The 144,179-nt window shown below is 42.4% G+C and overlaps 1 protein-coding gene across 2 annotated transcripts; it reads left to right on the top strand.

Moving 5' to 3' along the window:
- The first annotated feature begins 81,702 nt into the window (after positions 1–81,702).
- On the top strand, positions 81,703–143,948 carry MAP3K1 (mitogen-activated protein kinase kinase kinase 1). Of its 2 annotated transcripts, none has more exons than XM_079995292.1 (20): positions 81,703–82,352; positions 114,100–114,250; positions 115,300–115,506; positions 116,654–116,848; positions 117,280–117,396; positions 118,282–118,430; positions 123,544–123,665; positions 125,111–125,192; positions 125,306–125,483; positions 125,978–126,262; positions 127,668–127,789; positions 130,138–130,229; positions 131,847–132,036; positions 132,195–133,470; positions 135,096–135,248; positions 135,838–136,000; positions 136,329–136,460; positions 138,415–138,557; positions 140,007–140,138; positions 141,288–143,948. In XM_079995292.1, exons 1-20 carry the CDS (start codon positions 81,760–81,762, stop codon positions 141,435–141,437), a joined length of 4,632 nt encoding a protein of 1,543 aa, XP_079851418.1. In that variant the 5' UTR covers positions 81,703–81,759; the 3' UTR covers positions 141,438–143,948. The 2 variants fall into 2 exon arrangements, with proteins under 2 accessions (XP_079851418.1, XP_079851417.1); XM_079995291.1 differs by having other exon boundaries at positions 81,704–82,352; positions 116,648–116,848.
- The last annotated feature ends 231 nt before the right edge of the window (positions 143,949–144,179 follow it).

The following is a 144,179-nucleotide window of genomic DNA, read 5'->3' as shown; positions in this document are numbered from 1 at the left end:
CCCTGTTGTGTGTGATCCTTTAACTTTGCATTGTTCCAGGATGTGTGGAGCATGAGTTCGAGCCCAGCTCAGTTGGTAGAGCACAAGGACTCTTAATCTCAGGGATGTGTGTTCGAGCCCCGTGTTGGTCAAAAGATTTCTGCATTGCAGGGGGTTGGACTAGATGGCCTTTGTGGTCCCTTCCAACTTTACAGCTCTATTATTCTTATGCTCCTTTTGTGTTGTATCTTTTATATGATAAACCAGAGGGCCTCTCGGCCTACTCTGGCAAAAGCCTGAGACTTTTGCCTCTTCCTCTTCTTGAAATCTTTCAGTTCCTGCTGACCGTTTAAAGAATTCTGCCACTGAGAACCTAAATGCTTCAGTTCTTCCCCCCCCCCTCCACCCTCACAATCCCTTTTCCTTTTGTGTTGTGTCTTTTAGATGGTAAGCCGAAGGTTGGGACATTACTGACATTTGTAAGCTGCTTTGGGAGCCATTCCCTGCCCCCCCCCGAAGTGTGGGATGAGAATGCTTTACACAAATAGATAAATAACTATCACCAGAGCATAACGGGGTAGACCTTGGGTTTAGAACTGCTAGCCTATTACATACAGGAATGCAGGAAAAGGTATTCTCTTGTTTCAGGGAGGGTCACTATGGCAAGCAAAGCTGAAATGGGGGGGTGTTATTTCACTATCAGCAAAAAGCATCTTGATTTCTTTCATCCTTCCCCCCCCAGCAGTGATTATCCATTCCCCTCTTGTGAAAAACACTTAAGAAAGCAGTTAAGGATGAAGAGCTCTGAGGAACATATTTCATTAAGATAAACATAAGCAAGATCACAGGAGGCTTAATGTAAAATGAAATAGGAAAAAAAGCATTTGCTGTAAACGCTGGCTTTTTCCAAGTGCATGGGTGGTCCACACTCATTAAGTTGTTTAAAACAAGCTCTTCAAATTAATAGGGAGTTTTGTTCCTTGTGCGATAAATCAGTCTCCACATTCTATATTTTAATGGGACTCTAGAAAAGTTGTGCTATTATCTCCCACAAAAGGCTGCAGGTTTTATGCTAAGCCCTGGAGTGTTTAGTTTTTTTTTTAATCACTTATAAGATTCCAAAACATCATATTATTTTCAGGCAAAAGAAGAACTGAAGTGAAATCTTGCGTTCACTACTGTACTCTCTAGTCTTGGCATTCTGTTGCATGCTTTGTACATGAAGAATCAAAGCGGTGTTTTGTGTGAAGTTTGCTATTAAGAAACACACTGTTTGGGAAAGCTGGAACACTGGAAGATAGGAATTCTGAATGGCAGAAAATGGAGCAGTCCCAGCAATACTGACCTACGCCAGTGAAATATTTTTATTTACTTATTCATCACATACCTATTCCTTATATCTCAGCTTTCCTCCAAGGAGCTCAGAGTAGTGAACATGGTTCTCCTTCTTGTCATTTCATCCCCCCCACCACCTTTTGTGATAGATTTGCCTGAGAGACTACCACGTAGATGAGCAACCAGTGCAATTGCTTTAAAGGATGGTGTCTCTAATCAACCCCTTTGTTTGTTAGGTCTTCATTGCAATGTTGGTCTGACAAAGGGATCAGGAACAGGAGATTTCTTCACGGCAGTCATCTCTCAACCTGTATCACTCTTTAGCATCAGTCAGGAAATCCAGCTTAATTAGATTGTTATTATTGGATGGTTCAAACACAGTTGCTTCCTGAACCACTCCTGTGTGCTGCATAAGAACTAAAAATAATTTACTCTATTGATTTCATCCTCCCTCCACTCCACTATTGCCTCTTTGCTGTGCTGATCATTCACATCATTCTGAAATGCTTTTTTAAAAAATTATTTTTTTGCCACGGGTTCCATGTAGACCCCCCTAGTTCTCAAATTGCTCTTGGTTTTCAAAGAATGGCTTCCCAGCAAAGAGATTTAAAGCTTATGCTCCCATTGTGGATGTACTCATAACACCCATGGGGCCTCAAGCAGAACATTTCAAATCCCTACTTGAGCTCTCAAGCCTCAAACCAGGAATCCATGGATTTGGAGACTGTTAGAGGAATAACTGGGGATCACAGGTAGGGAGAATGCTCTATTGCAGATATCAGTATGATGTAGCATGAAGCAATTGGATGCATAAAAACTGACTCCTTTTGGAATAAAAAATGTCCAGACCCATAAATATGATTTAATGGTTTACTAACCAGAACCTCTTCAAAACAGGTACAAAAACAATACATCCAAATAATTTCACAAAGAAAATCCTTATCCAAGCATAGGTTCCTCTTAAATATATAACATAATTATGATCAGAGCAAAAATCAAAGCTCTGTCTCTCTCCATAGTCTGCATCCAGCCTAAGACTATTAAGCTCCTGGAGAGGCTTCATTATCACACCCTTCTCTCACTGTGCCTGGGAACAAAAGGCCAAGAGGCAACTCCTTTTCAAAATGGAGATTTGCCATTGAAATACCTTAATCACATGATCTAAGGTTAAACACTTGTGTGAAAGGTAACAGAGAACATCAGCCGTTGATTCAACCCAGCTAGAAGCTCAGAGAACTCTCTTCTAGTTTAGTATACTCCAATGGAATTTTCCAATGTTAAGCCCTTCAGAAATATACATCCAAGCATTCTCCATTTCTGTGTACAATTAAACAATTATACTAAACATGCTCTCACAATCAGTTGTTGCTTGGGGCAACTGGTTGGCCACTGTGAGACTAGGATGCTGGATTTGATGAGCCCTTTAGCCTAATTCAGCAGGCTCATCTTATGTTCTTATGTAACAGCTATCCCATGCATGAAAGCCAACACTGGATCTCCTTTTTGGAGAAAGAAAAACTGTCAACTCATTGGGTTTTATGTGCATAAGCACATAAACGTATGTCATAGTCATGCCAGGGTACCCACTGTGTTCCGGGAATATGCATTCACATTCCATGTCTGTGCCACTATGGTTTTTTCTCATACCCAACATTTTTGGATGTGGCCTCTGTAAGTAACAAGCTGTGAATGCTATTGCAAAGGTTTCTGATAGAGTTCTCAGTATTTTGCCACTGCAGCCTATCTGAATTTTGCGAAACCTACTGGAAATCCCCTTTGTTTTTTAACAGTACTGGGTGCAGTAATGGAAAAACCTTTTCTTCTTCCAGAAACCAATTATCCTGTTTAATATTTAGCTAGAGTCCCGTGGTAGACCAGCCATTCCTGAACTGTCATTTCAGTGCAAGTTACTAAAACTACCGTTAATGTTACACTCGCAAGGCATTCCAAAGTTGCTATAATTTTTCTGGCAGCCAGTGCACAGTCCCTGTGCCACCCTTTATAAAAACTAAAATCACAAAAGCCATTCAGCCAGGTGACCTTCAGCTAGTCACCCTCTCTTAGCTAAACCTACCACACAGGGTTGCTGTGAGAATAAAAAGGGCTCGCCACCTTTCCTAGAGGGGAAGGAGAGGGTGTAAATATAAGAAAAAGTGCCAGTTACAATGGAGGGGTGGATGTGGCAGGCGAAGGATCAACTGGAAAAGCAATGAGCTTGCTGCAGTCTATAGGCTCCCTACTGAGAATCAGGTCCACACCAGGGCCTCGCCTTCATTTCCTTGCCTGGCAAGTTCTGTGGCCGCTATTGTTTCCATAAAAGTCATGGGATAAAACAGATAATTGAAGGCTGAAAAAAAAGCACCCGTGCTTTGCATCCCATTCACCTGCTCTTCCTGCTTCAGGAAGGATGTGGGACCATCCTGAACGGAAGAACATCAGTTCTGTTTCTTCCCTATTCCGAAAGGGAAAATCAGCTGCTACATGAAACGCCAAAGTATGCCGGGGAATACTAATGGAGCTCTGTTTTGCTTTCCTCCTTAAAAGTCAGCAGCAGCTGCTTCATGTCCCAGGGCACAAGATAAGCAATGTGACATTTGTGGCTGTTCACATGCATTGATTTGTTTTAGCTTATTGTGTTCTCGGTGGGATTTCTTAGTGCTCAGTGACTGGAATGAAGCCCAAGGAATATTAGAATGATGAAATTGCTAGAAGGGGGATTGGGTGGAGGGTGGTGGAGGAGGAGGAGAGTGGACATCAAGTAAACAGATCGCGAGCTCATACTTCTCCTCTAAAGTGGCTTTTGCTGACAAGAGAATTAGAGCAAGATGACTTTGGCAGGCTGCATGTTGTGTTAGCTGCACAAACTTTTGCTTTCCTCTGATATAGCCTCTTCATAGTTGGGTGGGATACTCTTTCCACATTTCATGGACAGATTGATTCATACTTTGGTGAGCAGATGGCTTCTTTTTTGCCGTTACGCACCAGTATTCCCCCCCCTCTTTTTCTTTTTGGTAGTCATAGTATACACATTAATGATTTATTTTCTGTTTTTGCCAGGTGTTCGTAATTGTTTGCGTTTTCTCTTCAGTTGGACTTTTCCCCTTGGCTCAGCTCTCGTATTCAGTATTTGGAATGGGAACTTTCCCTGCTCTCTTTTTTTTATTACAAACAAAACATACAGCTATTTACATAAGTTCACTTCAGTGAGTGTGCCCACTTTAGTTAAATAAGTGTGGAGCAACCCTCTGTAAGGTGTAGCACACCTTGAAAGGCAATCCAAAGAGATGACAGTGTCAGAATTGGAGATAAGGTAAAGGTAAAGGGCTCCCTGACCATTAGGTCCAGTCGTGGCCGACTCTGGGGTTGCAGCGCTCATCTCGCTTTATTGGTCAAGGGAGCCAGTGTACAGCTTCTGGGTTATGTGGCCAGCATGACTAAGCCGCTTCTGACAAACCAGAGCAGTTCACGGAAATGTTGTTTACCTCCCCGCCGCAGCGGTACCTATTTGTCTACTTGCACTCTTGAGTAGTTGACTGGGCCTGTTTGGAGGTTTTGCCTCCCTCGTGGCAAAAAGCCACAACTTTTGGTGGATAAGGTATTGGGTGCAATCCTTTAGTCTTAATAACGGGTTGGGGTGAAGTGGTGCATCATCCCTACCACAGGCAAGTGTGACCTTAGGGTGCCCAGTTAAAGGTAAACATAAAGGGACCCCTGACCATTAGGTCCAGTCGTGACCGACTCTGGGGTTGTGGCGTTCATCTTGCTTTATTGGCCGAGGGAGCCAGCATACAGCTTCCGGGTCATGTGGCCAGCATGACTAAGCCGCTTCTGGCAAACCAGAGCAGCGCATGGAAACGCCGTTTACCTTCCCGCCGGAGCGGTACCTATTTATCTACTTGCACTTTGACGTGCTTTCGAACTGCTAGGTTGGCAGAAGCAGGGACCGAGCAACGGGAGCTCACCCCATCACAGGGATTCGAACTGCTGACCTTCTTATCGGCAAGCCCTAGGCTCTGTGGTTTAACCCACAGCGGAGTCTAAATGGAGGTCTCTGTCTAGAAGTCAAGCTTGGGGTAGGTGGGCCGTAGAGCTTCCAGCGGTCGCCTGGGGGGCGGGGAAACCTCAGTAGACTTGTGTCTTGAGGAGTCCCCAGATCTCAGGCATGCCCCTGCTTAAGCTTCAGCCATCCATTCGGAGGCTGAAAATAGATATACACCCAATGCCTGAGTCAAAGCACACCTACATATGTAATCAATGAAAGTGTTAGCCAATTTAAAATCCTAGAATGTTGTCTTGTCCAGTATGTTTACATCTCCTATTGCCTTTGGCCTTCACCCACTGGGATGGGGTGGTGTTGGTGCTGTGAGTTGGTCCACAATGCAGCCTTCCATGCAGATTGAGATGGGAAGCTGCTGTGGCAGAAGTCTGTTTCGGTAGTCGGCAAGTGGTGGGTCATATATTTGAATGCGTCCTTAAAAATTACCCGCAGACAGGAAATCAGCACAATGGGCTGAACTAGGATCTTTTATCCCTGGCAATGAGCTATATATGTGATCCAGCACCTGCAGTGGTACAATTCCTCCTACCACCTCAGAAGCGCACACCCTTATTCCGCTGCGTGTTATAGACCAGGCCTGAATTGGAGACTTCTATGTATTTCCAGTGGCTTTTGCTGCTAATTCCGCTCAGCGCTGCTGAAAAGCCCAGACAAAAATTGCTTGGCAGCAGGGCGCAAGGCCATCCGTGCACTCAAAGGAACAGACTCAGCAGATATCACTCATAAAACCGCCCCCATAACAGTTGGGAACCAGTTGGAGAGGTTTCAGCGTGAATATCAATGAGCAGGGAGGGCTCCACCAGGATGGGATCGTCTGGCATATTTTGTTTTGCTTTGAGTTCTTTCCAGACATATTTCAGTTTACATAAATATTTGAAGGTCGGATCAGACAGGATTTGCAGCACAATAGTATTTGGAATGCCTTAGCAAAAACTTTGATAAGGTCTCTTTTAGGTTCCAGGAAAGGGGCGGCAGAGAGAAGGGAGAGTCTTTTCAACAGTCAGGTTTTATACACAAAGCCTACAGCTTTCTGGACTGACTTGCTTGCAGATTATTATTGTTTTTACTCCAAATAAATATGTTTAAAGTCTCCCCTCTCTCTTTTTGCATGTTGGTTAGAAAGTGAGCTGTATTTTTCAAGACAACTTCCAAGCTTCTTTACATACAGGCAGATATTTACAGAGTTAAACAACCTACATGCAGCGTCACTTTAATAAGCTGCCTTGTCATGACTCCCTTCCTGGAATCTAAATTAGATCAGGATTTAGGGTGTGAAGTTGCCTTTTGGCTCCTGTGAACTTTTTTTTTTTTTTTGTCACCGTCCCCGCAACATGTTTAGAGAAATGAAAGGAGGACTTCACCCTTTTGAGTTAAGCAATCTGCTTCTCACAAAAGGAAAATACTGCAACTCTCCCCAATTAGTGCCTCATGAAAAGCTGTGTGGCAGGAGTCACACACACACTTCTTTAAACACTATTTCAGTGGGAAAAGTTTGTTTTTGAGGTTGCAGTCAATATACAGGACTCCCCTGAGTGAGTGCCTGAGGGCCCTGCTCTTGCCACTTACCATCTGGCCTGGGGCGGGGCCTGAAGCCTCATAAGGACTGCGTGGTGCTTGCTGCCTGCTGCCCAGGAGGACTCCCCTGAGTGAGTGCTTGAGGGCCCTGCTCTTGCCACTTACCATCTGGCCTGGGGCGGGGCCTGAAGCCTCATAAGGACTGCTTGCTGCTTGCTGCCTGCTGCCCAGGAGGACTCCCCTGAGTGAGTGCTTGAGGGCCCTGCTCTTGCCACTTACCATCTGGCCTGGGGCGGGGCCTGAAGCCTCACAAGGACTGCTTGCTGCTTGCTGCCTGCTGCCCAGGAGGACTCCCCTGAGTGCCTGAGGGTCCTGCTCCTTCCTGCCACTTACCACCTGGCCCAGGGCGGGGCCTGACAGGCCTCACTAGGACAGTTGTTGTTACTGCCGGAGGCGCAAAGTGTTTTTAAAATGTTTTTAAAAAAATTTTTACATGTGGGGGGTGGGGGTGGGATGGATGTTTGGTTGGGTTTGGGGATTATTATTTTTTAATTATTTTTTGATGTTTTGTAATTTTTACATTTTTTGTTTGTATTGTTTTATTGGTTTTGTTTGTTTAAGGTGTTATTTTGTTCTTAGGGGGAGGGTTCAGGGCTGCCGGGGAGTGGGCCCCAGCCCACAAAATGGCTGGGGCATGTTCCACAGGGGGGGATGCACTGGGACAACCGATCTCAGTGATCACGGGTAGGAGGAGGAGTTACGCTAAGACCAGACCATGTCATTACAGAGGAGGCAGGTTTAGTCGTTGTCTGAGGACTATCCCTGCCTCCGGGTCTGGTCCTGACCGGATGGATACTAGAATCAGCAAGGGATACCCACATGACCTGAAGGTGCTGCTGTGCAATGCCAGGTCAATGATTCATAAGACCACTGCCATCCATGACTTGATCATGGATGGAGGACTTGACCTGGCATGTGTAACAGAAACTTGGTTGGATGAAGCAGATGGGCCTGTCCTTGCCGCTGCTTGTCCACCAGGTTTCTCTTACGCACAGCAACCCAGGTCATGTGGGCGGGGAGGGGGGGTTGCAGTGATTTTTAGGAAGTCATTAGTTTGCACCAGGCGTCCTATTGGGAAGACCCAGTTTTCCGAGTGCATGTTCTGGAAGTTGGGCAATAGGGGCAGTACAGGATTCCTTTTGGTGTACCGACCTCCCCGCTGCACCAAGGATTCCCTGCCCGAGCTGCTTCAGGTCGTGGCGGATGTTCTCCTGGAGACACCTAGCTTGGTCGTCCTAGGGGATTTTAACATCCATGCCGACACGACCTTACAAGGGGCTGCTCGGGACTTCGTGGAAAGCATGGCCTCCATGGGGCTGTCCCTGAATAAGTCTGGCCCAACCCATAGTCGCGGACATGCCTTGGACCTGGTGTTTACCTCTATGGATGTTGGTGATCTGACACTAAGTAAAAGCGAAACGAAAGAAGTGCCATGGTCAGATCACTTCCTGGTGCAACTGGACTTCTCTGCGACCCATCCCCTCTGCAGGGAGGTGGGATCAATTCGGATGGTCCGCCCCCGCCACTTAATGGATCCAAATGGTTTCCAGAGAGTGGTAGGGGATGCTTTATCCCATGTTGCTGGCCTTTCAGCCGATTCCCTGGTGGCCCGCTGGAATGTGGAGTTAACCAGGGCTATTGACTGTTTGGCTCCGAAGCGCCCTCTCCGATTGCATGGAGCCCGGACAGCCCCGTGGTTTTCCACGGATCTGAGGGCAATGAAACAATCGTTGAGACGGCTAGAGCGCCGGTGGCGGATAACTCATTCCGAATCTGACCGGACACAGGTTAGAGTTCAACGTCGAGCCTACCAAGTGGCGATAGCGACGGCGAAGAAGAATTTCTTCACCGCCTCTATTGCATCTGCAGAAAACAGCAGCAGGAGACTTTTTCAGGTGGTTCACAATTTAGTGGAACCACCTGCAACATCGGGGCCCAGTACGGGCCACATGTTCTCCTGCAATGATTTTGCAAAGTTTTTTGCAGATAAAATCGCTCAGATTCGGGAAGAAGTAGACTCCACCGTGGGAGCAGGGCCGGGGCGGGAGAGTGCTAGAGTTCTGTCTAGTCAAGTTGAGTGGGATCAATTCCAATCTGTTACCTCCGAGGATGTGGACAGGCTGCTTGGACGAGTGAAGCCAACCACCTGTCTCCTGGATCCTTGCCCATCCTGGCTTATAAAAGCTAGCCGGGAAGGACTGGGCGATGGGCTTCATGGGGTGGTGAATGCTTCCCTCCGTGAGGGAGCCTTCCCAGACCCGCTGAAAGAGGCGGTTATTAAACCGCTTCTTAAAAAACCATCTTTAGATGCGGCCACGATGGCCAACTATCGCCCAGTTTCAAATCTTCCATTCTTGGGCAAGGTGATTGAGCGAGCGGTGGCCGAACAACTCCAGGCACGCCTGGAAGAAGCGGACCATTTGGATCCCTTCCAGTCGGGATTCAGGCCTCATCATGGGACTGAAACTGCCTTGGTCGCACTGGTTGATGATCTTCGGCGGGCTAGGGACAAAGGTGAGAGCTGTTTCCTAGTTCTGCTGGATCTCTCAGCGGCGTTTGATACCATCGACCATAACATCCTTCTGGACCGTCTTGAGGGGCTGGGAGCTAGGGGCACTGTCATACAGTGGTTCCGCTCCTTCCTCCTGGGCCGTGTTCAGAAAGTGGTGGTGGGGGATGAGTGTTCAGACCCCTGGGCTCTCACTTGTGGGGTGCCTCAGGGTTCTGTCCTCTCCCCCATGCTTTTCAACATTTACATGCAGCCGCTGGGAGAGATCATCAGGAGGTTTGGGCTGGGTGTTCATCAATATGCGGATGATACCCAGCTCTACCTCTCCTTTAAATCAGAACCAGTGAAGGCGGTGGAGGTCCTGTGTGAGTGTCTGGAGGCGGTTGGAGGATGGATGGCGGCTAACAGATTGAGGTTGAATCCTGACAAGACAGAAGTGCTGTTTTTGGGGGACAGGGGGCGGGCAGGTGTGGAGAATTCCCTGGTCCTGAATGGGGTAACTGTGCCCCTGAAGGACCAGGTGCGCAGCCTGGGAGTCATTTTGGACTCACAGCTGTCCATGGAGGCACAGATCAAATCTGTGTCCAGGGCAGCTGTTTACCAGCTCCATCTGGTACGTAGGCTGAGACCCTATCTGCCTGTGGACTGTCTTGCCAGAGTGGTGCATGCTCTGGTTATCTCCCGCTTGGACTACTGCAATGCACTCTACGTGGGGCTACCTTTGAAGGTGACTCGGAAACTACAACTAATCCAGAATGCGGCAGCTAGACTGGTGACTGGGAGCGGCCGCCGAGACCATATAACACCGGTCTTGAAAGACCTACATTGGCTCCCAGTACGTTTCCGAGCACAATTCAAAGTGTTGGTGCTGACCTTTAAAGCCCTAAACGGCCTCGGTCCAGTATACCTGAAGGAGCGTCTCCACCCCCATCATTCTGCCCGGACGCTGAGGTCTAGCGCCGAGGGCCTTCTGGCGGTTCCCTCACTGCGAGAAGTAAAGCTACAGGGAACCAGGCAGAGGGCCTTCTCGGTAGTGGCGCCCGCCCTGTGGAACGCCCTTCCAGCAGATGTCAAAGCGATTAACAACTACCTGACATTCAGAAGACATCTTAAGGCAGCCCTGTTCAGGGAAGTTTTTAACGTGTGATATTTTATTGTATTTTTGCTTTTTATGGAAGCCGCCCAGAGTGGCTGGGGAGGCCCAGCCAGATGGGCGGGGTATAAATAATAAATTATTATTATTATTATTATTATTATTATTATACAGAAAGCACAAAAACACACAACATTTGAGAGATGAGGAGTACAAAGGGTCATACTCTTTGACTGTGCAGCAGCAATGAATTCTCAATAAAGGAGTAGCATTCTTTCCCATTTCCTCTGTCTGCCACGCCGTTTTTCTGTATGGAAGGAGGGGTTTGGGGGAAAGCATTCAACAATGGGCTCATCCATACTTACCTTTCTCCCACCATTCCCCCCTGAGGAAATCCGATCTTTACTGCTGAATCAGAGCAAACATCCATTGGGTTTTCCATGGATTGACGTTTGCTCCAATTTATCGCTAAAGAGCAGCTTTCCCCAGATAAAGCCATGTGGGCTTGTGCCAATAAACTGCAGGACAAGTAGAAAACAGCTTTCTAGGCATGAGACAAGCACAAGTCTAGTCTTGATGAGCAACAAACTCATTGTGGTATATTTCCACTGATTAAGCTTTTGTGGAAGAACTATACTAGGTATTCCGTTTATGGTGGCATTTTCTTATATCTTACATTCTGCATTCCATTCAAATAGGTGGAACTGTGATCAAGGTTAACAGAGTTTTGAAAAATTGAGCAAGAGGCTACAAGTGGATCTACAGCCACCATCTTTGAGAAATTCATTTTTGTGCTGACGAAATATGAAATGGGATGCAATCTAGGAGACTTGAGGTGGCTGGAGAAATTATTATAATTCCACCTGCTTCTTATATAAGGTGGTCTGTAACAATGAGATACCTGATTTATAATCACCTTTGATTCAAATTTTAAGAAAACAAACAACGCCCACCTTGGTATGTTCAGAGTTCCATGTATGTGTGTTAACAGGAAAAATTCAACCCTCCCAAATATTTCTCCTGGAAGGGACAGCTATCCTTTCACACTGATGCACTGTTGTTCTTTGGTGGATTTGTCACAAAGCCTCCTGTTATCACCTTTTAACTTTATAGTCTATGAAATTTCAATTTTCCTCTCTTCCAGTTTGCAGAATTGTTTTCATAATGAAGTTTTAATGAAGGTAAGGGAGCAAAATTGCCAGTGTTTTGTGTGTCTGTGTGTGTGGGGGGGGGGGTTGTTCCTTTTGGCTAGGGTACTTTTTCTTTTAAATTAAGTATATCTCTTGATTAGGGTGTGTGCCTTGCAGCAAACTGGGGTAAGTGAAATGTTAACGTTGGCTGCTAAGTGAAGCAGGAAAGGGCTTTCCAGGGAGATTTATTGTTTACATTCAATGAAAGGAAAAGTCTAACTTGAAATGCTCAGATTTAATCTCGGTGCTGATTAAAATGGGGCTATTGTATTGTGCCAGGGTTGTTTGGAAAGGTGAACTGAGGCTTTCATGTAGCTGCAGTAAATTGACATGTCCCTGAGGTTTGCATGCGATCAGACCAGACAGACATGCTTAGCAGTTTGCAGTGAGGGTTCTGCCCCGCTGATAGCACAATAAGCACTTCTTATTCTTCTGTTTGATCTTTACCTGCTTGTATAAACATCTCTGGAACCTGCTTTTGTATGCCAGCTATTTCCTTTCTTCTTCTTCTTTGGCGCTCACTCGCCGCCGAGTAAGACTGTCTTCCTTGAACATGGTCTTAACAGTGAGTCCGTATGGGCTGTTTGCAAAAGACACTCACTCCTGCATTATGGCTTCATTCATTGCATTTCCACACTGCCCAGTAACTAAAGTTCTCTGGGTGGGTTACAATAACAAATATTTAAACTGTAATAATAATAATAATAATAATAATAATAATAATAATAATAATACATGCATATGAATTTGAAAACAGTAAATGCACAGTATAAAACCAGGATAAAGCCTTCAATAGGGGAAATAGCAATGCAAAATACTTTTCTAAAAGTCCCGGGAGAATCAAAGGGTCATCAGATGGCACTGAAAAGACAATTTGGGTATCAGGTGAGCACAGAGGAAGAGAAAGCTGATATTAATATCCAACAAAGTATCCTGGGCCTGGGCCACACCTCCTCCCTTACATGGACCCCCAGGTCATATTCTCAAGCCTCCCTCTGGAATATTATTCCCCCTGGAATAATATGATTGCAGTTAGAAATCTTTTGGCCAATTAGCAATCTTTTAGACATGTTTTGGGACTAATGGTCCTGGCTCGTTCTCAAAGTCAGCCTAAGCTGACAAGATGCTGCATTTACCTACCTATCTATCTATGACCATTTTTGCGCCACCCTTCCACCAAGGAGTTTAAGGTGGTTTAGACAGAATTGTAGAGTTGGTACCCCAAGAGTCATCTAGTCTCACCCCTGCAATGCAGGAATCTCAACTAAGGCATCCATGACAGGAGGCCATCCAACTTCTGCTTAAAACCTCCAGCGAAGGAGAGTCCACAACCTCCCATTCCACAGTGAAACTGCTCTTACTGCCAGAAAGTTCTCCCTGATGTTTATTCGGAATCTCCTCTCTCTCTCTTCCCCTCCCCACAACAACCCTGTGAGATGAGTTAGGCTGTGTCCTCTCCTGGCAAGGCAGGCTGGTGGTTGCAGTACCATGGATAGCTCCAACTTGCTGAGTCCATTTGAGCCTCTCCCATCTACCTCTTCTAGGCTCCACCCAGCTATGGAGAGCTGAAGACAGGTGCTTCTCCTATATTCCCTGGTCTTCCACCTAGCAGACTCTCTGCATTGCTGCACTATTGGAGGCTCTAAGTTCCCCAGGTCCAATAGAAGGCACCTATGTAAGTCCTGGTTCTGGCTCTGCAGGGTTTTAGTGTTATGGATGGTAGACCAGTGGTTGCCTGTCTTCCAGCCTCAGCTTCAGTGGTCTGGAACTGGGTCTGGCTATTCAGCCAGTAGCACTGCAGCCTTCATTATGGTGTCATGGTCCCTGCTGGAATCCAGGGTCATGGCAGGCTAAGAGATGCTTACAAGCACTAGGTCATCCAACAAGCTTCATGGGGGATTAGAACCATGGTCTCCCCTGTGCTGCTCCAACACTCTGATCACTTCAACGCAGAGGTGGTGCCAGCCTGCATGCTATTATGTTATGTTAATGACAGTGGCCCTACCCCAAAGTATGCACACCACTGTCTTTCAGAGGCGGGTTTAGGGCAGCGCAACTGGTTCCACCGCATTGGACACCAAGCCTAGGGGATGCCACAGGGAGTCACAACGTAGTGAATTGAGCAGAACGGAAGATGAGAGGCAAGTGGCAGTACCAGGGTGGTGTCACACTGCAGTGGCACTGGGTCTCACACTGCAGGGGGCACCACAACAATGCTGTAGAACAGAGCACGAGGTGGGGGCACCAAACTTTAGCATCGCACAGGGTTCCACTGAAAATTGAAACAGTTTGCCACTGTTGGCAAATTTTGGCCTTGCACAGGCATTGCCGAAATTTAACATAGAGGCCCATGCTGTCATTAACATAGAGGCACTGGCCAGTGCACATAGGCTGATCAGGATGGTGATGGGAGGTAGATTGTGCAGAGCCAGAATGTTGTCCAATTTGCCCACCCATCCCTAAACCTGGAGCAGGGTCTATTTTCTTCCCTGTTCTGAGATCAAATGTAGGCACCGCTTTTAATGCCACCTGTGTATCAGACAGCAGAAAGTTGACCCTCCCCACTGTGGTTGTTTCCTCCAATCAGTGCATTAGACCTGGCTGCTGTAGAACAAGAAGTTGTGAAATCCTAATGGTTTACCTTGGCAAGTGCATCTAAATTTGATTCCTGCTTCTTAGGGGAAATGACAATAGTTGCTTCTACTTGGTAGATGAGCTTGCCACACCTGCTTACCTGGAGGTTTCCCAGATTGCAAGCTTGTGTGTCTTTGGCAAGCATTCTGAGAGCTATCTGTTTGCTAGTTAGGGCTAAGTGGTTTTAATGGGACGTTCCCTATTTTAAAATCGCTAACTGCTTCAATATGGTTGCAAGGTGTTCAGAAAAAAAAAGTCTCAAAGTGATTTGCAAAAACCATTCCAAACACTTTTGGAAGTGTTCTGATAATTATCTGTTTGGGCATGAACTATAAATCCAAGTCAATGAATGAAGAAATTGATAAATAAAATGTTGTTATTACTTATTAACTACTGCTGTGGTATTCAATTAGCATTTCTATAAACAGTCCAAAATGATTGTGTGTCCCTCAGAAGTATGGTCATACATTTTACCAGATTCATGAAATCATCTGAACTTTAATTGTATATAGAGTTGTTCCAATCCCCTACTGGCATTAACTTCTGTAACTTCAGAACAGTTGTTGGCATCTATGGAAGTAGAAAACAAAACCCTAATCTATGAGTGCAACCATGTCTTCCTTTTCCCTTGATGGTATCTGGTCAACGTACATGAGCAATTTATTACCCTAACCAATTAGGGGGGGAAATGCCATCAATGATATTGCTTTTCCCATGGTTCTTTAATTGTGTCTGTGGGCATTTAGAATGAAAAAGAACTGAAATCTTCTTAGTCACCTAGCAACGTCACTTCATAACTTTCATATAATTAGGCAGCTGGGTTGACCTTTACCAAGAAAAATTCTTACTAGAACATTAACTGGCAAACTCCAAGGTTTTAAACAAGCAGATGCTGGAGGGTTTATTATAAGGCACTTAAAGAAAAAAAATATTTTTTTGCAGATAAAACAAAAAATCAAAAACAAAAGAGGGTAACATCCCCTCTACAACAGCAGCATTAAACCATACAGGAATCATTTTACAATGTTCCTGGTGTGTGCTGTTTCAGTGACAATGAGAATTCTACAAAAGCACACTTTAGAAAAAAGGGCCAAAAGGTAAACCTTTCAACCTTTACCTGGGAGAAGGAAATGTATGACATTGTTTGGCAGAACAATTTGCAGTTTTCCTGCAGGCCTGTAGCTAAGGGGATGCTCACCCCCCCCCCATACACACTTCAACACCTGTTCCTTATATAAAATAAAATGTAGTTCGATTTTTCTGCTTTAGTTTTGCTTTGGTTTTTAATTTTTTCCCCTCAAATGAGTGGGACATTTTTGCATCTGAGTTGTTAGCCCTACTCAAATCTCCATATTGTTGGGTATGAACATGCAGAGAGCAGACAGCAATTACACCTGATTGGAAGGTCAGAATATAGTGGACATGCATTTTCCCAGTCAGTTCCTGATTCTGGTGTCAGAATATGTAACCAGTTCTGTTTCAGTTACATTGACTCCCTGCTTGTTTCCGGGCCCAATTTAAAATGCTGGTGTTTTGTTTTGTGTTAACCTTAAAGCCCAAACCAAGCTTTGTGAAGGACTGCCTGCCCAAGTATTAACATCATAATTCAAACAGATGATCTGTGTGCTTGCTCATTCAGCTTCATTAATGACAAACCCCAAATTCCAGGATTCATAGTTAATGAAGCTCGTTCATTCTGCTATCCTGGCCTCCCTTCTTACAGGTATTCATCTAGGCCACTGTAACATATGTGTATCCTTGAATCCAGTGTTTTTTTCTGGGGTGTACGCAGGGGTACACATACGTTTTGTGAATCTTTGTACTTGTAAACGTTTTGTGAATCTTTGTACTTGTCCATTTACTGTATTTATTTTTCCCATTTTGAACTATAAAATGGTTATTTTCTTGAGTCAAAATGAGAGTACCCCTAAACATTTTCTTTTAGAAAAAAACACTGCTTGAATCTATTTCATCCCCAGTTCCCCACTTGCAAATTTCACTCTATTGATCATGGCTGCAATGTTTTAATCTTCTGAGAGTTGTTTTATTTGCTGCTTTGTAATTTACCTTATTATAATACTGTTTTGTATTCCCCCCCTTTTTTTACTTTGTACATTGCCCAGAGAACTCTAGTTATCAGTGGAGGTTGTGAACGATGAGTGAATACATAGGGGCCCACCTTTATTTTATCCAATGTGAGTTCATTCCTACGGATAAATTCCTATGGGTAAACAGAACAGGACCTCTGCTTATCATACAGAACCTGGGTAAGTTTTCCCTCTGCCCATGTGAGGGACAGAGCAGGCAGAAAAGGCCCCTTAAGGTCACTGGGGAGGGCAGAGCAATACCAGGCACTCTGCAAAACTTCACTGAAGCACAACACTTTTGAAGTGCAGGGGCAAAGATGAGAGTGAAGACTACACAAAACTGAGCTCATGGGACTTTAATTAAAGACTTGTTGACCTCCCCAGGTGGAAAGTGCAATAAATCTGCAGACTGAGGGATATTATAATAACTAGGTGTGAAGCATGAGGAAGCCAGTGGAATTTGGGAGGGCTTTGCTCCTTGCTGAAAACCATATGTTTATGCATGAAACAGATTAATATATAATTGGTGAGATTAATTATTGCATTATAACTGGCTTTTACTGCGGGAACCTTGCCATGTACTGAACAATGGCACACGAGAGAGGCTTTTTGGAGAGTTGTTTTTAAAACATAAAGGCTCTCATCATGCCTTGCACAAAGCACCTCCTAACCTCCTAGGTATAACCTTGATGAAAGAATGAAAAGATCCAATTATGGTTATACAATGAGACTCGTCTGCATTTATTATACGTGAAGTTTCATACCATTTTCTGGCAGCCCAATACAAAGTAAACAGGCTCCCTCCCTAGCTAGGGATTCAGCTGTCGCAATCTGTATTGAAAGATGGCTTAAAAACAGAGTCACCGATGAGGAGGAGGGGATGATATCAACAGCAGCGTCTGCTCAGCATAGGCTCTGCTGTGAACTATCTGAAATCCTGCAAGAGTATTGTCACACAACAATATAAGAAGGGTCTGCAACCTCAGGCCAATGGCCCATCTATTCTAGCATCTAGCTTTTCATGTTGGTGACACACTTTTTAGACATGCATCATTTTGCAACACAGGAATTCAGTTTTAGTAGCAAACCGGCAGGCTGCCCGCTCCCTTTCCAGACCCGGGAGGAGCATGGGGAGCTTTTGTGCAACACACCTACACACTGCAGCTGACACACTAACGGATCATGGCACACAGTTTGGAAAGCTCTGGTCTAGAGGCTCCTTGGAGTGGCAGAACTACCACTGCATTCACATCCTGGCCACTCACAGTGGTCGTGGCAGAAGGTGGGGGCAGGAAGATCAGGCCTAATCCCTGTGTTAGATTCAGCCAGTGCTTTTTGTGGGAGGATACTTAAGGCTAGGTGCTGTGGGTTAAACCACGGAGCCTAGGACTTGCCGATCAGAAGGTTGGCGGTTCAAATCCCAGCAACGGGCTGAGCTCCCATTGCTCGGTCCCTGCTTCTGCCAACCTAGCAGTTCGAAAGCACATCAAAGTGCAAGTAGATAAATAGGTACTGCTCCAGCGGGAAGGTAAACAGCATTTCCGCGCACTGCTCTGGTTCGCCAGAAGCGGCTTAGTCATGCTGGCCACATGACCCGGAAGCTGTACACCAGCTCCCTCGGCCAATAAAGTGAGATGAGCGCCGCAACCCCAGAGTCGGCCACGACTGGACCTAATGGTCAGGGGTCCCTTTACCTTTACTTAAGGCTACACAGTACCAGCACACACACACACAATGTTAAAAGTGTGGCACTTACTGTAACAACTTCATGGTGAGTAAATGGATTCAGCAATACAGTGGTACCTCGGGTTACATACGCTTCAGGTTACATACGCTTCAGTTTACAGACTCCGCTAACCCAGAAATAGTACCTCGGGTTAAGCACTTTGCTTCAGGATGAGAACAGAAATTGCTTGGCAGCGGCACGGCGGCAGCAGGAGGCCCCATTAGCTAAAGTGGTGCTTCAGGTTAAGAACAGTTTCAGGTTAAGAACAGACCTTCAGAACGAATTAAGTTCTTAACCCGAGGTACCACTGTAGACCTGTCCCCTTCCCATCTAGTAGCTAGGAAAGCAAGAACAAAGCAACACAGAAACAGCAACCTAGAAAAGGAGAAAGCTTGCTTTACGAAGTGTTTGCTTTTTACCTCAAGCAATCTCTCTGCATTGAGTCACCTACATTGAATCTGAATGCAAAGTTTAATTCTGAGTAATTACTTGTTGGGACTAGTAGGTGGGGGAATGCAACCCTCTTTTCTTTTACCAACGAGGCCTCTCCCACTGTCAAATGAATACATAGATTATTGTGTTTTGCAGGATCCACCACAAAAGCTGTTGATTTTAACAACTTTCCCTCCTTCTCATGTCTCATCATGTCCTTCCAATGGGAATGCAGCAATTTCGTATTTCAAACACTCAACAACTCCATATATAGTTATAGATATTAGATACGTGTAGAGGTAAGGGCCACCCACCCTACCCTAAACTTCACCCTTACATATGGAGATGAGGAAATTAATATTTACTCTCATTTCAGTTTTACCACTACTATCTGTTATTACATAGTCACATTTGCCTCCCAGACTGTCAGTGTGTCCTAAATAAATAAATAAATAAATAACTTAAGAACAAGATATTCCAAAGATCTCAGGACAGTTCACAGCATAAAAATACAGAATAAAAACCTGATTTCCCACAAGCATCTGGTTGGCCACTGTGAGAACAGGATGCTGGACTAAGATGGGCCATTGGTCTGATCCAGCAGGCTCTTACACTACCTGTTGTACTACAACACCCATAATCCCTGACCATTGACTGAGGCTGATGGGAATTGGAGTACAGCAACAGCTGGAGCGCCACACATTCTCCATCCCTGTGACATGCATTCAAAAACCAGCTGATCTGATATCCTATATGGGAGCCAGGTGGCTTTAAATCAGTTTATCTGAGGGATGCCAGTTTTGTTTATGCCAAGTTCAATCTAGCATTACGCATGTAATTCCTTCGTTCATATGCCGAATATAGAAGCCCTATGTAATTTAACATGATGACTCACTGCAGAGTAATGAGTTCCCTTGGTGAATGAATATGCCTCCCAATAATGCTAATAATCTGCAAAGTCCCAACAGGCTAGCTAAAAGTTTATGTTGCCTTTGGAGCTTTGTAGAAGTGTAGAAGTGCTGGGTCTACAGGAGGTCATCTTCTGATAGCAGAATCAAGTGGGGAAGGTGTTTCTTGGACTGGGATGCTAATGGTTCCCTCTTTGGTGGAGGCTGCATGTTTGAATGTTCCCCCATAGCAGGAGGGAAAACAAAAATGAAAACAAACCAATAACCTCCCATCTCACAGAGATATTTTAAAAACCATAGAATGTTAAGCTGCTGAATGTCTGGTTGAAGAGGAACATTTTCACCAGGCACCTAAAGATATGCAATGAAGCTGCCAGGTGATCCTTCTTGGGGAGAGCGCATTCCACAAATGAGGAGCCACTGCAGAAAAGGCCCACTCCTGTGTTGTCATCCTCTGGACCTCTTGTGGAGGAGGCACGTGAAGAAGGGCCTCACCTGATGATCCCAGGGTCCACGTAGGTTCATATGGTGCTGTACTGCAGCTCCTATCATCCCTGATCATTGGCCATACTGGCTGGGACTGGTGGGAGCTGCTGTCCACCATATGACAAACTCCTGCTTCAGAAGGTGTCTCTCCATACAATATTCAGATAAGCAGGCTACAGTCCATAACTTCTGGCATTCATGATCTCTTGGCTACATATCTTCTTATTCTTTCTACCTATAATTTGAGCATAAAAATAATACGTTCTTGTTTAGCTGATAAAATACCAAAGTCTTTGCTGATGCTATTTAACAACCTTTATTAGCATTTACAGAGATTGCGAAATCTATACATTATCATATTCGGAAGGCCTGTGAAACACATAAAATATGCTTTATGTGGTCGCTGCAGTGCATAGCAACATTAGAAAGGAAATGCAAATTTAGAAGGGAAGCTTGAAAGGTGTGTCAGCTTTTGGGCCTGCCAGGAATAGTTTGTTCACACCAGTCCTTCTCAGTTGTACTATGAGAGTTTCATACCACATGAAAAAAGTATACTTGCTACAATCTGATAAATGATGATAGCATTATATTGTGGCAAATCTTAGCAGTTGCACAAGTTTCATGCACTAGCACACATCTGAATCACTCTACAAGACGTTGGTTTTCTGTTCTGCAATTGAACTTCTTAAAAGCTGTGCCAGTTCTCAAGTCTGTCTTGAAGCCATACCCGCCCTTCATTTTTACCCCATTGCACAAAGCTGCAATATAATGATTCAGAATATTGGATGGGCTAGCCCAGCAGGTTTACTCTGACTGGGAGCAGCTCCTCAACCTTGCTTACTCACATCTATCTGAAGATGCCTGGATAGTGAACCACACAAAGCATGGCCTTGTTATTAAAAAATATGCCCCCCCACTGCCTCAGCCCCACTGCCAGTGGTGTGCCTGAATCAGTGGTTCTTGTCTTCTTGGGACACTGTTGCTTTTTGTGTGTGATACTGTGGTTAATGTACTGTGCAGATGTGTAGATTATGTCCCTTATTTATAGTGTGTTCTGGCTCCTGGTTCATAACATGCCCACCTGCTCAAATGTTTCAGTACCTAAGAGCATAAGAAGAACCCTGCTAGATCAAGCCAAGGGCCCATCTAGTCCAGCATTCTGTTCTCACCAGGAACAACCAGATACTTGTGGGAAACCTACAGAGGCACACAATTAGTTGAAGCAGCCTTACCTCTTAACTAAGCCTTAGAAGCTGCTGTCAGCAAGTCTTTAGAAGCTTTCAAGCACATTAAATACCCTAATCGGTATCCCCTTATGCATAAAATATCCCTTTAACAAGCAAGCTTACTTAATAGTTATTCTGTCTCCAGTGATGGTGTCAATCTCATGCCTAAGCTTATTATAACAGGGGGTGTTGAATTTTTCAACTTTCAAATTCCAAAAAATGAGAGGTGCTAAAAAGTTGCAACATGACTTGGGAATTCAAAAGAGATTTTTGTTTTTTTGTTTCGCTAAATCAATATCATTTAGTTTTGCTTGGCAAGTAAAATGTGTGTAAAATTACGTGCAAATCATTTAAAATTATTGCTAAGTACTCACAGTTGTATATTAACATCGATATTAATATTTAGCATGACCTGACATTTTCAGAAGGCAAAATTAAAATCCTTTGGTTTTCTGAAAACAGTTTATGTGCTTCTTTTTTTTATTACATATTTATTAAAGTTTTTTGAATACAAATGCATAAATAATAAACAACATTACTTATATTATAACATAATTTCGTCACTTCTTTGGACTCCCTCACATCTCCCGCTCCCACTTACATCGTTACAAAAAAAAAAAATTTTTCCAAGCAAATTACCCACTTGTTTACAATCTTATCTCCGCTCATTTAAATAAAATCTAACAATTCTCCAAAAAATTTATATTTTCCTTAATCTCACTTATCGTCAAAATCAGATCTAATTCAGTGGTGGGCAGTTATTTATGATCTAGCATCCTTCTTAACATTCAACCAAATTACAATATTTTTGTAAATAAATCTTGAATTTCCTAAACTGGAGGAAATTCAGTTTATGTGCTTCTTCATCAAACGTGGACTTAGCAAGCTAATTGCTGCCAAATTCCAAAAGGAATAGCAGATTTGAATTCCAGATACCCAAAAACATATTTTTATTACTGCCTCTGGCTGTAGAGCCAGAGCATAACCATTATGGGTAGAAGCCATGGGTAGCTTTTCCCCCCATGAAGCATAGGATATGAAGTAGCACAAGATACTTCTCCCTCTTCTGCAGCCCAAGCTGCTTGATAGGATCATGGTGTTAAACCCCTTAATTGCTTGACAGCCTGAGCTGTCAGCTTGCCAGCATCAAATTTCCCACCACCTTTAATCCAATAAGACCTAAGACAAATGAGCGGAAGCCCCAGAGGGTCTCAACTGTGGCTGGACTGCCCCACTTCAGAGGGCAGGCAAGGGATTGAAGACTTCAGCCTGCCTTTGTATTACGGGCGCCATTGCATCCACAACATTATCATGTCAGTGAAAAGCTAGCCAAGGTTCTCTTCCCTGACATGCTCATTGTCTATGTGTAGAGGGTATTTTCTTCAGGGGAGCATTCAGCACACACATACACACCCTGTGCTCCGGAATGGCACAGCCCAGAAACAGATCCATCACTTGGGGCTTTTGCCCATCTGGTTTTGCACTAATAAACCTGTGATGGACAGGAACACCAGAACATTCCAAAAGTGGCCTGTTAATTCTCTATAGACTCGACGGTTTCCATTTCCATTCCATTTATATAGCTGTTAGCTACAGCTACATAGTGGGATTGGTTAGCCTGGGGCATATATCACATTTTATGTTTTACCTTTTGAACCTGAACAGGCAAAAGATATGGAGACATTATTTACTGACCTTTATTAGCCATCTCTCTGAGCTGGGTAAAGCTCCCCCCCCCCCCAACCCCAGCAAAGCACAATAAATTATACAATTCAGGGTGACGAGGAATTGGGAAATCCAAAACAAAACCCCAGCCAACACTGAATGGCTAAACAAGAGAGTTTCCCAAGCCTCCACTGCCTGTTGTTTTTTGAACCATATTTCCCCCCTTTGACTACAGAGTCTCTTCAATCTGCTTAAGTGGAATTAACTCTGTGGTCTGGAATTCTTACGGAGCTGTGTTGCTCTGATCCCCTTGGCTCGTGTTGTACGTCTCCTAAATTTCGGTGCGCTCAGGAATGTATTAATGAGGCCCAATTACAGAAAAGTGAAGGTTTTTAAATCAACATCTTTACTAAAGCTGCCGTGCTCCTTTTATTCCCCAAAGCAAAAGAAGGCCCCTACAATAATCAAGGTTGAGCCTAATCACGTGAGCATGGTATTCTCCCAGGATCTGCACATTGCAGGCCAACCCTCTGATATGCACAAATGATCAAAATGTTTAACCCAAAAGGTAGGCTTCAGTCATATAGCCAATTAACAGTGTGATCCTGTGTGTTTCCACTTAGAGGTTAAGTCCCCTTAAGTTCAATTAAACTTATACACAACCTCTCAGGGGCCACATGGAGCTGGCGGGCAGGGCCAGAGGAAAGGTTATGTGGAGCAATGCATGCAAATTTTACCTCTGTACTATGGGCAAGTTTCCATACACTTTCATAAGCCTCTCACTGTCCTCCATGTAGGCATTTTCAGAGTTCAAGGACTTAGGCTGTGTGCACATCAGTTGCTTAAAATGCAGCTAGTTTCTTCTTTTTCTCAATTTTGGTCAAAGCAGGTTTGGAGGAAAACACACCAGAATACGGTATTTCATAAGAAACAGTAGGATAGATACAGACTAGGTATGGGGATTTTCAGTTTAGAGAAAAGCAACATGATAGAAGTTTATAAAAATATTCCTGGCTTGGAGAAAGTGGACAGAAGCAAGCTTTTCTCCCTCTCTAAAATCTGTGCCCATCCAATGAAACTTAATCTTGGAAGATTCATGACAGATTTTAAAAAGAACTTATTCACTCACCTACAGGTGCTACTTAACACCACAGAAACTGGTGCTGATATGCCCAGGAACCTCACCAAAATGTTGGAGAGACTGCACCTCCACAGGCACATACTTCCACATGTGGTGGGAATGCCCCCAAATCCAACCTATCTGGACAGCAGTCCTACAAGAAATATGCAAAATAACTAAACAGGTATTAGCACTCACCCCAGAACTGGCCCTACTGAACATCTTCCAAGATCATAATGACCACTCACATGATACAGAACTTATAACCCACCTACTCTCATCAGCCAGAAGCGTCATAGCCAGACACTGGAGAGACGTGTCAGGGGTGAACCACTGGTACCGAATCATTTGGGAAACAGCCTTACTAAAAAAGCTAACCAATAATCTGAAACTGACACGGGGACAAATAGAAGAGGATGCCTTTACCCCTTTATACACAGCCCAACAAAACAACAACAAGAACCCACCAACAACATACAAACCAATCTGGCTTACTTGACCCAACAAGCCCTCCCCACAAAGGCAAACAAACCCCACTGTAGCCAACCACAGATAACCAACCACACCCTGGGCCCCCAACCTCTCTCACTACCTAGGACACATAACAAGCAAATAGAAAGAGAATCTATCTAGTTGACGCTGAGACGAAACCCCACATGTACACTGCAAAAGATATAAATTTCACAACCACCCCTCCTCTCCCCTCCCTCTTCTTCCTGACCTTATACTGGTCTCAACACTAATTTCTCATAGCAAATGTAACTGATCTGTCGGAAAGACTATATACAACTTAAAAAAGAGACAAGAAGTGTGTGGTGTAGTGGTTAAGAGCAGTGGACTTGTTGCTATTGGAATGGCAAACAAAGGACGAAGAAGTTAAATCGGTTATGATACATTGGGCCAGGGATTTTGGTTATAATATACAGTTAGCAGATTGGGAGAAGGTATGGAAGGAAAATATGAAATTCACTACATGCATGACGATAAAGGAAAATATTATGAAAATGGTATACAGATGGTATATCACTCCCGTTAAATTAGCAAAAATGTATAAGACATGTAATAAATGTTGGAAATGCAAGGAAAGGGAAGGGACATTTTATCATATGTGGTGGGAGTGTAAGAAAGTAAAAGGCTTCTGGGAAATGATATATAATGAGTTGAAAAAGATGTTTAAATATACGTTTGTGAAGAAACCAGAAGCCTTTCTGTTAGGAATTACAGGAAGAGAAATTAATAGAAGTGATTATAAACTTTTTCAATATGCAGTGACTGCGGCAAGAATCTTAATGGCTCAAAAATGGAAACAAGAAGAATTACCAACATTGGAAGAATGGAGACGGAAACTGATGGATTTTGCTGAATTAGATAAACTGACAGGAAAAATTAGATATCAGAAAGATCACAAGTTCACACAGGACTGGAGAAAGTTTACGATTTATCTGGAAAATATTTGTGATGAACAGACAACGCTAGTTGGATTTAAAGAGGCTTTGTGACGAGAAAGGGTATTGTAAGAGGGATAAGAGCTGTAAAGATTAATTAACTGGCAATACAATCATAAAGGAAATGTGAAATAAATTTAAAATTATGAGGATTGTGGAGGGAGCGGGGGGAAGTCCAAAAGAATTTTGTATTATAGTGGATATGAAATGTGTTATTTAAATTTGTAAAAGAAAATTTTTCTAAAAAATTAATAAAAAAAAAAAGAGCAGTGGACTTGTAATCTGGTGAACCGGGTTTGATTCCCTGCTCCTCCACATGCAGCTGCTGGGTGACCTTGGGCTACTCACACTTCTCTGAAGTCTCTCAGCCCCACTCACCGCACAGAGTGTTTGTTGTGGGGGAGGAAGGGAAAGGAGAATGTTAGCCGGTTGTGAGACTCCTTCGGGTAGTGATAAAGCGGGATATCAAATCCAAACTACTACTACTCTTCTTCTTCTTCTTCTTCTTCTTCTTCTTCTTCTTCTTCTTCTTCTTTAGCGTGTGAAATAGCCTAACCTGATTCAAGGGTTCTTGGAAAGAATGAGAAAATACAACGGGAGGAGGCTTTGTACTGAACCTTTGCTGTGGAGGTTCATTCAATTGCCAAGCGACTGAAGGTGTTTTGCCACAATAACCCAAACAGTGCACGGTGACTGAGCAGAGAAAGGTCCAAATTGCTCTGAAGCAACTTAATTCACATTGGGAAAGAAGTGGCAAGAATGTGTGCCAATGCTTGCAACAGTGATGACAGATTTGCGGGATATCAAATCCAGATTTGCGGGATATCAAAGCTTTGAGACTCCTTAGGGTAGTGATAAAGTGGGATATCAAATCCAAACTCCTCCTCCTCCTCCTCCTCCTCCTCCTTTTGTAAACCAAAAACATATTTAATAAAAAGAACTACTTCACATAGTTAGACTGTGGAACTCACTCCTATAGGAGCTATGATGGCTACCAATCTCAGTAGCTTTAAAAGAGGATTAGGCAGATTCATGGAGGAGAGAGCTATAGAGGGCTAGTAGCCATGTTGGCTTTGCTCTGCCTCCACAGTTGGAGGTGGCCATGCTTCTGAATACCAGTTGCTGGAAACCAGAGAAGGGGGGAGTGCTCTTGTGTTCAAATCCTCCTTGCAGGTTTCCCACAGGGATCTGGTTGAGAACTGGATGCTGGACCTTATAGGCCCATTGGCCTGATCCAGCAGGCTCTTCTCATGCCATTATGTTCTTTTGCTCCTCCACTCTCATAGCACTAAAGAACAAAACATTTTCAGACTGATTTTGCATTATGGTGTGAACTATGAGGCTAGCACTGTGGATGCAGTTGTTGATGATTCATAAGACCAATGATAAAGAATCAAAACCCTTCAAAGGTAGGGACTGTAGAACCAGCAAATGACTCTGATAGATTTCTGTCTCATTTTGATTTCTGCAGGCCTCGGGACTCCCTGGATTATTAACTGGCTAAATAAAGCCTCTTTTAAGAAACCCGGTGCTAAGACTGGCCACTAACCAAGGAAAAAACAGTCATGCTATTCAACGGCCACATTTGGTGGTGTTAAGATGGAAGGCTCTTCCTTCCTCTCTTAAGAATGGATGATTTATAAAATGAATAAGAACTAAGGAACTTGCAGCATGGCTCATATATGGAGGCAACAGCTGCAAGATTCCCTTGCCTTTTGCAGCATCTCTCACAGTGAATTCTCTGTTCTGGCAGGTGATGTTGCTGATTTGGAAAACACGTACTAATCCAGCCAAAGAGATCAACAATAGGCAAATGCCACAACACCAAATGGAGCATAAAACAGACAACATGTTGGTGGTGCATGACCATCAACAACGTTATACCTGACGGGATCTTTCCCACCCAAAACAAACTTGTGATTAGGGATGGAAGAGTCTTCTCTACTTTGGTTTTGCACCCGTGCATATAAATTAGCTAACACAAATTTTATGAACATCTGTTTTGTCCTCTCATTTTGGGTGATGCGTAAGCAGACACCCTACTTGACCCTTAGCAACATCCTGATGGGACTACCACAGAGGCGGGTCCTGTTTGTGCTGCCGTTCCAGTATACACAACTGCAGAGGTGTTGGGGCTGTTGCATGTGACCCAGCTGCTATCTGCCCAGCTGTCCAAGTCAGTCTCTTGCTCTCCTTTCATCTGTGCAAAAGGTCACATAACTGCACTGCTGTTGGGAGGGCATCCTTAAGCCCCCCCCCTCCACCCCACTCTCCTCAAAGGAAAGAAAATGCATAATGCACAATATGGGCATGGGGAAAGATCGTGCAAACCCCTTCTGCTGTACAAGCAAGCACCGAGTATAGACACTCAGATGGAAATGGAGAGTGGGCTTTCCTTGGCATTAGCTACAATGCAAGTGTTTGTCCAAGGAAAGTGTGCGGGGGAAGCGAAGGGATAGGAGTGGATGGGTACATTAAATGTAAGTGTGTTTCTACACAATACGACATTGTGGGCTGTATTTTTAAAGAGAGGGAGAGGGAGAACAGACCTATGAAAGGACTTCCATAGTGAAGCTGCCAAGAAAAAGGGAAATCTGGGGCTACCATCATATCGACTCTAAGATGTGCCAGTTGTCGTGGCTTTGACTCCAACAGTTTGGGTTTGCTCCTTATTTCCCATCAAATGCATCTGCTAGGATTTGGGTCTCACTGGCGCTGTGGGTTAAACCACAGAGCCTAGGACTTGCCAATCAGAAGGTTGGCGGTTTGAATCCCTGCAACGGGGTGAGCTCCCATTGCTCGGTCCCCGCTCCTGCCAACCTAGCAGTTCGAAAGCACATCAAAGTGCAAGTAGATAAATAGGTACCGCTCCGGCAGGAAGGTAAACGGTGTTCCCGTGCGCTGCTCTGGTTCGCCAGAAGTGGCTTAGTCATGCTGGCCACATGACCTGGAAGCTTTACGCTGGCTCCCTCGGCCAAGAAAGCGAGATGAGCGCCGCAACCCCAGAGTCGTTCACGACTGGACCTAATGGTCAGGGGTCCCTTTACTTTCACCTTTTTTACCAGTTGTTTAATTTAGGTACTGTATATATATAAATAGGTGCCTGGTTGTCATGTTATTTGATGTAGAAAATCCAAGTGTTTCTGGGCTTATTGTGGTTATTCAGGAGTAAAGGAAAGCCGCTCTTTTCCTGTAATCTGACCCTGGGTCTCTAGTTCTTCAGTTGATGTTCTCCAGCCCAAGGTTCCACAAGACAGTTGGAGCCAACAGTGCAACCCAATCCCAAGATCCACCAAGATGAGAAAGTTTGGATTCAGCTGATATTGGACTTTCCTAGAGCTCCTTACTCTAGCTCAGCTGGCCAAACTTCTGCCGGTGTAACTTGCAGCAATGTAACCTCCCTGCAAACAAATCATAAAAATCCTTCAGCTAGAATAAGTCATGCAAATGTTGGGTGACAAGAGTAGCTCTAGTCACAGTAAGATTGTAAGCTCTAGTCCCAAAAGACCTGGAGACCCAAGTTTGGGAAACTCTGGCTTAGAGGTTCCAGCTGATGGAGAAGTAAACAAATAATGCCCCTTAGAAAATTAAAAGTGCTCCTTCATAAAAACACACACACATAAGCCTATTAATTTCTGAGACCAGAGATACTGTTCAGGGCAGAGATCTGGCGCCATATTCAGTGAGCGTTTTCTTTTTATGGAGATTAATCTAATATTCATGATGCTGCTAAAGGAGCATTTGTTGGGCAAAGCAGTTTTGCCTCTGGCATTTGTTGCCCATAGAAAAGTTGCTCTGTTCCATATCAACATTTTAGCATATCATTAGCTTAACAGAGAGTAGCTAGTACCTTGGCGTGGCTGCTGCCAGCATTATGAAATCATGGCAGCGGCTGTAAAAATAAAAGGAGGCCGTGACCCTTGCACACACACACACACACACCCACTCCAGGGCCGATTGCAAATAACTTTGGTGGGAAAACGCAGACCTTTCAACTTCTCCTACCAAACTCAAGTGTATTCTGTATTTGACTTGTTCTCTAAAACAGTTTGCTTTAGAGGAATTCAGAAACTGCCTAGGACTGTGGAAAAACAACAGCAATCCTGGACTTAATTAGCCTCCCAGCATGGCTCGACTGAAGCAAAAACTGCAGCCCTGGCTAGGGGCTATTTTTCATGATGACCATTACACAGATTAGCTTGCCTTAAAGCCCCTCTTTATCATCCACACGCTTAACATTATGTGGAAGAGGAAGTGGAGATGAGCGTGCTTCCTTCATTGCTGTCCTCATTGCCCATCAACCTCCATGAACTGGAGGGCAGCCATTTGCAGCAAAAACCCCACCCCAGGCTTCTCGCTACAGTTGTCCTTCAGCTCATGAATAGTGACAGAGGGTGGGGTGAGCAGGGTTAATTAGATGGAGAAAGGAACACCCGAAAAGGACAGGTTGCAAGGCTGAATCAAGCACTGAGACGCTCTCCTTTATTTCACATCCAGTCAAGAGGTGTTGGGTGAGTGGCTACATCAGCGATGGGGAACCTCTGTTGGGTCTGATTAAAGACAAATCTGATCTGGCATCCTGTTTTCACAGTGGCCAAACAGATGCCCATGGGAAGCCTTCAAGCAGGCCCAAGGAGCAGCAGCCCTCTCCCAGCAACTGGTATTCAGAGGTATACCAGTTCCAACAGTGGAGGTATGGTGATCCTGGCTGGTAGCCATTGATAGCCTTATCCTTCGTGAATTTGTCTAATTCTCTTCTATGGCTATCCATCTGATGGCCATCACTAACTCTTGTGGAAGTGATTTTCACAGTTTAACTGTTTTTGTGTGAAGAAATCTGCCCTGAATCTGGGGAACTGGTGGATCTCTGGATGTTGCTCCCATTAGTCCCAGCCACCATGACCAATGGCTAGGAATGATGGGAGTCATAGTTCAACAACATCTAGAAGACCACAGAAGTTTCTCTATCCCAGCCCTAAAGTTAGGTTGCTCTAACAAAGGGAGCTTGGGGGCAGTGGAGGCTGGTCCATTAGGACCACCAATCACAGTCTGCCCCCATCTGTCTGTCTTCTTACTTACTACCAGTCCAGGGGGCTGCCCTGCCTGTCACCTTGCTCCTCCTTAGTCTCAGTGTTGCCCTTGTATAACTCAGTAGGGAGAAGGATGGAGGCAAAACTAGAATTAGTTGCCTCTGCCTGTCATTTTGGACTCACAGCTGTCCATGGAGGCACAGGTCATTTCCGTGTCCAGGGTAGCTGTCTACCAGCTCAATCTGGTACTCAGGCTGAGACCCTACTTGCCTGCAGGGTGTCTCACCAGAGTGGTGCATGCTCTAGTTATCTCCTGCTTGAACTACTGCAATGTGCTCTATGCAAGGCTACCTTTGAAGGCGACCCAGAAATTACAACTAATCCACAATGTGACAGCTAGACCAGTGAATGGGAATAGCCACCAAGAATATATAACACTGGTCCTACGTTGGCTCCCAGTACGTTTCCGAGCACAATTCAAAGTGTTGGTGCTAACATTTAAAGCCCCAAATGGCCTCAGCCCAGTATACCTGAAGGAGCGTCTCCATCCCCATCATTCTGCCCAGACATTGAGATCCAGCTCCGAGGGCCTTCTGGCGGTTCCTTCCCTGCAAGAAGTGAGGTTACAGGGAACCAGGCAGAGGGCTTTCTCAGTTGTGGCGCCCACCCGTGGAACACCCTCCCATCAGATGTCAAGGAAATAAACAACTATCTGACTTTGAGAAGACATCTGAAGGCAGCCCTGTTTAGGGAAGTTTTTAATGTTTGATGTTTTATCGTGTTTTTAATATTCTGTTGGGAGCCACCCAGAGTGGCTGGGGAAACCTAGCCAGATGGGCAGGGTATAAATAATATATTATTATTATTATTATTATTATTATTATTATTATTATTATTACCACCATCATCATTTTCATCATTGGCTGTGGGTCCACCTTCTGCTGGTCTTACTGTCTTCCACCCCACTAATTTTAATGTGCAACTACTGTCTGGGGAGGGCAGGAAAGTGTGTGAAAGTATTGTGAGCTTCATTCAGTACATGAAAGAAAATCCTGATCTGAAAACATGTGTCCCCCCCCCCACACTCTCTCAAGATTTTCTCCTCAAATATGCTTGAAAAGTCTCAAGATGCCACACGATATCAGATCCTTGTGCAGAAAATATATGGGTGGCCACCATTTACAGTACCCCAGTGTTAGGTTACCTAAGAAATGAGATTTAGAGACTCCCTGGTCCTTCGTTCTAAGTGTCTCTCTGCTCCTAGCATTGCCCCACTATTTTGCACCTGCCTCTGGTTGGTGGACCTCAAGGTTCTAGTAGAAAGCAAAGTAGATCTGCCCCTCTTCCTGCAAACAGTACTCTGCAAATTTCCTCTCACCAACCCATCGCAGTGGTAGAGCTCTTGAAACCCTTTCCAACTTCTGAAACTCTTCTTTGTCGGTATCTTCGAGACAGGAGTTGAAAAGGCTTTGTAGATTCAGCCAGGGAGCAAACAAAGGGCATTAGGATAAATCCACTAAGGCTGAGCATATTGTGTCTGATGGCCTCTTCCTGTTCTTATGTTCTAAAAATGCAGAGACAATTAAAGGCGTACAGTGAAGACAGTTGAAAAGTACAACTCCCAGCGGGAACTTCAATGAGCTGCATTGTAATGTATTGTTTTCCTTCGCTTAGGGACCTGCGGGGCTAAGCAGAATATAGTCCACTTGTCTGCCTTCTTCACTGTACTGGAAAACAACAAATAAAAAGCAGCCAAACAGAGAGAGACGCAAATAACAATGTGAAACGCACAGGAGATGGTCGGGCAGGGTGGGAGTGCAGCACTGAGGGGATGGGGAGGAATTGTTGGAGATACTGAAGGGCCTAGAAAAACAAGGCAGGTTGGAATGCAGATGGGAAGGGAGAAAGAGAGCTGGATTTGACTGGGGGATAGCTCAGCAATAGAGAGCTGGATTAGATTGGGGATAGCTCAGCAGTAGAGCAATTGCTTTCCTTGCACAAGGTCCCAGTTTTTATCTCCAGGTAGGGTTGGGACTCTTGGATGAATCCCTGAAGACCTGCAGCTGCTCAGAGTAACAATACTGAGCTAGATGGATAAACGGTCAGATTCTGTATAAGACAGCTTCCTATGCATCCTATGTCATTGGCATTTAGTTTCATTGCCATGTGCAAACCACATCTTCTTGAGATGTTTCTGCAGGCAGGGACATGGTTAGGGGGTGTTTCAGAGGGGCTGAGCCCCAAGTCTTTTGCCCTGTATTCTGGATCCCCTGCCACTTCCCTCCCCCCCAAAAAAACTTTATTTATAGGGCAGCTGGTTGCCCCACAAAGGTCTGCAGAGGTGAGACTCCAGCCGCTACTTTAATTTGCCCAGAGGCATCTACACATATTTGATCAACACATGTAAAGTTCAGATGGCTTGAATTGGGTCACCCTGGCCAATGATTTGAACAAACATAAGAATATAAAAAGAGCCTGCAGGATGAGGCCACTGTGCAAGAGTATTGCTCATTTATGAAGCACCTTTTCTGCGTGACAGCATTTCACATGTGTAAGCTCTGACCACAGGAAGGAACTGCAGGGAAATCGACCACACTAACTCAGGAGGCCTCCTTGCAGATTTTTGTGAAGAAAAAAGGAACTGAAACTGCAGGATTTGTACAACATCAAAGCTCTTTGGCCTCTCAGCTGCTTCCTGCTGAAAAGTTCGTGGGTTGGAGGGGGCCCAGAGAGCCTGTGTGTCCCCTGCTTTACAGAGAACAGTCCTCTGTTTCTGAGGACAGCTCTCAGTTTCAGTGGTGGAGAACCTCTGGCCCATGGGCCTAATAATGCCCAGCTGAGGTCCCCACTTGGCCTGAAGGCTTTCCCCCACAAGTTACACCAACCCACACCTGGTGTCATATATGATGGGAGATAAGGGGCAGGAAGAACCCCCAGAACAACATGCAGGGGAAGGGGGTGGCATCATTCCATCTGGCAAGCTGATGGAATATTCAATATGATGTGATGTATGTGTAAATAAGCATATGCAAATTGTATGCAAATATGTGCCCTATAACCTGCATCTTTAGTTTGACAGGAGCGAGCTCTGACAATTGCTAGCTGCATCCTCCATCACTAAATGGCACCTAAAGTGAGGCTGTTGTGCCTACTGTCCACCGTTGTTGTGTGGAGTGGATGGAAAGAAAACAGGCTTGGTCCATGGGGTCAGAAGCCACCAACCCATCTGTATGTCCCCCACCCATTATTTTGGGCACCCATCTGCTGCAAATAATCTATTTCCCTGTATGGCAGATTTCATGTTGTTGTTTTTAATGGAGACTTGCAGTAGGAAACACTGTTGACACCAGAGATTGACAAGAGCATGAGATTAAAAGTGGGGTGGGGTCAGGGAAAATCACATACACACCCACTCACCTACTGCTGGAGAAATGCTTGAGGATGTAGGAGGGCAATCATTTTTCAACCCGTCTCCCCTTATCTGGAGTCTGCAGATGCAACCGAAAAAGAAGTCTGAAGCAGCAAATCTCCTCTCTGTGCCTCCCAGGCTTTGTGCCAGTAATAGATAAGGGAAAACAGAGAGGTGATTATTCATTATTCTCCCTTTGACTGTCTGGTACAGGTGGATGAGATTTGCTCCGTCTGTCTGCTGCTCCAGCAAAAGTATCCATATGGCCCTGCATGATCTCATTTTCAGTAAATTCCATCCAGTTTCAGAAGAAACCAAAAGATACCGACAGGCACCAGAACATTACCCTCCCCAAGCCATTTGCAGGCAGGTGCCTAGATACTGTAGCAAGAGAGATCACAAGTTTTTCATATCATCCTTCTGTCCTGTTTCACAAGTCCGCAATCACACCATACTATTACCTGCAAAAAAAGTGGGACAAAATTTAGAATGATGTCGAAGAGCCCAGCTTTTATTTTAGTTTATTTACTATTTTGCTTTTATTCTTACAAGCTGCACCTTTCTGATGAGATTGCTGAAATCTAATATCAATACATTTTCCTTTTAACAAGTGAAAATGTCAAGGGATGTCCAACTGCTAAGGGAGTTCTCAGCACCCCAAATTGGAGAATAATCCTGGAACCCATGTCTTCCAGAAGGGTGCTAAGTCAGTGGGCATTTCCAGACTGTTGCCATTTTCTAGTGCAATTCAATCACATACTGGTAGATTTAATTCTACATACTGGTAGAATTAAAACCGATCTGGAGCTCTTGCATGACAGTATTATTTTTCTAGAAAAAGAGGTGCCTGAATTCACCATGAAGACCTCCCTCATTCTCTTAGAATGGCAATGGCACCCACCTGAGAGGTGTTGGAACTGAGTTTCCCCAAATTCCTGCTGAAAAAAGTCCTGCCCACCAGCATCAGACTATTTGAGACAAGGAAAGTGACAGGGAAGGTGTTGGATGACAGCTATTTTGATGCAACATTGTTGAATGCCTCCCCAACAAATCAAAATGAATATTCATTAAATAGCCAACACTGTATAACCTCCCCACAAGCTTTGTGCAAACAAGTCTGTATGAATGCTCAATATACAGTTTGTCTGGTAGTGACTATTGTCACCATATACAATTTACATTCTATACAATCTGCACTATATACAATCTATAAAAATCACGGCCGTTGTATAGCAAGTAGTGAACAAGCAAGTGTCTGGTTTAAATCTCACAAACTCCTGGGTGGCCAAAGGCAACCTCAGCCTCGGTTAGGGCTGGCCCAAGGCACTGTGCTGCCTGAGGCAGAGCAGCAAATTCCCCAGTCAATGTGCATAGTACCCAAGGCCTATCAAGTTATATTGGCACGTGAGGCCAAAATATTTTAGAACCATAACTATGTGCTGCCATTTTCTGACATGGCAAATCAGCTTCCTGGAGTGGCTGCCTCTCTCTGCCTAATGGTAGGGCTGGCATTGACTCTGCCCTCCTTCTGCAATACAAGGATCATGGCAGCTCAGTCAGTAGAGCATGAGACTCTCAGTTTCACGGTCATGGGTTCGAGCCCCACATTAGGCAAAATATTCCTGGGTATAGTGAGAGGAACTGCAGGTGCTTCTATGTCATAGAAGGTCCTTAAATTTATATATTGCCCTGCCTACTTCTGTATCTGGCTCCACCCACCCTTTGCATGTGGCCCCCAGAAAATTTCCTGTGAGGGAATGTGGCCCTCAGGATGAAAATGTTCCCCACCCCTGCTATTTGAACTCAGTGGATCACAAGCAGGAACATTTGCTGGCACCACTCACAGAAGTGGGTTGTGTTCAGAAAAGGATGAAGTAAATGGCAAGGGAGGGACCTGGCGGAAGCAGGGAGGAAGAGAAGTAGGTGGGACAACACTAGATTATGCCCAGAGAGAAGAGTGGACAGGGGACAGAGAAAGACTGGAGTGGATGAATAAGCTGTCACTCAGTGCTGATGGCAAGAAGGAGGAGAAACCGTCATCCAGTGGCAATTTAAGTGTAACTCAATGTGCCATTTGCTGGAGCATGGTGTGTGGTAGATGGTACCTCTGGTGGGGGACACATTGTGTTCTTTCTGGGGTAGTTTGTCCACCTTTGGTCCCCCCACCTTGCACTCAGCTCTCACCTGTGGCTCCTAGAAGCTGTCAGCCTCAGCATGTGACAGCAGCCATACCCTAGGAAACGGCGTTGACTGGCCAGGTGAGCCAAACCTCTGCTGCCTTGTGGCTATACTCATTCATGAGACAGGATTTGGGAGTTAACCCCAAAGAAAAATCCATGCCTGCTGCATTTTGGGATGTCTTTGGGAGAAGAAAAGTCTAAGGAGAAAACCCTACACAAATCCAAAATGGCGTCCCTAAGAAGGTTGGATGGCGTCTTGTTTACATCCTTCTGGCAACTCCCGCAGCCAAGCTGGTGTCAAATGCATTGCTCTACTTTTCTTTGGACCACATCACTGAGGCTGAGAAGAAGGGTTTGGATTTGATATCCCACTTTATCACTACCCGAAGGAGTCCCAAAGTGGCTAACATTCTCCTTTCCCTTCCTCCCCCACAACAAACACACTGTGAGGTAAGTGGGGCTGCGAGACTTCAAAGAAGTGTGACTAGCCCAAGGTCACCTAGCAGCTGCATGTGGAGGAGCAGAGACGCGAACCCAGTTCACCAGATTACGAGTCTACTGCTCTTAACCACACGGGCTCTCAGAGGAGGGTCTTGTCGTGTGGGCAGCCCAGGACCTCCATACACACTGCCCAAGCTTATGCTCTGGGGAGGTCACTAATGGAGCAGTTTGACTTCACCCCCAGAGGCGCACTCTATTGTCTCTCAAGACAGATGGATGGATGCCAACAACAGCTGCTTGTCACCGACACTGGATCTTACATGAAATCACTTGATCAGGACATACGAGATAGTGCTACACAAGTCAACAGAGGTCCTTTCAGATAAATAGTGATCAGATGGCTCTGTCGCTCTGTCGCAGCCTGCGACAGTCCCCATTTCCAATGAGAGCAGCCCCTCCAAGGTCAGGAATCCTGAGCACTCTTGCCAGATGTCAAACGGATTGATTGCCTGCATAACAGTGGGGGGTGGGAGGGAGAATCTCCCTTGGGCGCAGACATGAAACACACATCAGCAGAGTTGAAAGGTTACAGTGCCTTTGCCTGTGGCCACATTCTGCTCCCAGAGAAGCAGCAGCAGAGATCGCCATGGCTTTCAGAGTTCTAATATTCGTCAATGGAAATGACCAAAACTGAGTGATTCAGTTGTTGCAGTTGTAAAAGTCGTGATGGATTCTTGCTAAGTATTGGGGGAAAGACTGTCCTAAGTGATGAGAATGTAATTTTCAAATTGGCACTGTCCTCTAACCAGCTGCAAACTAACTGTCATTTGCAAGCCTCTCCCATCCCAGATATTGGTGACAATCTTGCCAAAGAACATTTAAAATAATAAGCAGGAGAATCATTAATAGAACATTCAGTACAGCATTAATTATTTTAATTATTTTCCTGAGGCAAAGAAAGGGGTGCACTTCATGAACCCCCCCCAAAAAACCCCTCAACCTCTTAATTTCAGCTATTTTGGGGTGAAGCGCTGTACAACCAAATACAAACATTCACCCATACCCTGAGAGTAAAATAGTCAGAGAAGTTATGAGCAGAGTATGAATGTGTAAGCTATGTAGCCAAATCACACTTAGAAAAAAGAAAAAGATGAATAATGGTCAGTGTTAGACATACTCACAGTAGATATCCACTTTAAGTGTGACTTGACATTGAAATCACTGCATGCATCAGTATTCGGACTGCGATCAGAATTTTGAAGTACTTTCATACAGGAGGTATATGAAAACCATAGTTCCATACTATCATTTTTTAAATGAAAGCCACCTGGCACACCTGAAGGTATGAAACATTTAAGCTAAGACCTTTAGTTTAAGTCCTCTAGGCTGAAAGCAATGACTGCTTTGGCTGCCGTTAGTCAATTGCATATCAACTCTTTGTTGCTTAAGCCTTTGTCTGGCAACATATCTACAATGCGGAGTGCCCATTGTGGGTCCATAAAGCCTTTCCTCCTCCCAGTTGGGGAGGGGTTGTGATCGGGAGATGATTCCCGCGTCATGCAGGGGGCACTCCGCCCCCTGCTTCAACTCCAGGGCTGGCACCACGCCCCTCCCCAGTTGGGCACCCAATAGGGAAGCTCGACGGGGGCGTGGCTTGCTGCTCAAACGCAGCCGCACCAGCGATCCCCACCATTGCGGACACATTTTCTTCGAGCCAGTACCTTCTCACATGCTGTAATCAATAAAGTTGTGGCCTTTACCTTACCCATTAACCTTACATTCTGTGTCCATGTGTCTTTATTCCCCAAGCGGGGATCGGGTCCTCGAATCACAACTACCACTGTATCTTTTCAAAAATTGGAATCCCTTGCTTATTGCACTTGCTGAGTAAGTTTGTAAATAACCAAGGTCTCCCAAAATGTATCAATCCACTACTGCTTGATTTTGTCCTCTAAAGTCAATTGGCTAACTTTTATCAATTCATAGCAGCAATACATTCTCTTAAACCCATTCTGTACTCAGCAGTCTGAATGCCCCACAGTGAACTGTGCTTTTCCAGGTGTGCTAGCTACACATTTGGACATTGATTACTCCTGTATAAGAACAAAACCTAAAGCAAAGGTCAGAATATTTATTCCTAGTACATTTCACGTTTTCTGTTGCCAAATGCCTTGTGATGTATCCTGCAAAGGGCAGGATAAGACATGTCTACATAGCAGAGAGTCACAAAGATGCCAGTGTGACCTGAAAGTGACCTTCTATGCATACAAGCTTTGCACAGTCGTTCTTCCACAGGAACTGAAACAGCAAAGCTTAGCAAAACAAAACAATGCAGACAAGGAGAGATTGGTATGGGGAGCAAACAAGTCATTCAGTGTAGCAACAGGCCTCAGACAAAAAAACAAGGATCTATCTTCCAGCAGCCAGGAGGGGAAAAAGATTCGGATATTGATGCAAGCATCTAAAGGTCCTAATTATGAATTCCAGTGAGGCTGTCAACCAGTTAAATAATTTTTAACTGATTCACAAGCATGTGTTTTAACAATTAAATTTGAATATATTTGCATATTACAAAACCTCAATGTCTTGCTGAAATGTTGGAGGAAGTGTAAGAAAAGTTAACAAAAGTTACCTTAGGAAGAAAGACTATTTTGATTACATTGGCTACAGTTATACATGCTTTTAGTAACCTAAACCACAGAGCCTAGGACTTGCCGATCAGAAAGTCGGCGGTTCGAATCCCCACAATGGGGTGAGCTCCCGTTGCTCGGTCCCTGCTCCTACCAACCTAGCAGTTCAAAAGCACATCAAAGTGCAAGCAGATAAATAGGTACCACTCCAGTGGGAAGGTAAACGGCGTTTCCGTGCGCTGCTCTGGTTCGCCAGAAGCGGCTTAGTCATGCTGGCCACCTGACCCAGAAGCTGTACGCTGGCTCCCTCGGCCAATAAAGCGAGATGAGCGCCGCAACCCCAGAGTCGGCCACAACTGGACCTAATGGTCAGGGGTCCCTTTACCTTTACCTTTAGACTAGACTACTGAAGTGCTGCCTTTAAAAACAGCTCAGAAAGTGCCATTGGTCCAAAACATCAGCTGCCAATCCAAGTAAAGTAAAGGTAAAGGTACCCCTGCCCGTACGGGCCAGTCTTGACAGACTCTAGGGTTGTGCGCCCATCTCACTTAAGAGGCCAGGGGCCAGCGCTGTCCGGAGACACTTCCGGGTCACGTGCCAATCCAAGTACATCACTCCAATTCTGCCAATTTTGCATTGGTTGCCAACCTATTTTTAGACTAAAGTTAAAGTATTTGTTTTGGGCTTTACAAGCCCTAAGTGGTGTAGTACATCAGTGAGGATCTGTGGCCTGCCAGATGTTGAGCCAACCTCAACCTGGTGCCCTCCAGACATTTCAGACTATCATTTCCTTCAGCTCCATCTAGCTGGTTTAAACGATGCAGGGATTTCATACAGTTACGAAATATCTAAAGTTATAAGCACTGTGCATTTGCAATTATAGAGTGGCATTCAATTATTATTCAGAGTAGATTCACTGAAATTAATGGACCTAACTTAGTCATGTTCATTAATTTCAATGGGCCTCCTCTGAATAAATTTATATGCCATTAATTGTGTGTGTGTGAGAGAGGGGGGGGGATAGCAAAGAAAGCCTGGAGGATGTAGCACTGTAGTTCCACTGTACTTTAGCCTCTGGGAAGCTAACAAAAAGCCTTTATGGGAGGTTCAGAAAAGAGCACCCAAGTGAAAGATAGACCTGTATGCTCTTTGTGTATCCAAGCAATTTCCCAGAATGTTTTCAAGTTTTACGGCTCGCTTTTGTTGCGCAAAGAAAAGGGCATAAGAGTAACCTTTACAGTAAGCAGCAGGCACACATAAGCAGAGGACTATGAAGAATCTTATTGTATTACATATTTACTGTGTTGTCCCATGGGGCGATTTATTGTAAAAGATGAGCATCTGTTGACATAAAATACTTTTTTGCTTTTCCAAATAAAACCGCGAACCATTTCGCAATCAGAAAATTCACTTCCCCGTCTCTTGCTACAGGCAGAGAAAAAAAAATGGAAGCAAATTTTGTAGGAGAGGAGAGGATAGCCAGCAATGGTGATTTGCACCCGTTTTTCATTCCCTGGTAACTCTTGCGTCGTACGCCCACAGGAACAATTAATTTTTTCCCATGTGTAAATGACCCTTCAAAGAAAAGCTTTATCCTTCCTATGTTCAAAAGTGTGTTTGCGTCCATGTACATGTGTGAAATGGAGTCAGATATAACATCCATGCTCTTGGCCATGCGTAAAGCAGCCATTTGTTCCTGGGGAAACACCATCCCTGCAGCAGCTACTAGGGCCACTGAGATTTTGAAAGCAGCCTTGAATTTGGCTGCAGTCAGTGATGCTGAGCGGTGCAACTCTTCCACAAGTGTCAATGCCATGTTGTTGTTGTTGTTGTTGTGACCCAGTGCTGGAAGTGCAAAGGGGGGACCATTTGAGTGACTCGTCTCCAAGGAAAGTAGGGCAAGCTCTTGTCAGTTACACTCACACACTGTCAGAGCTGCCCCTAGGTCCCAGCTCACAGAGGACCAACGCTAGGCTGTCGTTATGTACAAAAGTCTTTATTGAGGTTCAGTTTCCATTTCAAAGCCGCAGCGCGCAGCTCTACGTCTTAACCCTAGACCGGCGAAGTACCGTCTGAGTCTCCTCCCCTATGACACCAGTTTAAGATCCTAGCCCTGCTCCACCTTTTACGCTGCTCTCTCCTCCTCTGGGTCCTCCTGCCCGCTGGGGCATTGCCCTTTCTGGACTCCTCCGACGCTGAGTCGCTTAGCTCCTCCCCCTCCCTCCGGCGGGCTTTAGGACCCGGTTCCCAATCCTCATTCTCTGCTGTCCCACGCTCCTGTACATTTGAACTTGCCTCTCGCGCCAACCCAGTGACCTTCCTCCTGACCATTACACTACTTCTGTCACTGCTTCCCTCTTCCGGGATACTGGCCGGATCTGACCTCCCCTCCGTTGTCTGACTCTCCGATGGAGGTGTGGTCAGCCCTGCCTTATCTTCTCTCCCTGGTGGGGAATGCACTGGCCCCGATCCTTGGGACTCTTCCCCCCCACTCTGCTCTGGTGGGGAAGCTGGTCCTGATTTCCAACTACTGCTCTGGGAATCCCTGCTGCCCCCTTGCTCCTGGGGCGTTCCCCTTGGGAACCCCCTACCCCTGGCCACTGGAGCCCCCTTCTGTGAATCTTCCAATTCGCTGGAGAGGCTCATGGAATCCCTCGGTCCACTGTCCTCTTCTCCTACGCTCCCCTCGGATTCCTCCCCTTTGCTCTCCATCTCCTCACCTCCCTGTGCCTCTGCTCCTGAACCCCTGACACACACACTGGGGTGGGGGGTGGGGAAAGGCTTCTGGCTGCTTAGAAGCTTCAGGCAGAACACCACTCACTTCTCCACTCTAAATTGCCTCCTCTGCTCAATGGTGGCTTTTCCGGGGGGTGGGGGTGAGGGTGGAGCAGGGGAGCTCTCTAGGCTCATTTGCAAGGTAGTACTGAAAAGGTGGAACTCACCCTGGGCTTCTCTGCTGGAACACACATGCTTCACCCCTTTAAAAGAGAAGAGTGGTGTTTGGCAACTTAAACTGATGGAATATGCGCAGCTTGCGGACCTAACATATAGAATAAGAGAACAAGTAGAACATCAGTTTAAAGAAGATTGGAAAATGTTTATTGAATATATGAAGGAAAATTGTGTTTACAGTGGTACCTTGGGTTACAGACACTTCAGGTTACAGACGCTTCAGGTTACAGACTCCGCTAACCCAGAAATAGTACCTCAGGTTAAGAACCTTGCTTCAGGATGAGAACAGAAATCGTGTGGCAGTGGTGCGGCGGCAGCAGGAGGCCCCATTAGCTAAAGTGGTACCTCAGGTTAAGAACAGTTTGAGGTTCAGAACAGACCTCCAGAATGAATTAAGTTCTTAATCCGAGGTACCACTGTATTTGAAAATGTGGGCAGTATTGATATAAATTCAACAGTGTAAATGATGGAATAATGAATGATTTAGTTTATATAAAATATGCAGGGATTTATGTTGTGCAAAACGAACCATGGAAAGAGAGGAAGGGGTCATTGATATTTTAAGGTTGTTTAAGTGAATACCGGTATTCTAAAATGTAAAACAGAAATTTTATAAAAATAATTTTAAAAAAGAGCAGAGTGGTGCAGATGCTTCTGTAGCACTACAACATGACGATATTATAGTGAAACCTTTGCAAGCTGCCCTGTGTAGCTTGGTAAGAAGAAGAAGAAGAAGAAGAAGAAGAAGAAGAAGAAGAAGAAGAAGAATAGTAGTAGTAGTAGTAGTTTGGAGTGTAAATCATCATCAACAAAAAATAATCACTCCAAAAATAAAATAAAATAAAAGGCAATTCTTCCTCTTCTTCATTCTCTCGTGAATATAAGATGCCATAGAATTTTTATTTTTAAATGTGAGTTGCAAATAGCAGCATAAGAAACTGTCTTATATCAGTTCATGCTGTTTGTCTTTCTATCCCCATTTTGTCTACTCTGACAGGGTAATTTTGTCTACTCTGCAGCATCTCAGGCAAAGGCTTTTTTCATCGCCTGCTAACTGCCCTTTTTACTGAGGTTGCCAGAGACTGAGCCTGGTACCTTCTGCATGCCAAGCAACAATACTAGCCTTAAGCAGTGGTCTCTCCCCACAACAGTATTCTCCTTGCAGCAAGGCTACCACATTATCACACATATAATAGTTATTGCACTGTTCCTATAGAGGGGGGCATCGTTTCCTGTTAAATACAAAAATATCAATAACCACTTCTCGTTTCTCACTTGCTGCATGCCAGCTGCATTTTGTTTCTTCATTTGCCTCATCTGTGAAACAAGAAACCCTTGAGGATTGCATCGGTCCTTTCACACCCCTCAAAAGTGACAAAATTTATATTACACAATATCCAAGTTAAAGGATAAGCTTGGTCAAGATGCCCTTGCAAATCTGTCATCGCTGTTGCAAGCATTGGCACACATTCTTGCCACTTCTTTCCCAATGTGAATTAAGTTGCTTCAGAGCAAATTGGACCTTTCTCTGCTCAGTCACCATGCACTGTTTGGGTTATTGTGGCAAAACACCTTCAGTCGCTTGGCAATTGAATGAACCTCCACAGCAAAGGTTCAGTGCAAAGCCTCCTCCCGTTGTATTTTCTCATTCTTTCCAAGAACCCTTGAATCAGGTTAGGCTATTTCACACACTAAAGAAGAAGAAGAAGAAGAAGAAGAAGAAGAAGAAGAAGAAGAAGAAGAAGAAGAAGAGGAGGAGGAGGAGGAGTTTGGATTTGATATCCCGCTTTATCACTACCCGAAGGAGTCTCACAACCGGCTAACATTCTCCTTGCCCTTCCTCCCCCACAACAAACACTCTGTGAGGTGAGTGGGGCTGAGAGACTTCAGAGAAGTGTGACTGGCCCAAGGTCACCCAGCAGCTGCATGTGGGGGAGCGGAGACGAGAACCCGGTTCACCAGATTACGAGGCTACCGCTCTTAACCACTACACCACACTGGTTCTCAGCTAAACACAAATAAAGCCGGGTTTCCCAATCCGTGAGTTCCACCCAATTCTGGAACTCTGTTGGCTGTACCTGAATAATGGCACATGTTAGCACCTGTTTGCCACATTCACACTTTACATTGCAGGTGGATACTTAAATCCTGAGTGTACACTCCCAAATAAAATGTAATTGCTAAGAGGCCAACGCCGTTGATTCCAATGATTGCATGAGTTATACGCCAATGAATAATTTTTCATTTGATAACACAGGCTGAGAATCTTAGCTATCCAGATACCCAGTGCTTCATTTGGTACCAAACACCAACTATTTGCACGTTTTGCTTCCTGACTGTTATCTGACATGACGAGGATAGAAAGATGTCAGCAGCAAAAAACCAAGACCTCGCTTCCTTAAAAAAATGCACCCCTTTAAACTGCTGATGCGTTGTGACGTTGTGTCACCCTGCATCAGAGCAATCTCCTAAAGCAAGCTCTCCATGCCTTTTAGGCCTTGTTCACAATCAGATTGGAATTAAAACTATTCAAATATTTTACAGATCATTTCCACCAGCATTCATTTCAGTCCTTAATAATGAGCTGTTCTTTAAAACAAGATGGCATACCTGATGCTCCTAACCAACAGTGTTTAAATATATTTTGAACTACATGTTGGTGCAATGACTGTTTACACAAATTTTGACGGCCCCAGAAAGCTGGTACTAGAAGAATGCACCTGAAGCTAGATTCTGTGTTATGGCGGACCTCCCACACTTATTTACCTTTTTCTGCAAGTGCTTGATTCTTTACTACATAATGTTTCCACCAATCAGAGAATTCAATTCATTTTAAATGAGGAACGCAAGTTAGTAACCTATAAAATAGCAATAAAAACCAGTGTTAGTTTTGTTCAATCAAATCCCATGTGTCACGAGGGTCATTTACAGATTTAGGTCATTGACAGTATTTCATTCCTGAATTACATTTTTTTGCTGCGTTATGTTTTAGGTCCCTACCCCAAACCTCCAAAAAATTGAATTGCATGGCCCTCTAGCTAAGCAGTCAACTGAATTCACAAATTTATCCTTGAGGAATATATGACATAGGAAAGATATTTGAAGACTCGCAATACTGATGGGCTGAAGGATTGTCATAGGAAGTTACCTAGCCCATGTATGTGCCTAATGAGAGTTTGTTTGTGTGTGTGCATTTGACAGTATTGAAAATACATGGATATGAGCTTGGAGAAATTAAAGAATAAGGTGCAAGATTGGTTACATTACGCCCAAATCCAAGATTTTTAAATTGGACAAAAAGATAGGATTCCAGGTGGAGAAGTCGAAATTAGAGATAGAACTGTTAGAACCAAAGACTAAGGTACTTTCGAGAATGTATAACTTGCTGCTTAAATGGAACACACAGGATGAGACTGTTAAATCAGCCATGATAAAATGGGCTCAGGATATAGGGTATAACATTATGTTTGAGGACTGGGAAAGGTTATGGACCACCGGAATAAAATTCACGGCATGTAATGCCTTGAAGGAGAATATTATGAAAATGATATATAGGTGGTACATGACCCCAGTCAAGCTTGCAAAAATATACCACCTGTCTGATAATAAATGTTGGAAATGTAGAGAGGCTGAGGGGACATTCTTTCACCTCTGGTGGACATGCCCTAAAGTGAAAGCCTTCTGGGAAATGATCTATAATGAACTAAAAAAGGTATTTAAATATACCTTTGTTAAGAAACCGGAGGCCTTCCTCTTGGGCATTGTCGGCCAGAAAGTGTTAAAGAAGGACAGAAGCTTTTTTATGTATGCAACAACAGCAGCAAGAATACTCATTGCAAAGTACTGGAAGACACAAGACTTGCCCACACTGGAAGAGTGGCAGACGCAATTGATAGACTATATGGAACTGGCTGAAATGACTGGCAGAATCCGAGACTTGGGAGAAGAAGCAATGGAAGAGGACTGGAAGAAGTTTAAGGATTATCTACAAAAATATTATAAGTTGTATGAATGTTAAGTATTTGCACGATTTAGAAAATACCAGCTCCAGCAAATAGGCTTTGTAAAATAGAAAATTAAGTTATAAGTAAGAAAAGGTCAAAATTTAAGGCAATATTTTGTTTAATTTTAAGGTATGAGCAATTGATAAAAATTAGTTTAAATTTAGAAGTATAATATTTGGAAAGTACAAAATAAGGTATGAAATAAGGTAATAATTTGCTGACATTCTGATTGTAAATAATGCAGGGTAGGGAGATGCGAGGAAGTCCAGTTAGTTATATAAGAAAAGCTATATTGAATGGTTGGTTATATTTTTCTCTTTTTATTATGTATTTTGAAAATTTAATAAAATATTTATAAAAAAAAGAAAAAGAAAATACATGGATATGAAATCTGTACTTCAAATAAATTTAAGAAATATAAGAACTAAAGAAGATACCAGCTGGATCATACTATCTTGTCCAATATTCTGTTCCCTTATTGGCCAACCAGGTACCTATGGGAAGCCCAGAAGCACAATAGGAACACAATCCTCCTTTCCTGCTTGTGTTCTCCTGCATCTTATAGTCAGAAACATGCATTCCTTCCTCAGGAGATGGCATTAGGTCCAATCCGGACACAAGTGCTGCATCAGCCTGGAGCTGGCACAGGTATCGGGCCCAATCATCCTGTTCCCCCTTCTATTATGACCATCATGATTAGCTGAGCTGTGGGTGTTGTGGTGGCTCCACAAAGCCCCAAAGCAGCCTTAGTTAAGGACCATCTCTCCTCTAGTCAGCTCTGTGAATAACATTTCTCATGAATAGTCATTTATTATATCTAGAAATTCAGTCTCTTTTCTACAGAAATTATCTTGCCAAGAAAGAAAGAAAGGGAGAGGGGGATTGTTTGCGAGGTTTAATTCAAATCCTCTTTGCTCACAGAAGAGCTGGGGGAGAGGTCAGGGAATTGCAAAACTCTGTGGTTATCTCCGGAGAAGGATGGCCAAATTGTGGCGATTTCTTGCCAAAGAAAATATGCTTGGCCGTGGTACTATCAATTGCATTTTTCCCACTTTCAGGTATTGATAAGAGTGATGAGAATGAAGAAGGAGGGAGAAATGTCATCTTCACCCCTCTCTGAAAAGAATGTTTGCTGCTCTTTCCAAAAAAGTGTAATTATCACAAATTGTAGACTTTCAGGGCAGATTCACATGACCCTTTGGCACTTGACTGGCTGTTTCTTTTCTATCTGGCCTGCCATTTTTATCTTTTTATTTTTGCTAATTCAGATTTTGATGTGACTATAGCCCTGTTCAACTGTTCCTCAGCACACATGGAGAGGAAATGTGTGCGGTCAACACCCCAGTCAGGTTCCACCACTAACCCATGTGTGTTGTGGAGGAAGGTCTGAAGGGTGAATTCTTTGTGTGTTGAACTGAACAAGTGAAGATTGATTCCCTGCTATCAGGACTCCCAAAGGAAGGGATGGTTCTGGACAGAGTCAGCCAAACATGTGAAGAATACCCCTACAGCTCAATGGTTGAGGGCATTATATGTGGGGCTCTTCCCACACTAATCCAAAGAATGTCTGAGCAAGGCTTGTGGTGGAACGGTGCATGGAGCACAGAGTGCACCAAACTAAATGGAAGTCTTGCTTCCCTTGTGGCTGCAACTGTAGGGTGCTTCCAGACTGTTGCTATTTTGAGATGTTATTCAACCACATACTGGCAAATTCAGATTACGCAATTATTGTTGACTGACTGGAAGGGCTTGCACAACTAACCCACTTCCACAACAGATTAGACTTTCTGCAATAAGGAAAGTTACAGGAGAATGCACTGGGAAGTGAGGAATAAATAATACTTGTTTTGATGCAACGTCATCTAACTTCCCTGCAAACAAAGCAGAACAAATGCTCATTAAACAGCCAACATAATCTAATCTCTCTGCAACAAATCAACACAAATCTTCTTTTTTTGTAATAATTTTTATTAATTTCCTAATTTACGTTTTAAAGTAGTCATTTAAATAATCTTAAATCAATGACTTCTCTTCTTCTCCTTCCGTGGTTGAGTTTGTGTACCATACATCCCTGCATATTTTACATAATCCAACCATTCAGTATTCCAATATTGCATCCCTCAAACTTATTTACACTGTTGAATTTATCTTAATGCTACCAGCGTTTTCAAATGTACAGTTTTCACCCATATATTCAATAAACATTATCCAATCTTCTTGAATCTTCAATAAACTGATCATCTGGAAGCACCTGTAGTTTCTATTTGGGCACAAGGACTGGAGACCACACCCAATAACTCTTCCCCAACATTGCACCTTCCTCTCTTGACATCCACACATACAGTGCAATCCTCTGTCAGGTAGGGAAGGGTCTTCATGTCTACACTGCATGCACAAAGGTTTATCTGGCATCTGGAATCCTGATCCTTCAAGCTACTGCAGGATCACAGCTGGGGCTGGGGGGAGAAATTTGTTTCAGTTCATATTCAAAGGCAGATGTGGGTAACTGCATCATATAGCTACACTGGTGACTGGGAGTGGTCGCCGAGACAACACTGGTCTTGAAAGACCTACATTGGCTCCCAGTACATTTCCAAGCACAATTCAAAGTCTTGGTGCTGACCTTTAAAGCCCTAAACGGCCTCAGCCCAGTATACCTGAAGGAGCGTCTCCACCCCCATCGTTCTGCCCAGACACTGAGGTCCAGTGCCGAGGGTCTTCTGGCGGTTCCCTCGCTGCGAGAAGCCAAGTTACAGGGAACCAGGCAGAGGGCCTTCTTGGTAGTGGCACCCGCCCTGTGGAACACCCTCCTACCAGATGTCAAAGAGAAAAACAACTACCAGACTTTTAGAAGACATCTGAAGGCAGCCCTGTTTAGGGAAGCTTTTAATGTTTAATAGACTATTGTATTTTAATATTTTGTTGGAAGCCACTCAGAGTGGCTGAGGAAACCCAGCCAGATGGGCAGGGCATAAATAATAAGTTATTATTATTATTATGTTTTCCAAAGCGATCTGTGAATCAAAACATAGCCATTGTCATGGACTGGCTGGATGCAGAGGAGTAGTGGGAGGGGGCACCAGTTGGGGAAACCCCAAGGGACACCCCAATTGAAGCCAGGGGATTGGTGGTGGGATGACAATGTGTGGTCAGAGTGATGAGAGGGAAGAGACTGGGAGGAGGAGTCAGAGGCTGAAGAGGTAGCAGGGCTTAGTGAGCAGGAAGGAAGAGGTAACAGGGCTTAGTGATCAGGAAGAAGCTGTGGCAGAGAGCAGTCCAGACTGGAGGGGGCTGGAGATGAATGGGAGCCAAGAGGAAGAGATGAATCAGGCTGCTTAAGAAGCCAAATGCTCTCCCCCTCCTGCTGGGACCGGCTCTCCTCCCCTTGGTCTCCCAGAAGCAGAAGAGGTTTGAAGAGGGCAAAGCAAAGACAGACAAGGTGTTAGAGTCTCAGATTGCTTGGGAAGGACCCAGGGGAGGAGGAGACATAGGGAGCAGTTGAAAGGCAGGGACCTTCAGTCCTCACAGCTGCCTCAATGGGGCAAGATCTGCTGGGAAGAGTTGCTGTAGGCCTGGCCTCCTGGGCTGTTTCGTTCCTTTGAATAAAGAGAGTTATCTTCACCAACACCATGTGAGTTATTGTTGACCTGCTCCTGACACCTGCCCTGACAGCCATCTTTTGCAAATTCACAATTCTCTGAATTTTGCAGCGCAGTTCTCCAGCCAAGCAATGTGTACAAAAATGCATATACTGAGTTAAAGTGTGGGGAAATGGGTTGTATTAGGAAACAGAGCTCTGCAAAAAAAATGTGCAAAATTGCATACAAACCTATTATGAGAAATTAACACAAAATGTTGGTGAATTTGCACAAGGACCTTTTAAAAAATAATAATAAACAAATCGCAAACTGATGTGGAAATGCAGAGAAATGAACATAAGACTGGACAAACCAGAAACTGAAATTGACAGATCCACCCATCCTTAATCACAGCAATTCATCCTGTGACTAAGAAGATCTATGCCTTGCATTTCTCTCCAGGTCTTATCTTTGTGGCATTTGAGGGCAAATCTGCATGCTCTGTGCTTTATTCTGACCTCTCGTACATCTCTTTCTACATTACAGGCACAATAAGTGCCCTAAAATGGCATCCCAGCTGAGCGTAGGAGGCGGGGAGTGAGGGGAAGAAAAGAGAGAGAGTGAGTGGGAGGAAATAGTAAGTAAATCATCATTTACGTACTACTTCTTTGAGCTTTAATCAGCACTGCCTGTACTTTTATACTGTACTTTCGTTTCCTTCTGACCTGACTATGGCCCTGTCTCCACAACCATGTATTATACAGTGGTACCTCAGGTTAAGTACTTAATTCGTTCCGGAGGTCCATACTTAACCTGAAACTGTTCTTAACCTGAAGCACCACTTTAGGTAATGGGGCCTCCTGCTACAGCCACGCCACCGGAGCATGATTTCTGTCTCATCCTGAAGCAAAGTTCTTAACCTGAAGCACTATTTCTGGGTTAGTGGAGTCTGTAACCTGAAGCGTATGTAACCTGAAGCGTATGTAACCCGAGGTACCACTGCAACTCAGGACTGTTTGCATCTATTGAAGTGGCCAGGAGCCTTTGAAAGCTTATGGCAGCATGGATTTGTTAGTCTTTAAAGTGCCACAAGACACTCTGTCACTTTTGCTGAGGGACTCACACACAGCTAGCCCTCTGAAAATAGGCACTGTGTATCCTTTTCAGGGAGTCCTGAGTGTGCACGCTGGTTCTTTCCCTCCTAACCTGAAGAATCCCCTGGGCATTATCAGCTCTCTGCTTGTAATGTTTCAGAAACGCATTAGCTGGAAGTGCTAAGGAAAAGGAGGAGCTTTGAGCCATTTCTCCAGATTCCTCATAATGGACACCATTGTGCAAGTCGCCTGGCCAGAGTTAAACGGGTTTTAATAGCATCCCTTGAAGGAAGAGCCGCTCTCCAGCATTCATAGACACTTCCTTGTGAATCCGCACAGAAATATCTCATTCTTTCTTGTGTGAACTGGGGCATTCGTTAAAATCTGTTTCAGCTGTGCAGTTTGAGGCATTAAATATTCAGTTCCAAGTCGGCAATAATGGACAGCTAACATCTATTTCCTGTGTGACAGCCTGAAAATTAATTCCTCTGGGTCAAACTTCATAAGGCCCAAAAAAGGAGGGAAGGGGGGGGGGAATATGATGCCTGTCAACACACACACACAAAAGTCTGAAAAAGCCACAGTGCAGCTTGGTGATTAATGCCTTCTTTATAATGCTAAGTCAGTAAGAATTATTTTGTGACTAGAAGCCTAAGCTTGCTGTATAAGTGACAAACAGGCCATATCATCTCTGGACAATCTACTCAACCTGCTTCACAGTCCTTTGATGGCTCCAGTAGCGGCAGGTGCCAATTGAGACTGATAGGGCAGAAGGCAGGAAGGTCAATAATACGTGGAGCCAGTGAGAGAAAGACCCAAGTACTTGCCTTCATTCTCACCCCTGTGGAGTTCTAAGGGATTGAGGAAGAAGAAGCTGGCAGTCAGTGCCACCCTCGAAGTTGATTGTAAGGTGGAGGCTGGCTGAAGGCAGACTGAGGTTGAGGGGGACGTGTCCCATTCACTCCATTGGATCAGCTTCCACTAGATAGGTCAGTGAAGCAACAAAGCTGTTCTGATCTGCTTCTCTCTGCAACAGTGAGTAAAATGGACAAGCGATGCTCCTTAGTGGGAAGAGACCATTGCTCAAGGTAGCCATCTCACTACATCCCAGGGCCAAGGCCAGCTGGTGTAAACTAAAGGGGGAGACAAAACTACATATGCAGCTCTGAATTCATTGGATTATATTGTTAGTATATCTGAGAAGCGTTGTGTGTGCTGCTGTTATTTTAAGTTCCTCCTTGTTCTGTTTTCAGCTATTTTGGATTTTGGAATGTTAATGTATTGATATGTTGTAATCTGCTACGGGAGGGTGTGCAGCCTAAAAGGTGGTCCACAAATCCATTAATAATAATGACAACAATACATTGTTACTACTATTATCATCATCATCATCATCATCATTCATAATGGTGTGGGTAGCCCATGGGTCTCAAACTCTTGGTGAGCTAGGGACTTCTTCTGCATGCAAAGACAGGCTCTGGAGGAATGAGCAGACGAGATCAATAGTGGGTTCAATGGTCAAGAAGGCAGTTTCTGCACATGTTGTAGATCAGCCTTTCTCAACCTGTGGGTCCCCAGATATTGTTGAACTACAACTCCCATCACCCCTAGCTAGCAAGTCCAAAGCTCAGGGATGATGGGAGTTGTAGTCCAACAACATCTGGGGACCCACAGGTTGAGAACCGCTGTTGTAGAGGGAAGTGAGGGGTGGGGTGGGATCTCATCACTCAGTGAAGGTAGCCCATCTAGGAGAAAGAAAACTCTGGTCTTAAATCTCCACTGCCTTGCAGGATATCTTCAGGAGAAGAAAAGGCTAAGGAGTGAACCCTACACAAATCCAAAGTGGAGTGACTAAGACAGTTGAATGGTGCTTCGTTCACCTCCTTCCAGCATCTCCTGCAGCCGGAATGTATTGCTCTGCTTTCCTTTGGACCACATCAGTGAGACCAAGAGTGAAGTCTTGTCATCTGGGCTGCCAAGGGAGGTCACTTTGGTGCTGCTAACACAGTGGTTTGACTTCCTGAGGCACACTCCATTGTGTCTCAAGACAGATGGAGGCCAACTACAACAAACAACAACCATTATTATTATTATCATTAACAATTGAATTGACACAAAGGGTTTCCTGCTCAGAACTGACCTTCCATGAAACGTGTGAAGGGACCCTTACATTATTAGCTGTTCAGTTCATGATTGATTGGCACCTTTTTACTTGTTTAGAGCTATGCAAATGCAGAAGGCAGAAGTACTTCCACCCAGATAGAAAACAATGCCCTGTTCATAGATGACTCCCAGCTGCAATCAGTCCTGTGTATTAAAATCGGCTCTTGAGTACATGCACTGAGCGCCTGGGCAGGATCTGTGTGCTGCTGTGCCTTCATTTGCCATTCTGCTTTTGACCCACTCCAGTGTGAGGAAGACACACTCCTCCTCCTTTAATTATTTATATTCAGCCACCCTAATTTTGAGCTGCCTATTCATACTCTCAGAAATGTCGGAATCACTTATAATCACTGTCAGACTTAGCCGGTTCTCTCCCAAGTGAGTTCCTGTGCGTGATTTTACGGAAAAAGCCTTTTGCCTTACATAATTTAAGCTTCCAGAAACAAACGAGGATACACAGCAAGCTTGTGCATGTTTACTCAAGAGTAAGCTCCCACTGTTGTTCAACGCAACCAGCAGCTGGAATCCTGTACCCACATACCTGGGAGTAAGCCACGTTGAACTCGAAGGGGGTCTTTGAGTAGATATGCACAGGCTTTAGCAGTTAAAATAGGTTAGGAAGGAGACTATTCTCAGCTCATAAGCAGCATGAGTTTTCTAGGAAAAGATTTTTCAAATATTTGACTATCATAAAATAGTTTTATGCTGTAGTTAGCTGTGCTGGCTTTTAGATTGCATTTTTTTGCGTTTATCAGTTGGTGTTAATGATCTTTTATTTCTGTCAACCGCCCTGTGAGGGCAATGCACCCTGAAAAGCGGATTAGAAATTGATTTAGTTAAACAGATAAATAATATATTGCAGGACTCTGGGAGGAAGAAAATGAAGGATGCAGCAGCTGCAAGAAATACTGAACTATTATTGTATGGAAAGCAGGTTTCCTGAAAGATGGCTACAAAAAAAAAAAAAAAGTGGCACAGGAGATGAAAGGAACAAAGCCTACCCCAAATGTCGCTTCCCTTCGACTCCTGTTCCTTTCGCTTAAAGCTCTTGCAGAAGAATCATCAGTTGGTGGGCTGTGCCTGAAGACAGAAAAATGACACTTCAGAGCAGTGCCCTGAAGGAAATTAAGAGAATGTCACAGTAGGAATGCAGTAGCATCAATAGCCTAGCATTGTTAAGCCTAGAAGAAAAATAATCTCATGAATAAATAGCACAGAAATGGCTCAAAAAAAATCCAAAAACTACAGTAGGCTTCTTTGGCCCACAGTTCCACAGTTTGGAGGAGGGTAGCTATGGGGTGACAACACCACAAGGTTTCCCTGAAGGACCTGCCAGATTGGTCCATGCAGGAGTGGGCCTGCAATCAGGCCAACTACCCACAGGTGGGCTGGGGACATGGGCATTGGACATCAGTTGGACTGTGCAGTGACCAGATCCTTGCCTGGTGCCATGATAAACTATGGCCAAAAAGTTGTGGCCTTGTTAAACCCATGAAAGCCTCTGTATCATTTACTGCTCTTGTGCCTGTGCCCTAATTATGCATGGATACTCAACAGCTATGAGTAGCTGTGTTGGTCCATATGGATGGGGTGTGTGTGTCCAAAATATACAGTAGGTTGAGTAGGACCAGTAGCATCTTCTGAGTTCTCCAAAACGCTTCAACAGGCTAAGATATTAGGCAAAACAAGTGGTTCCAAAAGTATCTACATGGTGCTTAGAGAATAACTTGCACCTAAATATTAGTAAGACAAAGGAGATGGTGTTGGACTTCTGGAGGAAGAGAGGGGAACCTGCCCTGTTGTATATCAGGGGGGCTGTGTGAAAAGAGTCTCCTCCTTTAAATTCTTGGGCTTCTACCTTAGCGACGAAGCTCACTTGGAAAATCAACATAACTCAGGTGGTCAGAAAGACCCAACAGAGACTCCATTTCCTCAGGGTATTGCGAAAGAATAATGTTAAACAACAACTGATGAACTCCTTCTACCGGTCCACAATAGAAAGTGTCCTTTCATATTGTATCACAGTGTGGTATGCTGGCCTGACAGCCACGGACAGAAAGTCTCTACAGGGGGCTGTCCCTTGAGTCTGCTAGATAACATCGCAAGGAATCGTTGCCTTGGGAGAGTGAGAAAAATTCTCAGGAATGACTCACACCCCAACCATCACCTCTTTAATCTTCTACCCTTGGGCAGGAGATATAGAAGTATAATCAGCCATACCAATAGGCTAAAAAATAGCTTCTATCCGTGGGCTGTTAGGCTGTTGAACGGAAAATAACATAGCGAAATTGACTTGCGAGGTGGTGTGTTGTTCGATAAGAGATTGAGTGGGGGGGAGGGAGGCTCGTTTAATTTCATTGTACACAGGTTGTACAATGACAATAAAGGTGGTGTTGTTGTTGTTGTTGTTGTTATGTGGTGGTCATGGAGAAAAAGCTGGCATGATGTTAAAGCCACAATATCTGCAGATGGAAGTTGTCTTAATATGGTTTAACTCCTGGAATCCATTTTAAGGCCATTTCAGACCTTGTGGTTTTAACAATGTGCTAGCTTTTTCTCCCCACCCCATTTTTTTTAACATTTATGTTCTCTGATTAAAGGACCTGAAGAACTTGAAAGTTTTCTTCCTGTCTTGTGGCATTTGCTTGATCCCAATAAATGCATTGCCCTATTTGGATTATGAACAAGTAGGAAATGTCTTGGATATATTTCTTTGAGTGATTTTCAGGCAAAGTAAGATCTTTGGGGATACAGGCTGAACTTCGTAATTGCCAGACTTCCAGCCATTTCTCCCTTTTAAGTTGTGAGAGTGCCAGAGATGCCAACTCTATAGGGCTGAGACATCTTCACACCATAGTCTGTTGGGATGGGGATGAGCCCCACCTCCCAATCTTGAGGGGGCAGAGGAGGCTGAGCCTGGCCCTTCCACCGCTCGCCCACAACCTTTCTTGCAATGGAGCAGCCAAGATTGCCCGGAGCATCCCAGGGGTGTTTCAAAGTCTCCTGGAGATGGCTCCCCTTCCCTTCCCAGCCCTGCCGCTGCATTGTCTCCCAGTGGGTTACCACTTCCACCATGCCTCCTGGCCCAGCCTTTGGGGCAGAGTGATCATCATGCCTCAGCCCTGTCCACCTCCTCCGCCAAGTTCATTTCCTCTGCAGAGCCAGCCACAGCGAGGCAAGTGAGTCGGGAGCCAAGAACAACACCATGCCATGTGGCTGGGCTCCACACTTGGCCTCCTCCTCCTATTGGCCTCCTCCACATGTGTGACATCACAGACATGTGACAGCCCTCCTCCAGTGTTGGGTGCAACTCAACACCTCTGGTGAGAATGGTCCAGCTGGGAATTTGGCCCAATCTAACAAGGCTTTTCTTATGTTCTTAGTCTCCGAGGTGTAGCCCTCCCACACACATGTACTGTGTTGAAATCTTGAGAAAACAGCTCTTCCTAACCGAGTAGCTGGAATTCATACATGCCTTCTTCAAGAAGCAATCGTTATAAATAGACATGTGCGTGTCATTTGAGCCAATGTAAACAAAATGGCTAGGTTGCGCTTAGGCGCAAAACAAGCAGAAACAGGGCCACCCACCAAAATGTCATCACACATGTGACACACCACCAATCTAAAAAATGTGCTAACATAACGTGAAGGGTTATTTCTATTTGCAGTTTTTTCCATGGGATGGGTAAACCAGGATGAAAGGAAGAAAAACTGCGAGCGAGCATGGTGAAGATGATGCCGTTGTGTGGACATTGCAAAACACTTGTGTGCATGGACAGCACCTATTCTATAATAAAGTCCCATCTGCAAGAACCTGCAAGGCCTATGAAGCTGATAGCCCTGTTGAAAATATCCAGCCCTTAGTCTACCATGAATTGAGGTGGAATTCATTTATTCATAAGCCAACTGGCTCACTTTCAGAACAGTAGCTATCAATAATTCCATGCTGAGGGCCATCTGATAGGAAATCAACCACCAGCGTCCGGAATGCTAGCATTCCCCACTGCTCTGTTTTCCCAGTTGTCAGCTCTGTTTATAAATTGTCCATTTATAGCAAATCCAACACCTGCCATCAACACCTCATCCTGCCAAGTGTATGAGCGCAACCCAGAAAGGGAGCCAATACGGCGGTCTCTCGTTACTGTTAGAGCCGTTCACCAATGCTTGAATGGAAACACTTCCTCAGGATTTCTGGGGATATGCTGGGGGCACTTCAAAAAGATAGTTGGCAGCATACTAGAAACGAGAGCTTCCTTACAGCACACTGATGAAAAGCACTTTAATGTGACACGTCTTGCTGTTGTGATCAAGCTGCAGTGCACTTTGCATATGCCCGCCTAGGAACCACTATGTGGGACCATTTAAATACATTATGTGGGAGTGAATAAGGGTTTGCTGCTTGGCGAACACACGATAGGAAGTCAAAGCAAGCAGGTTGAGTGATACAGCCATTTGCGGGTGGCGCTGTGGTCTAAACCACTGGGCCTCCTGGGCTTGCCGATTCAAATCCTCGCGACTCAGTGAGCTACCGTTGCTCTGCCCCAGCTCTTGCCAACCTAGCAGTTCAAAAGCACACCAGTGCAAGTAGATAAATAGGTACTGCTGTGGCAGGAAGGCAAACGGAATTTCCGTGCGCTCTGGTTTCCGTCACTGTGTTCCGTTGCACCAGAAGCAGTTTAGTCCTGCTGGCCACAGGACCTGGAAAGCTGTCTGTGGACAAATGTCAGACCTGGCCTGAAAGAGAGATGAGCGCTGCAACCCCATAGTCACCTTTGACTGGACTTAACTGCCCAGGGGTCCTTACCTTTACCTTTTTACACCCATTTGGGTGCATTCAGAAGTAGGGAATATTGCATTACTTTCCCTGAGTGGTATGGGGGAACTGGAATAAGTGATACTAGGGTGGGTAGTGAGTTTGATAAGTGAGGAAGTGGAGCAAGGAGTTTATGAGCTAGGCAGGTACACCAGGTATTGTTGAGCAAAAGATTCTGCAAAAAATTGTGTGTGAGGGGGAGATGAATATTGCTAGTTATAAGCCACTCCATTATCAAGGAAGTAGAAATCATTGTTATTTACTAAGTTGATTAATTGCTTTAGAGAAGCACATCAAAGAGACTTACAAAGAATAGTCAATGAAGGGAAACAAAATAATAAAAAGCAAAGCACAGAACAAGGTAATTAGACTATTAAAACCATCCCTCAGCTTCTTAACAAAGCTCTGACCACCACAGACATGCCTCAGAGCAGTGGCGGGGGGAACATACCACCAGCCTCTGCAAAGCATGACTGGAGCTGATTGGCACTAGGTTGGTAAAGGCTAGAACACAAAGCTGCTGTTCACAGCCCCGTGTATCTTTTAAGATATTCCAGGCATGACACGCAGCATGGTCTCCAATATCCAACCATTCCCCTTTCCTAGTTTCAGCTCCTTGTACTAAACTGAATGGGTATCCAAAGACTTTCCTGGCTATCTGTTTGTCTCAGCGCTGCCCTGCACTAAGTGGAGGCCTGCAAGGTTGCTTGTACCCAAAACATTTGACTACCAGCAAATGAGATGGGAGGGAGGGTCCTTTCAGCTCAACCCTAATTAAGAGGCAGGCCTAGTGATTCACAGAGAAACCTGGCCAGGGGGTCTTCCTCTCATACTAACCCCATACTCTTATACTCACAAAAAGTAAACTTTCTGGAGAATAATATTTAGCTGCGTCTCCAAATTTAATTCAGAAGAAAAATGTTGCCTCATCTATCAGAAGTTTGGGGAACAATGGCTCTCAGATATTATTTTTACTGTCATCAATGCTGATGTGTTTTGAGAAGCTCCCAAGTAGAGTAAGTCGTGAAGGAAAAAATATCCGCTGACTATATGTATGTGAATTGGCAAGCAAGCAAACAAGTCGATACATTCAGCTTGAGTATTTCTTTCTCTCCATGTGACTCAACTTTTTAAAAAACTGACAATTATTCTTAGCTGTACTTTGATTTCAAAGGTTTCCTTCTTTTCTATATTTGGTAGCAGAATATGAACTTGGATCAGCATTGGCTCTCTTCACCATTAATCTAGTCTCTGAAATAAGTTATGCTCTTTTTAAAGAGGCTAAACTTCCTTTTTATGCTTATGCATGTAGAGGGGTTTTTTGGGTTTTTTTAAATGATACACATGTGACAGCCTGAATTAACAATCAGCTTCTTATATTACTTACTGTAGCAGCACGGACAAGGAAGATTTGAAAAGCTAAAGCAGAGTGATTAATTTCATATGCCACAAGGATTAGCTTGAAATAAATTTCATAAAGGGCAAATTAGAGCTGCAAAAATGACATGCTGCCTTATTAGTTTCTGGATTTATTCATTTTCCAATTTGCGTTGTATAATAAATGCAAAGGATAGGCATTTATGTTAACTATATTTCAAAAGGCTTTGGGTGGATCATTGCAGCATTTCTGCTTCACTGATTTAAAAAAGCCCCTGTCAATTGTTTTTGGTACTCTTATATTTGCACATTGGTGTGGAGAATCAGTAGAGAAAATGCTCATGTATGAGACCAAGTACAGTGGTACCTCGGGTTACATACGCTTCAGGTTACACACTCCGCTAACCCAGAAATAGTGCTTCAGGTTAAGAACTTTGCTTCAGGATAAGAACAGAAATCGGGCTCCGGCGGCGCGGCAGCGGCAGGAGGCCCCATTAGCTAAAGTAGTGCTTCAGTTTAAGAACAGTTTCAGGTTAAGAACGGACCTCCGGAACAAATTAAGTAGTTAACCTGAGGTACCACTGTAAAAATGTATGTGAGCTTTAGAGTTGCACAGAACTCTGCATCAAGGATAGCAACACACAGGGCACCACAGTTATCGGGGGGGGGAGGTTATTATTTGTGTCAGCAATATTATGCATAGTGTTCCCTACAGATGCATTAGATGAATGAAAATGAGTTCATTGGTACAAAGCGGGAACGGTTTTGTTCAAATGCATTGAATCTGTGTCTATGTACAAATCATGTGGATATTCCTCTACAATGTTATGGCTGGGGAACTTGTCTACCTCCCCCAGCGAACATTGTGGCAAGGTGACTCCAAATGGAAGTCCACATGTTCTGATAGATAAGATGCAGGCAAGCTTCAGATCATCCTGAAAATTTGAAATGCGTGGGAAACAATGATTTTTTTAAAAAAAAATCACAGTAATGTGATTACATCCAGTGCTGTGACTGTTTTTAAAATCTGTGTGGGAGGAACACTAGTCATCCCTATTAATGTGCAAAGTGACTTTGATTGTCTCTTTCGAGTGACATGAAGGAAAGCAGTCAAATAGACATAGACATGGGGGCGGGGAAAACATGTGATTGAAGCTCAGAGGCAGCGCATCTATTCTGCGCACCAAAGGTCCCAGGTTCAATGATTGGCATCTTTATTAAAAGCGATTTTGGAAGCGGGTGGCGGGAAGACTTCTCCTGAAGGCAGTAGAAAGCTGTTGCCAATGAGAGTAGATAATAATGGGCTTGATGGGCAAGAGCTTTGGCCTGAAATAAATCAGCACCCTATATTTAGTTTTTAGTCCTGGATCACATCCTAGATCGCAAGAAAGTCATTGCAACTGTGCAAATGACACGAAACTATGATACGGAGATCATATGACAAGCAACTGCTGTTCAATAGGCAGGTTGTGGGGTTAATTGGCATAGTAAATCTAGGTTACCCTTTGCTTGCCATGCTGTGCTGGTGTGGCACAAGAGCTTCTGTGACTACCGTTCCACACGCACAGACATGCAATCCTTTAAAGACGCTGCTCTAAGTTTTCAGCTGAGCACTTGTGAATTTTGAGGCAGGCCGATCGCCTCTGGCTTGGGCTGTGAGCCCAGTTTTTTGGGGTCACAAAGGGCATATTCCCCAGAAAGAAATACTTTTTAAAAAAAAAGTTAAGAGGGCTTTTTCCACAGAAAGTAGTGAGGAATGAGATATCCATAACTCTGTTTATGACTCAGTGCCCTGAGTTCTGTTATAAGAATTATATCAACTTTATGAACGTAGGCTCTAACACTGTCCTCAGTGGCAGAGATTTTACTGTGAGATGAGGGGGAAGGGCAAGAACCACCACGAAGTTTAATGACATGCTCTTGGCTATACTCAGGAATAAATACCAAGAAGCAGTGTATTTTAGGAGCATATGTTGCTGTTACTTTTATTATACTTCATAGTAGCTGTTATTTACACAGGTTGATGCTGCTCATCCCATTTGGCACCCCCATGGGCAACTTCCAAATCTTCATAGGCAGCTTCCAAGGGGCATATTCCCGCTAGGCAAAAACACTCAAGGAGGATGTTAAGGAGGGCCAGAAATGAAAGTGACCTAGGGCTGAAACCCAGCTGTTCTTCAAAATGTTAACTTCTTTGAATTTTGCAATGCAGTTCTCCAACCGAACAATATGTACAAAAATACACACATTAGAGAAAAAGAAAATCCAGAAATGCATTTATATTGGGGGGGGGGGAATGCTTGGGGAAATGTTTATATTAGTCAAAACTGCATACAAAATTTTATTGATAAGGAGAAACTTATACTCAACTGCTGACTGATTTCCATGAGGTTTCTTTTAGAAATTAAATACATTGCAAATTGCTGCAGAAACGTGGAGAACCAAATTTAAGATCGGGAAAATGGAAAGGTTAGAGAATGAAAAGCGATCCACCCATTCCTAGGGAAAACAGCCCTGGAACGATATGTATGTGGGTGGAGAGGGAGCGCAAAATAAGGAAAAGTCCTAGCCAGTCATTTCCCTCAGTGACCTGCCACTTAATCTTTGGTATTTGTCTCGGGGGTCCTCAGGACGGGCAACCTTGTGCCACCGGGTCTGTCAGGAAGGTGACAGAAAAATTTGTGGGGATCTCTTCAAACTTCCTTGCACCTCTTTTCCTGGCTTGCCAACAGCAACTCCACTGTGAATGATGGGATAACATTAATAATAATAATAATAATAATAATAATAATAATAATAATTTAGTATTTATACCCCACCCATCTGGCTGGGCCCCCCCAGCCACTCTGGGCGGCTTCCAACAAAACACTAAAATACAATAACCTATCAAACATTAAAAGCTTCCCTAAACAGGGCTACCTTTAGATGTCTTCTAAAAGTTTGGTAGTTATTTTTCTCTTTGACATCTGGTGGGAGGGCGTTCCACAGGACGGGCGCCACTACCGAGAAGGCCCTCTGTCTGGTTCCCTGTAACTTGGCTTCTCGCAGCGAGGGAACCGCCAGAAGGCCCTCGGCACTGGACCTCAGTGTCTGGGCAGAACGATGGAGGTGGAGACGCTCCTTCAGGTATACTGGACCGAGGCCGTTTAGGGCTTTAAAGGTCAGCACCAACACTTTGAATTGTGCTCGGAAATGTACTGGGAAGCCCTGCTCTTTCCAGTTGGTGGCACCACTCCTTCCTGCCACGCCTTCTAGTAAGATCAAATAAGAGAAAGCCTATAGCTCAGTGGCAAGACAGATGCTTTCCATGCAGCAGGTGCCAGGTTCTATCACTGGGTTGGAAAGTCCTCTGTCTAAACTACAGAAAGCACACTACCAGTTTAGTGCCTGTATTCCTGCTGCCCTGGTGTGGCAAACAGCAGCTTCTATTTAGACTGGGGAAACAATATGGCGGAAGGATCAAATGGCATATTCTCTATCAATGCTGCATTGATCAAGACTGGACTCCTAGCTGCTTTGAAGAGGTTTTTTTGGGGGGCGGGGAGCTGGAAGATCTTGTCACAAGTCTACCACATCACATCTGTGCTAACCCTTAAACTGCAAACTTTATAAGCATGTCTGAGGAGTGCTAATGCTTTGGAAGGAGGAAATGGAAAACGACAGTTCTGCCAAGCTGAACAGGTGCCTATATTATTCATGTATATACACCAAGGGATGCAATGTTGGTTTCTGGAGCGTACGGAGGGAATAGCATATGCTGACACACTTAAGAAACGCATTCCTTCTCGTTCTAGTCACGCAATGCTGTTATCATGAGTAGCATGGATAGAAGGCATGGTGAAACATTGAAGGGAATGGTTCTTCCACGATGCCGTATTATTGTTGTGGTGACCATTAAATAAATGGCTTAAAGGTGGAGTCAGTGAATTAAAGAATGCAGTCCTAACCATGCTTGCCCAGGATTAAGCCCCATTTATTTTAGCAGGACTTACTTCTCAGTACTGTGGGAGAAAATTCCCTTTGGGGGTTCAGTTTGGAGGCTCACATCAAATCCCCAATTAATCAGACTTTATTCAGTAATGCATTAACAGACAGAGTCCCAAAGTGGCTTTGAGATCATTTCTACTAGCACACATCCTTAAAAAAGAAAAAGGAAAAAAAGACATAACTCTGGCTCTTTCATCCTCCAGCTAACCACCTTCTGCCACCCCAGCACTTCATCCAACAATAGTCATTGAAAACACTTATTCAATCCAATATTTTTTTGCTGTAGGTGCACAGCCCTCCTTGCACCTTGGCTGAAGTTGTTTCTCAGTCAGCCTTACGTTCCTCATAAACTGGATCTTACCAGTTTTGTGGTCAGGCCACACTCTTACATAGTGACACTGGCCTCATTGAAAATGGGTTTTACAGACTTTCTACCTCACTAGGCACAATTAGGATTGTGCTGTTAATTTGCTGATGACCAGAAATGCAAGCCTCCATGTTCACTTCCTACTATTGTTTCTGCTCTGACGTATACAACCTATTGGGAATTAATATTGCTCGCCTTGCCTCATTTCTGAACTTTAGTGAGGGTTTTCGCAATCAGTGTTGAAGTACCATGCTAGATAACATGTTCGAATGAGCAGGGCAATTCTCAGGTTACCCCACTTTCTACTGCATTGTACCAAGGGCATTCACATCATGGCCTCTAGGCTGAACCCCTGCAAGTCAACACAAGGGTCAAACATGCCTCCACCTGGGAGCCAGCCATTTGGCATCAGTGTGAAGAGACCACACACACATGGGGCTCCTCCACATGAGTTCTAGTACATGTGGGGAATCACTTATGCACAGGCATCTGCATGCACACATCAGGGGAGGGACACTCAAGGTGTGTGGCTTGGGCAGGATCCGTAGATGCATTCCTGCTGCCTAGTGCATGCATAAGTGGAACATGTGTAGAGGCATGAGTGAACTCTTCCTGGATGAACCTTGTATTTTGCAAGGCCATAGATGACCCAGCAAAAATAATGTAGCATTTTTGTGGCCAGAAGCAGGCAGAGGTATCTATTTCCAAGATTGTTTACCTGATGATTATGACAACATGGAATAGTTTAAAGTGGCAAGTTTGCCACATTTACCTAATCTGTACTTGTACAATTCTGTTCAATGCCATGAGATCTCATTGGCAAATTCATTGGCTTTTTCACTAGCATGCTCCAAATCCCTTTGTTCGCTTTGCAGAAAACAAGTCTACCTGTTTTCCCTTGAAAGCTATGGAAGGTGAATAAACAATGAGAGGTATTCTTGGACCCATTTTTCAACCTTTTCTCGGCTATGCTGTTAATTGTTTACTAGCAATTGATGTGAATCTGTGATATGCTTATACAAGTCACTACACGTACCGAAAATACGCTAAGCAGCAAGTGACGCAAACGCTCAGTAACCAAGTTTGTATTCTTATCGAAGATCAGGATTGGGCCTGCTTACCTTCTTTGTGTTGCAAAACTCTTCTTTCGTGACATTTTACCTCCTCTGTTCTTTTATTTGCTATCTTCTTCATCCCCCTCTGTCTCCCAAAGCAGTGGGCTGTGTTTTTAACATCCTGGCCTGCTGGAGACCCTAAGGCAGGCTATTGTCTGGAGATCTGATTGGATCTGATAGAGTGCTGTCTCCAGCACAAATTGTGCGACCCTTCTGTTTAATGTAGGCTACAGCTCCACGGAGTTGCTGCTATTGCTTCCTTTGCAATCATTGAAGAATCAGCATCAAATGATGTGCTTGCAGAATGTGTAGCATAATAGGCCTTGTCGATGATTTGTGTGTATTTACGTGTGTGATTTGGCTTGGGCACATCTGCTATTAAATCCCACCGTTTCCTAAATTATATTCAGCAGCAGCTCATACTCCCTCCAGCAAAACAGAATGCACAAGCCAGAAATTAATTACTTGACCTGAATCGACTTCTTGAAATTTGAGTTTAATCTTGGGTCCTAAGATATGGTTGTGTGATGGGATGATGAGCTGCTTGTGCGTAAAAGCTTAGTCCCTCAGAGTTTGCTCAGCTTAGCAAGACTCTGTCTTTAGCGGAGCCCTTAAGCGTGGCTCCCTCAATCGCTGGCAGAATCCGACAGTGGGCGTTTACGGAATCTACTCCAGCATAAAAGCTCCTTGACGGAAACGCGTCGTCTGGATTCTCGGCGCGACAGTTTCCGGCGAGGAGTGGGTGTACCTATGGGAGGACCTGAAACTTCTCCGCTGTTATCGCTGGAAGACTCCCTGAGCCATTCCTTCGTTTCTCTCTCTCTCCCCCTGCTGGTGCCTTCCTCCGCTGCTGAGTCTCTCCTGACTTCTGAGAGACCCTCCACCTCCTGCCTTTCCGATGGCAGTTCCCTGACAGGTTGGAAGGCTAAGCTGGCTCCGTGATGGAAGAAAACTGGAATATAACTGAAAGATAGCAGGGATTGTTTGATGAAGAAGGGAGCTAGCTGGGTGTCAGGGCTGAGCTGTAGGTAGCTTGTAGGTGGGACCCAGGAACCAGGAGCTAAAGAACTTAGCTAGGAGCCAGAGCCAAGGAGCACACAGTAATGCATCACAGCAAAACTCTCGGTCCAGTTAGGAAGCTGTTTAGGGCTGTTACAGTCTAGGGGCACACAATGGCAAAGCTAGGAAGGCAGGGGTGGTCTAGAGTTTAGGAGTACTTCACTGCTATGGGCGATGCTCCCATATGTTGCTCTCATACTCACCGCATGAGGCAGGCACATACATTGTCCTAGGTTTCTGTTTTTAGTCTGGATAGCTCCAGACACTGGGACAAACTGAAGGTACATTGATAGTGCAAATGGGAGGCAGTTCTTGCTCATGATGCAGGGCCTGTTTCAAAGGAAGATGAAGGCAACCCATCACCAGTACAAACCTATTCACAGACTCTCATGGTGCGACACAGTTACATAAATCCACCAGGTATGTCCCCATCTGTCTACTTCAGATGGAGTCCTACCTGGTCAGTTTATGAGCCCATTGTGGACCTTTGAGGGTGCCTAGATCAGATCAAATGGCCTCTAGCACTGGTCATACGGGTGTATGCTAAATTCAAACGTTAAACTAATTAAAAATGTAATGCACACTAAACATAATCCCATAAAAACTGCCACACCTCTGGCACTGCTTTTTGTAGGCATCATAGCCTTGGCAGTTTTCATGTATGCCTGCAGCCATCTTGGTTCCCAGCCAGGCCTGTGAGCCAAGGAACATAGAAATGGCTTTTTAAAATAAAAATAAAAAACCCTTTGAGCTGCACCCACATCATGCAAATTCTCTTGACTGTTCACAGAAAGCAAGCTCCCAGTAATCCCCACTGAAGATTCTTATCACTGCCGTACTCATCTTACGCATCCACTGCCAATTTCAGCTAGGGTTTTTGTTTTGTTGTTTAAAAAATATGTTTCAAATATCATGAACTTTAAGAAGATAATCTGAAAACCCTGCACCCATCACTTATAACGGCTCTTACTTCTAGGACTGGAAGTAGTGTTTCAGTACATTCAATCTACTCTGTATATGGGTCACCAAGTTGCAAAATGGATGCCGATTTCTGAGCAGCAAATGGGCATTTCTGAATAATTGCAGACTTGTGTTTAGAGTTGACAACATTTCCCCTCACTGGATTCTACTCCTTTGCCTTTAATTTCAGCCAACACAGGTGGTAATGCTCCTTTCTCTGTTGTGAAAAGCTTCCCATGCTGACTTCTGCTTATCAAACATAAGAGCATACCAGGGCAGGCTTTTTTCCTCATCAGTTGGCAGCTCCACTTGTTATAAGCCTGGCTATGCACTGATGGCAAAGAAATTGTGTTTCTGTATAGCTACATGCCTTTATTTACCTTTCCCATATAATTTAAAACAATGCAAGAAATGGGGGGGGGGGAGTTAGCTTTATTAGAAGAAGTTGTCAGGCTGGTGCTTTGTATGAAGAAAATGAAATGATGATTATTATTTAGGCCACACTCCTTTACATTTTTTTTCCAGAAATATAGATCACAGCCCAGTGCTTGACCTTTGTTTTGAACATCCAGTAAAACACAAATGCCCAAGCATTAGTTGTGCAGACAAAAACTCAAAAAAAGGTCTTTAGAAGACTTTTCAATTAATGTCATTAACCAGAACGTATATAAGCCTGGCATTCACATTAGCTATGCCCTACATAGCCTTTATAGTGACTGTGGGTTATCACAATGACAGCTCTCTTTCATTCCATTTCTATACATAACTATTTTGCCAGCTCCAGCAAAGCACTAATAAAACTTCAATCCTACTTCTCCCTACTTGCCCCCACACCCAGTGTCCACATCACCTTTTCACAAGATATTGGGGTTGTGGTAATATTTTAATATTTTTGAGATTATTACATAATACAGTTGTACCTTGGAAGCTGAACAGAATCCATTCCGGAAGTCCGTTCGACTTCCAAAACATTCAGAAACCAAGGCGTGGCTTCTGATTGGCTGCAGGAAGCTCCTGCAGCCAATCAGAAGCTGTGGAAGCTGGACGTTCGGGTTCCAAAAGAACATTCGCAAACTGGAACACTCACTCCGGGTTTGCAGCGTTCAGAAGCCAAAACATTTGAGTGCCAAGGCTTCCAAGGTACGACTGTATTGGTATTGTTTAATGTTCTTGAAAACTGATTGGGTCAATTAACATATTCCATTTTGTCTTAATGAAAGAAGCAATCTTGACTGTGCAACAATTGTGGACCTGAATACTTTTCCCATTCTACTATACATTCCTTAGGATGTAAGTACCATTTTTGCTGTCACTTTCTGATACTTAATCCTCCCTGGATTGACACATTTGTGTCCAAAATAGATTGTCTTTCCAAAGACCTTTGCCTTTAGTGATCATTACAAAATAGTTCCCACAAGACATCCACTGGCACTGACCTTGTTTGTGATGTCATTGAAATTTCCTCAGATTTTTCCTGTCATAATACCGCTATCTCAGAATACTTTTGGCCTGGCCAAGGCTTTAGGCATGCCCAGTAGGATTTTTGACAAGCTGACCACAAAGTGATTTTGAAAATCCCGTTTCAAAGCTGACATGGTGTGAGGAATGTGTTCTTGGCAACAAAATATGCAATGCTTGGGTAGATGAATATGCCTTTATTAATTTGGAAACATTGGTGGAGAGCTGCTGAATGGGAAACACAGGGTGGAATTAAACATCATGAAATGATAACGTTCTGTCAGCATGCCAGATGGAACAATCCCCCTTCTCCCTCATGTGCTGTTCTGAGGGTTTTCCGCACCCCTTGAGATGATGGGCGGGGGCTGAATGAGGGGAAGAGAGAGAGTGGAAACCCCATGGTGCAAACAAAAGTCCTTCCACCGCATTTCCACTGACAGGACTCATTAGGTGAACCCTGTCCACTTGCTCTAAGTACCTCTAGGTGTGGTGGAATTAGCTGTGCAATTCTTTGGATACTGATCTAAATATTGTTTCTGATACTAACTGTCCTAAATTGCTTGTCAACCAAGTTCAAATAGTAATGGAAGAGGACTGAAATTTTAATTGCTAATTCAGAGTTAAGATTGGGTTGCTTCTTAGGCCCAAACTACAGGCTATGTAGAGATTGCAGGGGGGCAGATTGTGGAAGGTTATATGCAGTCAAATGTAACTGTGCATAATTGTTAGTAAAAAAGGGGGTGTTAAGGACCACAGAACTGTATATTTCTAGAGAAGGCACGGCTAGATTACACCCATCACCTTCGGGGAGGTAGGAAATATTGTCTATTCCCTATTCCCCTTTCTCTCCCTCTTCTTCTCTTCTTCCTTTTGAACCATGTAAGCTGAGCAGGCATCTGAGGCTGGAGTCCCAAATTCAAACCACATGTTTGAGACTAAATTCTGAATTTTGTCAGCAGGAATACCTTGCCTGTGCTGTTTCTGCTGTAGCATTGAATGATACATAAGTGAGACCTTTGATTACTGTAAGTAAAACATTTAAATTTACTCAAGGTTGTGGTCTATTTACTCTGAGAGGGATAGAAGCTGGGGAGCACAATTTTAAGTGCTTAATACTTGGATATTTAAAGGTGTAACAACCTATATTTCCCACACTGCAAATGCTGCATAGATCTGTGTTGAACTCTGCTGAGGGCTGTTTTGGCTAAAGAATCAGTAAAGCACCATGTTTGTTTGTTTGTTTGTTTGTTTGTTTGTTTGTTTGTTTGTTTAATACAGGCAGTAGCCATTTTTTCTTTGTAGTTCCCCACACATGTGGGACTTCGGGAATAATTGGTATTCACTAGTTATTTCTCAACAGAGATGAATGCTAATATGATGGCTAAAGATCATGCTGTTTTCCTCCAATTGAATGTTCCAGGAAGACATGGATTTGAAACTAAGGGAGAGCCATGTTAATCAACATATGTATATTTACGTTACACTTTGATAAAGAGTGCCCTGCGTTGCTGATTTTGCTATTTTGTGATGCAATATGGTTTCTATAATTTGGTGCTGGATGATTGTGTGTTTGCACAACCTCTTCACATAGCAATTGTAATGGTTATAAGGGGTTACTTGTGCGTAAGTTGTCGTTACTTTCGGCTAGATTGCCTGGCTAACCATGCCTCGGCTGATAGCCCTTCACTCCGTGGCCGTTCAGTCGCTTGCAGAATCCGTCAGTGGGCGTTTCTTGAACCTCTTCCAGCATAGAAGTTGTTTGACGCCAAGTCTCCGCCTACTCTCCCTGCGCAGAACTCTTCTGCGCAAGGAAGGGGTGGGCAGAGGTGTGCCCGTGCTCTCTCCACTAGTTTCGGGCGAAGAGTCTTGGAGACCCCTCTCCGAATCCTCCATCTCCCTCCCTTCTCTACTGGTGTTGCGCTGAATTCCTTCCCCTCTGCTGGTCCCCTCTCCTGCATCGCTCGGGAGCCTTGCCTCCACCTCTCACTCCGATGTCAGTTCCCTGACAGCAATAATTAACAGTTATGAACTATAGTAGATGATTACTGTTGTATTTTGAATTACTGCCAATTATCTGTAGAAGGGGGGTGGAGAATCTGGAAAAATGCTTCCTGTGATACTGCAGACCAATATAGAATACCTGTATAGAATGGTTTGCAGTGGTTCCAGTCCTACTTGGATGGTCATCTCCAGAAACTGATGCTTGGGGAGTGCTCCTCAGATCCTTGGAGCCTTCAATGTGGGGTTCCTCAGGGTTCCATTTTATCCCCTATAGTTTTTAATTTATTATTATGCACCACTGTTTTGTCCAAGGCAATCAAAGTGTCTTATGTTAATATGTGAAAATTACACATCCCCCCAGAGAGCTCAGAGCAACACAGAAAGGCTATTCATAGTATATATTCAGAACAACTCTTTTGGGTGGTGGTATCTCAGCCTAGTTTGTTGCCTCTAACCAGGAGCATCTGACACCTACCCTCGTCGGTGTTAGGCACTCATATTTTTTTTAACAGTAAGTTGTATCTAATCTTATTCATACGCAGAGCAGACCCATTGAAATTAATGGACAAGACCAACTTAAGTCCATTGATTTTAGAACTTAGATATAACTCGGTATGTTGTAGTATTTTAGTTTTATCACTTGCTGCCCACTTTTACTACAGCTGCTTTATTTCTTAACTTTATCATTTTACTGCTGTATACACTGTTCTTTTAAACTCTTATAGTTTTATGGTTTGTAATTGGTTATATGTGACTTTATGACTGTTTGAAAGGAGGGATGTAATATTTTAAATATGCCATAATAAGCCCTGGCAGGCAGGCAGGCTAGGATGAGAGAGAATGACTGGTCCTAGTTCATCCAGAAAGCTCAATGGCCAAGCTGGAATTTGAAGCCAGGTCTTTCCAAATTAAAACCAGTGCTCTAGCCACTTCATCACACTGAGTCCACATACACACTAACCAGTTTGTAGCACAAAAATGTAGTTTTCTCCCCTTAGTCTGGAATAATTAATGCTCATCATAAACATGCTGCTGTCAATCTAGATAGATTCTAAGTCCGGACACCCACCAGGACTGGTGTGATTACTCAATATGCATTTGAAAATCCTCCCCTTAATTAGGTTATCCATGCTTTTTTCTCCCCTGCACATGCCCCAGGTGAGTGAAGAAGGAAGCAGTGCTTGTGATCTTGGTATACACCTACCCACAGCATCATCAGGCAGATTTGGATACATCCCTCTGTGCCAGGACCACCTACATCTGTTTTCATTCACTTTCAGATGGACAGCCTACAATGTAACCTGCAGAATCAATCTGCAACGAGCTTTCATTTTCAGAATGAAATGAATTTCTTAGTAAGTGTTTTCCGGGGACAAAAGAAATATGCAATAGATCTGGACAGCCTATGGGCTATGTAGAAAAAAACCCAAGTACTCAAGTCTTGATTCTAGAATAATAAAATGCCATGTGTACACAGGCTGACATCCGAAATGCTAAAATGAAGGAAAGCTATCTTTAACTGAAGAGGATCAGGTAGAACACTTGTCCCATGGGAACAATGAGAAGAGTTGCTTTGTTCCGAAATGCCAAGTGCAACATGCACTTGTGTGGCAAATTTCAGTCTCTACGGGCAAATATTTAAATCACTTTCCTGGACTCCGCATGAAGAGTTGAATGCAAGACATCAATGGAATTCAGACTTGCGACCTTCTAAATATTTAAGATGAATCTCTTTGGTAGAACCTTACGGTTTAACCTACAGACTGCTTTTGTTGTGTTTGCTCCAGAGAAGTAACCAAGATATGACTCTTGGAATGCTCCCCATATATACCAATGTTAAATAGATTGGTAAAGGGTTGGATTTGTCAAGACCAAAGCAAGCGCATAAGGTATGTAACAAGCACATTGTGGTGTGAATGTGTCACATTAGGAAACTAATTCATTCTCACGGGTTCGTGATCAGCTTTCATTGCTAAAGGTGAAGGCATCAACCCTTCTACTTAGATACACACATCAAGGTGTTGAATGTGACTAGTGGCCTGGGTGGACATGCACAGCCTACCTGCTTCAAATAGACGCAATAAGCAAATTCAATGGGAACTGGATTTGCAAATTCCCATCTGGATATGCAACTGCATCCACCATCAGTTGTATATGTACTTTCTAGTTAGCAAGTTTGTTTCTGGGGTAGGGGGTGCTCCCTTGCAAGCTTGGGACAGTAGCAATTCGCAAATACATGCTCTTACTTAGGGTGGCCAGCTATTTATTTATGGTTAGCCAGAGGCAAGAAAGGAGCCGAAGCAGGCAGCTCTCTATGCTCTGTGGGGAGGTTTGGAAATAGGGGGGTGGGGTGTCACCTGACAGACCTCTCAGTTCCCTCCTTCAAGTCCAGCTCAGCGCTGCCTTGACCACTTGACCCTTTTCCTGGATCAAGCTCACCTGTGGTCTCATACTCCTTGTCCCCCTTTGACTGGACTCACCAGGAAGTCTCCATGGGGTGAGTTTCCACTTGTCATTTTTGCTTGCCAAAGTGCACCCCCAAATGAAAAAATAGGGTGAATAATAATTTGTCCCTGCTCTAATTCTGCAGCATGTACAATCTAACTAAAGATTTGGAATATGAAAGAGAGCTCAATTGCTAAAGACAAAATCCAAACATGTAGACAGTTGAGCAAGCAATGAGCTGGCGTTGGAATAGCTTCACTATAAATGATGTCCCTATTAAATAACCAAGAGCTGTTTAAATGGTGTCCTTATTTGGGGGAAAGGCAATGACAGCCTTGGCCTTGCAGCCAGTAAAGATTCTGGCTGTTGCCTCTAGCCTTTATCTGTTCAAAAAGCCTGCTGGTTCCATTTCCGCAATCTCTGCAGGTAGCTGTTTGAACTACTAATGCAATGGAGCAAGAGGGAACTGACATAGTCTTGGCGTGAAAACGGTGCATGATGGAGCAGGCACTAATGTTGCTGCTGGGTTTACTTATTATCCTTGACAGTTTTGTGGGCCTTAGTACTTAGTACATATTCAATAGTTTTAGGAGAGAAATCATGCTGTCATTCTGGATAGCATTTATGAATAGAGGCGGCCCCAAGTTTGGGTCCAAAGCCAGGATTCCATTTGGGACAATCTGGCAGGTTTACCAGTATTTTCAAAGGATGAAGTGATTACCATAGTCAGGTAGCAAAGTGGAATCAGTGTCTGAAAAGGCTGCTAATTTTGTACAGCAAGGGGATAGGCTCTAGCGTCAAGGTAGATGCGTCAGGCAAATGTTGGAGCAGAAAGCAAACAAGTACAGAAACAACCACCCCAAAATGAGAACTAGCCTGAGACCAAGATTTTATATAGGATTCTCAAGCCAATCAGAAGTTTAGGATGAAGAACAGCCAGAAAGTTAGGATGAAAGACATTCAACTTTCTTAGCATTCTACACATTTTTAGAGCTATAAATGTATTTACCGTATCGGTTTCATTTTCACCCTGCTGCTGTCCCAAATAACTCAAAACAGTTGGGGTTTTTTTAGCCTTACAACAATCATGCGGGACAGGTTAGATGTAGAAATAGCATCAGTGAGTTTCATACAAAGGCTTGCTTCTGCTTATGGCCCGAAGGACTGCGATTCTAGCCCAATGAATGCCAGAATTCATCAAGCAGAGTTCTTAAGTGTGATAGTATGGAATTAGGATGCCAGATTTGATTGTGAGAGTTGTTGAGAATACTGAGTGGCACATTAAGTGCAGAATGTATGTAACCTAATGTATATTAATGTTCATACTGATTGGGAGAAGGTTTTTTTTAAAAAAAATAATTTAACTTATTTATTTGATTTAGAACTGCAAATTATATTGTGGTAACCCTGACCTGGGATATTTGGTGAATGGCAGCGTTAGAAATCTAGTAAGTAAATAAAATAACATTTTGCAAACAAGGTTAACTGATTTTACAAAACCCTGCCCGGGGAATGTTGCAGAACTGTCACTTGACTGGAAACAATATTAGAAGCTGTTTCATGTCCTGTGTGTGATATGCGCTGAGGTCTGCTGCACTATGCAGCTGGTTTTTAGCCTACAACCATAGTGCGGCTCACCACTGAGACTTGGCCTAATTTCTATGTTTACTGCTGCTTGGGTGTCTGTGCTTTCCCTGCCTTGTTGTCCTGTGGATGCTGCAGCTGCTATTGGTGGTTGTTTGTTCACTGGGCTGTTCTTGCCAGTGTCAGCAGCAGGATCAAAAGGGAGCAGCTGGAGGAACAGAAAAGAGGAAGAACATTTTTTTCTGAGGACTGTTTTAGTCCTTCTTCCTTAAAGCGCTGTTGCTGGGATTGTAGCCTGTTATTATTTAGATTGCAAGCACTACAGAGATCTCACTGTAGGGGTGGTTCACAAGTGCATTTGCTTTTCTCAATGCCGTATCCCTTGATGCCTTGCAGGTGAAACATGTGAACTGCCTGCACTGAGAATTATTGTGATTGAGGTGATGTCAGGTTAAAAAAAAAAGTTCTGCCTTTGGTATTTGGATGCGTGATGGTTGCTTCACCCATTCAGTATCATTTGGTGCTGCTGTCATTCTCTGATTAGTATGCATATATGTAGGACGTTGCCAAGGGGTTGCAATAGTAGCAAAGAAGGGGAAGCATCCTGGAAGACAATCAAGCATCTCTCCACCCCTCCTCTCCCACTTCCCTAAGCATCCCCACATCCAGAGGCTAATAACATCTCTTGCTGATCCCAGTGGCATAGTGTGGGTTGTCAGCACCCAGGGCAAGGCAAGTAATTTGCGCCCCCTAACCCGTGGATTTGCGCCCCCTAACCCGTGGATTTGTGCCCCCTAACCCTAACCCCCAGATGTTGCGCCCGGTGTGGCCGGCCCCCCCTGCACCCCCCACACTACGCCACTGGCTGATCCATATGTGCCATGTTGGTCAGCAAAAACTATACTTCAAGATCAGCCTTTGCAAACCTCGAAATATTGTTGAACTACAACTCCCACCAGCCCCTGCCAACTATTACGTAAACAAGTGTATAAATTGGAAATACTGAAACAGTGACTATGATTAGTGCCATCTAGGCTGAGGACAAGCCATCATTTTTAAGAGAGTTGGAAAATGGTTTGAGTGAGGATTTACTTCCCTTTCCTCTTCTTAAAAACAATGCTAGTTTTTAGCTGGGCGTTACCACCAGGGCTTCCATTTGATGTCGCCATCTACTGCAGGACTCCTTCAGAATTTCCTGGGTAGATACAGTATGTCTCATCCTACTTCATAGTAAGACAGTAGGGCAGTAGGCTTTGTTGAAACCGATGGACTTAATACTAAGTAAATGTATGTTGTACTGTAATCTCAGTGTGCTCCTGAATATAACTTTCTCTCCACAACTGCCACTACATTCCAAATGTTGCATGACACCAAGCTTAGGGTGCCGGCGAGAGGCTTATGTTACCCAAACAGCCCTGGTTGTCGCCACTTGTAATTCAGAGGGAAGTTACACGCTGGAAACTGTTTAAAGTTTCATGTTACACCAAGGTACTATATTTGAAGTTTAAAACAACCAGCTGGAGATCAAGAAACTGAGAGCCCCCTGTGACTACATTGTTTAGGAATACACTAAGGGCATTGAGAATGAATGAATTCTCTGCACATTGTAGAATCGGTCCCAGAGTAACACAATGTTTAGGTCCGTAAAAGTTGTTTTTGTGATGTGCAAGATGACATGGTGTTGGTGAAAGGCAAGCAGACCTCCAGAAACACCCAACAATTGGTGCAGCAAACTTGAATCTACAAGAATCCAGCCCCATATGTAGGAGGACCAAGGAGAGAGGACATCAGGGCACATTTTTTGGATGCCATGGTTTCTGACTGCTGAGGTAATACTGTAAGACCATATGAGTAACACTATGGGGCCCAGGAAGGAGGATTGCAGATGTAGCTATCTACCAGGCTAGTAACTTCATCTGCTAGGATGGAAATGTGCTGTCTGAAGGTTTCCTTCCTGAATATCTATGGTTCATAAATGTTAATCATCCCACTTCCAGTTGGTGGAGTTCTGTGTTGCTCTTTCCAGTCTCTCTGCCTTTCAATAAATGTGTGCTGAAAGCAAAGAGTAAGGTTACCATAACTTCCGTTATAAAGCTTCGGTATGCTGATGATAACGAAGTGTGTGCACATTCAGAGGATGACCTCCAAACCATCCTACGTATCTATGCAGAAGCTTATGAAAAGCTTGGCCTTTCGCTCAACATCCATAAAACCAAAGTGCTACACCAACAGGCAGAAAACAACCCCTCTGCAACACCACAAACCCAACTCAGTGGTGTAATGTTGGAAACTGTCAATCACTTTTCCTACCTGTGCAGTTATCTTTCCACAATGGGTGACAATTATAGAAACCCAGCACTGCCTGAGCTCTTTGAGTGCAGCTTTCTCCTGATTGCAGTGCAGAGTGTGTGAGGACCGGAACATTCACTGGGAAACCAAAATGCCTGTTTACAAAGCTACTGTACTACCAACCTTACTGTACACTTGTGAAACATGGACCACTTATAAACACCATCCCCAGCTCCTTGAAAGATTCCATCAATGGTGTCTCAAAAAAATTCTACATCTCACTTGGTAAGACTAGCAAACTAATTTCAGTGTACTGGAAGAAGCAAATGATTCTTCAACATCAACTTCATTAGACTGGTCATGTTGTCAGATGCCTGATTATCATCTTCCAAAGTAACTACTCTATTCCAAACTTTAAAATGGAAAGAGTAATGCTGGTGGCAGTGGCGGAGCTTCATGCTCCGGCACCGGGGAGAGGAGAGCAGGCGGGGGCGGGGCTGTCGCCTGTGGGGGGCGTGTCCTGGGGCGTGGTGCACCGCCTGCAGGGGCATGGCGTGTGTTCTGGGGGCAGGGCATGCTATCTGCAGGGGACAGCTGTGATGGCACCCTACCGGGATCGCACTGCCGGGGGTGGTGCACTCCCCCCGCACTCCTCTTCCTCTGCCAGTGGCTGGTGGTCAACAAAAGAGGTTTAAAGGCTCTGTCAAAGCAAATCTAAAAAAAGTAGGGTAAACACCAACAATTTGAAAACACTGGCCTGCAAGCGCTCTAATTGGAAAACAGCCTTTACCAAAGATGTCATGGGCTTTGAAGATCCTCAAACTCATGCTGAAAGGGAGAAACATGCTAAGAGGAAGGCATGTTTGGCAAACCTTCACCATGATCTCCCACCTGGAGACCTATGTCCCCACTGTGGAAGGACGTGTGGATCCAGAATTGGCTTCCACGGTCACTTATGGACTCATTGTTAATACCGTGTTCATGGAAGACAATCTTACATGGCTACAAGTGATCATCAAAGAAGAAGAAGCTGTGTTTCCCAAACAGCACCTCAGTCTCAGCAGCCAGTCAGCTTTTGCAGTGGTAGAACCAGTTGAATAAAAGGTTTGGCAGAGATCTACTGGAGCACAATGGCAGGAACATTAAGAAGACAATTAACAGCATGGCCACCATCTTTTAGGGACCCTCCCCACAAGGTATTGGGGAAAGAATGGGAAGGCTTTGTTGATGCCATGGTGCCATATGGTATTTTAAAAATATATATATAATAGAACTGTAGACTTTATGCCAAATCATTCCAAGGCAGATTTCCATAAGTTATAAAACTCTGTTAATCCTACCATCATTTACATCTGCTTAAAACTGCAAGCTAAATAGCAGGGCATGAAAAATGTATCTAACCCTTTCATTTTCATTCTATTTTCATTTTGACAAAATGGTAATAATTACATTAAAATTCTGGAGCGAGATATCGTAAATTCTTAAATGTAGATCATCATGTTAAATCATGCAGAACCAGTGGTGATTTTTAAAGACACATTCCTTTAAAAATAGGAAAAGATTGAGGTAAGGCAGATAGTTATTTACTAGAGCTGAAGATGCTTAACTACGGGCTGGAATTTTAAGCACAAATGCTTGCAAGGGGAAGTTACATTTATATTAATACAACTTAAGAAACACAGAGCTGTCATCAAACATGTGTCATTTTCCCTCCCACTATAACATGCAGTAAAATTTACCCCATATATTGATATTGTTATCTTATGTGGTTCCTTGTCTCAGCTCCACATTAGCTGCTATTCTCAGGAACAGAGAAATGTGTGGCACAATGACATCAAAGTAAGTTACTACATGCCATTATTGCAGAGACACACTCAGTTGGATATATTCCATTTTTGGCAGCAGCCCCTAAGTTTGTTGTGAACACCCCATTGATGCCTGCCAAGGGCCTTGCTTTTCTTAAAAAATTAGGTTTTTGTTATTGTTTAGTTGTGGTTGCCTTTGTGGGGGTCTGTATTTTATTTCTTTTGGTGTGTGTAGAGTTTTTATGGGGCTCTGAGCATCACCAGTTTTGCTTTGTGAGATGGGTCTCCCCCTATTGTGTGGGCAGGTGATCCCTCCCCCTACATGGCCTGATCTCCTTGGCAACGCCTCCCCAGGTGGGATTGGGCAACTGGCTGAGGTAGGCGGAGACCTCCAAGTATCCCACCTGGGGAAGGCGAGGCCAAGCCTGTGCTAATGGTGCCACATAGGGTCCAGGGGGCTGCACACGACCACACAAAGGGCATCCCCCATTTAATGTGGGGAGAGGTCATTATGATATTTACAATAGTGTATTAGGTTTGTGAAATCGGTATTTTGTGATACTCACAACAGTGTGTTAGGTTTCCAGATATGTCCCTGGCCCAAAAAGGTTGGGGTCCCCATCATAAAGTAATGTTCTGTCCTTATTTCTATAAAAAATATGTTTTTCAAACAACAATTAACCCGTATTAACACAAGTAGATATAATAATGATATAAAGTATATACAATATAAAGTAGCTATATTGTTTCAATGATTTTTTAAAGATAAAATCTGTTTCTTCTGTACAAAAAGATTTCCATTATTTTCCTGTAACAATCAGTTTTTAAACCCCCCCCCCCCCCCCGCTTCCATATGGTCAGCTAAATTCTTAAGCTTTAAAGTGTGCTTTATACTGCATGGAAGATAAATTACTTTAGAGTAATTTCTGATCAGAGTCAAAATCAATATTTTTCAAAGACAGATACAGTAAATGGAAGTTATACATTTCAGCAAGCTATTTTCCAAGTTTTTTTATATTTGAGGTTTTGGTGGAAGATACTCAGTTGAATATATTCCTCAAGATTCCAGTTTACACATTTTTTTGTCTGCAAAATATTACACTTACTTTAGGAGCTGTCTAAAATAAGAAACCTACACATTTTTTAAAAGTTTGTTTTGACACATTGATTTGCAAATGGAACATGTAAATGACAGAGAAGCATTATGATGCTGGATTGCCCATGTTGTTGACAGTGGATGCTTCCAGGATGTCACTATTTTACCATGCAATTCAATCATATCCTGGCAAATTGTGGTTGCACATTTAAAGTGGATTTGGCACTATAATGCAAGAACCCATTTTTTTTAACATATCAGTTGTTTTTTTTACAGTAAGAAAAGTGTCTGGGAAATGTACTGGAAAGTGTAAGATATTGCTTGATAGTGTCACATAACGTCCTGCAAACAAATCAGAATGAATGCTCATGGAACAGTTACCATTGTATAACCTCCCTACAAACCTGGTGTAACAAATCAGCATGAATGCTTAGTGATCATGGGAGCAACTTTTTCACTTATTAAATATGTGAACGACTGCGGCAGGCAGATGGGTTGGTCCCTTGTTTTTCCAAACAGTAAGGCTAAGGACAAATGACACACACCTCATCACTGTTTCTCTGAGCAGATGGGAGAAAAGGGCAGAGGAGACTATCAAATGACATTCCAGAGAAACTAAGAATGGGATTGGCATGCGTAACACTCTAATGTTGCATTACATGATTGCTGAGTTGCAATGTCAGGATGCCACTCTGCCTATTCATGGGTTTGTGCAGGACTTGTCAATGACAGTGGGCTCAGCAAAGTTCAAGGATGCAAATCTAATAATTAAAAGGAGTGTGTGTCCTTTGATGTATGGTGGCTGAGAAATTACAAAATTGTTGGAAGATATTTAAGATTTTTACCCTTGGTAAAATCGAAGGGCCTTTCATGTCATTAGGAATAACAATGACTCATTTGTTTAGCATGTTTGCTCAGAATTCAGTTCTATTTCCCAGGGACAGTCCCTGGATTTACAAATTAATCCCTATACAAAATGCATTGAAGTTGAAAAGTGTCCCTGGATTCACTGGAAAAAATCTGGTAACCTTACTCTAAAGGCATGAATGGTCTCAAGCCCATGTTGTCAGATGCATGAAGTAAAACCTTAATTGGCATTTATGTATATGAAGAAGTGGGCTTGAGTCCACAAAAGCTTATGCCATGAAACATTTATTAGTCCTTAAGGTGCCACAAGACTCTTTGTTGTTTTTGCTGCAAAAGACTAACAAGGCTACCCCTCTGAAAAAACCTATACGTATCTGCTCAGCAAATTTGTGTTCATGTCAGTGGAGTTTACTCCCAAGTAAGGGTCTTACTCCTTTTCTGTCATGATGCTGCATATCTACCACCCAATAAGGTCAAGCTATATAGCTAGAGATCCAGAGCAAAAAAAGACCACTGCGAAACAAAAACTTTTTTAAAAAAATAGCGGGGGGGGGGGAGAGATACAAAATTGTCCAAACCTTGAATAAGTATTGTGAGAATGATTTTTATTTCATGAAACTTATACACCACTCGCTTGTCAAAACAAAACAAATAAACAAGCCTCAAGAGTGGTTAAGAAAGAGAAAAGCAAAACTACATGCTCTGAAGTTAGATGCATCTAACTGGGGTGGTACTGTACTTGACTTCCATAAAAGGAAAAGGGTGTGAGGCCAAATGCAACACATGCAGCAGAATAGAGTGGCAAGAGCCCGGAGGTGATGGAATGGGAGGTGCCGCTTCTCACGTGCAGGGGGGGGGGGAATTCCGCATTTGGAAATGGAAAGATTATTTTAAAAGAGACAGACAGACAGACAAACAAACAAGGTACCACCAGCCTGGATGTTGATATTTAGGAGATATGAGAGAGAGAGCTAATAAAGTACTGCTCGTCGTTTGAGTGATACCAACATATATAACACACACACACACACACACACACACAATATACAATATTCTCTCTCTCTGTGTGTCTATATATATATATATATATATATTAATGGGATTGCAGGAGTCAGCACCCTCTTCCCTAATGTTTTAAAGCAGGGCGGCTGACAGAGACAGCCTGGCTGTGGGAAAAGGACGAGGAGGCGGAGGAGGAGCGCTTGTTTTTTGTTTTTTCCGACACGGAGCTCCCACAGCCAAGCCAGTACCTGGCCGGCCTGAGGCGGCGTTGAGAGAGAGGGGCAGGCCCGGCCGCGAGGCGCGCCTCTCCGCTCCCTGCCGCCTACCTATCGCCTCCTTCCTATCTCCGTTCTTCCCGCCCCCTCAACCTGGGCCCGCCCAGCCTGCGCTCCTCGCGGCGCTACGCAGCCTGCGCAGCCCGCGCTGCTTGCGTGCCAGCGGCCGCCGGGCCGGGCCATTCTCTCTCCTCTCCTCTCCTCTCCCTCCCTGCCCGCCCGCCCGCCCGCGCGCGCCTCAGAGAGCCCGGTGCGACTGGCTGACGGGAGTGCGAGTGGTGTGTGGGATGTGATGCGAGCCGCCAGAGAAAATGGCGGCGGCAGCAGGAGGAGGAGAAGGGTCGGCGGCTGCTGCGGCGGCTGCCGCTGCTGTGGCGGCTGCGAGTCGCATCTCCTCCTCGGTCGGATTATCGTCGAGTAAGGAAGCCGCCGCCGCCGCCGCCGCCTCCGCTTCCCCTTCCTGCTCCGTCCCGGCCGCCCGGAGCCCGAAGTCTGTGAGGAGCGGCGGGGCTGGGAGCGCTGGAGGCGGCGGCGGCGGCGGCGCGCTCCTGACGAGAGACCCGGGCGGCGGCGGCGGCGGCGGCATTCGGGAGCCTCGCTCGGACTGGAGGCGGAAGCAGCTGCGCAAAGTGCGGAGCGTGGAGCTGGACGGGCTGCCGGAGCCCGCCGAGTGCCCGGAGCTGCCCCTCTGCCTCTCGGGAGCCGCCTCCTCCGCCGCTTCTTCCCCGTCGGCCGCGCAGCCGCGCTCGACCCCCGGCAGCCCCGCGTCCTCCCCCAGCCGCGGCTTCCTCCTCGCCGGCTACCCTGACGCGCCGCTGCCGGACGCCGCGAGCCAAGCTGCGGGAGCTGGCGCCGCCGAGAAGACGACCGTGGAGCCGCCACCGCCCCCTCCGGGCGGAACAGGGTGAGTGTGGGGGTCTGATTTCGGCCGGGGCAGGGCAGGGCGGTGACACTGGAGAACGGCGGGATCTCCCCCGGGCATTGGGCTGGGCCTGTGGGGACCCCGCTCGGCGGGCAGGTGCTGCACGGGAAGGAGGCGTGCAATGCCCGGGCGCCTTTGCAAACGCTCGCGCCTCTGAGCCGCCTTGCCTGCGGTAACTTAAAACTCGTGCAAGCTGCACGGTGAGCTTGGGCTTTGCCAGGAAAACTTGCCAGGGGTCGCTCTCGGCTGCACGGCCGGCGTGCAGCGCTGCTTCTTTCCCGGGGAAAGCATTGTTTTGGCACCGTGGCTTTTTCCTCCCTCGCTACCTCCGTTGCATTTCTTTGTAGGTACCCCCGCGCGCCTCCCCCCCCCCCCCGGGTTTTCGCTCGAGATCTTTGGTGTTGCAAGTGCTGGGAATGTGTGGGCGCTGCAGGGCTGAAGGCTGCTTGATATTTGCCCAGCGACTGCAGAGAGGCTTTGAAGTTTGAATTTGTCCTGCTGCTGATGTTGGTGGAAGAGGAGGAGGACCCAGGACCGGATGTATCAGCCATTCAGTTGCAATGCGGTTAAACCCGCTAATTCTGCAGGCAGTTCTTTTCGCCGTGGGCAGGAGGATCCGGAGTTGTGGGGAGAAGCTGCTTTAACGTGCGTTTCTATTTAAACAGTATTTCGGCTTACTTGGCATGCATATCATTTAGCAACCTGGTCGAGGTTTGCAATCCCCTGGAGTTGCCATTCTTGATATTTAAGAACCACGATAGCGTTTATCTCTCCCGCCCCCGGTGCCTTGTTCCACCTCATTGCAGCTTGAAAATGCGGAACTGTTTTTTTATGTGGGTCTTCTTAAGAGAGAATGCAATGTATAGACATGCATGCCTTATTCCCTATTTGTGCTAAGAAACTTGCAGTGCGATGTCAGGTGGCTCACGTTGTAGGAGATTGTGTGCCATGTTTTGTTTCAAGCGTTGACCTTGCAAAATGTACCCTGTTCTTATTCTAGAGAGAGAAGCGCAGGTTACAGCTGTGGCTATTAAAGTAAAAAGCACAAGATGGTTGGAGTGCCTTTTAATTCATAGCTGAAACCATTCAGATTTCCTGTTGCTGTTTTAAACCGTGTAGCCTTGCTGCTTTGGATTGGCACATTTGGTCTGTTTGCCCTCAGAAACGTGGTGCTGTGGGTTGGTGGTGCAGATCTTGCTATCAGTGCACACTGGAAAAGAGCTTAATCTGAGAACAGCAGACCTGACTGTTCCTAAATGAGGACTTGCAGTCTGATCATAAATGCATTTCCTCTGAACCAAAACAGACTAATTTTAGTAGGACCAACTTTAGTAAGCTTGCTTAGGTTTGCAGCATTAGTGCTAGTATCAATGCTATTTTTAAAATTACTGTACAACTAAATGTAGACCTGTGTGACAGTAATAAATTGCTCCCTGGAGGCTTAACTGATGGTCAGGGACTGTTTTAGCTTTGATACTAACAACTATCCATTGTGGCTCTTAAAGTCTTGTTAATTAAACAGACACCAACATTTTAGTAAACACTAGCTCTAGTAATGGTCCACTGATTAATCAACAGTGGCAGACATATTGATTATATGCAACTTGCAAAAAAACAAAACCCAGAGGAAATGATTTGTAGTCAGTGAAAAACCTTCCCAGTGCACATAAGCTAGTTGAGGAGGCTTAGTGCTGAAACATGAATGAAATGTTTCTGGGAAATGAACATTTTGTATTGTGCTATTCTGTATCTTGCAATACAGCAATACATGGTTGTAACAGAGGAATAATGACAGGTAAAGCATTGGCAAAAATGTATCTTTCAAATAGGATTCTCAGGTTCTTTTTTCATTTATTTAAGCACTTGTTGCATTGGGCGAAATCATCAACGTTGAAATGTTGACTTACTGCTCCATATATGGGAGAATCTTACTGGATATCCTTGTTACACTTTCACACACACGTGAAATTCACTTAAATTTATAAATCCTTTAGTAGTTATAGAAGAGGTTCCAAGAGCATTTGTTGTAATGGTTTTCACAAGTTTGATAGGGTCCATTATATAGCAATATAATATTAATATTAAATACCAGGTGCTTCGTTGTGTTTCTGCAGTGACATCGATACTTGTTAACTAGCCTATAGTATGCTTAACCTCATTCCTATATCTAGAAATTTTTTTAGCTGTAGCTTTTTTACTTATTAAACGCCTAATTTAATATTGCCTTTCTGGAAGAAGAGGCAATATCCTTGATTAGTTCATGTTGACGGATAAGACATAAAAATAACCATTAAGGAAACAGGCTTTTTAATTTTAAAAAAGTGGGTGAAATCAAGTAGCTCAAGCATTTTATCTCTGAAAATACATTAATACAGTTCAGCTTACCTTTGCACAGAGAAGCTGTAGGCTTCAATCCTGTAAGCAGTTTATCGTAATTCTAAGCAGTCTATCGTAATGTCTGTACAAAGGGGATGTGTAGTACAAAGTACAATTCCTACGTGAACTTGTTAATACTTTATTGCTAATATTTTTAAGCAGGCTGGCTGAGATTCCTTTCAGCCCAATAAGCAGACTGTGTGCTTCCTCCAAAGCCCTTGTACATTTCACATCTATGTAGTATTTTTTTCCCACAAAGAAAAAATGCTACCAAAATATTGTACATTGCAACAATTCTGCAATGTGAAAACTATGGGATAGTTGAAAGTTATCCTGTTACAGTATTTTAGAATTTTTTGATAGTTTAGAACAAAACAAAATGAGAAATGGTGCCATCTAGATTTGCAAATATATATTGAATATGGCTGTGGGAGCTGAAGTAGCTCACCTTGCCTTAAGAAGCAGCTAAAATGGGAGAAATGTTTTTTGTTTTTGTTTTGCTGTTAGCAGCATCCATTATGCAAATATGTAATGTATAACTGGTAACTTCACTTTGTAGAGTCCATGAAACAGTAAGATGAAGTTTTTCAAATGTGTGGCCATTGCATAAACCCTACTTAATAGGACTGATTAATCCTTCCCAGTTGAGAGCACTTTCCATGGGAGAACTGGGAATTCAAAATATAGGTAGTTCATTTAGCCAAAATGAGAATGCACTGCTGGGTGTGGTGCTACTATGTTTTATCAACTGCAAGCTTTTGAAGTGAATCTGGAGAGCTCCAGTAAAATACTGTAATTTTATTTGAGTAGTTTGTGTGTGGTGTGTATGTGTATGTGTTTTCATAATTTCTTTGTCATCATTTCTATCCTATAATGCCATGAGCACAAATACACTTTACCTGGGTTGTTCCATATAAAATCCAGAATTCCAAATTATTATTAGTCATTTATACAGAATAATTTCAGTTGTAGTCTGTCCACTAATTCACATCTGTAATCCAACTAAAATCTGTAATCCAGCTAATGCTTCTCTGTGCATCAATGTCCATTTTCTATATGTTTGTTTTGTAATTGCTGTGTATTTATTTATGCAGTATTAAATGTTCTACTAGTCCTATCAAAATTATTTGGAGAAGCAGCAGCTTATTAGCTTGTCTTATAAAGCTATGTATGTGATTCAAAGTGGTTTGAGAGATCAGATCCTGGGTCTCATCGTACCTTGTTAAACAAATGGTGGGAAGACCTTCTATTGTCAAGCATTGTTCTGAGATTGATTTCTGAATTACTGATAAAAGGCTACATTTTGCTTATCTCTACTGTCAGGTTTGTATCTCCCTATAAACACAATCATGCATCATTGACAAACTTGTTAAAGCTTTGGTTAGAGTGTAACATATTGGCAACATATGCTTTTAAGTATCCCTAGGAAGCCATTATGCAGCTTAACGTCTGGTGATAGTTGTACAGTAAATTAATGTATAGTTGTTTTCTATCATAGATTGTATTTTAGCTCATCTATTGTGAGCCGAAGGGATAAAAGTTGCACTAAGATGGATAAAGTACAAAATACATAACATCCTTCTGTATTATGGAACACCAGCTGCAAAATTAAGCTGTATTTATGCTGATTGCTGCAGGTACAGTCATACCTCAGAAGTTGAATGCCTTGAGAGTTAAACGTTTTGGTTCCTGAACACCACAAACCTGGGAGTGTTCCGGTTTGCGAACGTTCTTTGGAACCCGAATGACCGACACGGGTTCCAAGGCTACCAGTTGGCTGCAGGAACTTCTTGCAGCCAATTGGAAGCCATGCCTTGGTTTCTGAACATTTTGGAAGTCAAACAGACTTCCGGAATGGATTCTGTTCAATTTCTGAGGTACAACTTTATACAAATAGCAACAATACAAAGGTAGGAGTTCAGATTTGGCTTTGGAGGGTTGGAGGGGGCCACCACCATTTTGGGGGTGTTCATGGGGTGAATAAGAAATGGAAGTGCAGTTGTGCCCACATAACAATGCATGTAGAGCATTGGTTACAGCCTGTTGTAATTAGTTTAAAACAAATAAATTTTAACTGTTCTGCCAGTTAGTTAGTATGAATGTTTGTTTGGAAATGATACCTGAAACCTGATGTAAATAAATTATTTAACCCCACACTTATTGGTACATCTGATCAATTGGAAGAGACTTTGTAGGCCATCTAGTGTAAGCCCTTGCTTGATGCAGGAAATTCAGAGCTAGAGCATCTCCAGATGGCTGTAACACCACTTATCCCTGATAATTTGCATGCAGCTTCCAGAACTGGATAAAGGACTGTTGATGAGGTCCGACTAGGACAGAATAAACTGAAGCTATTACTAGTAGTGGCTAGGAAGCTATGGTTCTATTAATGCAGCCCAAAATTACATTAGCCTTTTTTGCAATTGCTGAGTCATGCTCAGCTTGTGATAAATTGCAACCCCGAGATAATTTTCATATGTACTGCTGCAAAGCCAGGTATCCCTCATTCTATAACTTTGCATTTGGTAACTTTTTGCCTGTATACAGAACTTTGTGTTTGTACCTGTACTTCATTTTTTTATTCATTGCAGCCCAGATTGCCATTCTTTCAAAGTCTGAATCATCTGCTAATCACTGCATTTTTTGCTTCTGGCTCCTCACCTATTCTCTGGGATTTTTGAAAAATGATAGAAAGCAATTCTGAGTGTACAGTGATTTATGTTGCCTTGATTCAGATACTTTTCCTCTGCTTAGTTTCCTCTGTGGTTCATGGCTGTAGTGGCTGATGCAAATACTAGTGAATCAAAACTCTCTTGACCCTTTTGCATGTTTCAACCTTTCAAACAAATTGGCTACTTGCCTTTTAAAAAATACTGCATGAAAACACTGCATGAATATTATTGTATATTCAATCATTGCTTTATTAATTAAAAATAGGAACTTCAGGGGAAATCATTCAGGGAGCATAGATTACATCATGGGGAAGACAGCCAATCAGGGTAGTGAACTGACAGTAATTGCTGCAGATGTGTGTAACATTTTTTCAGAACTTTAGGATGGAGAGGATAAATAGAATATATTTTAAGGGAACACAGTCAGGATACTTCCAGAGTAGCCTATTCTAAGAAAATGTTATGTGTCTGCTTGTCCTTCATATAACCCTGATACTTGACTCATAATCATTGTGATTATGAGACTGTTTCTACCTATGCAGAAACTTTCTTGGATAAGCAGTAATGGGGAGACTAACATTTTAATTATTTTGATGCTATCAATCATACCAAATGATAATGCAGCTGAGGGTTGCTTCAAAAAGTGTACTTGTATTCCACACAATTATTTTCCAACATATAGTTTTTGGTGACAGCTGAAAGCCTTCCTCTTAGCTTCAGGCCTTTGGGTAATGAAGAATGAGTTACATAGCCATAGTTTTAGGAAAGAACAGATGACATGGTTTGTATATTTGTCATGCTTGTTTTCAGGTTTTTGTTTGACTTCATTGTATATTTTTATTGTTGTGACCCCCCCCTCCCAAATTACTTGCGAATGAAGGGCGGGATATAAATTACATAAATAAGTAAAATTGTTGGTACTTGTGTTTTTGAGCACAATTGCTTGGATACAATTCTGAGATGTGTAAACATTCCTTTGACATTGTCCCTTGTGTGACTCTCAGGACAACTTTCCTAGCGGATTTGAATTTATATGCCCTATTGATTCAGTTAAGATTTACAACCAGTTGTGGTTGGTTTTGTTTTGTTAATTCAAAATGTTAAAAAGGTGGATATCTTAACTTACATTTAAGGACAAATATGAAGATACCTCATGTGTTTTCTTCCAGCCCTGAGGAGACAATGGAGTCCTGGGTGTGTTTAGAATTTTATGACTTCTGTAGTGAGAGAGATAGTATGGTGTAATGGTTAGTGTTGAACTAGGACCTGGGAGACTAGGGTTCAAATCCCCATTCAGCCAGGAGGTTCACCTGCTGATCCTGGGCCAGTAACTATCTTATCAGCCTAAACTACCTCATAGGGTTGTTGTGAGAATAAAAGGACAGGAGAGAACAATGTACAGTGTCTTGAGTTTCTTGGAGGGGAAGACACAATAAGTATGTAGTGTATGAAATATATTAAAATAAATAATTATGGGCTTATCCAAGGTAACTGGTCAGAGACTTGATCCTCACTGGAGCAGAGAATGAATTCAGTTGGTTTCCCTTCAGGTAATAACATAAGGACAAAAGAACAGCCCTGGTCGATCTGACTAAATACCTAACTAATTTTGCTCACTATTCTCATGGTGGTCAACCAAATGTGTGGTCAGCTAAGACACAAATACAATGGCTTTCACTGGAGCAAGTGGTATTCAGATGCTCCATGGACCAAGTCTGCTCTAGATATCAGAAGCATGAGAATAATTGTTGGACAACAAAAAATAATGGAAGGCTGTTGCTTTCATGCCCTGCTTCTGGGATTCCTGGAAGTGTTTGGCTGTTTATTGTTTAAAACAGGGTGCTAGATTAATTGGATCCCTGTTCTTATCCAGCTGGGCTGCTCTAATATTTTAAGTGTGTTGGACTATATGCCCATCTTGGTTTGATTTAAAAGCTTTTTTTCCTGGATTATGCCTAGAAACTTTGAATTCGTTGCTTCATAGCCTCACGCCTAGATTACTATAATCATCTATCTATATTTGAAGCTATCCTTTACTTAAAGTGGGATTGAGTGACCCTCCAAACAATGTTCAAAATTAGCCAGACGCCAGGCACATTTTGCGACTAGCGCAGGTCCAATTGCAACCATGTGGCAATCTTGGGATGCCAGGTTGGTGATTGAGGAAAGCAAAATGTCACTTAGAGAAGGATCTGAAATATTTTCCTTGAAGCTTGAATTAGCTTTATCCTGGATTGTTTTATTTGATGTTTTAATGTGTTGTAGAACACTTTGAGATTTGTTCTTTGAAATATAAAGCAGCATAGAAATGGAATGAATACTACTACTACTACTACTACTACTACTAATAATAATAATAATTGCATCGGTGTGCGTGGGGGGAACAGTGGCTAGACATTGCATTGTGGCAACTGCAGCCTAGGTTTAAGGTGCCATTTGGCAATTAGATTATATATCTGAGTTTCAGACGCTGCCTCCAAATGTCATTTGACTTCCAGCTCTCATCAGCCCCAGCCAGCATGGAAATGATCAGGAATGATGGGAGTTATGGTCCATTCCACCAACATTTTTAGAACCATTGGTTCCCCATCCTTGGCTCTCACTCAGTCAGTCTTGCAAATAAATAAATGCTTGACAGAGGTGGGAAGTGACGCTTGCCTTGTATTCTGGAGGCAATCTATTTTTAACATGAGGCCACTATATTTTAAGAATTTTTAAGGAATTGTGGGAGTTTGTCATCAAGAGCTCCTTGCGTCCACAGATCACAAGGATTTGTTCCGAAAGCAGCAAGGCTATCTTCACGTACTTCCCGGTGGTTGATTATTATAGAATCAGTTCTTCTTGTGCATGCATGCTTTTTGTAGCATCCATGTGATGTCTTTTCCACCAGAATGCCAGCCTGTATTTCCTCCTCATTGAATTTGAGTCTACCCTTTCCATTGAAATACCAATAAATTAAAAATAATTCTGTTGCCAATATTCTGCTTGCAGTATCAAGCCCCCATGTGGAAGCATCCTTTCGTCCTATGTATTTCTCTCCTATACACCATCTTTTGCTTCAGAAGGAAATACAACACCAAGGAGGTTAAGAAGAAGGAGATCAAGAAGTTCCTTGCAAAGACAAAAATGCATCTGGGACATACTTTTTATTGTGTGGAAAGCTAGTTGTGATACCACTTCTACCTTCTTGATTGGGTGCAAATTAGTAGTTGCATTTATTATTGAGGAGCAGCATATGCTGGAGAAAATATGTGCTGAAATGTCACAGGGTAAAGCTGTTATCAATGGATGTTCCATTAGGTTGAAATAACTAGTGTGAAGCAAAGGAAAAGTTAAATAAAGCCATTGTGAAATTAGGGAAATATTTATAGTGATTGGGGAAATGCTGTCTATTAACATATCTTTGGTTGAAAAAATTGTTGAAACATTCTAGCATTCTGTCTTTAAAAGGTAAAGGTACCCCTGCCCGTACACTGTCTTTAGTGTGCAGGAAAAAGAGAACAAGTTATAAGAAGCACTGATTTGCAACTAGTCAGATCAGTGATTTAGACCACAACCATACAGGGTTGCACAGAAGTGTGCGTTCAGCCTGTGGTCTGAAGCATGGACCAGAATATCAGGAGACCATCTCAATCATTTTATTTATATACTGCCTTTTCAAAGTTAAAGCTATGCTCAAAGTGGCTTGCAACATATAATATTATGTAACTACAAACATAACAAAAGTAGTCATAAACAATAAATCAAACATCGAAAAGTAAACAACAAAATTTCCACATAAATCATAAGATCCAAAATAGAGATACAGAAGTCAACAGCAACAACACACCCACCCAATGCCCAACAAAAAACCCCTAAACAATACCCCAGCATTGTTCAGCAGCCTCCGCTGTTGTAGCTGGAGTCAGTCAGTCAGACAGCCAGGGCGTCACCCTCCCAGTCCAGGTGGGGAAAGGCCTAAAAGGCAGGGGGCCAGTCTTCTAGGACTCATAGCCAATATGCAGTCTTTAAATATCTGAGCTAGTTTGTAATTTGAAAATATTTTCTATGCTTTTAAGTATGTATTATGCTATGGAAGCTAATGCATTTTAAGCTCTCTCCCAAAATCCATATTGGTTTTATTTATTTATTTTAAAAAGCCTGTGTTGTCTCATTTAGGAGGGAGTTCTGCAAAACTGGATCTACAATACTGAACTATGAAATGACATATGAGTATCTTTTATTCTTTTTTCTCAGTCTGGATGGATGCAATAGGAAAAACCATGTTTCCTTTTTCCTGGTACAAAAAGGGTATTCATATATATTAGGGCATATTATTTTTCTGAAACAGAATAATCAGTCTTATCCCACATGTCCAAGAACAGAGGGCCAATTTGTGAGTTACTTTTTTCCCAGCATAGATAATAATGAATCAGTCTTCTAAGCATTTATGGAAATGGTTTCTTAGAACTGGATGCACACCTTTTACTTTTGTAAGCATGCAAATAAAATATGATGTGGTGTTCAACTTCTCTGTCTTGAATAAGATTCTGTATGTATAAAAGGTAATACTTGCTTGTGTGAACTGATTAAGACCATAGCATTAGTGCACATCTGAACAGATCATTGACTTCATGGTGGATGGCTTGCAAAGCTTTATGGATTGAATGGTGGAGCTGCTCAAACATAAGCCTGATAACTTACATGATTTTTGTGACTGACTGCTAAGCATATTGGATGAAATAATATTTTAAAATCATAGTGAATATACAATCATCTACAAAATACCAAAAATTGTTTCTGTTTACCACTGCTTTTTCCTCATGGGGAGAGGAGTCTTCCATCTCATTCTGAGCTTTGGACAACTGCTTTTAAGTCCTTTGCCAATGGATGTGAAGGCAGGGAAATGTCTTGAAATGTCACATCTAAATAGGCTGCACATTGAGAAAAGAAAAAGGAAGAGGCTTAGATGAAGACAAAGTGTAATACTTAATTTGTTTGTGTGATACATGCACACGCCTCCTTGCTTACCTTTCATACCCTGTGCCCAGGCATTGGTCCCACCCCACCCCTTCCTTTCTACAATCTTCTATCTTAAATAGGAAGTGTTACCTTTAATATCATAAAGGTACAGTCAAGAAGAATAAAAATTGTACCCAGTTGCTTGTCAAGAAACAATTCTACCACCTTGTGCATCTCACATCAGGTTTACAGTTCCATATTTCACTAGTTGCAAAGGGACATTAACAGCTTTCAACATTCATATTTTTATAGTAGGTTAATAGGTGAAAGGAAGGTAAATGATGGCCATTAATGTAAATTTGCTTGAACTGGTTATATGCTCAAAGAAGGAAGGATTTCCCAATTTTGTCCAATCCCACCCCCCAGTTTGCTTTACATTGCACAGTGCTGTTCTTTGGTAATCATGACACATGCTGGAAGAAGGCAGCCACCCCAATCATAGTAGGCCTAATTATTTGTCAGTATAAATATTGAGCTGTTGCTTGGTAAGAAACAGATGTTTCAATTTCTGCCTGTGGCTCTACTCCAAATGAAGGGATCTTTAAGTGAGTTTAAGAAATAAAGCCTTTTATTTCACAGGAGGCAAAAAATGATGTGAATGGCTACAATCAATACTCCGTGTCTGTGTTGTTCAATAACAATGTATCAGTTGCTTAAAGTAAGAAAACTTTAAATGTCCCAACCACGACACATCTCACTTGAAGGAACATCACATTTTAATTTTTTTAACTGGCATAAAACTGGATTCTCTCAGCTTGCTGCAACACCACCTGTGCTGTAGTGCACAGAGGGTACTTTGCCTGCCATAATAAATGTGTTAGTCTTTAAACTTATGTGAGACTCCTTTTTTTTCTGCAACAGAGCGGTGCAGCTACACCTTCGGAAACTGCAACATCTTCAGACACTTAGCATTCATCATTCTGCTGGTTCACACTTGAAACAGTTTGTGCCAGGGTGGGTAACCTGTGAGCCTCCAAATCATAGAATAATAGAATTGGAAGGGACCCCGTGGGTCATCTAGTCCAACCCCCTGCAATGCAGGAATGACGTTTGACTCCGCATCCCATCAACCCCAACCTCTGTGGCTAGTGGTCAAGGATGAAGGAGGTTATAGTCTATCAGCATCTGGAGGCTCATAGGTTCCCCATAGAATCATAGAGTTGGAAGAGACCACAAGGGCCATCGAGTCCAACCCCCTGCCAAGCAGGAAACACCATCAGAGCACTCCTGACATATGGTTGTCAAGCCTCTGCTTAAAGACCTCCAAAGAAGGAGACTCCACCACACTCCTTGGCAGCAAATTCCACTGTCGAACAGCTCTTACTGTCAGGAAGTTCTTCCTAATGTTTAGGTGGAATCTTCTTTCTTGTAGTTTGGATCCATTGCTCCGTGTCCGCTTCTCTGGAGCAGCAGAAAACAACCTTTCTCCCTCCTCTATGTGACATCCTTTTAAATATTTGAACATGGCTATCATATCACCCCTTAACCTCCTCTTCTCCAGGCTAAACATGCCCAGCTCCCATCACTGGCCCTTGCATGCAGTGCATAAGCCCCCCCTTATAACAATTTTGAAACATAATTCTGTGTTGCGGTATCTTGCTACTAAATCATTTGGGCACAATAATCCATGCAGTCAGCGATCCATTCAGACTTGTTGCTAATCATACACTGAGTAAAGCTTTTGCTGTCTTCATTTGCATGTAATGTTAATCCTTGTCATTGAGTTTGAAGATGAGCTGCAGCGAGCTTTATGTTCATGCACTTGTCCTGCCCCCTCCTCCAGTATAGGCGTAAGGAAATAAGAAGTACGGTACCCATTATGGTTGAACCACAATCAGTGTTGTGTCCAAACTCTAAACTGTGGTTAATATTAATAGTTTGTTGAAGCAAACCAACTTCATTACCCTTGGTTTGAAGTTGGCTTGCTTCGCTTAAAGTCAACCATAGATTGAAGATAAGCTTGTAGTTAAGCTCAAATGGAAACAAAAGCTTATGATTTTCTCCTCAGAGCTTGTAATAAGAATTAGAGTATGAACAGTACATGTGAATGATACCACTGTGTCTGACCTCCAAAGAATGTTTACAGGTAACCAGTGATGAAAGTGGGGGGTTAGTTCCCTAAGGGAAAATAAGGGAGTTGTGCAGTACTAGTTATACTGGGTGATAATTTCCATTTTTTTCCAAGCAGAGGAGATTGGGTCATGCCAAATACTATAAGTTATCTGCATTTTTTAAAATGCTGGTTACAATTTGCACAGAGTTGACACACTGAAGTACTGCTTGGAAGAGCAGAATTATGATTTACAAGTTGTTAGCTCACTTTTGATATCAACATATTTGTTACAAAAGGACAAACATAATAAAAAGAGGGAAAACAAAAATTTAAACCATGAAGTGTCACAGCCTGGAAGGACAAAAGTACAAAGATACAGTGTAGCACCAAAAGGATTAATAAAGTATTAACTCATACAAAGGTTCCTGTTACAATTCTGATGTTTAATGTGCTCCTGTGGCACTCCATAGTTATACAGCTGATAAACGTCACTTTTGCAATATACCTCTTCGGCTAAATATTCTATATTAAAGTCTCAGAATTTGAGCTTTGTAAATTAGCATCTTACCACAATACTTGTTGGGAAATAAAATTTGCAAGTGCATATTGAATTTGAGTCCAGATTCTTAAAATGTCAGGCGATGTCAGCCTTGCCTAGTTTTTGTAAGATTCTCCCACCTCCCTCGCATACTACTAGTTGTCCAGCTTGTGCATTTATTTCACTGCTAATACAGGATTTGGTCCCCATTTTCAATTGTCTCTATTTTTCAAACACTAGTACCAAGATTTCTGTGGTGCTGGCAGTAATTATTTGGTTAAACGTGCACACAGTTCCTTCCTTATTAGTCATATTTATTATATTTACAAATGCAAGGCAGCAGCCCCATCTGCCCTAGCTCCCTGGATACATGCTGGATGGCTGCAGGAAGGGAAGGAGGACACCTGGAAACTCCAGGATGGAGAACACTGAAGTAAAAGAACAAAGTTCTGGGAACTGAGATAGTATTGGAACAGATTGCAAGTATCATGTTATGTGTCTCTTTGAAAATAAAGCATCTCTTTCATATATTCTATCATCTATCTATCTATCTATCTATCTATCATCTGTGTGTGTATAAAATGACTTTTTGATAAGTCTACCACATATTCTTCATGTGGCAGGGGACTGTGCCTAAAACCTTCACACAGTGATCACTTCCCTATAACTGGTGCCACAGTTTTGTTGCCAAGCCACACTTGCTACATAAAACTGGATTAACAAATGGGAAACAGCTCTTACATTTGATGGTGCCCTTTGTGGCAAAGTACTTTGATAGTCTCTACAATGGAGCATAAATTTTAGCCCTTAAAACAGATTCTTTGATTTACCAGTATGATGCATTAAAGTAGTTAAAACCTTTGGGTTAATAATTCAAGATCATTTGGTGAGAGAGAAAACCGTTTATGTGTTAATCCACTTTTTTAATCACAGGTAATTTCTAAAAATGTTTAAAAATAAATATTTAACATTTATACTCCCCCACTCCCCACACCAAGGGACGCAGGTGGCGCTGTGGGTTAAAGCCTCAGTGCCTAGGACTTGCTGATCGAAAGGTCGGCGGTTCGAATCCCTGCGGCGGGGTGCACTCCCGCTGCTCGGTCCCAGCGCCTGCCAACCTAGCAGTTCGAAAGCACCTCCAGGTGCAAGTAGATAAATAGGGACCGCTTACCAGCGGGAAGGTAAACGGCGTTTCCGTGTGCGGCTCTGGCTCGCCAGAGCAGCGATGTCATGCTGGCCACGTGACCCGGAAGTGTCTCCGGACAGCGCTGGCCCCTGGCCTCTTAAGTGAGATGGGCGCACAACCCCAGAGTCTGTCAAGACTGGCCCCTACGGGCAGGGGTACCTTTACCTTTACCTTTACTCCCCACACCATCTGGAGAAATGATGCTTGGCCTTCTTTTACAGAGGCTTTGTAAATTTATTAGGTAAAATAAGGTAAACAAAGAGCTTTGAACACTCAAAAGAGCAACATAAATGTTGCTAATACTATGCTTTTACATTGATTAAAACAGGGCGGGATAAAAAAACAGAACATTAAAACTATTCATAATTAATATATGAATAATTTAACTGTAATAATAAATACAAACCCGTGGACCTGAGATGATGTTTATGAACTGTGGGGTTTGTAGTTCTAGGTGTCAATTGCTGCCTTTATTTCTGCAGTGCTATAGTAGCTAGGAAGAGATGACCAAACAATCCCTGTACTATCTGCCTGCTTGTGTGTGGTGATAAGTGTTTACTGGGTAAGGTGATGTCCTAACAGTGCTATTGCTACATGTTGACTGTTGCTTTACATGTATGGCCAATGCAGCTGTGGCAGCTGGGTGGGTGATTGGTGGGTGACATGGAGTTGCCATGGACACTGCAATTGGCTATTGGTTGCCTTATTAGTGCTTGTTTCTACAGCAGCTGTTGTGCTTCTAATTTTGCTGCCAGTTGGAGCATAAGATAATAACTACATGATCCCAGCAGTAGTCCTGGTGCCGCAGTGGATCAGACTGCATCAAATTGCCCTTGCCATTTCTTTAAAAACACTCATACACAAATCCAGTCAATATAAAACTAGTAGAAATGTCCCCCAACAATGCATTCATTCTAATATTAAGAGTTAAAACATTTGTTGTATTTAATTTATTCCTGCACAAACTGACTTAGAGGGGGAAATGTGCATCCTTTGTTATTGCGGTCCAGATGTTCTTTCATCAAATATTTGCAAATTGCAATAGGGGGGAAAGTCTGACATTCTAACTCTGGTTCTTGGTTTTCTTTTTCCTGTGGCCTTCATATTATATGTAGGAGTTACACCACTTGTTCAAAGAATTGATTATAATTTTAAAAATCGTAGGAAACCAACAACTCTTTATTGGTCAAGTGGTTAACCTTCCGAAATAATATATTCTCCAGATGCCTGCAGTTAAGCTCAGCCCAGGTGAGCTTCCACATATGTAACTTTTGGCCTAGCTGTAAAAGGTCCAAAGTCTTGGAAGTGTGAGTATAATTAACTCATATGATCCCTAGACAAGTTACACTTTTCCACTGGCTATGTATGCTCATTATCTACGTCAGAGTTATTAAGGTCTGGCTAAACTTTCTGTAGAAGGACAAATTCCAAGCCATGCATCATGCGGAACAGGAGAAGAGGGGGAGCAAAGGAACTTCTTTCCTGTTTCACTCTGTCACTATGTGATCAATGCTACATACAGGTCATGTCTCGAAGAAAGTAGGGAACCCTGACTTTAGCCAGAAGGGGACAACTGTCAAGCTTTCTTAATAAAGAGTGGGTGCTAAACTTTTACTTTCTTACTCTGTCCTAATGAAACTTTTGCATAGTATATTAAATAAATATATACATATTATGAACACTTTTGTGGAGTTTCTATCTATAACAATCATGGTTACTGAGTATCTGCACATCCATTTTTCTTTTAAATAGACTTTCTGTAATGATTAAGCCTACTGCCATTCATAAACAGCTATTCTCTACTGCTGCTGGCTTCTTTGAAGGCTGGGAAAAACTTGGTGTAAATAAGAAAAATTCCAGCTGCTTAGAACTCACTTCCATGGGTGAGAACCCATTGCTATTTAAACCCTAAAGCATAGGAGGTTAAATAATTTGAGGATATCTTTTGCTGTAGAATTGAATCAAAGCAGGGATTTGACAGGGATTTGACTGCCACTTTGACAGGGGGGTAGAGCACAGCTACCACGTAAGCAAGTGGTGGTGCCTGGCAGCCAGAAAAGGGGAGTTGGAGTGAGTCAGAAGACTGCTCAGAGCCCAGGGCCCCCACCCTGACTACAGATCTTTCTGAAGGGGAGCGTATAGGGGCAATTCAGGGGATTTTGATTAGACTGTAGTGTAAACCCTCATTTTATGCAGGGATTGCATTCTGGGAATCACACTTTTATACACACAAATTGTGTATAGTCAAAGTATTCCCCCCCCCGATGCCCCCACCCTTTTCATTTTCCTTTATTTTTGCCAAGGGCATAAAGCTGAATGTACACAAGTTAAATGTGGATAAGTTGTGGTCTTACTGTACACAATTTATGTCTTCTGTGCTGACTGTAGAATTAACAACTGTGTAAGATGTAACTCTGCTGTAATGAAACTGTATCATTGTGGTGGTTATCTCATAATTAATAGCTGATCACTATTTTGGCCATATTTAATGGACTGGCTATAGCTTATAAATAGCTTGGGCCAAATGGTTTAGATAGCCAAACATAAACAGAAGAAGATGCTATTGTCATGTGAGGACCAAACTGCATGTTATTGCTGGGAAATCCATCATCTATTGGTCTATATGTGCATACATACATTCAGGGCATGTATATTGACTACAGGTGGGGGGGAATGGACACACTGGTGTTTTCATTAGGGAAACTGTGTAGAGTGCTGCATGAGGTCTTTAGCAAATGTAAATTGCTGCAGAAGAGCTCATCCTTGAGCATACTGCTATAGAGAAGCTCACTTTCCCAAAATCTGCTTTAAATTGTTAAAAACAAATGAAAAACGAGCCATAGATCCTGGAGAATTAGAAATATTAAATGATGAATTCATGGGTGCTTTGGGGTTTATTTATTTTTTGAGACAGGGTGAATAAAATATAAATGACTCAGCTACTACTTTTTCATTCCCTTTCTCTTCCTCCCAATTTTTAACTTTTTCTGCCATTTGTGAAGTGGCACAAGATAATTTTAAAGGCTTAGTTGCCTTTCTTAAAAGATAAAAAAAGCTATACAACAGACATTTCAGAAATAAAGAGTACTTCTATTGTGACATTAGTACACAATTATCAAAAATTATTAAAGTACCTTCCAGATGAATGCCTAGCTTATACCTTGATTTTAACTGCTCTTGGCAGCTCTTCCATGCGTTATCTAGGTTGCATGCTGTGTCTGCATTTTTTATTTTTAGATTTGTTCAGAATTCATATGCAAGAACACTTTAGTTCTTGGGCTATTAAATCAGTTTCTCCTGTAGCAGGACTTGTGTTACTTCATATTCAAGCAACAGCTGTAAATATCTGTAGTAAATTGTAGATTGTGTTAGTTCAAAATGAAGACACTGCACTGAAATAAGCTATAATCAGCTGACCTTGGTTGCTTGTTTTCCTGTTTCTATCAAAATGTTGCTGCTTTCTTGCTTTCTCTAGACTTTCCACTCCAGTGTTATAATTATGACTGAAAGGCTTTCATGGATGATGAATTTTTCATGGAATTTGATATCACACATTAATTCCTGTTTTGAGTGTGTCCAAACATACCTCTTTTGTTGTTTATAACGCTTATGTTACTATTTATGTCTCTGGTCTGGTCTTCTACACTATGAACTAGGACTATGACACAGTTTGATAATGTGAGCAATTGATATGTGTGTAAATGTACATCTTCCCTTCACATTCAACTTGTTAGGGTGCAGAACCTGAGAGAGACAGTGCTGCTGAAACATACCAGCATTCTGTATGGTCAATATATGTTGACGGTGTAGTTGCTGTTTGGTGCAATGGAATAGTTGTGTTTGTACTGTGCAAGAACAGAAAAGCTAGATGTGTGCTGTCAATGACCATTTTGTGTTCAGTTCCCACCCAACCCTGCATGTTGGTGGAATGCATATAAACGCACCCTGCGCCGTACCATGCCACCCCACCCTTTTAGTGCCATGTTTAGTGACATTCTCGGCTCACTTCCAGGTTTGGCGATCATGCCTCATTCAAAACTTAAATCAAATATATGCAACAACTTTGAAATATTTCCTCTCTCTACTAGTTACATTATTGTTGGGGTTCTTATCTTGGTTATGCTCTGGTCATGAATGGCATGGTGGTTTGTCCATATAGCCTTAACACACGGTGGGTGTGGGTGGGTGTGAGAGAGAAAGACATGAATGTGTACCATCTGAAAATGTGACCTTTGTAACTCCTTTTGTATTTGTGGGCTGCAGATAATGGTGCCTGGAAATGAGAATTTTAGTATTTGAAATAATCCATTTTAAAATATAGAAATGCTGCACTAATTGTGAGGTAGTAATGAACATCATCATGTAAGGATCCTGTAGAACTGCAAATATTAATCAGGATATGATCTTAAATCTAGGAACTAGCTTTGGAAACCAACACTGACAATCCAGATTTCAGTAGCCATTCGGGGGGGGGGAGGGGGTTAGGTCAGTGAGAGGCTATGATTTTGCTTTCAAGCTTTAATTCCATGGAAAATGATATCTCCTCAACTTGGCTATCTGATTTTTCTTTCATATTTTCACTATCTATATCCTAGCCTGGTGTAATACTCCATGCAGAAAATCTACAGCAATTAGGATATGAAAAATAAATGTGTTCTTTGAGCAAATACTGGTAGATATGATGCACAGAACCCAAATAGTATAACACTACTAAATATTAAGAGAGCTTTGATCAGGAACCGTTTGTTTCTGTCCATCAATGAAAGTACATTTTTTTATCAAGACACTGCAAACTAAGTGAGTTATACCATCAGTATAACCATGCTTACATTTCCTGTGAGAGTAAATAGACGTGTGGCTTGCATGTCATGCTATTGTCAGTTATCTGCAAAAGAGGGAACTGCCAATACTTTATGTTAAGGAGTTTCAAAAGCCCTTGGAAGATATAAAAAGATAAATAGTGAACAATTTAGCCTGTCAATCTGTAGCCAAAGGTCATAGACATAAATGGTGCCAAAAAAGGCAAAAGCCAGACTGGCAGGATTCCAGGTAACCAATAGCTTCTGGGGTATCTGAAATTAGAGTGACCATCTGTTCCATAACCTTTCTCTAAAAGTGAAGATTAGAAACAAAAGGGTAACTGGCATCAAAATATAGGATTTTGAGCTGGCCTTCAATCTTCATGGCATGCTGCTTTCCTGAAAGAGAAGCATTGTTAGTTCCAGCTAGCAGAGAACCTAGTTTTTTTACTGATTAAAATCAGTTATAATTGGCATAGGTTGTACTTGCAAGTGGATACCTGCATACCTGCAAGCATCTCGGCAACACTATCATGAATCAAGGTATCAGACTTGGTTTGTCATGTTTTTTGGGGATTGGTTTTAAATTATGGATTTGCAGATTGCCAGTTCACAATAGTAGGGGTTGTTATGACTTGATCAGTGTGAAATGCCCCCAAACCCTCTTTTCAAGTAACACATTAGCATACATAAATGGCAGTCCTTATCTTGAAAGTATTGTGATTTGTGATCCTTGAAACAAAAAAGTGAACAGAAAGAACAGAACGCAAGAGATGTTAATTTCCTAAGCAATTTGTTATTTAGGAAAATGCTCTTCTACATCCAACCAGTGTCAATCTCCTTTTGTTTGAATTTGAGTTTCACGAAGGACTACAAAAGTATGTACAGTATAATACTTATTAGATGAAAACCCTCATAAGAAAATTGGCTATACTTGTGTGCTATCCAGGGATATAAATGGGAAAACTGTTTCTAGAGAGCCATTGTGATGGTATAGATAGTGTTGTACTTCGATGGGAAGGCTTTGCTGAAATCCTGCTTAGCCATGGAGTTCCCTGTATAACTCAGAGAGAGAGAGAGAGAGAGAGAGAGAATGTGTTTGTCAGAGTCTTGACCAATTTACAGGGTGGTTGTGAGAATAGAATAGGATAATCCCTATATTTGACTTACCGAACTCAGAAGAACAGTGGATTAGCATATGTGCTGGAAAATTAATTATAATACACTGAATCCAGATTAGGGGAAGCTGCTTCATTAATTTAAAAATAATTGACCAAACTTTTGTATGTTGAATGCTTTCTGTAAATTGCAAGAAGACACTTTTAACTGTGTTGTACAAAACTGGGAACCTGACTGTTATTGTCACAAATACTTGTAAATATTTAGGACTTCATATATGGTGTATTAAATGCTATTTGTAAAATGCTACATCTTCCAAATAGCTAATCTTAAGGACAGCTTTTAGAGGATATACTCTTCTGTGTTCTTTGTACACAGCTTCACTTTCTTTTGAAAAAAAGAAATTAAATAGGAGGACTTAAATTGGGTTAAAGAAGAAAGAAATGCATCCTGACTTCTCTGTCTAACTGAATGTTCTTGGAGGCTGTTGAAAAGAAATAGGAGTTCATCCCACATGGCCTACATTCATAAAGCAAATTGGGAGTGCCAAAAATGCCCTGAAATTAAGCTAGGGAGTGGAGGATTACAATAAAATGTTGCAGTGTATCCCTGATATGTAGGTTATCTGAGCCAGGTGCTTAGGGGGAGAGTTCTGAAAAAAAGCAAAGGTCCCTGCTCTAATTTAGGACTTCATGGGCACTTTCTTAGTTTTTAAAAACATTTTGAAGTGCAACCAGACTGCATGCAAGTCAGTGGGTCATGGAAGGTTCTGGATCCAATTGGATGCTTCATTTAGTCATGGAGGAGGTTTGAGGGGCAAACTGAGTAGAGTCACCTTCGATGCAAGCTGACCAGTATGGGTGATGTTCGGCACATATGTGTGATGTTTGACTGGGAATCCAAACCAACCTGAGCTTTTCACATCTGACCCCCAATATTAGCAGTAAAGTGCACTGCAGGGTTGTTGAACTTCAGCAACGTATTCTCATTACTACATTGGAAAGTGTTTAGAATAAAAGCTTTGAGGAACAAAAGGGACTTCTTCAAACATACTTGAAATGGTAGGTGCTTTGTCTCAAAGTGTGTTGTGCTTTTTGCTTTGATATTTTAGATGTAGATAGTGAGCTGCTGAAGAAACCACATGGTTAGAAAGATGAAAGGAAGGGAAGTTTAAACTACACCAAGATTTGCCACTTGAAACTGTTATAAAGAGTAGATTCACTTGCCTGCTTAGGGGAAAGTTAAGAGTTAAGATGGAGCAAACAATATCATTCAAATATTTCCATAGATAGACAGCATAAACAGGGAGCTGTTGCATTGTTCAAAGACCGATGTCAAAGCTGTTTCTGTGTTTGAAAATACTAGGGAACCAGGACTTAGCTCTTGTGCACTGGAATTGTCTGTCACTAAAATACTGGATTCTTGTATTAGCTTTGATTAAACCCAAGAATTGAAATGTGGGATGCTTGATGCGCTATTTGTAGTAGTGATTTCTACATGTATGCTCAAACCAGGAAGTTCCCACAGCTGCCATAATGGGGCCCCACTTGTATTACTGAATGTTATGTTAGCTGTAATTCCTCCATGACACATGCATTATTAGAAAATATAATTATGCAGGTTGACTGAACTATTGCTATGGGAAGTGTAACTTTGGAGTTCCAGGCATGTGTGAAAAATCTCTAACATAACATCACTATTATAATTACTTGCATTTAGATTAACAACTTTGCAAGGTGGCTTAAGGGCTTCAGTAGTCTGCATATGCTTTTTCCTGGCCTTATATTGCATGTTGACACACTCAGCATTGCAAAATTAAAAATCTAGCAGGCTTGACTTATAATATAAAATTTTAAAGTAGTTCATTGAACTGGTTGTGTGTGAATAATTTTGTCTGGCAGCATTATTTTGGTAATAGAAGCTTCTATATATTCCAAGAACTTAGAATCACAGAAGTGTAGAGTTGGAAGGGATCCTAAAGGTCATCTAGTCCAACTCCTTGCAATGCAGGAATCTCAGCTAAAGCATCCATGACCATCTAGCCTCTACTTAAAAACATCCAAGGAAGGAGAGTCCATAGCCTCCCAAGGGAGTCTGTTCCACTGTCGAACAGCTCTTACTTTCATAATGTTCTTCCTGATGTTTAGTCGGAATCTTCTTTCTTGTAACTTAAAGACATTGGTTTGGGCCCTACCCTCCAGAGCAGGAGAGAACAAGCCTGCTTCGTTTTCCATGTGACAGCCCTTGAGATATTTAAAGATGCCTATCATCTCTCCTCTCAGTCTCCTCCTTCCCAGGCTAACCATACCCAATTCCATCAAGCATTGCTCTTAAGGCTTAGTTTCCAGACCCTTGATCATCTTGGTCACCCTCTTCTGCACACGTTCCAGCTTGTCCATATCCTTCTTAAATTGTGACACCCAGAACTGGACACAGTACTTCAGGTATGGTCTGACCAAGACAGAAGAGAGTGCTACTATTACTTTCTTGATCGGGAAACTATACTTCTCTTGATGCAGCCTAGAATAACATTAGCTCTCTTTTTTTGTCGCTGCATCATACAGTGGTGCCTCGCAAGATGAAAAGAATCTGTTCCGCGAGTCTCTTTGCCTAGCGGTTTTTTCGTCTTGCGAAGCAACCCTATTAGCGGATTAGCGCTATTAGCGGCTTAGCGGCTATTAGCGGCTTAGCGGCTAAGCAGTTATTAGCGGCTTAGCGGCTTAGAAAAAGGGGGAGGGAGCGGAAAAAATCGCAAGACTCGCAAGATGTTTTCGTCTTGCGAAGCAAGCCCATAGGGAAATTCATCTTGCGAAGCGCCTCAAAAACGGAAAACCCTTTCGTCTAGCGGGCTTTTCATCTTGCGAGGCATTCGTCTTGCGGGGCACCACTGTACTCATGTTAACCTTGTGGTTAACCAAGACCCCTAGATCCTTTTCACATGTACTACTAGTAATCCAGGTGTCTCACATGTTACACTGGTGCAGTTGGTTAATCTGTGCATAATTGTGTAACCTTACATTTGCTCCTTTTAAATTTATTTTGTTTGTTTGGACCCAGTTCTCCAATCTGTTAATGTAATCCTGAATCCCAGTTCTGTATCCTGCAGCGTTAGCTAACGTTCCAAGTTTGGTGTCATCTGCAAATTTGATGAACATCCCCTCCATTCCTTCATCCAAGTAGTTTATAAAGACGTTGCACAATAACCCCACATGTCACTTTTTTCCAGGATGATGAGGCACAATTAGTGAGCACTTGGGTTCAGTCAGTCAACCAGCTACAAATCCACCTAACAGTTACCTTTTTCATCCACCTATTTATTTATGTTACTTGTTAAAATATTTATAGACCACAGTTCCCTAAAAATCCACCATGCAAAATTACAAGGAGGACAATAAAAACGTCAATAAAAAGTGTCAATAAAAACATCAACTTTATTTGGTTTCAGTCCACCATATTTTATAGACTGCATTATAGTGTTAACAATCTGGCTCCTCTGTTGCAAGCTGCAAGTGGCAAAGAAATAATGAAACCTTATTAGTCTTCAGAAATGTGTATCCAAAAGAAGCTAGTGTTTGTGGCCTTTTGCATTCTTTAAATGTCAAATTCTCCTTAGGCTGAAGAGGCACAATTTCCTTCTACAGTTACTCCAGCTGTTTGTGAGTGCAGTAGTCTTATTAAATTAAATTCTCTTTGGGTGTACATATTATAGAATATCTATTTGTATTTACAGTTTGCATAAAGTTTGTTTGCAATAGATGATTATACAGTGGGTTGCACTGAATCATTCTAAAATAATAAAATGGATGAATATTTTCTTTTGTCCCTGAATATGAACAAGCAATGATTGCATACTGGATTAATTACCATTTGGATTGCAAATGAATAATAGGGCTCTGATTAATCAAAATTGCCAACTGACTGCTTTCAGAGACCTGCATATCTTCTCTATTCTGTTTTTGCCTCTTACACATTATTCCTACTTATGGCCATCTCCACTAAAGATAGATTGGGCCAGTGACTGTGAATGAATAGATGACACAAGGAAGAATATATGCATAAATGCCCAAAATATCATTGGAACGAATGTTTGCTGGAATTACCAGACTTTGGTTGCTTGAGACTGCCTTACTCCTTACATACGCAGTAGGTTTTTCTTTTTGGAAGTTCCTAAAACATGAAACCCAGTCCATTGCACATTGGAGCAGGGCTTCAGTGTGGCTACCCCTGACTTGCATAACATTGTTTCTGCTGTGATATGACATGTGCCCACTATTAGTGGTTTCCAGAAACTACTCTATCTATCTATCTATCTATCTATCTATCTATCTATCTATCTATAGTTTTCACAGTGTTTTCCAGCTTTATTTATTTAGGTGTCGGTCTTCAGTGTTTTGTGTTGTGTTAAAACCTATTTTTGTTTTTATTGTGTGATTGGCACTTTATGAAAGGCAATTCATAAACTAATTATGAATGAATTTATATTCAAGTCCAAAGGCATTTAAAGTGATCAGCAACCCTTTGAATTCTGCCTGGAAATGGACCAGTAGCAAGCACAGTTCTGAGAGCTGTTCTTTATAGCCAAGCTCAGTTTTCTGCATTGTGGGCTAAATTAAGTTTTCAAGAAGTCTTTACAACCCCTCCTACATATAACACATTTTCGTTGTTTAATCTGAAGGTTTTCAGGACATGAATGACACTGACTAGGCTATCTCTGTCTTAGGAGGACCTCGCAGCTGATAGAAGGTGCAGCATGTAATAGGTGACACTTTAGCTCCCTTAAACTGCAACCTTGTTCTCCTGGGGAAGGGGAGTCCTGTCCAGAACAGGTTCAACAGCACCTCCCTGGGGAAATTAACTTGCCACCCAAAAATACCACGATCTTTTCCGCATTTATCTTCAGTTTACTAGTGTTCTTTGCACATCTCATATGCTTGATTGAGTACTTGAACTGCCTAACCTGAATATGATGAGAAGGAGTAGAGCTGAGTGTCATCAGCATGCCGATAACACTCTACTGCAGACTTCCATGCAATCTCAGTTAGATTTCATGTATGTGCTAAAGAGCACAGGATATGAGATTAAACTCTGTGGAACTCCATAGCGTAAATGTCATGGATCCAAACTGTAATCTCTCAAATGGACCTCTGGAATTGGCTACCCAAGGAGTCTCCTCAGTCCAGATGCCCTATCTAGTAGGATACTATGATCAATGGCATCAGATTGCCAAGTGTTCTAGGAAAATGATCAGGGTAGTGTGCCCACTGTCCTTCCCTTGGCAAAGTTATTCCATCTTGGCAACCGAGTCTGTGCTGAAACCTGAGCCTAAAACCAGGTAATCAGTTTATACCAAGAATGTCTGGAGTTGCATAGTAACTACACATTCAAGCCCCTTTCCCAAGACTTTTGACAAAGTCCCCCATTATATTATTGTGGAGAAGCTGGTAAAATGTGGGCTGGATGAGATAACTGTTAGGTGGATTTGTAGCTGGTCGACTTACTGAACCCAAACAGTGCTCACTGATGGTTCCTAAGAATCCTGGAAAAAAATGACAAGTGGAGTGCTGCACATGGCCACAGGGTTCTGTCCTGGGCCCGTTGTTGTTCAGCCAGATAGAGATGTCAGCCACCAACCTGGCACCCAGAGATCTCCAGGTCGTCCCAGTTGGATGTGCGCTTGGATACCCAAGCTAAATGAAGAACCCTCCCCCTTTACGTAGCAAATAGAACTCTCTGTACACTCATGTGTCATCTGTTGACAGTGTCTGCAGTTTTAAAACCTCTGTTTGTGTGTCTGGGAATTGGTGTGGTTCCTTTTGCTTCTGCAGTTCAAGAGCAGCTTGCTGTTGCAGCCAAGGGTTCTTTCTGGTTTTGATGTTCTTCCTGGATCCTTAGTTTTCTTGCTGATGGCAGAAGCAATGCCTTCTCTACATATTGCAGCTTGTATTGCCTGTACTTTAAAATTATTATTGGACATTATCATATTGTCCTCAGTCAAATGCAAGTGTTTTCAGTAAACTAAATAGGTTTTTAAAGAAGAATTTATTTAAAACACATGCTTCTATTATTGACATCATATGATTAATACTGCACAGAAGTTGAATCACATCCATTATATGTGGTCTGCCTACCAACATAAACAACATATGCCAGCATAAAACAAATCTCCCATTAAAGAAATAGTTAGAATTTCCAGGTGCTCTTGGAGGAAACTGATTTTCTAGATCCATTTCATTTGGGGTTTAGGACCAGGTTTAGCACAGATGCTACTTTGGTCAACTGGTCACCTGATGACATCTGTTGAGAGAAACGGGGGAAATGTATCCTTGTTAATTTTCCTCATTAATTCTCAACAGCTTTCAATGCTATCGACCATGATCTCCTTCTGGAGTGGCTGTCCAAGTTAGGGGTGGGTGCCACTGCTTTGCAGTGGTTCCGGTCCTACTTGTATTATCAATTCCAGAGAGTGGTGCTTGGGGAGTGCTGTTAGGCCCCATGCAGCCTTCAATGTGCGGTTTCTCAGGGTTCGATTTTATCCTTCATGCTGTTTAATATCTGCATTGAACTGCTGAGTGAGGTCATCCAGAGTCTAGGAGTACATTATCAGCAAAATGCTGAAGACACACATGTAGTTTGAATGTGGGTGAAACGTTGCAAATATTAACTAAAACAGGCAATAGCAATTGGGCAATAGGAACTGAACTTTACAAGTTAAATAGATTCAAATCTTTTGATGCACAATTTACTCTTTCTCACGTTAACTGCTAAGCACATTTGAAACTAGCTGGTAGAAGACAATCTGTGGTGGGGCCTTCTCAACAGTGCACTGAGGTTTGGAACTTCCAGGAATTTTCAGTCCCTCTCCTTAGGTGGATTTCTGACAGAGGCAAATGCATAGCTCTCTCAAAATACTTTTTATTTTCTCTGAGCCAAAATAATGTATTTCCTCAGTTCCTTTGCTAGGTGCTTTTCTGCTGGGAACTTGGATTCTTCTGTTAACAGCTATATAATTTGCTGTACATTGTTTAAATATATATGTTTAAATGTTTGCTGCCCTGAGGATCCTTTTGCTCCGAATATTTGATTAAAAGGTATTTTCTATGACTGGTGTACAGTAAGCCTGCAACTTACGTTCATTTAACTTTTGCACGTTCAGCTTTATGCATGTGGCACCCCCCCCCCCGAAGAAATAAGAAAGAGGGTGGACACTTGGGAAAAAAGACTTTGACAATTCCACCTGGCTTTGAACACAATATGTTTTGGCTATACGTGATTTTTGCTTTAGGCGTGATCCCTGGAACATAACTCCCACATACTTTGTGGGTTTACTATACTTCTGTTCCTTTTAATTTTAAAGCTGTGTGAGCACAGCCCATGTCTATTTATTAAATACTAAAAGTTTTGCTCATGTGACTATTTTCTGTCTTCCCCTTTGTTAAGAATCTGGAACTATTTATCTGACTAGTTCATCTGAATGAATATTTTTACTTAGCGCATAGTGAATAAAACACAATTAAACAGCACGGCTCTTTTAAACTGACACAAAATATTATGGGGATGAAGCTGCTTTTTATTTTTTTTTACTACAGATCCATTAAATACTTGCATGGTACAGCTTACAAGACAAAGTTGCTTACTTGTCTAGGTTTTGTTTAAAAACTTCCTCAACAGGTGTATGTATCTAAATATAGAAATCCTATAGAAAAATAGAAAGAAAATATAGAAATATAGAAATCCTATGAAAGGCCATGGACCCACCGACTAAGTCAGCCAGGAGCTGCATCTGATCCGAAGTGTAGTAGCCAGAGCCAAAAGTGGGTAGTGGTAACAGGATTGCTTCCTTTCTGCCCCCCTTCCTCTCACTAGTCACACACAGGAGATGGCAGTCAGGATAGCTGCAAGGCTCCCCTCCGTTTACTACGTGGACTAAGTGAAAACCACGCTTTAGGAAAAAGCATCACTGAACATGCTATTGCTTGCTCTAACAGTATGGTGTCTGCAAGGAACAGCAAATTAGGTGAAGTTTGGCTTGCACTTGCTCCTGTTTCCAAAACATTTTTTTCCCCAGATGCCACCCAGTTTGCTTTCCCATTTTTCTGTTCCTTTTCTGCCCATTCCTTTCACCTTCAGTTTTCCCATCATGCCTTTGCCAGCGAGCAGCCAGTTTGTCCCCCAGTGATATCCATCCCTTGGTTCACAATATAATTTTCCTATCTTTTCTCCCACCCATTCCACCCTTTACTGCTTTCCTGCTTAGCTCCCCCAGGCAACCAGTCAGCTTGCCCCTTCAGGCTTGGCTACTCCCTTACTGCAGCCTGTTCTTTGGCCCACAGCATAATTTTCATGCCCAAACTGCTCGTTTCCTTTCTTTCCTTCTTGTTTATTCCTCTCTTCCTCAGAGTACACATATGGGAACCTGGGCATGGCAGACAAGAAGGGGCAGAGCCAGCTGAGTGGGCCACATCCCAGCTAAAAGCTTTGTCTCCTGCAAAAAGGGACAAGACTAGATAGGATTTTCTATTTAAGTCAATTCCATCAGGTCTGGGCTTTGCCTGGGTTCAATTGCTGACCTATCTATTATGTGGTTAATTCTTAATTCCGGAATTAAGATTGCTGGAAGAAATATCAACAACCTCAGATATGCAGATGACACAACTTTGATGGCAGAAAGTGAGGAGGAATTTAAAAACCTCTTAATGAGGGTGAAAGAGGATAGTGCAAAATATGGTCTGAAGCTCAACATCAAAAAAACTAAGATCATGGCCACTGGTCCCATCACATCCTGGTAAATAGAAGGGGAAGTAATGGAGGCTGTGACAGATTTTCCAGGCAAATAGAAGGGGAAGAAATGGAGGCAGTGACAGATTTTACCTTCTTGGGCTCCATGATCACTGCAGATGGTGACAGCAGGCACAAAATTAAAAGACGCCTGCTTCTTAGGAGAAAAGCGATGACAAACCTAGACAGCATCTTAAAAAGCAGAGACATCACCTTGCTAACAAAAATCCGTATAGTTAAACCTATGGTTTTCCCTGTAGTGATGTATGGAAGTGAGAGCTGGACCATAAAAAAGGCTGATTGCCGAAGAATTGATGCTTTTGAATTGTGGTGCTGGAGGAGACTCTTGAGAGTCCCATGGACTGCAAGAAGATCAAACCTATCCATTCTTAAGAAAATCAGCCCTGAGTGCTCACTGGAAGGACAGATCATGAAGCTGAGGCTCCAATACTTTGGCCACCTCATGAGAAGAGAAGACTCCTTGGAAGAGACCCTGATGTTGGGAAAGATTGAGGGCACAAGGAGAAGGGGATGACAGAGGACGAGATGGTTGGACAGTGTTCTTGAAACTACCAACATGAATTTGACGAAACTCTGGAAGGCAGTGGAAGACAGGGGTGCCTGGCGTGCTCTCGTCCATGGGGTCACGAAGAGTCGGACATGACTAAACGACTGAACAGTAACAACAACAACTATTATTATGTGCTTGGCACTTTATTTATTTAACATAACTCTGTTTTGCAACAAGATCGTAAACAAATGTGAATAACATGAAAGATGTTACATTGCCAAATGAAACTTAAAGACCTTGAAGCTGTGTTCTCACTTGTATCCAGTAGTGATGTTGCTTTCTGTCTGCTGCCTTTGTTTTGGCGCTGAAGTTCAGATATTCAGAAATTGACCGCTTGCATACTTGGATGAACGTGCAATTTGAATCTGAGCATTTTGAATCTGCAACATTGAACGTGCAATTTGAATCTGAGCATTTTGAATCTGCAACATTGAAGGTCATTCTTGGTTTCAGATAGACAAGCTGTAAAAATAATTTTTATTATCCATATCTGAGAGAGAACTCTTTTCAGCCGGTAATTCCCACCTCCATTTAAATAACTGTTATATTTTGTGTAAACAAGAGCAGATTGGCTTTACTGTCACATGAGAAGAAGCTAGTTTCTGTTGGCCTTTTTTTTTGAGAGAGAGAGAACAAGTAAAGATTGTGAAGCTTTCACTGCTAGAGTACATTGTTAATAAATGCTTGTCCAAGTACTTTTTTATATCGGCTGAGAAGTCAACAGTGGACATGAGAACACACGGAAGAATATGGTTGAGTCTTTGGCTGCCTTAGTATCCTTTTTGCAAAGGATTTTCATGGTGCAGTATATCAGATCTCACAGAAATACAGCTGTAATTTTATTTTAGTTTGCAGTGGAAGAATATCTAGCATATTCTTTCTAGTTATATTGATGCTAATCCTAATATTTCAGCAATTCTTCCCCCAATAGTAAAATGTGTCTATTATGTGTAGATGCACTGAGTACCCAGGTCAAGGAAGGAATAGATTCCTTTATATATTAGGATGAGAGATACAGGGAAATATCTCTCATCCTAATATATAAAGCACCTGGTTCACAGCACCTGTGAACCAATATGTAACATTTGTTTATCTTGGACAAGTGTGGATATTGATGCTGTCTCAGCACCATTGCTTTCAATAGAATGTTCCTTTGGATGCACATCCAGAATGTGGATGAGGATTTGCATCGACATTCTGGAGACATTCTAGATGCACATCCCACTGAAAGCAGTGCCGCTGTCATAGGAGACATCCATACTCAGGTGCATATTTGAATGCACATCTGTTTCCCCCCTGCAGTTACTGATCTAGCCACACACACACACACACACACACACACACACACACACATATATATATATATATATGGGGAAGCTAGCTTCCATACCTATATCTCCTTAGTATAAAGTAAATGGTGAAGATGGAGAATGAAAAGAAGAAACATCTTTGTCTTTGTCATTCTTTCCCCTCTGATTAATAGTGTGTATGCATCTATTCATCTATCTAATATCTATATATGAAGGGCACACATGGAGTTGGGGGAGAATGTAACAGAAGGTTCAAGCAAATACAGAATCATTCTTGAACTTTTTGGGTGGTCGGGGAACATTGCAGCATTTAATATTTTAATATATATTGCTGTACCCCAACTGGTTGCTCACAGTTAAAAATGGCAAGCTGTTTTGTGTCCCAGAGTTGTGAAACAGTAACAAGAATGTCGCTCATGATTTGCTTTTGCCATTTAGTAAGGTGTGTGTGTTTGTTTGTTCATGTATAAACTAAAATTTGTATATAAATGGGTAGGTGCATTTGAGGCTGTTTTTTGTGCAATCATTAATCTCAAGACTAGAGAGCATCAGTGATGATGGATGCTGGCAATGATTGCTGCTGTGGTTGATTATGGGGTTTTTAAACTTCAACTGATGTAGTCTATACAAACAGTGACTTTCATCATGACTATGGTAGTTTATAATAGTAGTATAGACAAACATGGAATATAAATTGATTCTATATTTGGCAGAGGAGCAACTGATACTTAAGTACATTAACTAGTTCATTTTAAGTAGTTTATACTTTTTGAGTGGCAAGAGAATTCTATTTTCAGATGTGCAGGAAGATTGTTATTAGCTTAGGAGTGGGTTTAATTAGAGTCACCGTTTTTAATCATGGTCTTGTTGCTTCTGTTAATCTTACCCACCCACCATCCTAAAGTCCCGGGGCAGGTTACAGCAATTAAAGCAGAGTGTTAAAAACAGTTTAAAATAACTTAAAATCACATGCACAATTCATGTCAAAGGTTGTTCAGAAACTTCCTGTGATTGCAGCCCCATGTCTTAAGAACCATGTGTTTATTATCAGGCTATGGTAGGTCAGTAGCTTGAGGGAATTCTTTTTTTTTTTTTAAAGGTCTACTAAAACAGCTTTTCTTTCATGCTTGATGTTTTGTATTTGGAGTAGATGCATTCCAAATAACGGGGTAGCAGAATGCCTGCATTAGTTTAAGAGGTTTTCATCTGTTGCTGAAATCAACCGTTTAGCAATTACAGGGGGAGTAAAATATGGTGGTTCAAGGGTTAAGCATGCCACTGTGTTTATTGACAATCACATTTATGGCCTCTGCTTTTTCTTTACTATAGTCGTGACATGGAGAATAAAGAAACCCTCAGGGGGCTGCAGAAAATGGATGACCGCCCAGAAGAGCGCATGATCAGGGAGAAACTCAAGGCAACATGTATGCCTGCTTGGAAGCATGAATGGCTTGAAAGGAGGAGTAGGAGAGGCCCTGTGGTAAGTAATGCTCCAGAAAAAGGCACTGGCGTTTATGCTTTTAAAAAGCCTGATTGCTGATTCTTGCACCACAGAACCTTAGTGTTAACATCTGGGTATCTCTTGTCTTGTAATTCCTCTTGATTTAATTTCTGTGAATTGCTGATTGCGAAGCTTTAAATTCCTAACAATGTACAAGTCTACTGCATATTGTGGAAGTCAACTCCAACTTACATTTGTATTGCTCAAAATAACTACAACACTGCCCTCTATCGTTAGCATTTTAAATTTACTCTCTTGGAGGGGAAAAAACACATATTCATATTCATATTCATAGCCAGCAAGCGTAAAAAATAAGGATCTAGAAAAGGTGGCGGAACTATTTTTTAAAAATATTTTGTATACTAACATCCTGGTCAGGCAGTACACAATGAGAAGAGCAAAGGTGAGGCCTTGCCTGCAAGTTTTATAATGTGCAGAAAGGAATAGGAAAGTGGGCTGTGCAGTGGAAGAAGAGCGATACCCACCACTTTTAACAGACATTCCACAAAAATATGGTTTTATAAATATGGCAGTTATATAAAGAACTGTTTTATTAGTAAACAGCCAAGAAGGGTTTGGACTTACATTTCTCATACTGCAACTCACCCCTAACTATATGGCAAACTTCTTTTCCAAAACTCTGTGATATCACTTTGCACGCAGTTGCAAAAGAAAAGCTTTTTCAAGCTTTGAGGCACTTTGGAGTCCTTTAAAAAAAAAGTTGTTTGTTTACCCAGTAGTGAAGGTTACAGTATACTTCTTTCCAGGTATTCAGACCTTGGTTACCAAGACTACCAATCCCCCATATTGGATCTGGCAAGTTTTCATTTTGCCAGGTGAACATCATCTGCCTGGAGCACACGTTCTTTTGACTTGAAATGGAATCTCATAAGCACTGAGAATAACTGACAGGTTTTGGTGTGAATCCAGTAAATATTTGTATACCCAGAACTTCACTGTGAATCTTTTCGTTTCTTTTAAGAAGACCTTTAGGTAACCATAAATCACTTCATATCTTTCTTGAAAAGGTAGTAAAACCAATACCAATAAAAGGTGATGGCTGTGAAGCAAACAAAGCAGCAACGGAGCCTGTTTCTGAGGGACAAACAAGTGCTACTTCACCTACTCAGAAGGGGAGGCGGAGCCCTTCTCCTAGCAGTTCTTCTTCATCCTCATCTAGGGCGGTTAAATCAGAATCACCAGGTGTAAGAAGGAAAAGGTTATCTCCTGTGCCTGTAAGTTAAAAGTTCTTATGCATGGGTTGGCAAACTAAGGCCCGGGGGCCGAATCCGGCCCAATTGCCTTCTGGATCCGGCCTGTGGATGGTCCGGGAATTGTCGCGTGGATCTGATTCTGATCATTCGGGCTGCTCCATTCCCCCCCCCACACACACACACCGCGGCGGCGCCTCCTCCCTCCCTCCTCCTGGCTTCTCCCCGCCCTGCCTAAAGGAGGAAGGGGGCTGGGCTTTGTTGGTGCCAGCCCCTCTCCGGAGCCCTTCTGCGCGCCGCTCATCATCCTGCTGCCACCCCCTGCCGCTCACAAGATACAGGAGCCGTGGTTGGCTGAGCGCCCCTCTCAAGCGGCCATTTAAAGCAGCCCCTCTCCAGAGCCCTTTTGCATGCTGCTCACCGTCCCTCATTCTTCCCCCCCCCCAAATTATAGTTCAGCTCCCCACAAGGTCTGAGGGACAGTGGACCGACCCCCTGCTGAAAAAAATTGCCAACCCCTTCTCTTATGTGACAGGGTATACAAGTATATCTACTCCTGTCTATCCATTTTGGTAAGCAGGGGAGATCCTGCTTGCAGGTCTTGGCACCAGCTTAGGTGCAGTTGGCAGCAACTACATAGATGCTGGGATTTCCTACCCAAGAAGCTCAGGCTTCATCCCTGATACTGTAGTGCATTATTGAAGTCCATTTTGTTCCAGCAGATTTTGGAGCAATGGATGTTTTGATCTGACTCCTTTAGTTACATTTCTGTGTCATTGACTGTTTTACCTGCTATCTTGTATCTATTGCTGCTACTACATTTAATATTCTTTTAAAAAGAAACTTAATGTAAGCCTCTACAGGTGTCTTCATTCTGAACATGAAGAGGATGGCGTGGGTTTAAAAAGTAGTAGCCATAATTTGAATAACGTCTGAGAATGCTAGCATAGAAATTTTTATTTTCTGCAATTGTTTGGAAGTGATGGTATCATTTCTGTACTATCAAAATATGGTGGGTAACTAGTAGATCACAAGTTCTTCCTTTACAACTTAACAGATATGACAGACACAGTGGGCAATGTAAAACATTTCTATATTGGGAGAGTGGAGGTTGAATTCCTTTGGCAAAGTTATTGGAAGCTAATTGAAATAAATTGGTTATAAGTTTCAGAGTGGACGAATAACACCACCACGAAGAGCTCCATCTCCAGATGGCTTCTCACCATATAGTCCTGAGGAAACAAATCGGCGGGTCAACAAGGTCATGAGGGCCAGATTGTACCTCTTACAGCAGATAGGACCGAATTCTTTCTTGATAGGAGGAGACAGCCCAGACAATAAATATAGGGTATTCATTGGTCCTCAGGTATGAATTGCATAGACCCAGTTTTATTTTTAATTATAAAGTACACTAATTTTAGAAGATTGGAAGAAGTTGTAATTACTATTGTATGTTCAATAGCACACTGTAGTACTGTTTTCTAGTGTGTGTTAATTTATACTTGTAATGAGTAGGCATTAGAAGAAACACCAGCTAACCATAAATAGTTGTATTAGCTTCAGGTTGGTTATATCTGAGAACAACATAGATTGTTTGCTCTGCCATAAATCATCCATCAGCCCATGGAAGGATAGCTGTCAGAAATAAACCATGTTTATAACAGATTTGTTTTTCTAAACAGATTTGTATTTTCTAAATACAGAAGTATAATCCTAATAACTCCTTATTTAATATAGTAACTTGTGTCTTTTGAAAGAAAACAGTCATAATAAGCACACTAAAATCTTGGTTTACAGACCTGCAGCTGTGGGCGTGGAACATTTTGCATTCATCTCCTATTTGTTATGCTTCGTGTGTTTCAACTTGAATCTTCAGATCCAATGCTCTGGCGAAAAACCTTGAAGAACTTTGAGGTAGTGTTATCCTGTCTCTTCTATCATGGATATACAATGGTTACTGCAAATACATTAAAGCTGCTAAAATTTACTATTCAGAAATCACATTGTAGTGCTGTTTAAGTTTTGCTAGAGTTACTCTCTGAAATCTCTGTTAATAGCCAACGATACTACAGCAACATCAAATAAGTTGTTTACTGAAAAATTCTCCACCAATAGCCCTCTACTTTAATAGCTGGAGGTTAGTGCTCGCTTAATAGAGTGGACTACTAGCAGTGGGAAGTGGAATACCATGTTCCTTCTCCACAGCCTTTTCCTTCTTAACTTCATCAGTAATGATGTTTAACAATTCTTAACATGGTTTCTTGATTTAGCTGATGTCAGTTGTGATGCATCTTGCAACCATGGTGGATAGCGATCGCAGAGTTTCTTAAACGTCAATCACATGTGCTCCACCCTAAAAGTGGAGGCATGAAAATAAAGCACGTAAAATCAGGAACACACTTCAAGAGAATAGGACATCAATATCTTCCTGCAATTTCTTCTGTTCCTTCTCTGCTTCTACTTAGCAATGTAGATAGATGCAGAAGCGCTGTTAGCTAATGTTAAATTGCAAGACTTTGCTGGTTATGAAGGTGCGTCCAGTAAAGATCTGGTCAAAATTCAGGATCTATGTCCACATATCTTAAATGAAGTGCTTTTAATTTTTGAACATGAGGTGTGATTTTAATTGTTTAAAAGATGGATCCAACCATCCCCTCTTGGTGGTGGAGTAGGAAAACTTTTTTTTGTTCTGATATTACTGTGATTTCAATTGCAATTAAAACTTTATTTCAAATTGGACATCAGCTTCCAGGAATTAACAGCATAATAGCTACTGTTAATGTTTTCTTCTAATGTTAGGTTGAAAGTTTGTTCCAGAAATATCACAGTAGGCGTAGCTCAAGGATCAAAGCCCCATCTCGTAACACCATCCAGAAGTTTGTCTCACGCATGTCAAATTCTCATACATTGTCATCATCTAGTACGTCTACATCTAGTTCAGAAAACAGGTTAGTAATTCTTCTAAAGAAAATAAGTAGTGTTCTTCGAAATCTTCCCCTTTTCACAGGGAAAGTGTTGCTTTAATTTGTCACATGAATTTTATACAATTCCAAAAGGGTAGCTGTGTTAGTCTGTTGCAACAAAACCATTGCAAAATACTCCTTGTTCTTTATATAGCGTGATCTAAGTTACAAAAGTTCTGGTATTTATTGTTTGAATGTTTGGGAACAATATTTTTTGTGTTGGCTAGCCAAGTCTGCCAAAAAGCACATTTTGAAATGGAAGTTTGTTGCCCTTTGGTTGCAAGATTATTTTTTGTTAAGAGCCTAGTATATATTAGGTGCTTTATGAATGCACCAGTGACTTCCGAAGCCTAGTGGGATCTTGAAGAGGATCTTTCACCTTTGGAAAGTGAAACTTTATTCTAAAATTGTGTGTAGCATCAGAATAATTAATTGGACAAGGAATTATCTATTATGTGTAGATGCACTGAGTACAGTGGAATGAATCTGGTTTCACCTGGCCCCAGTAACGTTACCAGATTTTAATCAAGCTACAAGCTAGAAATTTACTCTCAGGAGAAAAGAGAATATTTAAAAGTTCTTTGAAATCAAACTTTGGATCTAAAGAAGCACAAACAGAACTCTGTTCATGGTGCAACCCCCCCCCCCACCTCACCGTAGTCCATTACAGTCCTCAGAAGATGCTCCCAAGGCTCGGGAGAACCTCCAGAACTGCAAGGGATGTGGCACAGTGCAAGGGGACACTGGAAATGGAGGACACCTTGCACAAGTAGAATTGCCTTTCCATTCATGCTAGGGATTCACATCTAATACTGTGCCAAAACACATGCCCTCTGTTACTGTGAATTCTTTGCTCCTTCATAGCAAAGCCTTTATTTTTTTGTGCCTAACCTTTCATTTTGGGACAATTTGTTGGAAACGTCTTCTTAAACAATGGGAATTTACATTTTGTGGTTTTTTTTTTTGGTATGAGAACATCTCCAGCTTAAATATGAAAAGTATATATTCACCCCCTAACTTGGGTGCTAGGCTTTTGTGGCTACTGTCCCCTCCCCACTCACCATCACCGTACATGACACTTCACTGAGTACCATTAGTTTTTTTAAAAAGCAAATTTCTGCCCCCAAGATCTTAATGCAAACTGGAAACAAGGAAGTAGCTTCAGTTGGGGGTGAGGAGCAAGGGGCTAAAGCATAGATCCTATCAGAAGTTTTGGGTTTGAAAGAATCAAGAGATGTTTGCCCTGGAAAGGGTAGCTGTTTTATGTAGAAATCACGAAGTGATTTTGTGTGTGAGCGATTCATCTAATGCAGGGGTGTGGAAATCTGAGGCTCTCCATTTGACCCCTAGGACTTTACCCTGGTTACATCAGCTGTGCTTTGCACCTTCCTTGGGTGTTTTTACTTTGGTGGAATGTTACCTTGAATTCGAATAATGCTTCCTGCTGGCATAAATGGAGGACAGAGCAAGGTCTACAAGTGTGTGTAAAAGTTAGCCTACTGTACACAAGGAACAATTACATCAATTGGTCTGCTCACTTTTGCCTCTGATCCTGCCTTCGATTGATATGTAGCCTCCAGAAGGGAATGCAGTCCCTAGGATGAAAAAGTTTCCCCATTCCTATTTTAGTAAATCTGGCGATAGTAGAAATATTTACTGCGGATGATGAAATGCAGTGAATTTTCTAAATATATGAGGAGTGGGAAGCATCCAGCTCCCTGGCCAGATGTGGCCTAAAATGTGATAAATTTGACCCCAAACCATGGCACCTTTCCCCTGTGGAACTCTTTATTGTGCAGCCAGACATTGCAGAAAGCCCCTTTGCCAGCATAGAGCTGGCAAGACTCCTTGTGCTGCATTTCCCAACCCTCTGACAACTGGTTGGCTGTGGAGTGCTTGGAAAGCTCTGTGCAAGAGACTCTGGCAGGTGCTTAGGACAATCCATCCTGTCAAATCATCTGGCATTGCCTGTCAAAGTTGGCCCATGGGATGGGGACATATAACAATCTGGCCAATTGGGCCAAAGAGGTTCCCCACCTTTGGCATACATATATCAAATTCCTTTTTGGCCATATGTGTATGTAGTAACTAAACTAATGTTAACCTGTCTTCCTGGTCTTACTAGGTCCATAGTACTTGGGCTTGAAATGCAACTAGTCTTGGTAAATTATTCAGCTGCAAAGCTTTTCTTAACTGTTGGGTCACCTTGGTGTATAACAAGAGTGGCTAGCCTGTGGCCTGCCAGATGTTGCAAAATTACCACCCCCATCATCTCTGACCATTAGTTGATGGAAGCAGTGGTGGGCTACAAATTAGCCTCCCCTGGTGCATACATTGGGTAGTTCTTTAGAAAATATGTTCTGTAGAATTCTGTTCTTACATTTTGACAACTTGTTAGCAGTATTATTTTGAAAGTAGTGTCATAGAGTATACATACTGTTTTTAAGTTATATGTGTTATTTGTTACCTCAGATGATTATGTACCCATAAAAATCCACAGAAATCTATACAACCTCCATTTGTGCCAGTCATTTGGAGAGCAATATTCTTTATTGAGAAATCATGTTCCACTTATCAGTCATGAGCTGAAATTTTATTCCTCCACATAGTGCCCAGATTTTGAGCTTTTCGTAACAGATGGCTTATAGAGAAAACAAATTCTGTGTACGTCAGAAATGGAATAGGCATATTTCCATTATCTGTATTACAGAGGGGGAGAAAGGTGATACTTTTAAACTTGGTAATCATTTTGCTTATGTAGAGAGTTCTTAAAAGTTTGAGACTGTTTAACTGGACTTAAAGGAATTTATTCCATATTTAGTTTTTCTAGGAATATCTGACTTAAGTGTTGGGTGACTTCAATATTGGCACTGACCAAATTGTAAGTTTCCCTTGTTTCGTTTTTAAAAACAAGACACTTGAATTAGCCACTAATTCAGTCTTAACATGGCACCAGTTCTTAATATTACCATAGAACCATAGCAAGTGTTTTCCAGTAGCTTCTTCACACGCCACTCCATTAACTTCTAGATGGGAAAACAATGTCATTTGCCCCCCTTGTGTGGTTATTCCATCTAGATATTGCCAGAGTACTGTGGGAAGAAAGCACAGAATTGCCATTCTGGCACCACTACAGTAGCCTAAGTGTGGAATTAGTAGATTTTGTTTGTTTATTTGCAAAACTTTTTATACCAGCAACATTTTTTTTGAAAAAAAATGGCTTTGACCAACATAATACACAATAAAATTACATTGTGTCAGAGCTGCCCGAGGTCCCAGCTCACAAAGGACCAACGCCAGTTCGTTGTTATATACAAAAGTCTTTACTGACGTTCAGTTTCGATTTCAAAGCCGCGGCGCGCAGCTCTACGTCTCAAACTCTAGACCGCTGAAGCTCCGTCTGAATCTCCTCCCCCCAGACACCAGTTTAAGACTCTAGCCTTGCTCCACCTCTTCCTTTGCTCTTTCCTCCTCTGGGTCCGCCTGTCCGCTGGGGTCTTGCCCTTTCTAGACTCTTCTGACGCTGAGTCCCCTGAGTCTTCCCCCTGCCTCCGACGGGCTTTAGGACCTGGTTCCCAATCCGGGTTTTCTGCTGTCCCGCGCACCTGTACATTCGAACTTGGCGCGCGCGCCCAGCCGGCAACCTTTCTCCTGACCGTTACACTGCTCCTGTCACTGCTTCCCCCTTCGGGGAGGCTAGCTGGACCTGACTTCCCCTCTGTTCCCTCACTCTCTGATAGAGGCGTGGTCAGTCCTGACTCCTCTTCTCTCCCTGCTGGAGGAGACGCTGGCCCTGATACATGGGACTCTTCCCCCCCACTACGCTCTGGTGGGGGAGCTGGTCCTGATCTCCCGCTGCTGCTTTGGGAGTCCCCGCTGGCCCCTTGCTTCTGGTGCATCCCCCCTGGGACCCCCCTTGCCCTGGCCGTCGGCGCCCCCCTCTGGGAATCTTCTGATTCGCTGGAGAAGCTCATGGAATCTCTCGTGCCACTGTCATACTCCCCTACGCTGCCCTCAGATTCTTCCCCTTCGCTCTCCATTTCCTCTCTCCCCTGTGCCTCTGCTCCTGAGCCCCTGACACATTGATAAAAAAATACAGGATACGTGAAAAGAAATCAGTAGATTAATATAGTACATAAGCCTAGCTGGATCACCCCCTGGGAAAAAGCATGGGTGAACAGGTAAGTTTTAAGTAGGTGCCAGTACTATAAGGGCCTGCCTGATGATAATTGAAGGTACATTCTAAAGGGCAAGGGCCACAACACTAAAAGCCCTGAGCTGTAAGATGAACCTGTTTCTGAGATCAAAGCTATTAATATCCAGAGCCTCTTTACCAACATTTCCTACAGAATGATGTATCTGTTCTAGGACTTGCTATATAACCATAGGTAATAGTTTTCGTTTTGATACACTGCAAAGTATGGCTTCAAGATAGAGATTCATCCATGGAAGGCTTTAGGCAAAAGGTGACTTTCTTGCCACCCCTCTCCCCAGCAGTCCCCAACCGACCCCGAAAAGGGTCACCAGGCCAGGCTGAATGGAGTGGGTTGTGGTGTAGGAGATTGAGGGGAAAGAGGGAGATGATGGGAAGTTATGCTGAGGCACCTGAGGTTCTTCCAACCAGTCTTTCCATGACCCCCACTTCCTCCAAATCCCCCTGACCCCACACACCCTTGATTCAGCAAACTCTCATGATAATTGTGGCTGCATGTTGGGGCAACTGCTCTAGGAGAGGAAGGGGACACTTTCCGTCCAGCTCATTTTGCTGGCTGCAATTTGTCGACTTTTCCATGTTACTATTGTAACATACAGTTATTCTTGCAACATACATTACTGAAGAGAAATATATGAAACATTACATCATGCACAACGTAGAGGTGATTTTAATCAGTTACCTGTGTGGTAAAGGTAATATGTGAGCAAGCACTGGAATATACTACAAACAGTTGCACTGAAAGGTCAACTAGACACTTGCAGCATGATAGAATGCACCCCAATAAATATATATTGGGACCATTTCTTGCCCTGGAAAGAGGTATAGTAATGTAAATTAAAAGGATTACTCTTTAAATATTGGTACATGTTCTTTTAAAAATAGTATCAAGGATGAAGAAGAACAGATGTGCCCCATTTGTTTGCTAGGCATGTTGGATGAAGAGAGCTTAACTGTCTGCGAAGATGGCTGCAGAAATAAACTTCACCACCACTGCATGTCAATATGTAAGTTGCTTGTGATAGTAAATATATGCCTGCATCACAGATGTCAGCACTTCTGCTTCAAATAATGAATATCAAAAGGGACATTTCATATTAAGGAATGAGATTATGCGTAAAATGGGATGTTAGAGGAGGAATCTAAGTGAAGTACTTTCCCTCATATAAATGTGAGGTAGTATTCCTCAGAGTTTTAAGTATAAAGGATGATAAAAAGGTAAAGGTACCCCTGACAGTTAAGTCCAGTTGCAGATGACTCTGGGGTTGCGGCGTTCTTCTTGCTCTATAGGCTGAGGGAGCTGATGTTTGTCCGCAGACAGCTTCCGGGTCATGTGGCCAGCATGACTAAGCCGCTTCTGGCAAACCAGAGCAGCGCACGGAAATGCCATTTACCTTCCCACTGGAGCGGTACCTATTTATCTAATTGCACTTTGACGTGCTTTCAAAGTGCTAGGTGGGCAGGAGCTGGGACTGAACAATGGGAACTCACCTCATCGCAGGGATTCGAACCACTGACTTTCTGATCAGCAAGCCCTAGGCTCAGTGGTTTAGACCACAGCGCCACCCGCGTCCCTATATAAAGCATGATAGAGAAAAGCATCTTGGTAGCTTTTGTGTCTGAAAAAAAAAAACCTCCCTTACTATGAATGAAAGAGAAGAAAATAATTATAAATAATAAAATTATTAACCTGTACAGTGGTGCCCCGCAAGACGAATACCTCATAAGACGAAAAACTCGCTAGACGAAAGAGTTTTCCGTTTTTTAAGTTGTTCCGCAAGACGAATTTCCCTATGGGCTTGCTTCGCAAGACGAAACGTCTTGCGAGTTCTTGCGAGTTTGTTTCCTTTTTCTTAAAGCCGCTAAGCCATTAATAGCCGCTAAGCCGCTAATAGCCGTGCTTCACAAGATGAAAAAAACCGCAAGACGAAGAGACTCGCGGAACGGATTAATTTCATCTTGCGAGGCACCACTGTAGTTTTAACTGAGCTGATCAATCAGTTTCAAAGAACTGGGCAATATTGTGATATTAGCCCAGAAACTTATAAAATGTCCAAAATCCAGAAGTAATAGGTCTTTAGTTTCTTGTCTCAACCACAGGATTGGAGGTACAGATAGATAGATAGATAGATAGATAGATAGATAGATAGATAGATAGATAGATAGATAGATAGATATATATATATATATATATATATATATATATATATATATAAAGTGGACAGGTATATAGAGCTGGTATAATTCACACAATACATTAAATGTGTAGGAAAAAATGGCAAATGCCACATTTGCTACAGAACTGAATATACAGTTTTCCATGTGACTAGTTTTCCATAGACATGTAAGCTCTGTAGATGCTTCCAAAAACTCAATAGCTTTATATTTTCTAAAATGTCCTTATCATACTAACATCAGTATTATTTATTTTTGTTATTGTTAAATTTTTTAGGGGCAGAGGAGTGTAGAAGAAACAGAGAGCCTCTTATATGCCCTCTTTGTAGATCTAAGTGGAGATCTCATGATTTCTATAGGTAAGGATGTGTTGTACTTGGATATACTAGATCTTCCATTGATGAGTATAAATATTAAAATATCTGCAAGCTTGCAAACATCTACTCATGGAAACTGTTTTCCCCCCATACAGCCATGAGTTGCCAAGCCCTGTAGAATCTCCTTCTGTTCTTCGTGTTGTCCAGCAGCAAACTCAGCAGCCTACAGCCGTCTCACCGAGGAGGAGTCAAGATAGTAATTTTAACCTTACTCATTATGGGGTCCAGCAAATCCCTTCTGCCTATAAAGACTTAGCTGAGCCATGGATACAGGTATACTAAATTTCTAAAGGAAACATTAATTAAACTAGCTGCTGGGTATTTTTGTGTTCCTTGATTCCGTTTTATATCAAATAGCACAAACAGGATTGCACCGCTACTGGTTAAGTTGTGTTATATTCCCTGCACACTTGTATGTGCAGGTGTCAGGTTTGCATTCTGTGATAGGAGAGGACTTTTTTGGGGTTAATTCCCTGACTTTGAAAAAAGATTACTATATTTATTGTGTGCATATTGATGTACACCAGCTTGATATTTTATGAGATGGTGGTATATGAATACTTCCAAACAAAAATAAACAGTAATGAATGGAGAAGTTATCTGACACTTCATTACATCTCCCTTGTTTTGCAGCTGCTCTGATGGTAGCAGCCTTGAAGAATGCAACACGCTCTTCCTTGTGCTACCCCAAGTTCAGATGGAATAGCTTTTTTCATTATGAGATCATCATACATGTACTTTTAAGTGTTTTCATGTCTGTCTTTTAGGTATTTGGAATGGAATTAGTTGGCTGCTTGTTTTCTCGAAACTGGAATGTACGTGAGATGGCCCTTAGACGTCTCTCCCATGATGTTAGTGGTGCTCTATTATTGGCTAACGGTGAAAGCACTGGAAATTCTGGAAGCAGTGGTGGAAGCACCACAAGTGCTGGAACTCTAGGAGCAGCTATTGGGTCATCACAAACCAGTATCTCAGGAGATGTGGAGTCCTGCTGTAGTGTCCTTTCCATGGTGTGTGCCGATCCCGTCTACAAAGTCTACGTTGCTGCTTTAGTAAGTAGCTTCTTTACGAATATTGAAATTTCAAGATCATTGTTACAGTTTAGAGATGGAAACCACTATTTATGCTGTTGCCAAAGATGTAGAATTTGTGATGACAGCAGAACGACTCCCAAATTGTTGGTTTTTTGGTACACTCAAAAGAAACTAACGGCCATGGTTCCATTTACTATTCTTATAGCTACCCATTTCATACATTCACTGGAATTTAGAGCTTGAATAGCACAAATAACCTCTGTCTGTGTTTTCTTTCCTCCTGTGTTTTTTAAAGGGAGATAAATCATGTAAACAGTTTCCTGGTACAAACCTGTATATGCATGGAATTTTTTGATTCTCACAGGAGCTTATGTGTATGGTGAAAGGAAGGAGCTTAAGCTGCTCCATCACATCTGCTCCCAGCGAATGTATGAACTGGGGCTTATTTAGGGAAGAATTCAACACAGCACTATGGCAATTGTTCCATCCGTGCAAGTATTTCAGCTTGCCAGATGGAACGATTCCATCCAATATCTGAAGTGTCTTGTGGCATTAGTACAGCTTATTATTATTATTATTAGAATTTATATACCGCCCTATACACGGAGGTCTCAGGGCGGTTCACAGAAAAGATCAACATAAAAAATCACAATATATATATAATCAAAATAAAAACAACAACTCGTTATTGAGACCCATTGCCAAATGGTTCCGTTGAAAGGCCAGGGTGTGAATGTTCAAATGAAATCCATGCATGGATATCTATGCTTCGGCATGCATGGAGAAATACATGTTTGAAAAATACAGTGTCTCAAATTAGGACACGCAGTGTAGATTACTGAAGCTTCCATTCCAGGTTTCATATACAAGTGTAAGATAAAAGCTGCTTCGCCCAGTTTACTTCTAGTAGTATTCAGTTCTTGGTTAAGCCAGTAGGAAGCAGGTCACACAAAAAAATTCTAGCAAGCCCAGAGTAACAAGAGTCTGGCTTTCAGCAGAGGTGATAGGTTGCTTCTGCTAAATAGAGCTTATCAGTTTTCTTTGGAATATCATCAAAAGGGACTTTATATTATGAGGAAGATACATAGTGTGGTCATCCTTTATTATCTGTTTCTTTCTGGCCTATCACACTGGACTGCGTTCTTTATACTGTACTAAATAAAACACGTAAAGCAGAGTCTCTGGCATCTGGAAGGCTAATAAATTTGTAGGAAAACATGGATTTGTTTTGCTTTCTTACAAAATTTGCCTCTTGTCTACAAAATTGTATCCTGCAATTGATTAGTCTGTTGCAGCAAAGTTTAGAGTGCATTTTTGCATCCATTGACTAATTCTTGTTATTCTTTTAGAACATATGAAGTGCGTGTATAAGGTTTTCTGTGTTTTTTTGCTTTTTAAAACACTCCCTCCCTGCTTTTTCTAGAAAACGTTGAGAGCCATGCTGGTATATACACCCTGTCATAGTCTGGCAGAAAGGGCAAAATTGCAACAACTTCTGAAGCCAGTTGTGGAAACTATATTGGTGAAATGTGCAGATGCTAACAGGTATAGTGTTTGGTCTATTCAAACTTTTTACAAATCTGTATTTTAAAAAACTTCATAAAAGATTAAGGACAAATTCATGTGAAAACAAATTTTTGGCTGTTTGTTGATTTATGGTCTGTATTAAGTTATTTTGGCCTGGAACATAAAATTGGTTATACCATAAAAAATACTCACCAGCGGCTCTTTGAATATTATCTAGGTATTATTATAGCTGGAAAATGTTACTCTTAAATTGATACATTGGATTTCATTTTTCCATAACAGTTTTCTGGAAAGTGTAACTGCTCAGATTTTTCAAAAATTTAGGATATAATTTTCTTGTCATAGTTGGTTGTGTGCATTATCAGATGTGTCATAATGTTGCACAGTGGATGCACAGCACATCATAAAAGATCTGTGTACTGTCCCACATATGGGTCTGCACATGTACAGGCAAAGTCTATTCTCTTATCTTTCCAACTTCCAAAGTACTCAGAGATATCAGGTTGCCTTTCAATTGTTTTTTGTCTCTGTGGGTCTAAGCCAGTGTTTCCCAACCTTTGGTCTCCAGCTGTTTTTGGACTACAACTCCCATCATCCCTAGCTAGCAAGGCCAAAGGTCAGGGATGATGGGAATTGTAGTCCAAAAAGAGCTGGAGACCAAAGGTTGGGAAACACTGGTCTAAGCGACCATCAGATGCTCACCAAATAACTGAGTTCTTACTAAGTCAGCAGTGAGCACTAGCTGCCATGAAATGGTTGGTTTTGCCTACGTCAGAGCAGTCTGTTAAGAAAGCAAAAAAGTTTCCACTGACCTAGCATACAAACTTAAATCACATAGTACTGCAGAAATGGGGACGCAGGTGGCGCTGTGGGTTAAAGCCTCAGCGCCTAGGACTTGCGATCGAAAGGTCGGCGGTTCGAATCCCTGCGGCGGGGTGCGCTCCCGCTGCTCGGTCCCAGCGCCTGCCAACCTAGCAGTTCGAAAGCACCTCCGGGTGCAAGTAGATAAATAGGGACCGCTTACCAGCGGGAAGGTAAACGGCGTTTCCGTGTGCGACTCTGGCTCGCCAGAGCAGCGATGTCACGCTGGCCACGTGACCCGGAAGTGTCTCCGGACAGCGCTGGCCCCTGGCCTCTTAAGTGAGATGGGCGCACAACCCCAGAGTCTGTCAAGACTGGCCCGTATGGGCAGGGGTACCTTTACCTTATTCATATACCACCATCTCATAAAATATCAAGCTGGTGTACATCAATATGCACACAATAAATATAGTAATCTTTTTTCAAAGTCAGGGAACTAACACCAAAAAAGTCCTCTCCTATCACAGAATGCAAACCTGACACCTGCACATACAAGTGTGCAGGGAATATAACACAACTTAACCAGTAGCGGTGCAATCCTGTTCGAAAGCACCTCCGGGTGCAAGTAGATAAATAGGGACCGCTTACCAGCGGGAAGGTAAACGGCGTTTCCGTGTGCGGCTCTGGCTCGCCAGAGCAGCGATGTCACGCTGGCCACGTGACCCGGAAGTTCTCCGGACAGCGCTGGCCCCTGGCCTCTTAAGTGAGATGGGCGCACAACCCCAGAGTCTGTCAAGACTGGCCCGTACGGGCAGGGGTACCTTTACCTTTACCTTTTTACTGCAGAAATAAGTCCTATAGAAACTTCAAGAAATTGTTTGAATTCCAAAACTGATGCCCTAGACCAGTGATGGCCAAACTTGACCCTCCAGCTGTTTTGGGACTACAACTCCCATCATCCCTAGCTAACAGGACCAGTGGTCAAGGATGATGGGAACTGTAGTCCCAAAACAGCTGGAGACCAAAGGTTGGGAAACACTGATCTAAAGCAACAGTTTTGGAAGCTGAAGGTGATAGAGCCAACAGAAACTTGAGACAGCACCACTGAAGTATCCATTTAATCGTTTACCAAACCTTCAGTATTGAGAGTATGTATCAGAACTCCCACAGCTAGCTGAGGGAAAGCTGGAGAGTTTAGACTGATACCACCTTAACAGATACCACCTTAAACCAAGGATGCCTTAATCCCAGATTTGGGATGGCATTGCCATCCAACCAATCCATGGGAGAACAGTGGGGAATCCCTACTTTGGTGTCACCTGTTGAAGAACAACCTTGTTTTACTTTCTTAAAAGTATATAATAATGGAAGCATGTTGAAATCGGTATTTATGAATTATGAAAATTGCTCCTAATTTTGAGCATGCTGTTTTCAGAAGTATCCTTGATAAAGATCTTACATGATAGGTTCTCTGCCTGCTGTAAAAATAAAACAAAAACATAGAGCTATACATACAGAATTCATGTGATAAAGACATTTTTGTTTTTGTTTTTTACTTTTTATAGCCGCACAAGCCAACTTTCAGTTTCAACACTCCTTGAGATGTGCAAGGGCCAAGCTGGAGAACTGGCAGTTGGTAGAGAAATACTTAACTCTGGTAAAACTTCATTGTATACTTATTTGTATAGTACCATCAGTATACCTAGTGTTTTACAGAGTATCATAAGAAAAAAAAGTGCTTGCCTCTTCCTTTACTCGTTGGCTTCTTGGGGCAATAGTAACTATGGATACCATAGATAAGGAGCTTTGAGATGAAATTTGAAGTGGCAGAGGAGAAAATCTAATAATAACATATGATCAGTTCTAAAGAAAACTAAATTCCAGCACGGTGGAGTCCAATACTTAATTAAGTTGGAAATTTAAAAAATAATCTTATGTACTAGCAGTCGCCAGACCACCATTAATTAAGCCCATTTGATTGTCGAGCTAATTTCTCCCCACCCCCAAAGGGTCCATCAAATGAACACAAGATCTTTTTATTTTATTTTGATCCTGCATCTTCATGGCTTTGTGAGCATCCCACTCAAATCATCTTGATTGCCGTTGTTCTGCATAAAGTACCTACTGTGTACTAGGTCATACACTAAAAGCAATAACAAACCCCACTTCTCATGTTTGCATTCTAAGTTAAAGAGATAAGAAGGTGTGAAGTTGTAAATAAAATAAATTAAAATAGGTACAACAGGGAAATTAAAAGAAAAAAGAGAGTAAGTGGAGAGAAATTGAAGATCAAAGTGGAAAAGCAAGGGAATTTTTGGGGGACGGTGGAGAGATTAAGCCAGCTGAGTTTATAAAGGAAGAATTCCTACACATTCTTTCATTAGAAGAGAGGGTACAAGCATTAGAGAGGTGTAACAAATAAATTGATCTTGGGTGGAAAGTACAGTAGAAAAATAAGGAACTAGAAGTCTGTAAAATGATTTAATGATTTTGAATCTAATACAAAGAATGGCTAATCATTGGAGAGAATGAAATAGTAGTGTGATGTTGCTAAAATGGTGGTTGAAATACAGTATACAAGTAGGAAAATTCAGAGCAGAAGAGGTTTAAAATTAAGAAACTGGAAGACCAGGGATAAAGACATCTCGGCAATTGTGTTGGATTGCAGACCTAGGGTTCTATGTAAGTTATACTTTAAATAGACCCATTTAAAGGAATAGACCCAAGTTCATCATTACTAAACTTCATTTAATAGAAGTAAACTTCAATATTTCATTACTAAAATATTGATTCTGTGGCACCTGAATTGGCAGAATTTGAGAGCTACTTGAACATGGTGGTGAATGCAAAATAGTAGTTTCCAGTCTTCAATGAATGCATATAGATAGAACTGTGAATATGCTTGTAATGATTTCTGTAACCTTTAAAACATTCATGTGACATGTGAGCTTGTGCTGTGAACTTCAAACAGATGGGATGGAAATGTGAATGAAGGACAAACCTTTCCAATGTCATTTATTTTGGGAACTTTGCTTACAGCATTAAAAAAGGGGCGGAAACTGGTTCTTCTTATATGAATTCACTTTAGTGGCAAGCAAAAGCAATCAGCATCAGCACTGGTGAAATTCATGAGTAGTCTGAAAAATTGTAAGAGGTTGTAACACCCCCCAAAAGTGACTTGGCTGAAAAGGGGAAGAGCTTCACATAACTTCACATAAAACAATATATTTTGGTGATATATCTTTAATTCTGTTTAATTCTTTTTGTTTTGTAGGGTCCATTGGCATTGGTGGTATTGATTTTGTCTTAAATTGCATCCTTGGAACACAGCCTGAACCAAACAATTGGCAAGCACTGCTTGGGCGCCTTTGTCTTATAGATAGACTGCTGTTGGAGTTTCCTGGTGAATTTTATCCCCACATTGTCAGTGGGGATATTTTACAGGCAGACACTGTCGTAGACAGGTACTACATTAGAAAATATTAAGTTTATAAAATATTTTTTCTTACATAAAAAAACACTTTTTGTTAACTATACCACAGTTGACTTGCTGCTTTAAATGCTTGGTACGCTTTATTTTTCTGCTGCAGAGACATTAACTCTGCTTTGTGTTTACTTTTAGGTACAACAAGCTGCTGTCACTGTTGAACTTTGCTCTGCAGTCAATTGACAACTCCCACTCAATGGTTGGCAAATTGTCACGGAGGGTATTTTTAAGTGCTGCCAGAATGGTTGCAAGAGTACCGCACGTGTTTATTAAACTGTTAGAAATGTTGAGTATGACGAGCTCAACACATTACACAAGGATGCGCCGGCGGTTGATGGCTATAGCAGATGAAATGGAAATTGCAGAAGCCATCCAACTCGGTATGGAGGAGATGCATTCCGGCGAATGCAGGCGCGAATTTGCACAGCCACCAGTTCCTGATAACTCTCCAGAGTCCACAGAGAGCAATACTCCAAATAACACGATTCAGTTATCAGGGAAAAGTGGGAAAGGTGTGGGTGACAAAAAAACAAGTGCCAGTCCAGAGGACATTTCTGATATGGTGGCTGGTATGTCTCTGGGACTTTCTGTTTCTTCAGGAACAATGGAGCAACCAAAACCAGCCGTTCAAACAAAAGGCAGACCCCATGGTCAGTGCTTGAACTCTTCTCTCTCATCCTGTCATTCCCAATCCGTATTCCCAACTTTGTCGTCCCCCACTACGCCATCCGTACCCGCGGGCGCTGATGTTTCTAAACTCAGACCTCAGGGATTTGTTCCCTGCAAAATGCCCTCTGCTTCTCCTCAAACGCAACGGAAGCTTTCTCTCCAGATTCAAAGAAACTGTGCTGAACATAAAGAATCAGAAAAACTGTCTCCTGTCTTTACACAGGCCCGGCCTTTGCCATTCAGTCATATACACCGGCCAAAGCCATCTCGACCTACTCCATGTGAAATGAACAAGCAGGGGGAAGCCTCCAAAAACAGCATGACGCTTAATTTAAATGATATATCACAGTGTGATAGCAATAGTAGTAGCAGCAATAATAGTGCAATCATACCAAGTGAAGAGACTGTTTTCACCCCTGTGGAAGAAAAACGTAGCCAGCTGGATATTAATACAGAACTCAATTCCAGTATGGAGGACTTACTTGAGGCTTCGATGCCAGCGAGTGATGGAACAGTCACGTTCAAATCTGAAGTGGCGGTTCTGTCTCCTGAGCGCGCGGAAAACGACAACACATACAAAGATGATGTGAACCATAATCAGAAATGCAAGGAAAAGATGGAAGCTGAAGAAGAGGAAGCTTTAGCTATTGCCATGGCAATGTCAGCATCTCAGGATGCTCTTCCAGTAGTTCCTCAATTGCAGGTTGAAAATGGTGAAGATATCATAATCATTCAGCAGGATGTGAGTACACTGGCTTTTGTATTTTCTTAGTCTACCTGTATTTACTGTTGTACAATGCATTTCTTGCGTTTGATTTGGAAAACCAAAGGAAAAACAGTTTTGCCCTTTAAGACACAGTGGGTTGCTTCCAAACCATGCCATTCATCCGAAGGGGGAGGGAAGCCATTTTCAGCCATTGCCCGCTGAACCTGCTCCAGAAGCTGGGGGCTCTCTCAACCAGATGTACAGGGCTGTGGGGTGGGAGGTAGGTAGCTGAAAATGACTTCCTTTCCCATTCCACTGACAAAAGCTTTGCCATCAGCTGAGCAACACTTTTGAAATGAAACCATAATGGTTCAAGGAAAACTCAACCGTATTTTGGTGGCTATGCATGTCACTTTTTCCTTCAGCCAGTTTACCTGGGGGGGAAGTAGGCATACTTTGGACTTCGACTAGAACTGGGTTCTGTGTCCTGTCCATAAAAATAGTTAATTGAAGCTACATACCAAGCTTTAAGGCATGTCACTTCATTTGTTTATATATTAGAATTGGGGAAAATAGGTATAGGGAATAGCATGTTGTTTGCATGTGGTGGGTAGGGTTTACTGATACCATCAAGCCTAAATGAATGTTTTTTTTGGGGGGGGGGGATTGTAGTAACTGAATTATCACTTAGAGCTGAAAGAAGAAATTAGGGTAGCAATGAAAGTAAGAGTGCTCTTTGAGCTCAAATTGATCATGCATGGAATCACAACTGAATATACAAAATGCAAAATAGAAGTAGGACTGAAATCTGTCTGGTGGGCATTATCTTGCCCAGAGGTGAAATACAGGCACACCAGGCCTTGAGGTCTGCATTCCTATTCCCTTTGCACTCTGTGGAATTAGATTGCTTTAAGACAGGAATTCAGTATTTACTCTGTGCTAATTTGGTTATCTCCGTGTGGATATTGTCACTTACATGGTTTAGTCATTAGATTTAGGTGACACTTGGAGTTGAGAAGATTTCTTTTTCTGTTCTGTTCTTTTTGTTGAGGGGCAATAAAGTTAATTGTCTTGCTTCCCAACTGGCGTGTCCTCTAGACTTCCACAATAACCTCCACCAGTCAGCAAGGTACAAATGTTTTATCAACGGACCCCCCCCCCCCCCCGTGATACATACCAAACACTACAAATGTTGAAGAAATAACATACATATAATAGCAATTCTAAACAGTACAGAGATCATCTACTTGCTGGTACATAGTTTGCAATTTTATTCATTATCTGTTACTGGGAGAGTATTGTTTCTTCAGTGCAGTGGTTCTCTAGAGGTTTCTTAGACTATCCTACCCCCTCCATTTGTTTTTGTGTTTTACTTTTTTTGTCTTTGCAGTAAGAAATATCTCATGGTGATATTTCCAAATGTAAGACTTTATTAAGTGAGTAGTTCGAAAGTGAAACATTAGGACTGGTTAGTTTTTAGAATTTGAACAAAACCCTATATACAGGTACTGAATTTGTGCACCCCATGGTCCTGAAGAAACTTGGATACAATCATTGTGTTTTGCAATTATTAGGATGTTTGTCTTTTTAAAAAATTATCCTTTTCTTGGATAACATTGGGTGTTAATGGGTTCACAGACAGCTATTTGTTTAATTTGCAGACACCAGAGACGCTGCCTGGGCATACCAAAGCAAAGCACCATTACAGGGAAGATATAGAATGGCTTAAAGGTCAACAAATTGGCCTTGGTGCTTTTTCTTCATGTTATCAAGCTCAGGATGTTGGAACTGGGACGTTAATGGCAGTGAAACAGGTAAATGTTCCTCTGTTGTGATGTGGAAGTTTTGTCAGCATTAACTTAATATTCGGAAAAGAAAATCAAGGTAGTGCAGAGGTCTAGAAAGATTTGTCCTCAGTTATGTTAGTTCTGAAAATTTTGACACTGGTTTCTTTTACACATAATCTGCCCAACTTGATGCCTTAAGATAGGACTTGGACTATTGGAGGAAGTGATAATGAAAACTGTTTTTATTCTAGGCAGCTCCACACACTAAGTCCCTCCCTCCCCTTTGCATGGGAAGAATCTTTAGGAAGGTGGGAAACATACATATTCAGCAAGAGTGTTTATCTTTCTTACTGCACTTCCCATGTCATAGTTTATACATTTCTCCAAAATCCATTTATCTCCACATGTGAAGTGGCTGCCTGTGGTTGCTTAAGGGAAAGAAGAAAGCAAGAGAACAGAAGCAGAAGTTTTATATAGTGGGTAGAATCAGATAGCCTGTCCTATGTTGAACCTCTTTCTTGAAGGTGCTCAGCATGGTTTGCAGCTTCAGTTACAACAATGTCAATACGATCCTCTATGGTTGAAGCAAAGTTTGACCTGGATTTGTGTGATGCAGGTGACATATGTCAGGAATACATCATCTGAGCAGGAAGAGGTGGTAGAAGCTCTGCGGGAAGAGATAAGAATGATGGGTCATCTAAATCACCCTAATATAATTCGAATGATGGGTGCTACATGTGAGAAGAGCAATTACAATCTCTTTATAGAATGGATGGCAGGTAAGTGTGCCCCCAAACTGCATTCATCTCTCTCCACCTGCCTCTAGTAAGTCCGTCCCTTTTGCCATCTCTCTAAATTGAAATTAACTTTACCCAAATTGTGGGATGTTAATGATACAATACTATGTTTCGTGTACATGCCACTCTTTCTGATAAAGGAAACTCTAAACTACTAGGACCCCAAAAGTAAATTCAGAAAGTTGAGCTTAAAACTATTTCACTTGCCTGCATTGGTATACCCAATTTTGAAACTATTTCAGTGGCAGTAAAATCCAGATTGTTTTCATGAGCAGTGTACTAGTGACTAAAATGTTAACTCATCTTCCAGGGGGATCTGTTGCTCATTTGTTAAGTAAATATGGAGCCTTCAAAGATTCTGTGATTGCAAACTACACAGAACAGTTGCTTCGTGGCCTTGCTTACCTTCATGAGAATCAGATAATTCACAGAGATGTCAAAGGTAAGAACAGTGCTACTATAGTTATTATAACCTGTAATGGTTTATTTATTAAATTTGTATACCACCCTGCAGTTCACAGCATAAAAATGCATAATACATAATAATAATCTAGAGTAATAATTTATTTCTTATACCCTGCCCATCTGACTGGGTTGCCCCAGCCACTCTGAGCAGCTTCCAACAGAATATAAAGAGACAAGAAACAGAAACAGAAACAAAATAAACCTCACTAACAACAAGGAAATAGGATGTTACTCAGCCAATGGAGAGGAACATTTTCACCTGATGCCTAAAGGCATATAATGAAGGCATCAGGCAAGTCTCCCTGGGGAGAGCATTCCACAAACAGGGAGCCACCACAGAAAGGTCCTGTTGTTGTGTTGCCACCCTCCTGACCTCTCATGGGAGAGGCACATGAAGAACGATGATCGCAGGTCTGGATTGATGGCATCAAAAGCCACTGAGCAGTTGAGGAGAATTAAGGAGGACACATTATCCCTGTCCTGACAGAGGTCATCATACAGGGTGACCAAAGCAGTTTCTGTGCCCAAATGGGCCTCAACCCTGATTGAAATGGAAAACTGATCTAGAAAATCAGTTTCCTTCAAGGGCACCTGAAGACAGAAGGATACCATGGCTGATAGTACCAAAAGCCACTGAGAGGCTAAGGAGAATTAACAAGGACACATTCATCCTGTCTCTCTCCTGACATAAGTCATCATGCAGGGTAACCAAAGCAGTTTCTGTGCCAAAGTGGGTGTAAACCCCAATAGAAATGGAAAACTGATCTAGAAAATCAGTTTCCTTCAAGAGTGCCAAGACTTCTGTTACCTTCGGATTTTGCACTTCTCCAGATTTTGTGATGCAGTTCTCAACTCTCAAAAGCCATTAACTTAATTATTAAAAAGCACTTTTAAAGATACAGTATTGTAAGATATATAAATTTATGTGCAAACTTTTCTGTTAAAAATCCAGAGATTAATGCAACAACGAGATAGAATACATTTATGATTGAACACATGTAATGCTAACATGTCTAGTTGGGGGAATGGGTACATGAAGGCTTTTATTTTTTAAAAAATGTATTTGAGGGTTGCTGTTCTCCTTTAGGTTCTTCAAGCATAAGATTTGTCTTTATATTCTTTGTGTTCTGAAAACATTAAACATCAATAGAAGAAATGGTGGTGGTAGTGGTGATACAGTGGTGCCCCGCAAGACGGAAAACCCGCTAGACAAAAGGGTTTTCCGTTTTGGAGGTGCTTTGCAAAACGAATTTCCTATGGGCTTGCTTCGCAAGACGAAAATGTCTTGCGAGTTCCTGCGTTTTTTCTCTCCTCCCCCCCCCTTTTTCTAAGCCGCTAATCCGCTTATCTGCTTATCCAATAAGCCGCTAATAGCGCTAATCCGCTAAGCCGTCAATGGGCTTGCTTCGCAAGACGAAAAAACCGCTAGACGAAGAGACTCGCGGAACGGATTAATTTCGTCTTGCGAGGCACCACTGTATAGTCTACTCAGTGGTTTTTGTTCTCACTTATGTCTAAACTGTTTGCAAGCAGGATAAAAATGAATTTTGGCGAACACCCAAACCCACACCCAAATGTAACTTGCTACAGCAGTATTGCAAGACCTTCTGTTGATAAATATTGCTCCTGTTTCTCTTCCAATAGAAAAAAACAGAGTTTGGTTTACAGAGGCAGAAATCTTTCAGGTGTTTTTTCAATATTTGGTGGGAGAAAGTCACTTTTGGAGAAAGGCTGCAATTTTTGGTTATATGGCATTGTCTAATTTTGAATGGAGGCTATTTGTGTACACTGAAGGAAAATACCCAGATCTTTGGGATTCTGATTGCTAGTAATTTTTGTTTCTACCATGTGTGTGCGCCCAAGCCTGTCTGTCTCCCTCACACAGACCCACCCACACCAGCAACTAAATTAATTTCTTATTACGTTCACAGGTGCCAACTTGTTAATTGACAGCACAGGCCATAGGTTAAGAATTGCGGATTTTGGAGCTGCAGCTAGGCTGGCATCTAAAGGAACTGGCGCTGGAGAGTTTCAAGGACAGTTGTTGGGGACCATTGCATTTATGGCACCCGAGGTAAGAATTCAGTGGGGCAACTTTGGGAAAAGATTACCTGCTTGATTATTATCTTAAGGTAGAAGAGGGGAACCTGTGGCCCTCCCAAATGTTGAACTTGCAGCTGTGGCTGGCATGTTCAATACTCCGCATCACTGGCCTATGTGCTTGCTCAGCTGCAATACCTAAAGAGGCATCCTGTGCAATGCAGACAAGAGAAAGCAGTGTAGTTTTGCCCTACTTGCCTTTTAAAAGATTATACACTCCCTTGTTCCACTACTTGGATTGGCAGACATGTGACTATAACAACAACTATGGTTTTTCGAATCAAGCCAACTTGATCAAGGTTGCCTGATCAACCATGCCATGCTGTGTCTGCCACCACCTTATTTTGAACCTCTTGAGTAGGACAGGATCTCTGAAGTAGTGAGTTTAAACTAAGAAAAGAGTTTGCTGCCAGCAGCAACCCCAGAAACACTCCAGCCTAACATCTCCTTTTCCCTCCCCCTTGAACAAGAATGTAGCAAATTTGAGCCAATGGTCTGAAACATGGAAAATTGCTCCTTGGGTCTGTATCTAGTTACTGCTCTTAGTTATTGCTCTTTGTCACTGTATCTAGTTATGTTTCTACCTGTTTGTTGTGCAGAACAGGTTAGATTAGGTTAGATTACTGCAGTACATGGGGCTGCCTCTGAAGATGGTTTGGAAACTTTGCTGGTGGAGAGAATTCAGCAGCCTGGTTGCTCACCAGGGCAAGATGATTTAAGCACATAGCACCAATCATGACCCAGCTGCACTGGCTGCCAATTAGTTCCCAAGCCCAAATCAAAGTGCTGGGTTTGACCTATAAAGCCTTAAACAGCTCAGGACTGCAGTATCTCAAGGACCACCTCTTCCCATATCAACTGGCCCAGACCCTGTGATTGAGGGTTGGCAACACAAGAATGAGCCTTTTCTGTGGTGGCTCCATGCTTGTAGAATGTGCCTTTGCTACATATCATCAGGCACCAGGCAAAAACATTCCTCTTCTCCCAGACCTTTGAGCAGGCATAGGCAAACTCAGCCCTCCAGATGTTTTGGGACTACAATTCGCATCATCCTTGACCACTGGTCCTGCTAGCTAGGGATCATGGGAGTTGTAGTCCCAAAACATCTGGAGGGCCGAGTTTGCCTATGCCTGCCTTTGGCTAATTAAAAAAATTATGGCCTTTTAAACTGTGTGTGTGCGATTGTGGTTTTTTTTGCTGTTGTTGTTGTATGTATTTTGTTTTTATATTGTAAACCTCCCTTTGCTCCTTGGATGAAGAGCAGTATAGAAATCAAATAAATAAGTTATCAGTCCTGACATAATCCCACACAGAGGTGTCTGCTGAAACTATCATTTTATTAACCATGGAAGATTCTTAAAATACTTTCTATACTGCTGCTAGAAGATTTATAGAAATTAAACTTGTCTTTCTTCTTCTTCAGGTGTTAAGAGGCCAGCAGTATGGTAGGAGCTGTGATGTGTGGAGCATTGGTTGTGCCATTATAGAAATGGCTTGTGCTAAACCCCCCTGGAACGCAGAGAAACATTCCAATCATCTTGCTTTGATATTTAAGGTAAGGCGATAAGTAAGAGAATTATCTACAAAGCCTGTAGGTGGAAGCAATTCCACTGGGAACTTATACCATACAGACAACATTGAATCAAATTTAGAGCTGCCAACAATGTTTGTTTAAGTTCTTTTAAAAGGACAATGTATTCTATTTTGAAAATATCCTAGTTTGAAAAGTACCCACAGTTCTCTAATATGTGCATCTTATGAAATTTGCCCTAATTAAGAATATCATATAAGTACAGTATATCCATTAGCATGGTCCTCCCAAAGGAATGTCTTGAGGGGCACATTTTTCAGGATTCTGTTTTTCATAGCTTTAGGACTGGGTTTTATTACTGTACTTAGAGTTGCAAATAAGGGATCAGAAATAGACAGTGATTGGGACTTCAGCAAGAATTTACTAAACCCTGCTGTGCATGATCTACCCAGTGATCCTATTGCTGTCATCCATAGTTGAATAGTACCATACCCTGTTCAATAGCAACTTCAGTCTTTGGAAAGACCATTCATTGAAATGATGTACAAGGATGAAGAAGCTAGATAGACTGGAAACAGTGTTATAGAAATTAAACAAGTAAATTTAGAGATTTGAGTAAAGTCTTCAGGGGCAGTGAATATTGGCAGAATTCTTAAATGTAAGCTAGGTGAACTACAGATGTGGATCTTGTTTATGCTAGTTGTTTACATCAGTTGGTTTAGTGTTACTGCACAGCTATACCAATTTGAAAAGGCAAATGCCCTGATTGAAAAAGACAACTCTTTTTTTTCTAGGAATCCTGCAGATCAGATATTGTAACAAATTCTGGGCTAAGCTGCACACTTTTTTTTTTTTTTTTTTTGCTGCTTCTGCCGCCATTATGTTTTGATATTGTGTCTGTGTGAAATAAGATAGTAAGCAGTTACAAAACACATGCACACACAAACACATTTGGGGGAATAACTCCAATCCTAAAGTTCTATGGGTGGGAAATACAAAATGTGCAAAAGATAAAGACAATACATGGTAAGCAATGCTAACCAGACTACATGCAATGTAAGCAAGATGTCCTGTAGTTCAGTGTCTTGCAGAGGTTTTGCTCTAGTCTGCATCCAGGGGTATCCTACGAGAAGGAATTCTGAACATAACCTGTGTTTGCTCTTCTGATTGTAGATTGCCAGTGCAACCACAGCTCCATCAATCCCACCGCATCTCTCTCCAGGCTTAAGGGATGTGGCGCTTCGGTGTTTGGAGCTTCAACCTCAGGACAGACCCCCAGCAAGGGAGTTGCTGAAACACCCTGTCTTCCGCACTACGTGGTAGTTTGTTATGTAAAAGTGGGGATACACTGAACATGATGCTACTGAATATAGAACAGTGCTGGTCTTCCTGTGCAGTTTTGCATGGCAGTATGTATTAACTGTTCTGCTGGCCTTAACTATACATTTTTGAGGACTTGAGGTCAGTAGAGGACCTGTACTTAAGTATGTGACTGACAAATCGAGATCTTTACCTAAGCTCAGTATGCAACATTTCACAGACTGCAGAAATATGTAAACTGTGCCTTTCTCAAAGATCTGGCTCTTCGTGAACAAAAAAGCAATTCCTCTTTTAAATCTGCATGATTATTTAGTGGAAGAAGTGGTTTTTAATTTTTTTTATTTTGGAGCACTTTTTCAGCAATACTAGCAGCTGAGGGGCTCAGGAGTTATTTAAAAACTGCAATCCCATTTCCATTTCACACCATGCAAACATCAGCAGTTATGGGCTCTACAACCCAATTTAGGTTGTTTTCGTTACTCATCATTAAGAAGGTACAGTGTCTGTGCATTATATTTTCCATGTTCTTTAAGTGGAGGGGAAAAAACAGTTGATAGTTTTGAATCCACATTTTGCCTTCCTAAAAGTCACTGACCATGGCAATTTGGGTTCAATGTGCATTTACTGCTAGCCTTGTAACTTCCCCTTGGAAGTTACAGTTCTGTGCTTTCATTTTATCCTTCAGGGAATAAGTGATTTTTTAAAAACACGCCCATAGTAGCTAGAACTTGGTTCAAGCTAAATATTGCTGGATAACCTGTTATAAAAGACTGTGATACAGATTGGTTTGAAATCTGGAATAAAATACTGCCATTGAGTCAGTATTTTAAGTGGGAAGCGTTGGGAGGGGGAAATGCACAATTACTTTCGATAACAGAATTTGTAACCAAGGGTCAAATGAACTGTTTTGGAGCCTTTCTTTCATGTAATAATTCTCATGGTAAAGCTGTGTAGAAAAGTTTTATGTCAAGCCTGCCACTACCCAGCTTCCATTCTAAGTCAACCTTTGATGGGAGCCAAATATTAAAATCCAGTCTTACTCTCAATTTACCACTGTGTTCATGTCCACCATTGTTGGATTTGCCTGCTGTTTTCCTTCTACCATGCATCATCTGTTTACAGTTACAATTGATAAATATGTAATTTGGCAATATTTTAAAAAGGAAAAGAAAATCACTTCAGCTCTTTTTTTAAAAAAAATTAAGGGTTTTTCAGAAAAAAATGTGCTTGGACTTGAAAAATATAACCCACAAGTATAATGTGAGAAAATTCTTCAACAAGAGTGCAAAACTACTTTTTAGCAAAGATTTTTAATTGTTTCATGATGGTTTTTAAGGGCAGGCTTTTAGATTTTGATGAATGGATTACTGAAGGAAAATGGCAGCTATTCTTTTGCTTTTGGTCAGTCTTTTTGAAATAAAATACTGGTTGTGTTTATAATCAGTTTGTTTTAATAACTGTTCAAGTTTTAACTCTTCAGAAGCCAGTTGAATTATTGACCAGAAATTGGTTATGCTCAAAGACTCAGGACAAACTAAATAAGCTATAGTACTGTACATTATTGACAATGTACGACTCGCTGATTGGAAACAAACCAAGTGAGGTTTACAGCAGTGATCATGCTAGCATTAAATAAAAGCAATGTCATTAAATGTGGATGTGCATTTTTCTTAAAACATTACCTTCCTTTGCTTTTTGAAGATTGACAGGCTTTGAAGAGTTAAAAAAATCGAAATGTGAAGTTTGGTAGCTCTGTATTTGTATTTGACTTCTGTTTCTTGACAGTTTAGAATTTACTCTGATCAGATTGTTTCCAAGTCTCTTCTGTGCAAGCTTTAAAGGATGCGCTCTTGCCAATTCATGTACTGGAAGATCAGTTGTCAGATTAATGCAGTTTCTGACAAAATTGTCAATTGTATAAACTGATGAACCTCAGCTAATCAGTATTACCTTTCTAGATCACCATGTCTACCACATATCAAATTCAGACTGCCTCTAGGTGTCTAAAAGCATTGTCTGAGTTTGTTTGCATTTCCCTCAGCTTGCTGGTAATTGTGGGGTTTTTTTAATGCAGATGTGATGTAATCTTATTTTATTTGGATCAAAGCTGGACTGAAAATTGTATTGTGTAATTATTTTTGTGTTCTTAATGTTATTTGGTACCTAAGTTGTAAATAACGTCTACTGCTGTTTATTCCAGTTTCTACTACCTCAGGTGTCCTATAGATTTTCTTCTACCAAAGTTCACTTTCACATTGAAATTATATTTGCTATGTGACTGATTTCCTAAGACTTCCAGGGCTTAAGGGCTAACTTCTATTAGCACCTTACTGTGCAAGTAAATTTTAAAGATCTCTAGGTTAAGAAAATTTGGCTTCATTATATCCTTTTTTATTTTAAATATATCAAGATATTTTAATTAAAGTTTTTACCCCTTTGAACCAATTTTATAGTATAATTTGTACCTATTTTGGTGGTTTTGTCTTTATAGTAAATAAAAGATTTTGGACAAAAGCTGCCTTCCTTTATGGTAATGAACTGAGTTTAACAAATACATTGGCATTCATGTACACATGTATTTTCCTTACAATATAGTCAGCAATCAAACACAAGGTTTTAGAGCCAGCTTTTTGCAGCTGTTTATATAGTTTGAAAAATGCCTGTAAATAAGTATTTTAATCCCTTTCTACTCTATTTCTTGGCAGCATGAACACTTCACAGTAGGCAAGCTCAAGGGAGCTATCT

Source organism: Podarcis cretensis, assembly GCF_951804945.1.
Source record: "Podarcis cretensis genome assembly, chromosome: 11".
In the NCBI taxonomy this organism is placed as follows: domain Eukaryota; kingdom Metazoa; phylum Chordata; class Lepidosauria; order Squamata; family Lacertidae; genus Podarcis; species Podarcis cretensis.
The sequence above is the reverse complement of the archived record's forward strand: the minus strand, read 5'-3'. Positions and strand labels throughout refer to the sequence as shown.

Excerpts from the sequence above, each read along its gene's own strand:
- MAP3K1 (XM_079995291.1), top strand. The coding sequence starts at position 81,760 with ATGGCGGCGGCAGCAGGAGGAGGAGAAGGGTCGGCGGCTGCTGCGGCG. Across the intron at positions 118,431-123,543 it reads ACATCTAGTTCAGAAAACAG|TATCAAGGATGAAGAAGAAC; the intron begins GTTAGTAATTCT and ends TTTTAAAAATAG. Across the intron at positions 136,461-138,414 it reads AATTCACAGAGATGTCAAAG|GTGCCAACTTGTTAATTGAC; the intron begins GTAAGAACAGTG and ends TTACGTTCACAG.